A 119,084-nucleotide genomic window follows, 5' to 3' on the forward strand; every position below is an offset into this window, starting at 1 on the left:
TGTCACTTTGCCTAAATGAGACATCCATGACCATTTGACCCTTAAATCACACTGCTTGCTAGAAAGACACATAAACACAACCAACCAAATCTAAAAATGTTTCCATGCTGTTTGGTGTTTCTGTCTCTTTATTCCCCACATTTTTATTGCAGGAAGCAGCTGAACTTACTTAGCCATTGGTTGAAAATATGAAGGCCAGAACACGCTGCAGTTCCACATGAGGAAAGTGCAGGGCTGCAGGATGATTAACAAGATGGGAGCAGGAAAATGCTGATATCCTACACAACAATTAAAAAATGTTGCTTTTCCTGATGAATTATTGACAGTCTTCTATGCAAAGTGATTCAGAAAACAAAACTAAAGATCTCTTGGAACTGCTGGTCGGGAACCACCAAACTAGAAGATTTAATAAACCTGTGCTTGTAGCTGCCCTGCAGGCCTTGTGCTCGGACCTCAAACACTAAGATGATGTAAACAAATGTTTAATCGTGTGAATACATATCAAACATATTTAACAAACATCTTTTGTTGAACATACAGTAAAAAGTCGTGTATATATCTATATATATATATATACATATGAAATGCTGCAAAGCGAGATGACAAGGCATAGAAAATATACATGGTTGTTGTGCAGTCCCTCTATGCTTTAGCAATGAACACAAAATTCTAATGATGTAAAACATCTAAGAAGAAACAAACCTTACTAAAAACCTGAGTTTCACATTAAAGCAAGAACGGTTTCAAGTATCAACTTGTTACCACTACAGGAGAGCAACAGTGTGAAATGCAGCTACAAAAGACATGATTTGGTTCGAAAATTGTTCTGAAATGTTCAGAAAATGAGGATTTCTGCCATCAGTAACAGATAAATACTTTGAGACTTGTGAATAATTACTCAGACACAATATCTTCCCGTACGTAGTTATTTGACAGTGCACACACACACACACAGGAAAAAATAAAAAACAACAACAAAAACTGTCAGGCAGAAAGAAATGATTACACTTACGCTTGATACACTTTGTTACAGTACAAAAATCATATTTAAAAAAATCAACTTTTTAGCTCAACTTTATACAAAACAGTTTCTCCATCTTGTGCTCCACCAGGAAAGAGCACTTTTGACTTCCTGTACAGCACTCAAGCTTGACCTGCTTGCATTTCTATGCCAAAACACTTACAGCCTTCCAGTCATTGTATGTCTTGTGTGTATTTAATGGGTTTGACTGTCCAAGCATAATACAATCATATAAACACATCAGTGTTCAAGCTGAGACTAACTAGCTTGAATGTCCTGCCGCATACTGACAAACACAAATGAGAGAGAACTAACTCCTCGGTAACCGTTTCGTCTTAATCTACAGCCTGCGCTGTAAAAAATGAGAGTCATCATTTAAATAGGAAGTGTACCTGCTCTGCAAAAATGATATTGTTACCTAAAAGATTATAAATGAGGTGTTTAATGACTTCAGAAAACTGGGCTTCTCCAATATTTCCACGTTAATTTACATAAACTAACTAGGGCGCCCCTGTTGATCAGTACCCATCAATAATGCTCATGACTTCCTACATTCACTACTGGCATGCACAAAACTAAACCCGACAGTCTGTAAGAGATGCAGTCATTCAGAAGCTTTTATTGCCTTGTTAGAAATTACGCAGCGAGACGTTCACTGCCAGTACCTGAACTAACCTTCCACGTCTTTTGTGCAGAGCAGCCACCCTGAAAACCTGACCAGGGAAAGAAAAAAATAAGCCAGACAGTAAATAATAAAATAAAATAAAAACAAAACCTATAGTGTACATCCGTGTGTATCTGTAGAGGTAAGTTAATAAAGACTGACAAATTATGGCATCCAGTTATTCAAAATAAGGCAAAAAAGACATAAACATAAACACAATGACCTATGATCAGATATCTGACACTAATTACAGCTATGTAAATGTTGACTTCATGTACTAAGATTAACTTCATGTACTTTAAACAGATGTCTGTCATTTAAAGAAGACGCAGATTTCAAGTTAAAACAGTCCACTGGGGGAGTTTTACTACGATTCAGAATTGCTTAGTTTTTTTTTATCATTTTTCCTTTAAGTGTTTAGACTTCTGCTAAAAAATTTCCCCCAAATTCACAGCCGCTCAAATGCTGCTTCAAAGTGTTTTCCACAAATCCTGAAGTTCTGACGGTGAAATCCTCGGCACTTCCATTTTTCAGGTTTCTAAAAACACCTCAGAATTCACAAGACGTAAGGCTAACATGATCTCAGTGTCCTTGTTAGTAGCTACAACCGTGGCTCGTGTGGACTCCACTGCATCCTATCACTGCAGAATAATGCTTGTTTGTGTGTGTTTTGTTGACAGTGATCAACATCCTCTACTGCTTGGTCTGCTTCAGCTTCTCGATGTGATGACAGAGCTTTAGCGCAGGACCCAGCTTCAGACCCATGTACTTCATAATGACGTCACTGCGCAGCAGCATCAGTGCCTTCCCATCAATCTCCTGTAGGGATAAGAGGATGTTTTCAGCTTGGTACGTACTTCATACTTTCTCTAAAACCGTCTAATAAAAATGTTAATGACTTTAACCAGACAACTTCCTTTAGCACAGCAAAGTAACGTATTGTGTATACTACTGTAGACCACAAGAGGAAGATCAGAAGTCGTCTTCGTCCATAATGTATGTTACTTAACATTTCAGTGCATGGCTGTTTGTTGAATTAAAATAAAATGAATTTTTATAAAAAGAGTGAGGTTAATTTAAATGAAATACTCACGTGTTTCCTGAACAGTTCCACATGCGGCCCAAGAGTGTGGGGATCGGCTTCTTGGACAAACCGTATGACATCATCAACCGACCAGGAGGAAGCGCTGCTTCCGGAAGCATCTTTGTCCTGTTTCATGTGGTCTGGACCTGTTGTTGAGCTAGCTGCTGCGAAATATGAGGGCAAAAGGAAGGAAAAACAAATGAAGAATTATCAGAAAGGAAAGAAATGATCCCTGCAATAGTTTGATGTTAGGGTGAGCTGTTAACACGGCCTTGATATTTGTCTCAAAAGTTGTAAAAAAAAAAAAAAAAAATTGGGTTCACAATAAAAGTAAAAGGGGAAACAAAACCCATGAGGCGAATATTTGCCTGTGTAGTGGTTAAAGAAAAACCTGGTGTGTCTGTGACTGTGTGTAATTAATCCTACCCTCCACTCGTCTGTGTGCACACACTGGGCCAGGTTCAGTGGGGTTGGAGCTGACTCGTCGGAGAGGCGGCGGTGTCTGTGCGTGTCCGGGGTAATACGGACGCTCCCTCTTGGCTGCTCTGTAGTCTGGCGTGTTGTGAAGAGGGCGGGGGCTCGGAGTGGGATCCTTAGAGGGATCGTTGTTAGGCAGGCCGTTCTCAGCAACACACAGTGGTTCTGTTTCAATAAAGAAAGAGGAGGAGATTAAGACTTCATGAGTGCAAGAAGAAAACTGGGGGAAAAAAGCACGATGTACACAATGACACGTTGACAGACTCATTAAACAGCAGCGTGTCAAAAACTTTACACTACAACACACCACACTCCATCAAAGCTTGTAATAAATTTGAAAGCTTAAAAGCTCACAACGTTTAATCTTTCTCTTTAAAAAAAAAAAATTAAAGCTCTTCACTTTTACAGTCAGTACATGCACACATTTCCCCCACCTGACTTGGCCCTATTGTAGAAGCGAGTGTTGTTGCTGTAGGGGCTGAAAGGCTGCGAGCTGAAGAGACTGTCACTCTCCAGATGTTGGCACATGTTCTCCAGGAACCGCAGCACAGAAGAAGCACTGGAGGCAGAGGGCAGCTTCACATAGCGGATACCATGCTCTGACCGCACTGGAGGCAAAACATGACAGCTATTAGTTTGCATCTGAGTGTGCGCGCCCACACACACACACACACACACACACACACACCACACAATATGCATTCACAGCTAAAGAAAACAGCAGATGGTTTTGGGTTAGCAGCACTCTCCATTTATAAACCTGCATATTTCACCCCATCCCACACGGCACAACACCCTCCCATCCAAGCCAAGCCTGCACAAATCCACAAATTAAAACCCCTCTCCCCACCCAACCTCTCCCATAGCCTTCTCGATCCGACCCCCCGAGGGAGACTCAATCCCAGAATCCCAAACCAGGTTAGACACACATGTCACTTTTTATTACAGACACAGTGCTCACATCAGCTGCTGCCACAGGCACCATCTTTTATTCCACCTCTCTCCTGCCTCTCTCTCTCTCTCTCTCACACACACACACACACACACACACACACACACACACACACACAGTACATTCACATGTGTTTAAACCAAGTTCTCTGGGCTGTTTGCCCATCTAGGACGCACAGTGTTGGACACTCGAAAATAAAAGGCGCTGTTTTATAAGATGTGATAATGATTGTGAAAATATGCTCTTGACAATTAAATACTTAACCATCATTTTTTGTCACTTTTTGTAACAATTACAGAAAAAGGACAAAGCATTTTACTCAAATACATGTTAGATGTGTCATCAACCTTCATTGATATAGATTATTAGATATTATATTGTTCACATATTATTCCATGGATTTACCTCTAATGACTTCTCCTCCTGTATGGGACTGGCTCTGCAGAAATGACAGCAGTACAGAGGGCTGGTATGTGCAGTCGACGCAGGCCTGAACAGCCTGCTGAAGCACTGCGTTGACTGGAGCTGGACCGAAGTGGTCTGGGAGTTGCTGCACCAGTTTTCGATCAAGATGCGGCCCGTAGTCACCGTGCTTGTTCACATAGACGCACACTGAGATGGCACAAATACAGGAACATTTGCAAAGAACACAAAAGAATTAGACTTTAAAAAAAAAAAAAAAACAGATAGCAGAATACAAATTTTAATTGGAGTTTGATCGAGGCTGTTGGAGTTACTAAAACTTAAATCGACAATTTATATATAGACTTTAATTTAAAACAGATACATTCGTTTACACTCCGTAGCACATTATGATTGGCATGTTTTGCACTCTCTCATGTACACAATCCTTGATTTAGTCATTTGTAGGAACCCATTTGAGTATTCTTGGTTAAAGCTCTACACATACAAACTGCAGACAGACATGCCCCAAAGCTGCTTTAGCATTGCATTAGTTGAAGGCTCAAGGGCATTGTAATCCTGAAAAGTGAACCACTGATTCACTCTGTTTTTTCCAAGAATTTCTCTGTATTTGGTTGGATTTTCCTTCCCTTAGTTCCATAGTCCCCTTGACTCATTTGCTAAGAATGACCCTTCTTAGCATGCTGAAGCATGCTTCCTCTGAAGGGATGGTAACCAGACTAACCAGGTGATGAGTAATGGCTATGATTTGTAGAAACAGAGAAGAGGTTTTTGGCACAACTTCATAATATTCAATGTGCATGGTGAAGGAGCATAAAGTCTGAAGTGGTTCTGTTGTATAAAGAACAACGTGACTACCTTCATAAGGGCCAAAAAATTTTTCCATTGGTGGCTCATCAGAGAATACTCTCCCTCTTACTTACATCTTCCTCTTCTTTGTTATGTCCTTTTAGTGCCATTTGGTCCAATTTAAAAAAAAGCACGAGAATAGATAATTCATGCTACAATCCATCAAAACCCCAACATACTCTAATCTCTGTAAACAGAGTAAATGTAATCAGTTCTGCTCATTTCAAGCTTCTTCCATTTTGCAATTGAGACCATTATCCTCCTAAAAACACCCAAAGTTTCAGACATGGTTAATGTCTCCAACACTGATCCATGCCTCATCCCAATTTTATCGCAAACCAAACTCAATGGCTAGAGCAATACACAGAGTGGTGACTTAAGCTCTGTAAAAATGTAATACATGTCTGATCATACAGTTCAGTTAGTCATAGGCGATCCATTTTTAGACAAAATGAAATGATAACTAACCATTTGTAAACATTTCTGAAACATGCTTTAACCTTGTAATTTTGGGTTTCTGTTAGAAGTATGATAGGGAAAGAAAAACAATCACAATTTCATCTAATTCGTGTTAACGTCTACAAAAATAAAGCACACAAAATCATTTGATCAACTTTCAAATAAATATTTAGTATTGAGGCATTAAAATCTGTTTTGGTTTGTTTGTTTTTTTTACCTGTGCAAACTACATTTGTGCTGTTGTTAAGGTTGTTGTTGTCCGCTGAGACGTGGCTGATACTCAATCTGGTCTCTGGAGGTGGAGCTGTAACTGATGACGCCCCCAGGGACTGTACCACCCGAGGCTTCTTCTGAACCAAAAAACAAACAAAGCCTTTCTCAGTAAATCTCAGTAACCTACAAAGGCTGTTAGATAATCTCTTTTAACTCTTCTTCACATGGATGGCACTGCATACAGTGGCTTTTAAAGTAAGGACATTTTACCTTTATACTTTCTTTTTTTTTTTTTAACAGTAATCAACTTTTGACTATTTTCTCTTTCTCTAAACCATTTCTGACATGGCAGAGTCACTGGCCAAGAGACTGTGGCTCTGGTGACATCTCACCTTGTTCTTAGGCTTAGGTCCTCTCTTCTTGTGTGGTCTGGGGGCCAGCTGAGTCTCAGTGCTAGTTCTGGCCGGGCTTTGTGACGCTCCATTTACCGCTGCTGCTGCTGCAGCTTCTGCCGCTGCTTTCAATAAAGCGATAGTCTGGGATTTGGGACGACGACCGCGGACTCCCTTGCGTACAGGGAGGGGAGGCAAGGGGTTGGGCAGTCGGTACGAGGTCTGCATGGAGGAGGAGTTAAAAGACGAGCGACGTGTAGATGAGGTGGAAGAAACAGGGACAAGCAGGGCACCAGGGAGGGTAACTAGAATAAAAGAGGATATGGAGAGACAGAATAAGTACATGGAAAAGATCTGAGAGATATAAGAAATCAAGATACTTCTCATTACTAAAAAGATGACATTCTAAAAGCTATTGGGCTCAATTAGCTGCATCTCTTTCAGTTAACTTTTAACCCCCGTAAAGCCTGAAACATGAAATAATTACTAGAATATTCTAACTTTTTAAAATTGTGTTTATTGAACCTTCTGACCTTTGAAAAAAATGAAGTGAAATATTAATCAGCATATGTGACTTTTTGTGCACATTTTTGTGCAATTCATTGCTTACAGTAGTTCATGTCTCTTATTGGATGCGTCAGGTTTTTTAAGGGGAAAGAAAAAAAATCACACTGTGATGAGGTGTCAAAAACTCATGTGTGAGATGAGCTCCGTTTGGAATTACAAGGTTAACAAAGTCATCTTTATTCAGATTACTTATGAAAAAAGGAAAAGCATCAAATAAGAAGCTAGAACCAGCAGATTTACGGATTTTGTTTGTTGCTTAATTAAAATGATTATTTAATTATCAAAATATTTGCAGATTGGCTTTTATTCAGCTGGCCAGCTAATTATTCAATAACTGATGGTGCTTTACACACAGCAGCGCCCTAATCGTATTTACTCTCCACCCATACAGAGGCTTTAAATTAAGACGTGCAGAGAATCCACTTTGCTGTAGGTCGTTGAGCCAAAGCGTGGAAAGCAAAAGTTAAAAGAAACACAAAAGCCGCGGGAAATGAATAACTGAGTCCTGCAGAGGAGATTTGTTTTGATTTTTCAGAGTCCCCTGGGATTGACAGGTCCTTTGTCTTCGGCTCCTCCCCATTCTGAAATCAAAGTCAAAAGTCACAAGTCCCCAGAGAACCGCTTTGAGTTTCCATTTTCATTTCAGTTTCACTTTTCAAACAAACAGAGAATTGTATGATTCTTTGTTATTTTGTGAGTTGGGACCATAATGTTTTGGCTACTTTCTCAAAAAAAGAAAAAAACAAACAAAAATAACAAACGCAACGATACATCCAACCTATATCTGAAATATTAACCTTAGGGGAAAAATAATTAGCAAAGAATACTATATTAATAAAAATAAGACATATATAAATATACAGTTGTAATGTTTAAGGTTTTCAATGGCATTTCTTATTACTTAAGGATGTTGTCAGATGTTGTGTAAACTGTAAAAACTAGTCACTGACATCAGTATTGTGAAATGTTAGTACAGCACACAGGCTGACATCCAGCAGTGTGGGATAAGCTGGGGTCACGTATACGTGCTTCCCCAGAACAGAGACTCATGATCTGTCCTTCATCCCTTATGTCAAAATAAAAGACTCCACCTCCTCCAACCCAAAACAAATTAAAAAGAAATGTTGAAAAACAATCTTAACAACTCACATGCAATTTCCAACTTAAAACGCTTTATTTGAATATACCTGAAGGAAATAACAGGTACTTTAAATTCCAATCAGCAGGTGTTAAAATAGTAATAAAGTGACAAGGAAGTGAGAGGAAAGGTAACAGCCCCTGGTACACAAAAATATGACTATGCGGTGGCACCAGCAGCCCTTTTTCATTTTTCATTAGCCTCAGCATGACACTGTGATAAAATCATATAATTATCAGAGTAAATGTGTGAAAGAAATGTAGCCAGATGACAGAAAAAGAAAGAAAGAAAGAAAGAAAGAAAGAAAGAAAGAAAGAAAGAACATCTCCTATTTCAATACAAATGTATAGCTTAGTGAGAGCAGGGGCTTGAGAGTGCATGTTAAAGCTCTCAAGGGGCGAAAGCTTTCATTAGAGCCCTTGACTGAAGCAATATGGAGCGACTATGGAAGGTCTACGGTATTCTCTGAGGGGCCAGTCTGGGCGCCCTGAAAGCTGCTTAATTGGGAAATGACTGAAAGTGGGCATAGAAGAGAGCAGTGTCTTATTTCAGGGGGCGAAGGCTCACTTGCTCACCAGGAGCGGTCACACAAAGCGAGCTCAGAGAGCGGCGGCGATACCAACCTGCACGCACAGCAGTACGCTCATTCACACTGAACTCAGAGTATAAACCCTACAAAGGCAGATCAAAATATCTTTGCAGGGTACCAGTCAGTATCAGCGGGTTTAATTCACCGTAGGGAATCTCGGTTGGGGCTCTTCTCTGATCTTTCCCCGCTGCAAAAAAACATAATCCGGTCACATATGTGACAGCTACCAACGCCACACGTAACATTTCCACACTAGTGATTAATGTCATATCCTAACACATACTGGTTTTGTTGTCACATTAAAAAAATGATTGAGTTTTTAAAAAAAAATAAAAATCTGCTTATGAAGTACTTTCATTTAATGCTGTCACTGTAGCAGTATCGCATCATATTGGCTGTCTCAGCCTGTTCCAGCTGCACAGTGAAGCTATATGTTTACACTGAGCAAAGCTAACCCGATACCCTCACACTGAAGGTCATTTCACACCCTGTGGATTTGAAGTTTCACTGCACAGACTTAATGATGCTTCAAATTTAGGAGGCTGCATGCAAAAAAGGCTTAAACAGTAACTGCTGTATGTCCACATGTGAAGACGATTCAGTGCTGTGCTGGGAAGCTGTGGGTCCCTGCCTTTATTCGGATTTAACTTTGACTCAAGCAACTCACGTAAAATCAGGAAGGAGTCAACAGATTACGATAATTAGCCCAAGTTATTCACCTAGCCCCAAAATCTCCCAGCTCACAAGCCCAACCCACAAAACTCAGACGACTCAATGAGCCAAACTACAAACACTACAGGACACCACCAGAGGTCAGAGCTGTTTGGGTGATCCACACAATATTAGGCACGTGATCTTGAGGCTAATCTGTGCTGTTAATGCATCACAAATAAACAATCTATCAGATGTGTCTGTAACAAAGCACTGTTCCTAGATCCAGCAATCACATTACAGCCACTAATCGCACATAATCACATCTCCTGCATTACACCAGTTCTTTAAATATCTGCATAGCAATTAAAAAAAAATCAGTGTACCTTTCCATGTGCAATCAAAATGCCTTTATCTGGGTTTGTGTACATTTTGTAAGTGTATAGATTTGTATATTTTCTCAAATTCGTTCCAAAAAGAGACAAGAAGATTTTCATAATATAGTTCCCTATTTAGTGGTCTCATAGTGGGCATGTGCAAGGGTAAAATTATACTGTTAGTTGAGTTTTACACCTTAGCCAGTGATGCAAAGCAACACAAAGAAGTAGTGTCACGGGTTAAATATGTAAAATAGCACTTTTTTCATTTGTTTTAATAAGTAATGTGTATGAATACATTAAAAAACCTGGGACTGGTAAAAGTCTGGTCATTCTAAGGTGACAAATCTTAATGAGACAAGGAAAAAACTTTTTTTAATTTGTTGTTTTGGGTTTTTTTGTTTTGTTTCTGTATCATATGAAAATCAGTAAATAATAAATACATTAAAAGGCAGGGGCAAAAAAAGCTAAAAGGGCTAAAAGGGATTTAAAAATAAGACCAATAATAATTTTTGGTTAAAAAACAAAGGCAAAACATCAATTTCAACAAACAGAAACAATAACAACAAGCAAAAATAAATAATTCCAAGTTTTCCAAAAAAAAAAACAAGCAACAATTCTTTTTAAAATGTCTGAGCAACACATGACTAGCACGTATACAGTGTAACCAAACCGAGCCATATGGTACTGATCATGACTATATAAGTCCAGCTCGACCCACTGACCTGTGTAAGAAACCGCCTGAGGAAACACGCGTGTTTGGCGAGAGTGGGTGTGTGTGCGTTCGTGCACGCATGAGAACGGCATCACGGAGCGAGAAGTGTGTCTGCTGTCTGGGGGGTGGGGGAAGGGGCCCCACAGAGTTCCCTCTCATCTAATTACACCACAGACACACACACACACACTTACATGTAGAGCACCCTCAAAGCAAACAGTCCATTCACACACGCACACACACACTTACAGGCTGTTCCTTTGAGTGAATTTATTGCAGTGTAAAACTCATCGGCTGCAGATTTAACTGTGATACTGTGTGTAGAAAGCAGAAGGGGAAGTTGGGTGTGTGTGTGTGTGTGTGTGTGTGTGTATAGTCCCAGAGTCTTTGTCCACACACACACACAAAGTCTTCATCTTCAAAACACACAATATAAAACAATAAAATGAACTGACTGCATGATTACAAAAGTCAAAGACAAGTGCACATATAACAGATCTGATGTGCACTAATCGTTCCCAGAGCCTTCTGCAAACGAAATCCTGATGCCTCGCACACAGAAAGACATGATCAAAAACACATGGAGCTCTAAACTTAATTACAGCCAACAATACTGTTAAATCCTCAGACTCTTAGTCAGTCTGTCTGGCAGCAGTCACTGGTCTCTAACAATGAATGTGAATGAATGCAAAAAGACTCAAAAAGTCATCAAGCTAAACAAAGAAAGCAGCTTGAACCCCTCACACCAAACAAGTCCTCTACACTTGTGAAACAACTTTTCTGTGAAATGTAGGATCACTTTTCACTTCCTTTTTTTTTTTTAGCTTTCGATACAGCAACACCATAAAGGGAATCGGGAGTTTTCTAGTAAACTACACAATCATTTCAATTATATTAACAAGAAATTATATGAACGCACTTCTACTACCACTACTTCCTGTTTTGAGGAAATTCATGATTGTGTCCAGCATTGTTAATTTGTTAGATTCTCAGACATGTTTCAGTTAGAAAACAGCAGATTTGTGAAACACAGTGAAGCACAGCCCACTCAGAAACATGTTACTGCTCCAAAATCAGACAGCAGATCACTATGTGTGTGAAAATGCAGCTCACATCAACCTCACAAGAAGTTTTTCTTTCATTTGCACAAGCGCAAAAAGAATATTAACTTGATAAACAAAGGCGACTCACCAGGAAATCCTCGGCAGGGAAACGATGAGCTTCACTTCTGCAGTTGTGGCTTTCGTAGTAGTAGCAGTATTAGTAATACTGGAAGTTAAGGCAGCCGCTAGCCGATAGTAACAGTAGTGTGTATAACAATACTAGTGAGTGAGAACAGTTGCTTCCTGGTTCTCTCTTTGAAGCAACTCTTTATTCTTTCAGCCTGTTGTTGATTTCTGTCCCAGCCTGTTATTTCCTCTTCATAACTTTCTCTGATATCCTGTCTTCATCTGTACTTTGTTGTCTATTTTTTGCGCCTCTATCAGCTGCTTTCTCAGTTTGCCTCCGTGCGTCTTTCCTCTCTCCGTCTCTCTAGCTTTCTCCCGGCAGAAGCCCACAACAAAGCCCACGCTGCTCCTGCTTTTGCCATTGGTCAAAGCCGCTGCAAAGCTTCCCTCCCAATGAATGAGCAGGCGGGGTGAGGGGTGAGGGAGGGGTGGTAAGATTTGCATAGGGGTTTTGGGAGGAGTAAAGAAAAGGAGGGAGGGAAGGAAGAGTGGGTGTGTGGAGGGAACTGAGTTGAGCCCTTTATTAGTGTTATCTGTAGGCTATATCGACAGTCTACATCAGTCACCTGCTTCTAAGCAAGCCTCTCGGGGAGGGGGGAGATGAGGGAGGGGACAGGGGTTAATGGTGGGGCTGCGGGAGCGGATGGGGGATGGGAAAGTAGGGGTTGTAGGGGGGGAAGAGAGGTTAACCTGGATCAGAAGAGTCCTGATTGAGACGGGTGAAAAGGGGCAAACTCTTGGAGTTGGCGCACACACAAGCAAGCTCACACTCAACATAGAAACACACACACACTGTCGCAACCAAGGAGCACCCACACCCCCCACCAGTGTAACCCTAGCCTATTCAGACATTCCCTGATGAAAGATGGCCAGGTCCAGCATCAGGAAGCAGTGGCATAGCCGGATAGCACCCTCACTCTGGAACAATGCGGAACAGAGCAGCCAGAGGAAGCCAGCATGGGAAAAGTCCCTTCAGAGACAACTTAATCTGTTTCTAAAGGGAAAAAAGGAGTGCTGATGTTGCAGATTCAAGAAAAAAATATTTTCTTAACTCTACAGCACTAATAGACCTATGTTCATTTGATAACATCATTGTTTTTTTATGTCTGCTTTTGCAAGAATGCTTTATTTCCTTTGCACTGATTGCTATTGAATGTCTAAGTCAAATATCTTCCTGCTTGTGTGCCCATTAAGTATACTGCAGGTATAAAGTGAGACTTAGAAATAATTAAAGACGTGTAAATCCTGTGCATAAGAATCTAAGATGACGAGAAGTATTAATTTGCCTCAAAACAAACAAAAGATGACTGCCGTGTGTCAACGTGTGCTAACATGGCGACGAGCTCTACCCTTCATGCATTATTCAGAGAGAAGAGACAAATAAACTAACACAAAGACGCATCACACAAAAAGTTAAAAAAAAAAAAAACAGGCATAATGACAAATACTTACAGTACAAAAAGGAAAATAATTACACCCAATCTTGGCGTCCCCTGTAGCTTCTTTCAAAAGTATGTAGCAGGGTCGCAACAGGAGAATTTTGATGAAAGCTAATGAGAATTTTTAAACGTAATAGTAATTACAGAGTCTCTCACTCCTGTTCGCACATGCACAGATAATTATCAGCTCATTAACACCTCAACCAAGCCCTACTTATTCACTTATTCGCATCCAAACATGGTAGCTGTCTAGTGGTTTACATTATTCTTTTTTCTCCCCCTCTTCAGAGTGCACACAAAGGGAAAAAAACCTCACGCACACACAGACTTGGAGATAGTTTCACAAAGAAAGGCTGTGACTCTGGTTTTGATCACGCTAAAAACAGATGTTCAAAGCAGACGTTTTCTCTCTAAATACCTTTTTTTGTTGTTTTTTAGTTTTTGTTCTTAACTTCTGTTTTCATTCATTTTTCTAGCATATCCTGTTCTATTTTAGTCGCTGGTTTAGATTGTTTGTGTGGGCTTGTTAGTGTCACTGTTTGCGTAGCAGCGTTTTACCATAAAAAAAGCAGCACTAATTCACTACAAACCGTGAGTAAATCAGGAGCACTGTTAAATCACTCAGCTGTATTCATTTCAGATGGAAAAAAGAAAAAGTCATCTGGAAGAATTCAGGAGTTACAATGACATTTCACTGGAAGAATGCACAAAGTCTGCAGATGAGGCTTTCTCTGTCCTTCTGTTAACCCGTCTGTCACACTCAAAATTGCTTCCAAATGAAATAACTAACAATGGCCTCATTGCTGTAAAACTGAAGGGGACTGCTGCATGTTCACTCACTTGCTTAAACACACTAAACCACATAATAAAAAGCCAGGTTTTGTCAGTTCGGAGGGGGGGGGGGGGTCCACTTTTTTGTCACTTTCTGCAACTTGTCAGAGTTCATATAAATCAAGACGATTGCACACTGGCTGTTTAAATTCAGTTCAATTCAATTCAATTAGCATCACTGTCAATGCCACAAGAACGACGAGACAGCGCAGCATCTCCATAAATTACAGCAGCAGTTAGGTGTGATATTCACACCTAAGAGTTCACGTTATAGTTTCCAGTTTTCTGAAGGTCTTTTTAAGTCTTTGGACATTGGCCGCTTTTCACTCATTTTCCATCTAGTCCTTCTACCTGACCATTTTCACATTTATGTTTCTTTTGCCATTGTTTAGTCACTTAATACTAACCAGTGAATCATTCAAGCACCTAACTCTAACCTAACCAGTTTATGTTATGTGTTTTTCTACACATAACATAAAACGTAATCTAATTTAACAAGTTTTCTGTTATGTGTAGACATAAGACAGGTGTGTTGTGGTTATTGTAGGTACTTTGTTACTAGCAGGCTTTTATTTAAAAAAAAAAACCCAAACATTTCTTTGGTTGAATTAATGAAAAATGCCAAAGATAACACAGTTTGACAGGAATAAAATAGCATTTTTGGGCCATCAAAGTGATTCCCGAAGAAATTTTGACTGAACATGTTGCATATCTAAGCATGGTGTGCAGTGTGTCCCTAAACAAATTGAGGAAACTGTTCAATTATAGGACAAAAGAAGATGTGGTAGGCCTAACAACTACCTACAGCAGATAAACAATATTTGAAAGTCATGTCATTAAGACATAGGAAACAATCCAGCAAAGACTTCTGGCCCTTCAGTTGATCCGTCCAGAAATGGTCTCAAGAGTGGCTGCCAAAGAAACCGTTATTAAAGAAAGGAAACAGGGAGAAAACAATGAGGTATCCAAATTACACAAGAACTGGATGGAAAATCATCGGCAGCAGATCTGAAATTTGATGGTAATTCCATGGTTCTACCATGGTGTGGCTCTGTATTTCAGCCTGTGGTATTGGGAAGCTTAACAAAATTGACAGAATTACGCACACAGCCAAGCACCACCAGATTCTGATCCACCACTCAATACCATCTGGAAAGCATCTGATTGGCAAAAGCAGCTGGCATCCAAGAGCATCAAAGGTCTGGAAATCTCCTTCAAGAAACCTGGAGAACTATTCCTGAAGACTAAGAAATGACAAGCTTGCCTAAGAGAGTTGAACAATAAAGGTGATCATACCAAATATTGAATTTCAAGCAGAAATAGAATTGTACAGACTTTGCCTCATATACTGTATTTTCATTAACGTCTACACACATTTCAATAAATTGCTGTGCCCATTTCACACTTTTGTAGCAAACTATGAAGAAATGAGGGGGTGGCTTTCCCCAGAAATAAAGACTGTGGAAAACTCACATGGAGAACGTTACGTAACAATGCCATTTCTCACCTTTAGTGATTAATATTATGCCAGCTTGAGTGTAATTCACAGAGCTACAGTGGGATTTAATATCTTTTTAGTGGACAGAAACACAAACAAGCTGCAAACGTCCCTGCCCCAGGACTGCAAACATGCTCTGACATGGCACATAACTGTTGTCATCCATCAGTTATGTGGACGACCCACAAAAAGACAAATAAGAAAAAGACACACACATGCACACACCTCCCTATTAATCAAGATTCTTGCTTTATTCAGTACCACAAGCTTCTTCAAACAGGGAACACCAACAATTGGCTAAAGGCGAGGAAACTGCTAGATGGGAGCTGATGACCTTAACAGCAAACATGGGGAGGATTGATATTTATTACACCTGCTAAACTTTGTTTAGAAACCCCAGTTTCAGAGTCAACAGACTACCTCAAGAGCCATTCGTCAACGTGATTTTGATGGATGGCAAGTGTCTAAATAGCAGCCAAAGAAACTAAACAGCTGAACTCTGAGCATTTTGCACTGGATAAAATCACATGGAAACATGCTAGGTAACTGCTGAGTGTAATTAGCACGTAATGCACGCTGATCGATAGTTAATAGCTCAGTGCTGCCCTCACACTAATAATAGGAACGGAAGCTCGAATTCCCACAGACTCACACTAGGACTGTTTTGCCCCACATGCCTCCACAGAAAAACGACACAGTACTTAAAGAAGCAGCACAGTGTTTTTCTGTCTTTAGATGTTTCACACAAGCACGCGCATTTGACAGATCTTCACATAGTTGGCGAAGCATTTATAAATATTTAAAGTATTTTAACAGATGAATTTCTTGCCAAACTTTCCACATCATTAGACCAGTCTGAAACTTTGGTCTATGCCTCTGACTATCTCGTGGCCATGTCTACTTTGCAAAAATGTCACAGGGACTTACAGTACTGGATTAAATGCAAATACGTTTAATATATAGTAATAAGTAATGTTTTCAGATTTAATCAAACAAGCTTTCTAAGCAGCTCCCAGCAATTGAAAAAGCATTTTTTTAATAAGAATAAAGACTACACAAGTACTGAAAACTCATTAACAATAAAAATTTAAAAAAGCTACAAATCCACAAGATAGATCTTTAGTTTAAGTGGACGATTAAAGACACATATTTATTCAAACAAAATTATGTTTTGATAAAGATCTTCAACATTAATGATCTTTATGTTGTCATCTCCTGTGATATTTTTCCTCTCCAGTGCCCAGAGACATAAGCTCAATTTTCTCCACATACGCTGCACTAACGTTTAAGGCATTAGGTCTCATTGTACATACTTAATTCAGTAAAACAGGACAAATAAGTTCCCCCACATACAAAACGTTTCAGAGGATTATAAACTGAAATGTGTTCTTTCCGAGCGTACGTGACCAAAACTGTATCTCCGTGGAAAAAATCAATGATTGCCGTTTTGCTCTAGCTGCCACACAACTTTGTCACGTCTTCAAAAGGGCAAGAAGGAGGAAAGAGCAGACCGAGCTACCGCACATTAAAACAGCCTGCAGTTATGGAAAGCAGCGCTAATGTATGATAAAAAGATCAGAAACTGGAATCTGCTTAAGCTGAGTCTTCAGAGAACTCTGTAGACTCTGTGTGGAGGTCAGAGCGGTGGGTCATAACCCCGCCAACCGAGCCAAGTCAACACACACAAAGAACAAATACAACTGAAGCCTTGACATTCCTAAACTGGTTAGCTTTATAGATTTTTTGCACTTTTGTTAAACAACCTTGACTACGGACCAAGACAGTCCATTGTCTGAAAAGCTTCTGCTGCTGCATAAACTATATTGATTACATTCTTATATTTATTTATTACAGTTTAATACATTATTTCCAACTCCTGCTGCTTGGAGCTGACTAAAATAATTATTGTGAAATGGTTCTGCAAGCACCCCCTGCTATATGATTTCAGACAAAAAAAAACATCTTGAAATATTTGACCTGTTATAAAAACTAAATAAGTAACACTTAAGAAAAGGGAGCAGTGATTATGACATCTTTTACTGGTAATAACATCATCATGATAGTGATACTTAATCCGAGTATTTACATTTTCACATTACACATTACACTTTAACTACAACTTAAATCACACCATATGAGGCTAAAGCTTCACCTCAACTGGCTCCTTAAAACTCATAATAGCTGATTAATAATGAATTAACTTAAACCATTTTGCTCATAATGCTTGTGTAAAGTTACTAGATTAGGAATTATAAATATCGGACTGTTTTAAATGAGGTTTTGTTGTTTGTTTTTGTGAAGTATCTGAATATCCTTATCATTATATAAAACACTGTAACATCCTTAATGTAAATAATCAACCCACTGAAGGGAGAAGTTTTTTTTTTGTGATTGTTCTTAACTTCTGCTTTCAGTCATTGTGCTTCTCATATCCTGTCCTGTTTTAGTCACTGTTTCCGACTGTTTGCGTTGGTTCATTTGTCTGTGTTTATTTTACTGTTAGCCTCACTGTTTTACCATAAAAGCCTAACCGGGGGCAACATCTACAAACTTGTGGCTACAAATCCTACGTAGCCTACATAGCACAGGTCCATTTATTTTCTTGCTGCTTATCCGACCAGGAGTGCAGCGGGACTGCAGTCTATCCATGCTGACACTGGACAAAAGGCATAATTCATAATTCCCTTATATGGTTTGCAACATTTGAGCATTTGAGAGAATAAATAATAAGACACACACACAGAAATGTATATTAGCTGTAATACAATCAACACAAAATGCATCTATTCCTCACAGAGCTGAAGCTGACGGACCAGCTCACTCTAAACGTTCACACCACAACAAATTGAGTAACTGAATAAACGCAGTTAATTTCACTTAATCAAGTAAACGACTCATTTGCAAACTTAGCACCTTCACAGTTTGCCACAGATGATTTTTTATTCAAGATAATCCTGTTTGCGTCCCTCTGCACGTCTATGTAAATGCAGGGTACAGTTCCTGTTGTACACAGTGAATCTGTTACTAACCAATAAATAAAATGTTAGCAGAAATATAAAGAGAATATGACGCTAATCTGACTGAAAGAGTTTCAAGTGTTTTCTGATGCAAAGTAAAAACTGAAGCTCTGACAGAAAAATAAGGCACTCCTATTTTAAGACAAAGCCTGTCTGTCTTTAAAATGGCGAGAGCGAGACTCGCGCTTCTTCTCTCTATTTAAGCGAAGTAAAAACCTCAAGCCTATTTAAAGAGAAGTGAAAGCACACAACAACTAGGTCAATACTTTGGTTTTTACAACCATGTTTCACGCACACAGTTATCTCTGCCACTCTGATCTCAATGTAATGCCACAGCTCCGACACACGTCAGCATTTATGCTCTGCTGCTCTCTAGAGGCCAAAATGTGTAGTGCCCGAGATCTGACCAAGATTACCAACCAGGAATAAATAATAGAAGGCTTGGTAATTAATTCCGTAAATTTGAGCCAAACTTCTCACATAGGAACCTTCTGTTCCATGATAACATGAATCCCATTGCTAAGATAAAATTACTGAACACAACAAACCTCTGCCTGCGTTTGTTTTTGTTTTGTTTTTTAATTTCACAAAAAATATATATATTGTAAGTAGACTGTGAGACTGTTCAAAACATCTGGAAATTGTCCATCTGAGGACCATTCACAGAGAACCAATTTATGGTGGGAAGCCAGAGGACACAAAGACACTGAAAGCTTCAGCGATCCAGTGGCTTTGAAACCAGGCCCTTCTCGCTGTGAACTGTTAGCATCTCCACATCCAGGTATAAACCGTGCACACCTCTGCCTAAGCTCCTGAGATTATGGTATCAATTTCAAAATCCTACGTAGCCTTGTTCTAAAGTTATCGCATTCACAAGATTTTCAGGAAACTCAACCTCTGACCTTGAGGTCGAGGTCGCTGGCATTCAAACTTGTCAGAGGATTTAGTAGATATACTTATGGTATCAGTTTGAATATCCCATGTCACCTCATTCTCAAGTTATTTATTTTAACTGTTTATTCACATAAACAGATTTTTTAAAAAGCCCTAAAAATGCATGAGAAAAAAACATATGAACCAAAGCAGCACTCACAGAAGTTTCCGGGTGGCTGCAGGTTGTGTTTCGTCAGGGCACACCAGCCGACAGGGAAGATGTCTCTGGAGTCGAAGGGGCACCAGTAGTCAAAGGCGCCTCGCCAGCCGTCGAACATGACAAAAATCTCCTGACCTCTGACCTCACCCACTGTGGCGGGACAAATCAGGTAAGGGTTCTTCCTGTCCACTGCCTCTAGCTTCATCCCAGGCTGAAAGTAGTTTTTGGCAGGGCTGGCAGGTTCCTAAAGAAACACGTAAATATACATGCAAATAAAATGAATCCTGCAAATCTAATGGAGCTTTATTTTAATGGCAGATAAACTGTGCAGAAGGTGAAAGTGAACCACGGAGCCCACATACAGAGTAAGATTTCATTGTGTGATTAAAATGGACAAAATTAACTTAGTAAAGGCCGTGCTGTTGTTTGAACATATAAAAAAAATCCCTAAAAAACTGTTTACTATTACAAATTTCTATCCAGTTTTTAAACATTATTTTCACTAAACATAGCTGCCCTCTTATTTTTTGTTATTACCTTCTTAAAAGCCGAGGCTGGGGCCATCTCTGCACCGCTGAGCGTCCGTAAGAGGAACATGGGCCAGGAGGAGGCATTCATCCTGAAACCTGTACACAAGGCCAAAACAATTCAGTTTAACCTGATTGTTAATGCTGCAAATTACTGACCAGGACTTCTTTATGTTCACACTGGATTTCTACATGGTTCTTCCACAAATATGATGAAGTACCTTTAAGTGCAGGATATTTTTATTCTGTTTATTTTAGAATAGGACTCAATGTCACCAAACTGCACTTAAAGACGAAAACATTTTTAAGGAACACTTGTGCTTTTCCTACTATTACAAGTCAAAACACACATACAACATAACATACACCCTTTTCCAACATACAGTCACTGGGAGAGTTCAATTAGGCAAATTAAGTACAAAATTATTTTGTGTATGCTCTAAAACCAAATAATACCGATCATAATGTTATGTTTTCAATGCATTATGTACATGCTTATCATATTTTGTTAAATATATTTGAGTATGTTTTTAGTTTCTAGGAACTGTAATCATTCAGATATTTCAATTTACAAACAAATACTGAACGTTACATGGAAGTCTTAATAATCCAAATTGTTCCCGGTAACAGCAGGAAGGCACCCACCGAGCGGCGGCTGCAGCATGTCTCCGTTCCTCTCGCAGGTTCCTATTGGCTGGATGTCCAACGAGTCGACCAGCCGCCAGAAATCGTTGGTGTTGTCGCTACCATCCAGACGCAGGCGTAGCCGAGTGCCCATCATCCCCATCACTGTTGCGATGCACACCGAGTTAGAGTTGCGAGGGTCCCGTGCTTCAAGTTTCATACCTGCCTTGAAGTCGTTGGAGGGGGGGACTCTGGACTGCAGAGGGATACCAACAGACCTTCAGTCATCGCTCCTTGTTCGAGGGGCCGATACAATGATAGACGTTAGAGTAGTGTGTACACTCAGCTTCAAATGCAGAACGTGAAAGATGAGTCTGCTAATATTCCTCGAATAACAACTACAAGAAAAACAGTTGTTAGTAACTGTCTTAGTTTTTTGTGACTTTCGCAGCCTGTGGTATTTAGCCCATCTGATTATATTTGACGCGGTGCCCGAGAACCACTTTATGTCGTTCAGTATACAGTACTGTGCAAAAGTCTTGAGCCACTTCCATTTCTTTTATTTTTCCTGGAAAACAGGAAAGAGGTGCAGCAATTTTTTTGAAACATGTGCACACACACAAATGGAAACACAGTATATAAGACAAAAACTGAGCTTTTACAATTCTACCAAGCTGGAAAGTTAATAATTGGTATGACCACCTTTATTCTTCAGTACAGCCTGAACTCACTCAGGCAGCTTGTCATTTCTTTAAGTCGTCTTCAGGAATAGTTGTCCGGGTTTCTTGAAAGCTCTTCGTTGGATGTTGGCTGCCTTTTGTTCTGTTCTCTGGAAAAGGCAATCCATGACTGATGACTGAAACACTCATTGTTGTACCTCTCTGCTGAACTCGTCTGTACATGCTGTAAATGAGACCTCTTGCCACTGATTTTCAGTCCACTTCATGAGTAGTTTGGCATACCTTCTCCCTGTTTCCCTATATTAAGAATGGCTTAAGAGCCATTGGATCATCTGAAGGCTCAAGTCCATCTCTCAGGCTCTGTGTCAGGTCCAGAATACAAAGAAATGAGGGGCAGAGGGCTCAGGAACAATCCTGTTGCACAAATCCAGGTGATATGGATTGTGTGTTGCATGTAGATTGTGACGTTGCTGCTGCTGCCACAGCGCTCTTTGATATTAATGCATGTATGTTTGTAACTGCAATGTCTTTTTAATTATGGATGTATTTACTGACAGCTGAGGAAAAACACACAGAAAACTTAAAAAAGGATAACAAATGTTACAAACTGAGGAAATATTTAAGGTAAAAAGCCAGAATTAACTATTACGGTTCTCATTACAAATTGTGCTCATATGTTTGGGAGCCAGTCAAGGTTTTTCTTACAGTTATGTCTGGAAGGTTACTTTCAAGATGTAATACTTTACCAGTTTTTCATTTTTCTCAGAATTTTACTTATTAGATTTTGATAACTTTTTATTATTTTTCTAACAATTTAAACTGATGACATAAAGCTGAAAAATTCTTAAACCAGTGGGGTAAAGCTCATAAAAATGGGAGTTGTGTGTCATGCGTACGGCACCTTAACATTACATTTCGAACAATTCTATACTTTTAACTTTGTGGGAACAGTCTGGAGAAGGCCCTTTTCTTTTCCAGCATGACAGAGCCCCATTTGCACAAACAAAGGCCTTTAAAGGCATCGGTTGAAGTTTGGTGTGGAAGAACTTGAATGACCCTGACCTTAACCGCATCAAACACTTTTGGGATGAACTAGAACAGCCAGGCCCTTTTACCAAACATCAGTGTCTGACCTCAAAAATGCTCTTTTGGATGAATGGCACAAAGTTCCCACAAAACACTCCAAAATCTTGTAGAAAGCCAGAAGAGTGGAAACTCTGCAAATAGGGACCAACTCCATATTAATGCCTATGCTTACTTCACAACACTGTGGATCATTGCATATGAAACAAACTCCACTCACAACAACCGTGTTGACTGAAATGTTTCTTGTAAACAAATACTATATGTTGTTTTTTTTTTTAAATAAACCAATCAGGAAGTCCCTCTTTTGTCTGAAATCATCACACAAAGTTTTTGTGCCAGGAAAGAAGCAATATGCTGAAAAGGGAAATTAATGATATGGCATCTTAAAAAAGCTTCTTAATGATCAAGTACCTGTTTGAAGCAAGAGGGCGACGCTGCAGTGGAGGACGTTTCTCTCAGATATTCTTCCCAGCTGAACGGTTCTGGCACAGAGGACGGAAACAAAACGCAGATCACTCAGATACAGAACGGGTCAAAGAAGTGTAAAAAAATCACGTGTTAAAATAAAACCAATCAACAAAAAAACCCTTGTAATAACACTAAGGCTAATTTAAGTGAAAGGAAAAGAAGACATCCCCACTTTATATTTATAAAAGCAAAGTAAAGCTTAGTCTGTGCAGGATGTCAGAAATACACAAAAGAACGTGAGTAATACTGTTAGAAAAGCAGGGGTGCTTTTGTTAACCTACCCCGGAAACTTACTAAAAAAAGACATAATGAGTTACTAACTGTGGAAGTGGTGACACTGCAGTGGCTGGATTAATAAAAAAAAAGGTTTCAATTAGACTGATAATGAGAGGGTTAACAAAGAGGAGTGACAAGGCAGAGATCTGCACAGCTAACCATTAGACTTGTCGAGAGCAGAGCCCGCTGTGATGCTGCTCCGTCTCTCCTTCTTCTCCTCCTTTTGATCTGAAATCAAAGCGGTGATTGAACGGCTCATCAGAATTATGGAGCTTCTGATATACAGACTTTAATTACTGTGAGAATGAAGGCATTGTAACAGTTCTCAAACTACCTCAAACATACCAAACATAAAAGACTCCAAATCGTGTCTTTGTTAAAAAAACAAAAGAAAGAAAAAACAAAAGAAAATCAGCGAGGATTTTGATCGTTTTGGGATGTACCTTCTAGTTTGGGCGTTTTGGATCAAATTGGCACAAAGGCACTGTGCAGGCTTACCTCTGTGTGGCGTTCGGCCCATGATGACTGTGCTTCTTCGGGTCAAGTCAGGCAGGCAGCTACCCAAACAGATGCTAGAAATAACACAGTCAAAAGAGTTCATCTCAGTAGAGATCAAATGTAACCACTTAATAGCACAAGCAATTTCCGTTGAGGGTTTTCATGTAACATAAACTTATACTTACGACAACATTAGAAATTTGATTATTTCAGATAATTAAATGGAAAATACTCTGTACTAAGCCCACATAACAACATTAACAGATTATAAACTTATTTTAAAAATGTGTCCACTTTTTTTTCCACTTAGAAAGCTGACGTTCCTCTAGTTTCCAGAATATATACGCATCCATGTTGGAGAATTTACTTTGGAATACTACTGCAGCTTTATAAAGCACTAAATAGTTTAGAGCTAAATTACATTTCAGATCTGCTGCTACATTATTAAAAGTCCAGATCTCTCAGATTGTCTGGAACATGTCTGCTTGCTGTCCACAAGATTAAAACTATACACCGCAAGGCAACATTCAGTTTCTATGAATTACAAACTGGAGGGAAAAAAAGCTTTTTTTTATTACATTTTCTGTCCGTGTAGTAGTCCACTCTAATGTGTAATTTCCTGTTTAGTCTGTTTTATTTTATCTTGCACTCTGTTTCGTCTAAATCTTGTTGAAATGTCTTTTTAAGTCGTCTTTCGCCATTTCTGTCATCTGTAAAGTACACCCATTTACCTTGTTGTTTAAAATTGCTTCGCAAATAAGCCTGCTTGACCTTTTTCAAAAATGCTGTGATATTTTGCTCACTCTCAACAAATCTCAGGGAAAAAGACCAAAAATGAAAAATGACTCTATCCAACTGTGTAGCCAAAGCCTACTAACTTACTCCTGTTATTGTGAATTACCTACAAGCATAGTGAGCCGTGCTTTTGCACCAGGCGGCCGTTTGTAACCATTACTTTGAGTCAAGTGCTTCTACAACCAATTGAATCCAAACATGGCTAAAAATAGTACCTACCAAACATAGCGTCCACACTTGTTTGAGTGCCACTTGTGGCACAACACAGACAAGTTAGGGAAGTACTGACAGAGCTGGATTAACATGTTTTAGTCATTTTATAGGATGAAAATCAGCCATTTCTCAAAGCCCTCTGTGTTATTTTTCTAATTGTGACCTATAATTTACCTAAACTTTCCACATTTAAATTTCAGGGGTCGTAGAGGATGCGCAAGAGCTGTTCATTGTGCAAAACAAACAATGAACTTCAAGCAGAGGCAAAGAGGTAACTAAAACATGTCCAACAAATGCTCACTACCACTCATTTTAACTAGTTCAATTCCATGTGAACTCATCTGCTAGCAGCTTTTCAACCATTATTACTCCTTTTTCAAGAAAATCAAACTGCTACCACACTGCTTAAGCTCCGAATCTGGTCCAAAACCGAGGATCAATTTTAAGAAAAACGTCAGCGCAGTGCCACTCCATGCAAATTCTGTACATAGCTACAGCTCAAACTGAAGAGAAGAAAAAAGAATAATCCACAGCACACAAAAGAGACAAAAATACAAATTAAATCCACAAATCCAAAGGTTAAGATGTCTTCAGAAGCCTCACAATGTCTCCTTTCTTTGTGCTTCAAAGTTTTAGCATCTGCAATGTATTGTGGCCGACCCTCCCTCTGAAACCCCCCTCTCTCTAACCCCCCTGTGCAATGATTCCCACTGAGTCAGAAGAAGCCATAAAGATTCCAAGCTGCCATAAAAAGCCATTAAGACGTGTGGAAGTGGGACGTCTGCTGGTAGACATGAAAAGGATTCCAGCTCCAGACCGGTTCAGTGTTTGCATTGGTTTGTCCGCCTTCCTCAAGAGGGTCAGACAAAACTGCCCCGCAGACCAGGAAGCACTTAATTTTTACAATCTCCATTTCCACTCATGCAGCCACTGATCTGGGATTAGTGCGACGTTCACAAAACGGAACAGTGAGAAGACGTGAAAAAGCCGTAACTCTCACTCAACAGGAGCTGTCAAAGTGTTTGTCACTGATTTTATTTTTATTTTTTTATAAGGCACACATGTTTAAATTTTAAAAAAAAAATCTTTCTTATACTACAAACTGATTTTGACTGTGTTATGTTCACTGGTTACTAAATTATTAGGATTTCCAGTTGTGGAAGAAAGCTAGTAAAGCAATAACAGAGGAACACAGAAAGTTTGTTTTGTTTCTTGATCAAAGATAAAGGCGGCCAATAAAACAAATCTCAGTCATCTTCCCCCAAAAGCTTTTTCTGACTCTTAATTAAGAGTCAAAGACACCTTGTTTATTTCTATTAATAATTAATCTAACTTCTTTTTTTATTATTAATATTTTTGTTGTTCTTTTTAGTTTGGGAGTGAAAATGTGGAAAAAATGCTAAAAACAAACAAATAAACAAAAAGTTTAAAACCAAAGAGTAATGTGGCGTAAAGGTTTGGGTTCTTATTATTATTTTACTTTTATTTTTTAAATAAAATTTAAAGCATCACAAAAGATAAAGAAGAGAAATAAACGTGAGCGCAAAAACATAGTGGATTACAGTGCAGTACAGTAACGCTGCACGTTCTTAACTGTAAACTGAGCACCTCCTAGTTTTGAATGGTTTTCATTATTTCAGTTTTAACTGCATTTCAGAGACAAACAGAAAAAAATACAGTGAGAAATTATTTATCTGATGAAGAATGAAGACGGTTGCTCCACGCAACCGACTCTCAACGACCAAATGGGGGAAGGTGACTTGCTGATTATTAGATAACATAATAACACCTTTACTCAACTGTTGAATAATAACTTGGTTTTGTTTTTTTTTAGTATGAGGGATGTTTATTTACGCTACATCACTGTCTTCGCTTTTTTTTTTTTCTTCAATAAAATGTTACAAGAGTGAGACGAGCTTCCAAAACCGGGTTTGATACCACGCTCTCGGCCTGGCCTGGTGTTTCCTCTGTGAGGCAGGACAGTTGGGAGACAGGACGGTGAAGGGATCACATTACTGCTGCTGGGAGGCTGAGGGGTGTGTGAGCCGCTGCAGGGCGTCACCTCGCGATCATAACTTGGGATATCCTTTCAGACCCCATAACTTTAACAGCAAAATATTTCTTTTCTTCTTTTTTTTTCCAAGTCAAACTGTTTTCGCAGCACCAGCATTAAAGATGAGTCGCATAAAAGCTTTGAAATGGAACAGCATGCAGGTTTAGAGGAAACAATAAATAAAAAAATAAACGTGCATTGCTCTTTTTTTAAATTTGCAGCCTGTGAGGAGGGAGGAAGTTAAATAAGCTGAAGGTAGAAATTTAAATGTGAAGAAAAGTCTGTGACGCATTTTCATTTGGGTTATGGTCACATTTAGTGGGCGGGACAGTGCTCCTCACACGGGCTAAACACTGCTAACGATACACTGTATCCACGGCGGTGTTACTACAAGGCTGCAGGATCGCGCTAAACGGGTGTTTTTCTTTTCCTCCTCAGTTGCAGAGCAATCCTCTGCATTAGTCCAGTAAACAGAAAGCAAAGGGAAAGCTGCAGAGTTCTATGTAGCTACTGTAGGCAGCACCGAGCTGCCCGTCTGCACAGACTACAGTATAAACACGCTCAGCTCTCCGACACTGCGTGCGCTAATAGTAGGAAAGCTGAGCGCTTTTGACCGCAGCACGGAAAACAAAACAACACACGAGACTAATAAAGAGGGATGAGCCGTACCAACCGTGTCAACTGGGTATTTTGATGCGAGACTCCTCACTTTCTATCAGATGCAAGCCGCCATATTCGCTGCAGCTTCGCGCATGTCCACCGCGCAGTGCTGTAATTCATTTTTTCTTTTTTTTTTCTTCTTGCACAGGAGGTTAAAAAATAACCAGGTTAGAGCAGGGGAAATATTAATTAGGCCTTATATTAAGAAAGTATTGATTCATGTTGGGTATTTATATTAAACAGCATGTCACGTGGAAACGAAAATCTTTCTCTTTATGTGTATTTTTGTTATTGTGGCATGCTAATTATCACACAGGGGGTGATGAGAATAGAGATGACATGCATTGTAAGTGACGGAAGGTAAGCTGTGTTAATAATTAAAACATGTTTTTAATCAATAAATTAAATTAGCTGAAAAAACAGATACGTAATCTGTGTTACAGTAACAACAGAGCAGTTACATTCAAAATTTACAATTTTGAATTTTAAATAATTTATTAATGTAAAACTATAGATGCGCTTTCGCGAAAATCATGCATTTTAATTAGTAAAATCAGCAAATGACAATGATGTGATTTGTGGTATCAAAGCTGATATAATCATGGCTGGTTGAGAAGGAGTTCATTTTGTTTGCTTTGTCACTTCAGTTGTAACAACGTGTCTGTTTCAAACAGTTCAGTTTTCTAAAATTGCATTTTAATTGATTGTAACCAATATAATTAGGTAACATTTTGTATGTTGTATTTTTTTGTGTAAAAAGTATTTCTAATAATGCTAATTGAACATTTGTCACTTTTTTGTTTTGCTTTTTTTAATTTCATGGTATAAAAACGCCTTTTGGGTTAATTCTGGTATATTTTCCCTTTTTTTCTTTCTCCATTTATTTATTCTGTGACTATAACAGCACCATACTATATAGGAGTAATGAATGAACTGTTTCCACCTGAAATGTAATGGAATAAACATCCAAAGTAGTATAGAGTAACAGAAATACTCAACTAAGGTTCCTCAAGTATGTTTTGTGTACAGTATTTCAGTTAAATGCATTAGTTATGTAACACAGCTACAGATTTAAAAGATAGCTACATAATAGTCTAGAAATATTGTCACATGGCAGTAGTTTATAAGTTAAGATCCTCTTCCAGTTGTGACACTGTGGCAGAAAACAAACTCTTTCAAATCTCAGTATATGAACAGTAGTTACTTTTCTCTCTCATAGTAATTGTGGTATGAAATCCAAGTGGCAAAGTGTTTTTTTTTTCCTTTGTAAAATGGTTATGCACATTCACCAACCAAATGACACCACGCAACACATAACATAATAGTCAGTTGGCTACTGTCCATTAAAACATTTATAAAACTGTACTTTTTGAAACTGACACTTTGTCACATATCAAGCAACAAAGTAATTCAAATGTCATCTTTCTCCACAGTAATGAAGCCCATGTTAATGACTAGGGTTACTAATCCAGTCATAATGTGCTAAAACAAAGTAATGTGTTAAACCAACATATACAGTGCTGCTGCAGCAAACTGCAGGGCTGGCATTTAAAATTGATTTCATGTTTGCACTTTTACTTCTTTGTGTAGCAAAAGAAATGAGCTGGCCATTTACCTGGATGCTATTATGTATTCAGATTTAGTTTAGACATAACAGTACAGAGAAACCTGTTTGTTTGTTTTAGTTTAATAGTTTATTGTAATATCTTTTTCTTTTACATAAATTTAGAAATAATGTCAAGCCTTGTGCTATAATTATTGTGGTATCTTGTTGAATTGGGAATGACTTTAATAGGTTTAGATTTTAATAAACAATCACCTCACAAGCTGTGATGCACTGGCAGACAAAATGATCCAATACAGGCACAGGTAGAGCTCTCAGTCTGAAAAAGGACAACTGGGGTTTATAAGTCATTAACTTTTAGTATAACAAATGTTGCTCAGACAAAAAGGTAAGTAATTTTTTAAAGTACATTTAGCCTATATTTGCTGATATTTGCTACAGTTTACATAAAGACACGCCTTAATGGCATTTCTCTTTCTCCATAAACTATTCTCCTCATGGCTGCTGGACGGAAACTGAAAAAAATATTTTTCTTATGAACACGTTAAACACATTACCTCAGAAAAGATAAATCACACCTGCCAAAATGAACTCGAGAAGGTCAAACCGAGACCAGAAGGAGGTGTGTGTGTTTGGGGGGGGGGGGGGGGGGGTCACACACAAACAAAATAATGCAGCATTTAATGTGCACCATCTTTCTAACACCTGCTCTCATTACGAAGCCGGTCGATGCAGTGTCCGTGAGTCCAGTGGATTCACACCGATTTCGCCAATTAGTGCATTGGTGGAGGGGAGGTGTAGGTGAGAGCGAGTGGAGAGGAGCTGCAGGAAGATTTTTAATCAGTGACACAACATGGGTTGACCAAAGGGGAGGGGAGGGAGGCAGCAGCAGCAATTAACAGTGTAAAAATCTGCGTGCTGCTGGAAGGAGACGATCACCGGGCTTATCAAACGCTCAACAAACAGTGCGCTGGACTGCATTTCCATCCCAAAGTTTTATTTTTTCTCGACTCGCTGTGGATCTTAAACCACTGCTGGAACGCGCAGACGTCCGTGTTTCTATTGGCTGTGCGCAGCGTCGCTCAGAGGAATGACGATTTTGCTGCTATAACCAGCTGATGCTGAGGCTATGAACGCGGAGCCTCTGAAGAACTGTTGACGGTACATTGACACCCCGTCATCGGCGTTATGCCTGCGGATTCGGTCTCCCGTCCGTCCAAAGACTGAGTGAGTAGGACATTTGATCGTGTCACGACGCACAGGCCCGGGTTTCCCCCCCTCCTCCATCTCCTGTCGCTCCACATGATGTTTCTTCGTCTTCCCACATCATCATTTTCATGGGCATGATGCTCCGTGCTTCACAGATTGAGCTTTCTCACCTCGTACAGGCGTCACATCGCATCTGCAGGTAAACCTTCGCGTGGTTTAAACGGTGGATGGGCTACGAGGTTTTTTTGCTCGTTATCTCCTAGGATTTGATTTGATTTAATTTTTGGTATGTGTTGGGAATGATGTCTTACCACGGGTTTATGAGTGAAGGCTTTTTTTCTTCTTGAATTGTGGATGTTGTTGTGCAACATTGTCGTGAACGTGGACCGTTATAATGTATGCACTGGTTGCTGTGTAGGCTGAGAATCGCGTGGACAGCGATGGAATGGTGGTGCGCTCTGCAACGCAGCGACGAAAGAGACGCAGTTTCGGTGCAGAGAGAGCAGCATTACTATCCTCCCCCCACCCCCCTCTCTCACCTCACGCAAACACACATAGTCTCGTGCACGCGGACGCACGCACCTGCCTATTAAATTTACACTCCCAAACTCACTTATTGCCGAGGTTTCTTTGCATGCAGACTCCAACGAGCCTCAGTTGCAGTGTCGTGCTGCCGTCCATTCTATATTCATTCAGTATTTTCTGGACCTTCACGGTGATGTTTTCACCTTGTTTCCATTTCGTTTTGCAAGGAGAGGAAGCAGCTTATCAATAAACCGAATGCATGCTGTATCCATTTTATTTCCTCCCTAAAGTATGAGCTCTAATGTCTCATAGGTCACTCTTGTCGCTGGCGTATACCTATTAAAATGTGCACTACGAATTAATTCACTACCCACTGTCCTTAAATGACAAGCCATGGGTGGCCTTAACGTCCACCTTATCTCTTCCCCTGGAAAGGCTTAGCTGTGTGGAGCGTACACTGCATAGGAAAACGCCCACACAGGCACATGAGCCAAGTCAACATTAAAGTGTTTTTTTGCACTGCTGAATAAATCAAGTGTTATACAAATGAAGTTGGACTGATACTGTGAGAAGCTTTGATGGTTCCAGTCCAACAGCATTCACATTACAAAAGAGGCATTTAATATTCGTGGTCAGTTTTGGGATGTGTGACAAGAGACAGTCTGCCTTTAGATGTAATTGTTCTGGGGCTTTTTTTTTCTTTGCTTTGCTTAAACAAAATAATAACAATATTACCTGTACATAGATGTATAATAACCTCACAGAAAGATTGAGAGGTAACTATAAGCAAAGAGGGAGAATGTTAAATCTTCACATCAACCATCTCGGCTTGACAGATTCAGAGTTCTGCAGAGACAGCGGTCACTTCACAAAGTGTAACTGTTGCTGATGTGAGAGTGGTTTTGGAAAGTAAAACAACTGTTTTTGACCTAATGATCCTTTAGCTTAAAACCCAAGAGGTCACCGGGATTGTTCTAAATCCTCCTGACGCAGACGTGAATTTACACATCTGCTTTCCTAGGCAGCCCGTTTGTTTGAATTTCACCCAATAATTCTTCAGATGATCTGGGTGTTGTCACGCTGTGTGATCGAGTGCTCGGAGCAAAGTTCAAGTCTGACGCCACACCTGAGAGGGTATTGCTGAGGTGTAGGTTGTAATGATGACCCAATTCTTACCCTAATGCTATAGTTTGGAGAAAGACAAAGCAGACCTATTTGAGGAACAAATGAGAGTAGATTTTGATGTTTGTCATTTAGAATGATTATTTTCTTTGTTCTGTGATTGCTAAAACTGGGAGAACAACTTATTAAAAACCATAATTACATATTCTTTTTGCTTGTTTGGGTTGTGATGACTTAGACCTCAGAGGGTTAATTTGCTAATACCAAGAATGTGTCATTTTTACTGTGTTCAACATCCAGTTTACCTTGTTAACACTTCCTTGTTAGCCCAAACACAAAAACAGTTAATAGTTTTGCAATATTTAGGTGTTATGTAAAATATCTTGATGCATGCTCAATCATCCAGGTAAGGAAATCCCAGAAAGCTTGATCGTGTTCACCTGGACGTCATGTTTACAGTGGGAGAAACGTTTAATCACTCATCCAAGTGACTTCTTCAGTCTCACTCGGATGAGTGACGAAACATTTCTCCCACCAAGATGATGAACACAATCAGCTTTCTGGGATTACATAAAGTACTTGACAAATTTTTTTGGAGCCGACGACAGGAAACACGAATGACGACACAGAATGTGATGGTTAATCAAGTAGAGACCTTTCACTGAAAACCACAAACATCACTCAGCTGGTGTCTCCAGAGGGAAAGTCAGGCCGAAATCTGTGGGCTATAACATGCATCACTGTTTGTTACCAAAATTGTGCCAACCCATTTAGTAAGTGCGGAGATGTTTTATCGGATAAGTGAAAACTTTGACCTGCTGATGGTTGCCGAGTGCTGTAGGCAAATTAAAGAGGATTCATTCTCCTCGCACCATGGATATTAAAGCACTCCATCCAATGGCTGTCAATAACTTTATTAAATAGCAAAAATCCCTTTTTTTTGTAGGGACGGTAGAGAAAAAGGTAGGGGATCACTCAGAGGAGTCCTCTTCTGAGGATCTTCTGAGCACCTATGTTGTTGACATGCTTCCTGCAGCATCCTCCATGTTGATGTATAGCTAATTAGAATAGATGGGATCTGTGTGGAAGTCATGCTTAAGCCATGAATTATTTAAACATGTCCTCAAGGAAATATTGCCTTTCTGTATATCTACATGTCCTACTTATTCACTGTCTGTGTCAGGAAGACTAAGAGCATGCAAATCCCTGTGCAAGGAATGATGGGATATTTGGACCTTCAGAGAGACCCTTTGATTTAATTGCATCTTTGTTTTTGTCTCTGGTCTTCCAGGTTTGCCGGCATGCAGTGTTGGATGGAAGTAGAAGAAGGACATCAGCACATGGAATAAAGGGAGCGCAAAGGACATCTGAATACACTCGACTCAGATACCTAATATTTACAATAATAATAGATATTTTTTAAAAAGTCCAGAAAAGAGGCAGAGAGAGAGAAAGAGAGAAGCTATGGTGTAAAGGGAGTGAAGATGGGCCGTGATCAGACGCTTGCAATGTTCCTCCTGGAGTCCACAGTTCACTCCACCGGCTGGTCAAAGCAGGAGTCTCCTCGCTAAAAACCCGAGCAGCTCATTTCACCCGCTGGAGGAGCCCTCACTCTCGGTGATGTAATGAATAAGTTTGAAGTCCTTGGCATTGTGGGCGAAGGTGGGTGGATTTTACACGGCAGATTTCACTGCATGCTTTAAAACTTGAAGACTTTATGTACTGTTGCTGGTAACACTGGGGTCATAACCAGTGTACATTTTAATGGGATTCAGGTGTCTTACACTGCACAGCTGAAACCTACACACAACAAAATTGTTTTGGGTTTTTTTGTTTGCATGTATGCCTGTTTGATAAGAATACCTTTAAAGGTTTTACTATGAAGCCTCGCTCTTTCCCGTTTGGTAAATTGAAAACATCCCCTGCATATACCTGTTGTTTGGATCCTTTCCACAGCACTAATTTAATCAGTATGTTCACAGTCAACCATGCTCACCCCTCTGCTGCTCAGTTTATCTTCTCTAACAGTCTCTGTTTTTATTCCTTAATCACGTTCAGTTGCTTCTATTCTGTGTGATTATCATCATCATCAGTGCAGTCCAACCCTTCTTGGTCTTGGTGCAGCAAACAAAAATATGAGTATGAATATGCAGAATCTGCAGGCACGGGGACAAGATTTTTGTTTAGACCAAACATGTTTAAGAAGGTGTTGTTTGCATACAGGTAAACAGCCAGTCCAAAGAATTGCACATTTTTATTCAATTAGATTTTTTTTTTAATTTGTCTGCATTGCTAAACGATAACTTTCATGTGGGATAGGAAGTCTGGCTACTCCGGAAACCCCAAAATGTTATCAGATGATAGCCAATGGGTTCCCATGCCTAAAGCCTTTGGTTCAAAGGGTAGGATCAGCCCCTTCCTGGCCAGAAAGAAGTGCTGAGTTTGATAAGCACTGCTTAGAAAATCTAGTTTCAATTAAAATTACTTATTGAATTAAAAGACACTCCAAACTCAAGAGCAAGAACTGATTTGTAGTGCTGATGAAACTGATATTGCTTCAATCTATAAAACGCTGAATTTGCCATGTACAGGTAGTTCTAACTTTCAATGTTACTCTAGCCTTACTTTGTTTATGGTTAGTATGAGATGATTTAATATAATCACTTGTTTTACTGTTTAGGATAAAATTAGCAGTGCCTGTCTGACAAAGACATCCTGCTTATAGATGAGAAAAGCACTGTATATGGTTTTGGTTGGAAGTGTTTAGCTTGGAGGATGTAAAATGCCTTATTAAGAAATCGTAGAAACCACACATTTTTCAGCACCATATGAGTATTGCTGAAATGTTGAATATGCATGTAAGTAATTCTTGCAAATCAACTTTGTGATATTTTCAACAGCATAAATTAGTCTTGGTTCTTCTGAAAAGCTCATCTTTGATTCTGCTATTTTTATTCCTAATCGTACTTTTCTTTAAGGTTTATATAAATAAAATAAATAAAATTGCACTTTTAGCTGTGAGTGACTCTTAAGTGAGCCACACAAACGCCCTTTAATTAGCAATCCGTGTAGCTTCTGCTTCTTGTAGCCAGCAGCGTGATTTGCAGCTGATTTGACTGAGCTGGATCGACATGTATTCCTGCTTTACTCTAATGTGAGAAGACAGAGTAGCCAAGTGTTTATTCTGCTGTTGGTAATTCTCGCAAACTGTGATCTACACCAGCACTCGTTACTACATCTATCAAAAAGTTATGTACACAACGAACCGCAATAACAGTTTTCACACAGTTTTCTGGTTTTTTTTCATATGTTAAAAGCTCTGTGTGTACACATTTTTCATACTTTACACAGAGTATGTTTTATATATACAGTGTAACCCTGGCGGCATATATTAAAGTTAACTGTTGTCTCTGGGAACTCGCTTTTTTATTGTATTGCCATTTTTCTTCAACATTGACACAGATGGGTTTGCTGTATTTTAAATGTGTGCTATCACTAAAAATTGTTTCATCTTTTTCTTCCAGTCAAATTGTGTCTTTTTTTCTCTAAATACATCCTAATACCAATGTATGTAAACTTCAGTCAGTAAAACTATAAAGAAGATTTTTTGTCATACTCATGAATCAGAGGTAAAGCAACTTCAGAACATTTTGTTCTTTGTAGACAAAACTCCTTCACAGTTGCTGCATGTTTTTCAAACGTTACAGAGAATCAAAAAAAAAATGATCCGATTAAACAGCTGCTGCATTTTTAGGTTCTAATATTTTTTAAGTGTTTCCTTTTAGCATGCAGTTAGCTAAACAGGGAGTTTGACTGTTGTAAGGATCTTTCTTAAGAATCTCCAAAAGTTGATTCTGTTCATCTGGACGTAGCGTTTTGTGGGAGAAACGTTTCGTCACTCATCCAAGTGACTTCTTCAGTCTCAGCTGACTGCAGGTTTCCCCGATCTTATAAACAGTACATTTGCATAATGACTGAAACCAGCCCAGTGAAGGAACAATGGGTTTAAGAATGTTATTTAGGAGTCACCATTCTCTCCTTACTGCTTATTTACACATTCATGTTCCTGTGATTTATCAAAGAAACACATTTGTACGTGTACTTGTAATACTGCTGGGACATTCAATACCCTAACTAGCACCACTCACCTATCGTTGTCCATGGAAAAAGTAAGAAAGTAAGAAAGGAATTATGAAACAACTTAAGTGGGTTTTTGAAATTCCCATAATCATGTAACTCATGCACACGCTTGTGAGAGGTCTGTGCCATTTATTGCCAGCAATTTATGTGTATTGATAAAATGTTTGTTTTACCATGTAAGTAAATCAACTTTGTAAAACTCTGGAACTGCATAAATGTTACCACAGAGACCATTTCTACAGTTTTTCTGTAAAGACAAACTATATTTCTACAGGCTTCTCTTCATATCTGCACCTCTTTCTGCTCCTATAGCAAACAGATAAATATTTGAATTAATCAAAGATCTTATGATAAGAAATATCATTATAAAAAATAGGTTTTAATTGTTGTTGTTTTTAATTTCCTTTCACACAAAAAAAAAGGAAAACAAGAAAAAAATAAACACTGAAAGTAACTCCGAAAGCAAGCTAAGTGACAGATGGTGTCAAGGCAAAAGGGCATCATTCTCCGTAAGACTGAAGCTATAAAAATCTCTAAAACTCTGCACAGAAATCAGGCCATTGCCACAAAAACAGACCGATTCTGGCAGTAAGACAAGCAGCATTACCTAACCCATTACGTTGCATGTGTGATCTGAACAGCAACAAGAGCAGTTTGGAAAGACGTGGAAAACAATTAACTTCAGCAAATGCGAGTCCAGCTGACATCCTTGCAGGACAGAGCCAGAGACTCGACATCTGAAATATCAGCCATCATCCCAGTCTTGTTACCTGACACAATCATCTGTCTTAGTAAAGACAGGAACAGGGACACGGTGTGTGTGTGTGTGTGTGTGTGTGTGTGTGTGTGTGTGTGTGTGTGTGTGTGTGTGTGTGTGTGTGTGTGTGTGTGTTACTTGTGAAAGGTATAGCTGTGAGTGTGTGTTGAGTGTGTGGGAGAGCGAGTATGCATGCCTCCGCCTCACCTATTAACGGCTGTTTCTCTGGTGGTTCTCACCTACTGTACTTCTTTTTCATGAACCTGTTTGTTTGAGGTTTGGAGGTCAAAGCATAATTAAGATGTCAAAACTTTAACACCACATCTGAGTCTCACTTTTTTATTGAGCGTTTGCATCTTTCTCTCCATTTGTTGTCCAGGAGCATATGGAGTGGTGCTCAAGTGCAGGCATAAGGTAAGATAGTATTTCTGATTTCTCAGAGTCTTACAGTATGCCTGGTTTGTTTTATTGTGATGTAAAGTGTTTGGATGGTGGCAAACTGAGAAGAATGGTACGGTGATGAAGATTGAAACAAATGTGACTGGTATGATGGTTAAAATACTCAGAAAACTACAATGTCAACAGTGACGTTTCATCCCTATTTCATCCCTGAAATGTTAGCTAGCATGTTTTAACCCATTGTAAAAGCATACAGTAATGGAGGAAATCCTTTGCTTGGCTCTAAGTCAATATACTATGTAGACAGAAGTGCTGAGCCACCTACACATTATCAAGAGTAGCTGCTCAGTAATGGAAACGGATACCCTGAAGCTCCCGGCTCACAGTTTTGTGCAGATGTTAATGCCAGAGAAGGTTTGGATGTCTGCAGAGCACTAGCAACTTTTACATACTATGCATCTCAGCATTCAGTGACCCCGCTCTGTAACTCCAGTGGTCTGACCCTTTGTCGCTGAGTAGTAGTGGTTCTTAGACACTTCTCTTTTGCATTTACAATTGAGGGAGGGAAGAAATTACAACCAGTGAGCTCTGTAGAACAAATCATTCTTTCACAAATGGTTGTAAAGCCAGACTGCATGGCTATGTGCTGGATTTTATACATCTGTGGCAATGGGACTGAAAACAGCTGAAAGATTAAAAGACTGTGTGGCCCACTACTTTTTTTTCCATATAAAGCGTCTGGTCTGTATTTTAACAACCATATTTCTGTAGCTTACAGTAGGGAGACAAGCTGTATAAGCACAGCTTAGACTTACAGGTCTAATTCATTTAATAAGGAACAGATCTGCTGTTTTCATAGAGAACATTTATTGATGGCTTAGTTTTGAAGATTCTGCTATTGCACAAAATCGACCAGCGAGCAATTATAATACAAAACGAAATAAAGTTCATTTCGCTTTTCTAACACACCCACAGTTGGTCCATTTGTTTTGCAGACAATGTGCGTGGTCACAAATTTTGAGCTACAGACCACTGTGCTCATTGGCAGATGGCAAAATTTACCTCATGCACACCAACATTTGCAGCCTCACCAAAAGCACATCTCAAAGCTGTGAGGCTATTTATGCTAGGGTACTTATACTTGCAATGCCAAGCAAGTGTTTATCATGCAAGTTATTATCATTTGCCAATTGTTATAAAACACAAGGTAAAGCTGAGGCAGATGGAACCGTTAGTATTGCATTTATGTCCTAAAAAATAGTGGAGAAAGTGGTTTATTTATCGGATGATGGGATGGATGAATAGACAGGGAATCCCTTCAGAGTGAAAGAATGGTTACAGCCACCTTAAAGGTAGATTAGAAACTTTAATGTCACCACTTGCACATGTGCACCCTCATATGAATCACTTACTTGGTGCTTACTCACTGTGTCACGCTGTAAGCATGAGTCTGAATGTTCTCTGACAGACATTGTTAGATCACGTTGGATTTTAGCGGTGACTCTTAAAACAAAGTTATTAAATGTGAGCCATTAATGTACTTTGTATGCATGAATGAAAGGGCTGAAGGTGTGACTCATCCAGCTGTGTCTTACTTAATATAACTGTGCAGTTTCAAGCTTATCTTTAGCTGTTATATGGTCCTATTACTTGTTTCTCTGCAGTGTGTTTATAAAGTAAATGGATTTTCTCAACATGTAAGAACTTTCCAGATCAAAATGATTAAATTACATTGTTTGTCTTTTTGACTTGTAAAGATTGGGAATTCTCAAACAAAGCTCAAAGACCTTTTTTACACTGTTGAAATTTTGGACTTTAGTCCAAATTTATTACAACTGCTCTGCAAAACAGTAGTGCACATGCAACCAAAGACCGCCTGCAGCTGAAGGACAAATTTTCACAGTGTGACTTCTAATAAGGCTCGCATGTGCATGCCAACCAGTCAAAAGGAAATGAGGCAAAATACAAAGGGCCAGTTTTGTAATATTTGAATAAATTTTAGGAATAAAACATTTCCTTCCCAACCACGTCAAATCTCTCCTTTTTCTCTTACTGCCATCATGTGTTTAGACTCTCTGCATGGGCTTGTGGGCCAAACAGAAGAGTTGTGCGGTTGGATATGAGGGCAAGCTAGCTCACATATGCCTTTTAACCCTCATCCGTAAAAGGCTGACTGGGTATTTTGTTGCCATGTCAGGTGGGCGGCATACACACCTAAGTTTGTGAATGTGATGACTCGAGAACGAGGTGACATGGGATTTTGAAAGTGATACCATAGGGGTGTCTGCTCGTAGGCTTGGGGGTAGCACTGGTGGTTGCCAGTATATTTTTTAATTAATGCCACAATTCACTGGAATATACGACATGCCTCAGGAGGATATTGTCTAATAGATTTTATTGGACCCATCCTACACAATGTAACATTAGGTAAACTTGCATGATGATTGCTGCTACGCTGTTGAAAGTTATCTGCAAAATAAGTAGTAAGCTAACACACTCATTCAGTTAGCACCTTTTATCTCTACTGGTCATGTTAAACGTGTGCAGTCAGTTATTTTTATTAGAGTTTTTATATTGTCAAATCTGAAAGCCACGTAGTTCTGTGGTTTGGCATCATGCATATCCATTCAGCATTGTTTCTGTTGTTTTCTATTAGCGCCAAGAACAAGTATAGCCTAATGGTCAAGAAGCGTGAGCAGGTCACAGCGACAGCACAGCACGCTGCTACCTGTGCATGTTGCTTATATGCTGTGAATTTTGAGGGTAAAAAAATGTAACAAATTTACCAAAGACATATTTAATACCTTATTAATTCAGTTAGTAGGAAGTAGGCTGTTATTTCATCTTTCAGAAATAACAAATCTTTTTGCTACGTGATCATAATTAGCAGCTAAATGTGCTCAAACTTACAGAAGGTAATTGTGTAGATTAACCCCCTTCTAATGAAATTCTGTCCATTTTTGCAAAGTAATATGTAGCTATAGCTTTCAAATCAATGAGGAGTTGTTGTCCGAAGTTTACACACATGGACATAGAAGTCATGGTAACTTTTAAATTTGAATGATTTCTTTAAATTGTTTTTTTTTTCCAGGGTGAATGATTGTTGTTGCTGTGTGCTTAATGACTTTAAAAAACAATTTAAACTTTCTCTAATTGGCTGAAGGACAAAGGTATACATACAGGCTGAACTATAGCTTTCTGAGTCATTTCTAAACAACAACAGAGTCCAAGAAATTCAGTTCAAACAGTTTACATAAGTACAACTTATTTGGATGTGTCAACACTTCGCCAGGGGCTGAAAAAGGACCCAAACTTTTACCCTCCAATGAGAAGAAATGTGCAGATGTTCAAAAACAACCCAGGAACTACTGAGTCTCAAGGCTGCTATGAACTGGAAACTGCTGAAACACCAGTGTCGCTGTCCACAGTAAAGCCAACGAAGAAAGAAGCTGCCCAAATGGACAAGCCAAATACCTTCTGAAGAAAATTTTATGGTCACACGAGACAAAGACTAAGATTTTTGGACACAGTGACAAGAGTAAAGGTGAGTATCTCAGGCCTAAGAAGACTGTAGCAACTATCAAGCATGGTGGTGGTAGCATCATTGGTGGTACCAACAGTGGATGGAATAATAAAGGCAGACTACCTCCAAATTTTTAAACTTCAGCCCAAATCAAGAAAACTTGGACATAGTTGTATGTTCCAACAGGAGGACAATGATCCCAAACACATCAAAACGGGTTCTGGAATTGATAAATCATTCACGTTAACATAGGCTTCTGGAATGACTTTCCCAAAGCCCTGACCTCAGCTCTACTGAGAATTTTTAGAATATAACCAACTAACTGTGCCAAGAAGAGTGGTCAAATATCCAGCCAAAATTATGCAGAATTATTGAAGGTAGTTTATGGCTACCAAAGCGTCTGCTTGACTTACAACTTGCTAAAGGATATTTAACCAAATATTAATATGGAGTGTATCCATATACATGTGAGCCTGTATGTATACTTATAACCCTTTGTGGATGAGAGGAAATGCAAAAAAAAATTCAAACTGCACTCAATTTCTTTTTTTTCCTTTTTTTTGGTGAATGTGGTGACTGTGAATGTATGACTGCAGCTGTAGTTAACGAAAAAAGTGCAATATTTGCCTCTTAAATAAAGCAGTACCTAATGTAAAAGCAAATTTTGTTACTGTTAATTCAAATGATTACGGTAATTTCTTATGAATGACAATTGTGTTACATAGTACTTCGTTCACAACCACTAGTTATTCATTAATAAAAACGGCACCTAATGTCTAACCCAACTTTGTCTAAAGTGCTTGTCGAAAAAGTGGAAACAAAAATCCCTTAAGTGGTTTTAAGAAAATGTCTTTTATTTGTCTAAGACTGATGAGCTTGGTGTTCAGAAAACATGATTTTCAGTCAGTGGTTTTAATTAGTTTTAGTTAGTGTGATTGTTTATTCACTATTTTTATTTAATAAACCTTTAAATTCACAATATAGTCTTCTCCAATAAATCTCACCTTTCACATGGTGCAGTACAATAACCAGACAGCCCATGTGAAAGTACGATACAGACACAGGGGTTTGGATTGATAGGCAAGTATTTTCCATTCGTCTTTTCAGATTTTTTGTATTTTATGTGTTCATTGATCAGGCTTATTTAGGGCTTTTCCAGGCTTTTGAATCAGTCTTAGGCAAGTTGACTGCCGGTATGCCGAGTGGAGCACTGATGTTTTAGAAAGCAGGAATAATGCTGTCAGCTACAAACAATGCAGCTATTCAAGCACATTAGTCAATAAACTTGGAAGCAATCTTGGAATATAAAAACATCTGTGGATGAATCAGCATGTTACAATTGAACACAAACACACACACACATTGGTATCCTGGCTTGGTCAGAGAGGAATGGGGTTAATGGCGGATTACAGCAAATATTATGAGCACCTGTATTCAGACATTCATTAATAAATAGACATTAACGAAGAGTTTAATTACACTGAAACTAACAAAGGGGGCCCTTTTTGATCAGCACTGATGTGGTTTACATGTGAAACAGATTGCTCCACGCTGTGCCTGTTGAAATAAATTTTCTGGGCTTTCTTTAATATAAACACTAAAGCAAATTTAAAGATTAAAGAAGCTAAATTGCACATTGTTTTTAAAGACACTTTACCCTTAGATGTGCAGAAACATTGAAATTGCCATCTGTTTAGTGACAGTTTAAAGTTACTTGACCTCCTTATGTGTTTGGATTCTATGTGTCTATAATTTGTACTTTTTTGATATTGTCATTGCACACAGAATAGTTTTGTGGCTATTTTGTGATTATTTTTTTTTTAAATCGTCCTCAATGTTTCGGTTGTTTTTAACAGACAGATAATTGAATGTTTTTGATAACTGAATGTTTAAAGGCAGACTTAGCATTGAGTACTCAGGATTGGTTGGTGTTTTCCCTGTAGTCCATTTTCCTACATACCATACAGTCTGAGCATGTTTCATCCAATATAAGTCCTGTCATTATGACGTCCTTACTTTGCTGTGCTTCATAAAACTTTCAAAAAAGCCATAAATTATACATATTGAGTGACATTCTGAATATGCACATACTTGCATTCTGAGAACATGCACAAAATGACACTGTAAGTAGAACACAGTGGTTTGGCAGGAAGTTGAAATTCAAAGAGGGACAGATAAAAGAGAAGCTAGAAGAAAAATCTGGGAACCAGATGTATTAACATGCAGGATGCAGCTGAATGTAAATTTGGACAGCGCCTCATCTCTTAAACATATTGGCCTGTTGTGGAGGAAGGCTTAAGTTTTTTGGCTCTTTGTACTGTCTTTGTGCTCTAAAGGTAAACCCTGCATTTGTGAGAGAAATGTTTGTCTACCCGTTATGGCTACAGTCACAGAATCCTAATATGTCTAAGAGACACAGAGAAATGCCAAAGCATAGTAAATCCCAGTCAAATTAAAATAAATCTTTTTGGTGTCTGTAGCTAAAGAGGTAAAGCAGGTAATCTACTAATCAGAAGGTGACTGCTTCAGTCCGCATGCCAAATATTTTTGAGTAAGATACTAACCCCAAGTTGCTCTGATGCATCCATCAGAGTGTGAATGTTATAAAGAAAGCACTTACGTATAGAAAAAAGTGGTTGGGTGAATGAGGCGAGTTGTATAAATGTGCTTTGAGTGCTTCAGTAGAGTAGAAAAGCACTGCATACAGTAAGAACCAGTCCATTTACCATTTACCAGTAAATTACTTCCCACTGGTTATTGGTACTGTTTGTATTATTGTATGCACTAGTCAGACACAGAGTGAGAGACAGAGCAGGAGAGCAAAATACCACTAGAGCATAACCATTACTCTCCAAGGTTTATTGTACTGTATTGATTACTCCATAAAAACCATTCTGAGTCATTAACTTTTAATTAAATATGATGTGCATAAAATATCTGAGGGACTAGTGAGTGATAATAGTGACTTTTAAATTCCAAGCGTTCTATATGCATTTTTTTGGTGGTAGAAAACAAGATATGAGCTTAACAGTAAAGGTGACCCTAACTTAATGCACAGAGGTGAAAATACCACCTAACTTAGCTAATATTTTAGCTTTACCATCAGCATACTCATTCTGCTGTCGAGTCTCATTGGCAGGCTTGTTCAGTAACAGAGCTCACTTCACAGTATGCCTGCCTACATAGGCTATGACAATGTTCAGTCTTTATATTAATTTATTATAGCCATGATTTTAAAAGATGACCTTTCTTTACACCGTGAATTGTCTCTGTGCGTGTGTGTGTGTGTGTGTGTGTGTGTGTGTGTGTATACCTCACAAAGTCCACTCTGGCACAAGAACAGTTAATATTTCCATGCTTGCATAGCACAAATGAAACAGCTAATAACATAGCATATCTTTAAAATTCAGTATTTTTCTGTCACAGACTTTTTTTTTCTTTCTCTGGACCACAGATTTGTTGTTTTCAGCAAATCTCCATTTCATAAGAAATTAAATACCAGCTGTCAAAGTGTGGGTATGTTAAACTGGGTATTGCTTCCCGTCCTCTGGGTTACTAAGAAGTGACATGTGACATGTTTCTCATTTATATAACAGTGTAGGGATTCATTTTCACACACACTTGGAGCCAAAGATTCAGACCATTGCAATAAAAGCTTTTTAGCTTTGCTGCAGTTATTTTTACTTTTCTCAGCTGGAAGCAGGGCAAAAGAGAAAAGGGTAGCTGAGGGAGAGAGACAGAGAAGCAATGTGTGAATGTGTGTGCGTGCACGATGGAGAGAAGGAGATGCAGAAGGATGTATCGAACAGGGAGACTACGCTGATGGTAAATGGGTCACCCTGTTAGGAGTCTACAGCAGACCTGCGTGTAGTTAAGAGAATCATGCCTGCAGGCTGTGTGTGCTGGGCTAAAACCTTACCCGGTGACACAGTAACTGTGCAAGGAAGGAATTAAATGCATTTTAAATGTATGTTCATGTGTAAATTATATATGCTTCACCTCACGGTATGCATTTGATGGCACATATAATTAGTCTAGTGAACGTGCGCCAGCGTTTGTGCAATGTTCCGCCACTTTATGCAAGTGTTTTTATTAGCGTATGTGGGTGTGTGCATAGAAGCTTGTGTTATCTTGAATTTGTGTTTTTGGAGTGACAATAGCACAACCTACACAGCCAGTGTTTCCTGGTGCCTATACAGGATCTCAGTGCAGTGCTGGAGGGCTGAGAGGACTTGTTAATTAATTACTGGTAGGCGACCAGCAGAAAAAAAAATTCATCAGTGACTCTTTGATAATTGATTACTTGTTTAAGTGGTTTGTCACATTACAGTCCCATTCATTTACTGGTTATAGATTCTCACACGGGTTTTACTTGAATTTCTCCGTTTAAAATCTTTGTGATCAGAACCTGATGTGTTAATTTCACTTTTCAATCCAAGCAATTTGAAAGCATAATAATAATTGTAAGAAAAAGAAAAAACTAGAAAACTAGAAAAACAAAAAGACGTACATTTCTCAGGAAATTTTGAGTGCCCCAATGCACCAGCTGGCCATGAAGATGTCACCACAAGTAAGAGCTAACCAAATAATAGCTTTGGGGAAGCTGTAAGACATTTTAAGGTCAAGATTTAGGTAGCCAAACATAAATAAATAAATGAATGAATAAATAACCGTGGATAAAAAAAGAAACAGGTGTGGAATGGTCATTAGAATTTTATTCTGAAAGTCTAAAGCTTTTGCAGGCATCCTGTTTTTACAGTAGTAGTCATAATTGAAAGAATAAAACCCACTATCCTTTTCAGCCCTGAAAAGAAGCTTTACTATTTGCAAGCTTTTATTTTGACAGTCTAGTACTATTTAGCTAGTCTTTTTAGAAATGAGAGACAAAGTGTAGACATTGTTCATCAGCCCTCCCATGTCCAAGTGTGAAGGAGACAGGAAAGAAGCGTATTAAAATGGAATTTGGTTATTGAGTAGGTCTTATTTTGAAAGGCCAAATTTTTTAAACATATCCTGCTTAAACCACTATGGCATCCACACAATAGTCCATTATATTCATGCATTACTGTAGCGAGTTTACGTCACAAAATGAAGTACCTTGAGCCAACTGTTGTTGTGATTTGGTGCTATATAAAAAAAGAATTGAATAGCTCATTATATACAGAAGAGCCAGCATCATTTATGAGCCCCAGCAATTGGCTGCAATATTTGTTGTTTGCAAGCTTTTATTATGAAGGACACACTTTGCTTAGAGTCTGATTTTGAAGGTGAATCAAAATTTAGACAGTCTGGATCAGACTGTCTAAATTTAAGTCTAATTCTTCCCTCTCTTTGCCATCCTTACAGCAACACTTATTCAGTCCAAATGACATCCTGATGTCCTTGCTGTAGATCCTGATGAGATATATCAGCGAGTCAATGTCTCACTTGCTCCTGGCATACAGCTTGATGCCATCCATGTACAGGAGGTGGCAGATGGTCATTCAACTCCTGAATGTGTTTCTATAACCACTTGCTGTGATGAGCTGGCTGAGGGTGTTGAGGCCTATACAGCACAGCAGCGGGAACAGTGTATCACCTTGATATAATCTGAACTTTGATGGTGACTTGTGCAGTTGGCATGGAGTTGTTGTCTTCCAGAGATTCATTCAGTACCTGATGAAGGCTATTAGTACGCCATTAATCTTTTATAGCACCAAACACTCCAGTAGTCCATGTAAGGCACAGGCTTTCTTGTAGTCAGTCCAGGCAGTGCTCAGGTTGGTCTGCCTGGTCTTAGAGTCTCTGACTCTATCGGTGAAAGGGTCTTTGGAGAGCAGGCCGTTTGTTCTTTTGAACTCTGCTTCTCCGCTTCATCTCTTCAGACTAGTAGCCAGAGGTGTGAGACTCTGTTTGGCAGTTTTGAGAGCCTCAGTTACGGAAATTTTGTACTTATCCATGGGCTGCTGGCAGTGGGGATAGTAACTATGGCGGTGTTAACATCGTCAGATAGGATTTTGTTAATGAGCCCCAGATGTTGTACAACTGTCTTGAGTCTGGTTAGTCTCGACTACTGCTCAGTATTGTTCCTTTTGAGTTGTCTCCTCGGGATCTTCAGCTCACTAACTGCTTCCTTCTTTTGACGTTAAAGCAGCGGTCCCCAACCCCCGGGCCTCGGACCGGTACCGGTCCGTGAGTCGTTTGGTACCGGGCCGCGAGAGTTGAGGCTCAGGTGTGAAATGTATGGTTTTCAGGGTTTTTATTGGTTTTCAGCGTTATTTTGTTATCGTTTTTATCGTTTACTCGGTTTTCCTGGGTCTTTTCACGAGTGTTATGAATAAATTTTCTTTTTTTCGGTACCGGTACTAGTTTTATTTTGTTGTATTTATCCGTGACACCTTAAAGGCCGGTCCGTGAAAATATTGTCGGGCATAAACCGGTCCGTGGCGCAAAAAAGGTTGGGGACCGCTGCGTTAAAGCACTGAGCTATCGGCTGCTTCTTGGTCAGCATGGCCTTCTGCTCATCCATAGGTTGTACCTCTTGGGTCAGGGGGGCATTTAAGCTTTGCTTTTTCATGTACTTTGTTTGACTTGTTTAAATCAGCAGCAGCAAATTAGCAAAGGTGAGGCTATTTTGGAGTGTGCTGACATATCTGTGGTTTCAAAGGTAAATCAGTGCAGGTCAAAGAGCCCACACATGAGCACAAGTATCATCAGCGCTTTAGATATTGCTACCACAGAGCTCGAAATGTCCCATATGGTGCATGGCTGCTGGTGTGTGTGTTTTTGTCTGTCTAGTAAGCACTGTAAAGCTCCCAGTTTGCTCTTCAGATTTTTTCCCCCCTTGGCTAAAATCTCTAACTTTACTCTGAGGATTAAGTGCTGTCAGAGCTGTAAATCCTTGTTGTTTCATTTCATTTGCCTCTCATGTAAAAATCTCTAAACAGTCAACTTTGTACTGAAAAAACGCACAGGCAGTCAAACGATTTGTTTGTGTGAGCAAAAGCACTACAAATGACGCGTAGCTCATCATCACGCTGGCTTTTCCCCACACTGAGGCTGATTCTGTTGCCTATTCCACAGAAAACAAAAGAACAATAGCGGGACACAAGAGCGGCCAAGGACACTGCCCAGTATGTTGTAATTCTCGTAGAGCCTCTGGGTATAGCATCAACACCAAATAGACAAACAATGTCATGTTGACTGCAACAAGACTTTTTGCTTTATGTTGTGACATGCACAACATTTGCTTTGTATCAGTTTTTATGAGGTAACACATGTTGAGAGACACTGTATCACTAGTAGCTTTAGCTTCAACACAGACGCTAAATAAAACAATTAATGCATGCAGCGAGAAGGACTGTGCTAGAGTCATGGAGATTCCCCTTAGTCCTAAAATTGCTACTTTCTTTCAACAAAGTAGGCCTGGTGTTTGATTTTCAGTGAAAAAAGTCAGGCTGTTGCATTATATGACTGCAATATTATTGTATGTAGGGGAAATGTAATCACCTAGCATCAAACAAGCTGGCACACATGTAAATCACTGCGTTTACCTCTGAAAAATCATGCATTTTCCGTCCAATAGCCTGCCCCAGTCCATACAGTACAGAGTGAAACAAAAAGGAGTTCCTATGGTATAGACTGAGGGTCCATCCTTTTGCAGTAGTTGCTAAGAGGCTTTTTAAAGTGTGCTGCTGCTGGGCCATGGCAGTCTAGCAGCAGCAAAAATCTCTGCGCTTGTGTTGTAAAAATTCAGCAAGGTCAATCAAGCAACCTGCAAGAAGCTGAAGGAGGCCTAAGGGCGTTTTAGCTATGCCAAAGAAGTGCTGTTTTGTCTGTCCGTGTGTATGTGCGCACTTGTATGCATGTGTGTGAGAGAGAGATAGCCCTGAGTAAAATAACTGAAATGAGAGCACCAGCATCGCTCTTGTTTTGGCACTGCCACGGCAACTTTTCCTTCTTAATGTTAGGAGTGGGCAGGAGTGGAATTTAAATGTCCTCTCTCTTTCTTTTTACCTTTTTTTGTCGTTGTTGTTCTGCAGATACTTTCTATTTCTTACTTCTTCTTTGATCTTAATGGTCTTGTGTCGTATAGGTCTGGTTGTTGAGGTGTTTGTCTTTGGCTTGGTAAGTGGTTTGATTTTACTTTTATCCTCATGTCTCCACAGGAAACCAATGAGCTGGTGGCGATTAAGAAGTTCAAAGACAGTGAAGGTGAGTGGAGTGAGCCAGGAAGTTAGGAGAGGAGAGAGGAGCTGCTGTCTAATTTCTGCTTCTTTAATTTCCGAACAGAAAATGAGGAGGTCAAAGAGACCACTCTTCGGGAGCTGAAGATGCTTCGGACACTGAAGCAGGACAACATCGTCGAGCTGAAGGAGGCTTTTCGGAGGCGGGGGAAGCTCTACCTCGTCTTCGAATATGTCGAGAGGGTCAGTTCAGCGACTGCGTCGTTATCATTTGACTTCGCACACGTTCCTCCTCTCTACTCTGCCGTATCTAGATTCCTAGCCTACTTCTAAGTTTCAGGATGTTGAGACTGCTCACTTAAGCATTAAAAAGTGTCGCCATGGCAACATATGAACTATGCTGTTGGTGAGTAATGGTATTCCCCACTGTGTTGCCAGGGTACCCGGCCAAGTGTTTATTTTATGACAGGTTTTATTTTCATGCTGTACTCTAGTCATTTAGCATGGTGTCCCCTCTCACCCCCTGTCAGGGCTAAAATAAAAAAAAGAAACAAAAAAGAAATTAAAGGTTAACACCATTTATATTTTTAGAGCACACTTTCTAACAGGGAATTTCTTGCACCTTGCAGAATATGCTGGAGCTACTAGAGGAAATGCCCAACGGTGCTCCGCCTGACAAAGTCCGCAGCTATATTTACCAGCTCATCAAAGCCATCAACTGGTGTCACAAGAATGAGATTGTGCACAGAGGTGAGGAAGTGTTAACCGGTCTAATGTCACATCTGAAAATCACACTTTTATGATTCAATAATGATTCAAAAAAGGAGGAATTCAGTTCAAATTATGCTGTTGTACATGAGCATGTTGGTTGAGCCTTTCCACACATCAAGAATAGTTTGCTAAGACAAAGTACTGTCATAGGAGGGAAACTGAAGCTGAAGTAGACCTTCAGCTCTCTGCAAAAAATGTATATTGTTGTCTTGTATTCATGTTACGTATTCATGTAGTAGGACAGCATTTGAAGCATATTGTTAATGCCTCATTTTTCTTCCAGATATTAAACCAGAGAACCTCCTTATCAGCTCCGAGGATGTTCTCAAACTTTGTGACTTTGGTGAGTCTTCTTCGGTTTTTTACAGCAGCCAGCCATGTGTCACGGTGCTGTAAGGATTTAGAGTCTGTGTGCAAGGCAGTAATAACTCCCAGACCACGCACATTTCGCTGCTCGAGTGATGATAACTGCTTTTAAGATCAAGCAAACTCTTTAACACCGTAAATCGCTTTCAGTGATTATTTGAGTTTTTGCAGTTATCTCTGTGATTGCATTGTGCCCAGTTTGGTTTCTTTGGCTTAGTTCGGTGTGAAAAATCCCACCATTAATTTGTCACCTTGTAAGTTGTATATCAGAAGGATCAATTCTGCCATTTGGGAAGCAGCCAAGCAGCATTATAAAGTGCAGCCTGCTGGGTTTTAACACAATTAATCCGCCAAAGAAGTCCAATTAGTGAAGCACCTATTTTCTCTGTAAAACACTAATAAAGTGCATTGATATGACACGTCTTTGCCATTTTACTGTTTTCCAGGTGTGTGTTTTACATTAGCGTCAATATCAGCAGGGTCACATGGTTAGTTAGCGTTGCATAATTGGCTAATGCAATGCTATTTAGTCAGCTGGGGTGAGATTTGTTTGTTATTCACTGTTGGAGCTGGCGTTCTGTTTATTGTGACTTTTTTATGATTAAAATGGACTCTCTGTACGACACTTTTCCAAAGCACAGTCTCCAACTGCCTGCAGTGACATAACTAATTAGTTTGATCACATGGGAAGACCGTGTTGTTACTAAGCTGTCCAAATTACTTGAACACTGAGAGTCCTTTTTTTGTTTTTAATTGATCTTTGAAAGAGTCTGAATTGTATATTATCACACTTCAATGTGATGGCTGTGTAACATACAGAATCAGGTGTACGTGATTTATTGAATATCTGTTACTCTGGCGCAGGTTTTGCTCGTAACCTGTCTGAAGGAACAGATGCCAACTACACTGAGTATGTCGCCACAAGGTGGTACCGCTCACCTGAGCTGCTGCTGGGGTGAGTTCCTGTGTGTGCATCTGCGTGTGCATGTCTGTGCATACATGTATATATATGCAGGAGCTGAAGTGAGAAACATGAAGCGAAGGAAAGAGCACAGAGCATAAGATATGTTTCTGTGTTTTTCCACAGAGGGTATCAGAAGCTTTTCTCTTGTGATACCATCATACCTTAAACAAAATAACACAGTACTGGTCTCATTTTCTCAGCTAATACTCATTCATTTTTGCATTATATGTTTAATGTATCAGCTCGTGCCTACAGCCTGACACGAATAAATGAAAGCAAGTTATAGCAGAAATCTTATTATATCAAAGCAGCCTTAAACAGAGATCTCTTCTCATTACAAACTGAGGCCAAACTTTCCAAAGATCCCAAAAATGTCCAGCTGCATTTTCTGGAATAAGACGAAGAAGAAGAAATGAACACGATTTTAATCTGTTTAAACAGGAGGCCAGTAAAAATAGACTTAAAGTGTCTGGGCTAATATGAGATCTATTTTATTACATATGCACCAGCATGCATTCATCAGTATGAATAAAAATTACCAAGAAAATATCCCCGACACCATTGACAGGTAGGAAGGATCCATGCTTTCATGATGTTTATGCCAAAATACTACAATCTGAATGCTGCAAAACAATCTTCTGTTCTAGTGAGTTCATGTGAACTGTAGCCTAATTTTCTTGTTCTTAGAAGAATGACAACCAGTGTGGTCTTCTTCTTCAAGATTCAGCATATTGTGAGATGTTCCTCTGCATACCTTGTTTGTGGTTATTTAAGTTACTATCAGCTCTAAGCAGCCTTGCTATTCTCCTCTGGTATAAACAAGGGGTTTTTGGTGAGAGAGCTGCTGCTCAGCATTTTTGAACCACTCTGTAAACCCCAGAGATGGTTGTGTGGCAAAAACCCAGAAGATCAACAGTTCCTTAAACATTTTTCCCCCATTCTGATGCTCAGTTTGAAATTCTGCAGCTCGCCTTGACCATGTCGACGTGCATAATTGCATTGAGTTTCTGCCATGCGATTGGCTGATTAGATATTTACATTAACAAGCAGTTGAATAATTTTTTTCCTAACAAAGTGGCTGATGAGTATGTGTAAAAGACACTGGAACTATAGATTTTTTTCCTTTTAGAGTGAATCAATTGTCCAAGCAGCAGGCAAATCAATAAATATGAAAATCTTGTAAAATTACTCTTAAAAGAAAACTATTAATGGATGTTCAGAAATGAAGTCTGTGCTTTCACTGTGTCTGCAAATAGGCTGTTTTTGTTTCCTTGTAAAAAGCAGGCTCTCTCTCAAACAGCTCAAAAACTGTACTGAACACGATTTCATCTTTTTAATTCGTCCTACATTCTTTTATAATTTAATGAAAATTGACAAACCAATTTCATTTTTAATTAGTTCACTACTGAAAGCGATGTATTCATTCCGTTCAGTCTAAGAGACCTCAGCTGTAAAAGCTAGTTAAATATGATTCGACATGCTCTATATCTGGACTTTTACATGACACAAACACTCCCAAATCCCCAGTAAGTCTAACTGGATTGTGTTTATTTGGGTTTTATTACATCTGGGCAAATATAATAAACATTACTGCATTATGCTGAATAAAAGTTGACAAAACACAAAAGTTGACTGATTATTGCCTGTATGATAACTGTCACCCACTTAGTGAGTTCTAACTGCATCTCACTGTTTTTTTGAGAACGAAATTAAGCTAACAAACCATTTTTTAAAAATGTAATTTCACTGCTAAAAATTTTCATTTCATTTCGTTTCTTTAATTCAAATGGCTGGAAAAAGCAGTCAGTGATTCATCTGCTGCATTATGACATGAGCCACCATGCACACACCATACCCAGAGATCAAATTTCACTTTCCTCGTGGACTTCTCTTGCCGATGTTGTTTTGGTGCTTTTGCTGCGTTTAATGTCCATTCTAGCTTGGAGACAGCTGAACGTCATCTAGCCTCGGTTCTGTAGCCTGATTTAGTAAATGCCCTGGAACATTTATTGAGACAGCGTTTGAATGCCGCCCACTCAAATACTCTCTCCCTCCAACACCACCTCTCCTCTGCTTCTCTGCTGCCAGATCTCTCACCATTTCTCACCAGACTTCTCAGCTCTGTTCCCTCAGAAATGACCATCTTCTTTATGAGCTTCTCCATCAGAAACACAACATCGATCGTTTTATTTTAATTGCACCACCTCCGTGAATTCTATCACCCCCGCCCCGCTGTCATCCCTCTCATAATCGTCTCCTCTTCATTCGGGGACTTGGTTTTTACCCTTTTTCCTCGCCATTTTCATTTCCTCTCTCATTATTATCACCCTACCGTCTAATTAACGAGGTCTTTTTGCTGTATTTGATGATTACATATTTGTCTGTTTTTCTCCGTCTCAGGGCTCCTTATGGAAAGGCGGTGGACATGTGGTCGGTGGGGTGTATCCTCGGGGAGCTGAGTGATGGACAGCCCTTGTTTCCAGGGGAAAGCGAGATTGATCAGGTTGGTGAGCCGAAACAAGGGTGAAGCGTATAGCTAATTAAACAGGCTGACTGAAAAACAGAAGTAGCTTTTGATGTTAATAAATCAAAACCTCACATTTCAAAGTCCTACTGTGTGATGTTTAAGGTGGGCTGACAGGTTTTATCTATTTATTTCAGATTGTTATAAAGGGAACAGGCATTCATAATATTTGACGCTTATGCACCTGACAGAACGCCCACTTTGGTTTCTTCTCTGATATAATAAAACAAAAGAAGAATTACTGAGTCCTCGTGTAAAAATCACAGTTACAGGGGCTTTTTTGGACTTCACACCTGGGCAAGAGAAATTTCAATTGTGTTGTCGGAAATAAAGCAACTGGGAGACAACAGAGCGAGCGGGTGGAGATCTCAGAGATGGTGATGAGCGCTAATTTTGGAAATTTAATAGCAAGTCAAATTAAATTTTATTCATCCCCAAATCACAAGTTTGTCCAACAGAGCTCTGAGATCTGAGATCTGTGCACCAGAAGAAACTGTCTCTCTGTTAGCTCGCACACAACCCATCGATATATCGAAGAAAGAAAATGTATTAACACAAATAATCTGTCTCAGGCCTGCCCTCAAACACTTTATGGATTATGTGTCCAATTTGCCGTTCCAACAAGTTTAGTAGGAAATTTATGGAAACAATGTGCATCACTTTCAGGTCAGTGCACCTGGGCTGGTGCTCTCATTTAAAGCACTTTTGTTGATTGGACAGCATACTGTGTTTAACCATCTAACAACAGGTGTATCATTTATGATACTGTGGTTTTGAGTTTTTGTAACCTCTGATGAAGATCTAAATAAATTGTACACTATATTTCTAAGCAATAACACCCAGAAAGAATTATAAATATATATATACATATACACCTGAAGTGTTATACTGAGTGAAATTGAGACAGATATAAAACAACAGATGATCATGTCTTAATGATAAATTTCAATCACCAAAAATGAAACACGGACTTCTTGAACAGGTTGTTCCAGCCAGTGTGTTTTATAATTTATGCAATAGTTCCATTGCTCCAAAAGGCACCAACACCACAAACATGGTCAACAGGTCAAGTTCGGTGATCTGAATTATCAAAGGTGAGGCTTAGCAGAACGCTATCAGCTGCAGCTGTTGCCTATGTTAGCAAAACAGCTATCATTTATAAAGTGAAGACGGTATTTTATCCAGCTCCTTTATTCACCGTAACCTGACACAACCATAAAGGGATTTGTCTCCTTCCAGGATTGAACTGGGAAACTGTGCTTATTAGACAAATGTGTATATTATTAAACCACTAAATATTTACCACACAAAGTTTTTAAGAAAAAGCATTTTTTATATCAGGGTGTCAACATGCTTTTTTAAAAATTGCTGTTAAATTGAGTTTTTACCCAGGACTGAAGAGAAACTAAGGGGCAAGGGGCAGGAAGAAGAATCACCAGCACCATTATAGTCTGGGAACACGGGGCCCCGGGGGCCCAAAGTTTAATCAGGGCCCAGAGTGTCCCAGCAGATCATCATATGCATTAAGATGATCAAAATGATTCAAATCACCTGTCAGCTGTATTGCGGTTGAGCAGTGTGTTGTTTATATGTATGATACTGTAAAATATAAATCCATGATATATGGCTTTACAGAGTGTTTCCTGTCGGTTTGATTTTACAATTCACATCTTTAATGTTTCGCTTTCACCACTCACATGAACATTATTTTACTCGGCAGAAAGCAGCTGCTGAAGATTGTGCTGAATCAGGTTGTGATTGGTTTAGCAGACGTTCACCCCTCCAGTGAACGAAAACGTTCCTCCTTGTCTTAAATGTGCACATCGTCAGATTTGTTAGGTAATAAAACATCGCTGTTGGAAATGTGTAACAATAAAAAAAAACTATAATGGAGAACAAAATGAGCTCATCATCTGTTCCCTAGTTGTGCTGCCACCTTCGATTGTGTTACATGATTTTCATCAGTTTGCCCGGCTGTCACAGAAATGCGCTGTAGATGCTCTGCACTTTTTTTTTGAAGCTTTGGAAACTCCTTGTCCACAAATACGTCTTGAAGTGAGATCATTTGAAGTGGGATTAACTGCTGTTTACAAAGTCAAGAATGAACTTTGATGCTTGAGATCTGCATATATCTTTTACAGACTTGCGTAAATATTAAAAGAAAAAGAATCATTTATGGTAGGGTGTTTTTAATGATATTTCTCTCTTTTTTTGTCTCCAGCTTTTTACCATTCAGAAGGTTTTGGGGCCACTTCCTGCAGAACAGATGAAACTCTTCTACAACAACCCTCGATTTCATGGAATCAGGGTACAAAATACTAACTGTGCTTGAATTCTTCTCTACTTTTTCATCTCCTTTCTCCTCGCCCTCCTCTTCTATTTTTTTTTTTTACCTCCTTTCCTTCTATCTCAGCTTTGTGTCAAATCTCTCTCTCTTTTGTGGCAGTGTTCCCAGCACCATGACTGAGTGGATTGCTATGACTCATGAGATAGGTGGTTGGTGTTCAGTTTAGCAGCAAGAGAAAATGCCCCAGAGGGACGATCAGGACTTGTGTGTGTGCTTGTGTGCATGCGCACGCTTTGTAGTTTGTTCAGCGTGATCCGCTGATAGATTTCTGTGTGATTTGAAGTAAGAGCTCCTTTTATTTTTTTTTACTGGCAGCTACATAAACTGTGCATTGGAAATCGTAATAGTAGTCTTTAATGCACAGAAAGTTTGCGTTGGTTATGAATTTGATCCAGTGTTTGTGTCTTTGTGCTTCTGCCAGTTTCCATCAGTTACTCATCCTCAGACTTTGGAGAGACGTTACCAAGGCATCTTGAGTGGTTTGATGTTGGATTTGATGAAGGTAAAATGCCAAGAAACATTCCAACTCTCACACAAGAATAAGAATTATTGATTAGACTGCTATATCATATATGAAACCTGAGACAGGGGTCACTAAAATGCATCATTCCCTTTACGTGCATGTCTTTTTCCAATCAGAATCTGTTGCTGCTCAACCCTACTGAGCGTTACCTAACAGAGCAGAGTTTGAACCATCCAGCCTTCCAGCCTCTGAGGCAGGCAGAGAGAGAGAGGCCTCCGCCTGCATCTCCCAACCCGCCACGCTCCTCCAAGAGAAAAACACACCATCATGGAGAAAACACGGTTCCTACAAGGTTAGAAAGCAATCCTTTATTTCAGGCTTCTGCCAGAGTGTCTACATGCGGTCATCTTACAAAGCCCAGTTTGGATGTCTCTGTGTTAACACTGGAACTAATGCTGTGTTATAGTGACGGACTTTTCATCACATCTAATGTCAGATACTGTTTGTATCTGATTACATCAAGATTTAGTGTTTCTTTGTTTTTTTTTTTTAAACCAATGCCGTTTTAGTGTTTGTTTTTGTTTGTTTGTTTTTTTCATTTTAATATCCCAGCCCAAGTTGAAAGCTGCAAAACCAGTTTAGCTCACTGAGTTGAGCAGGCAACCACATGCCATATGGATGAGAGTGACCAGCCTGGGTTCGAGTCTGACCTGCAGCACTTTGCTGCATGTTTTCCTCCTCTCTCTCCCTCTGCTTTCCTCTCATTTCTTCACTGTCTCTGTCAATAAAGGCCAAAAATAAGAATTTGATCAGAACCACTGACAGCAAATGCAGTATTAATTTATGCACAACTCTCTTTAGTTCCTGCATTCCCTTTTCAGCCATTCTGCTGAAGATTTGCTGCTGTGCTTGTGATCGTTGTCATGTTGGTTGACCAGGTTTGCATCGGGCTTTAGCTATCAGACCTCAGGTTTGACTCCTGATTACTTTAGTATACAGAGGAGTTCATGGTTGTTAAGACTGTAAAACAAGCTCAACAAGCACAAATCATCACCACTACACCATCGTGCTTGACAGTTAGCATAAAGTGTGTTTGGTTTTCGTCAAATGTCGCGTTGTGCATAACGACTAAACATCTCCACTTCGTTCTTCTCTGTCCAAAGGACATTGCTTCAGAGGTCTTTGTTTAGATGCGACTTTTCAAAGCAAAGCTGTGCTGCCGTGTTATTTTTCGAGACAGGAACCTCGATCTTGGCACCATTTCCTGTTCAGTCAACTATTCAGTCTGTCTAATTGTAGTGTCGTGAACTTTAACATGCTCACAGAGGGCTGTAGAGTCTAAGATGCAGCTCTTGGGTTTTCTTGAAATTCTCTGAGAACTGCACAGTCTGACCTTAGTGTGAGTTTGCTGGGATGTCCACTCTTGGCAGCTATCTGAAATGTTTTACACTTGTGAGTAATCTTTCCCACTGTATAGTGATGAAATTCAATTAGTTTGGAAATGGCCTATAAACCTTCCAATACTGATGGCCAGAAACTGTTGTTACTCTAAAATAACGCATACGCTTAAATGCTCGCACCTTCTGATGTTCAGTTAATCAAGTGCATTTCATTAGACCCCGGCTGCTACTTACCCTACAAATTCCTATGGAAGCAGTTCGAGTGTATTTGGCTTTTCGAACACTGTATCTGTATTTTGATTTAGTTTTTCTTAAACAGATAACGACACAGTGTCATAGGCCACGTGTTCTAGTTCATCTGGGGTTGTATTTATCTAATTTTAGCTATTTTTTGCTGTCATTTTAATATTTGTCAGAAACGCGTCTCTCTCGTAGATGAGACATTGAGTCTCAACCTGTGTTCGTAAAAGTTAAATTAAATAAGTAAATAAACCTGTCCTGATATATAACACTTCACTGGCTTTCATTTTCACATGACTGTATTTTATAACTATATAAACAATGCTTTTATGAGATAACAGAATATTTTCTTTCAACGCGTCTGCTCAGATTCTTTCCTCGTTGTTCTCTTCTGCTTCTTTTTTTTTTTCTTTTTTTTCATTTGGGACTCAAAAAGATACATCAAAAATAAGTTATTATCATTATTTTGACTCACTTGTAGATGTGGAACTGAAAAATATTAAACAAACTGTTGGCCTCAAATTGTATATTTTAGATTAAAATGCTCATCTAAGGCTTGATAAGCTCGTATCATTTTAATGAAAGAAAGGATAAAAAACAGAATCAGAGTTTGCAAGAATAGTTATACTTTACATAGACTACTTTGGTTCTGACACCATGCTGACAGGAAAATCATATAGATTGATTTAATAAGATGCTTTTTCTGGTGCTTGAAAGTTACACTTTCAGTTCTCTGACCAAGATACAGCTCTCGATGATGGATCATCAAGGCTTGTAAAACTACATCAAACTAACTAGCCACGAATCAAGGTCTTAGAAACCGGACAGATCAGTGATTTTTTTGGGGGCGGGGGTTATTAAAAATTTTTTTTTTTATATATATTTTTAAAGTAAAATACTATAGCTATTTTAACTTTTTGTAATGTCATATAGGAAATGCTTCCACAAGCACTTTAATAAACGGTTGTAATATTTGTATAAGAGATTATTTTCAATTTAAAAACATAGACTGTCTTATCCAGATGGTGTTTTTGGTTTACAGCAGTAAATATTAGAACACCATGCTAAACGGCCCTCCCTCTGCTCCTACAGGAGTCACACTAAGAGTTCAAGCCGACGTTCCAATAGCAAAGAATGTTCCAGCCTCCCTCGCCACGGAGACCTCCATCACCTCGGGAATGAGAGTTTTCTCAACGGCAACAAACCGGCACCATCCAGTTTAAGTCCGACTCTGCACCCCAAGGGCCAGTACATGTCCCAGACTCTTAATCGTTCTATCTCCTCCAGCAAAGATCTGGTTAACAACAACCTGCCACACCTGCTCAGCCCCAAAGAATCCAAAAGCAAAACAGAGTTTGATTTCAACTTGGGGCCCTCCCCGAAGTTGCCGGACCAGGGACATGGGGTAAAGTATGGCCACGGCAAACCCAGCTCCTCTCGCTCTCAGCAGCAACAGCAGCAGCAGCAGCAGGTCAGTCGGCACACTTTCCTGGAAAACAAAACTAACACCCTACAGTCTGGGGCAGAAAAACAACACAGTCGACACGCCCACAGTATGGCCGACTCTGCCCACGGATCCATGTCCTCATCCTCTAAGAGCTCAGCGTCTTATCTCAGTCTGTCCAAGAGCCACAGCGGACTGAGCGATGCCAAATCTGTGGGGAATCTCAGCGACGGTCGACTCCACCCGGATGACCCAAACTCTAACACGACAGCTGGGGTGGGACCCAGTGCCCGCTTCTTCCCTGCCAGCTGTTTAGACCTCAACACCCCTTCAGGTCCTTCTGGGCCTCCTGGCAGCCCCTCTACTCGACACAGTGATCGATCTGGACACAGCCCCGCCTCTCGTAGCAGCGGCAATGCCCGCATGGAGAGCAGCACGCTGGACTCTTCATCCAGGCACAAATCCAGACATAAATCTTTAGTGCCAGGTAGGTTTCATTCAAGTCTATTCATTTTACACTTTAAAAGCTTTATAAAAAAAAACAAAAACAAAACACATCATCACAGTGGATTCCAGCAAGAAAAACAAACAAGGAAATTAAAAAAGATTAGCCTGATCACTTAAATTAGTTTGGACAGTTAAATAGTAGAACACTTGTAACTGTTCACTTCTTATCGCTCTGCTAACTTTGACTTCTTTTCTCATCTCCAGAGGACGCTGGTGCTCCGGAGCTCTTGGACCCAGGAGGACCTGGGATGCCCTCCACTCACACTCTGCCTTCCCCTCACGAGTCTTATCATTACGGCCTCGGCTATACCTCGCCTTTCTCCTCTCAGCAGCGGCCACAGCGCCACTCCATGTACGTGAGAAGGGAACGCCACCGACCACACGGAGCGGAGACGGCGATGGCGGGCTTGCCTCCGCCGGGGCAGGCGATACCAACACGAGCCAGTAGCCTGCAGCTCCTCTCCCCACAGCTGCAGCACAGGACCACCCTCGCTGGACACTCAGTGAGTTCTTCGAGGGAGGACTGCACGGACGACATGACGAGGGTTAGTGGCAGAAAGTGCCTCGAACGTGGCGGGATTGAGTCTAAAATAGCAACAGACACACAATGAAAAGCTTAAATTAGGGTGCATTATGTTGAATGATGACAGCAGTTTTTGTAGTTCCCCACACACTTCCCCACCAATCTGAAAAACCAACACCAGTCATCGCTCATAAGGATTTCTAAACACATTGCCATTCTTTATGCCAGAATTATCTGACCAGGATCTCTCCACATTTTAACGACCCAGTCCAGAGTCCTCCAAAATTAAAAAGAACTAAAATTGCTGTTTGCCCCACTTTTAAACCCATTTGTCCTAATGCTAGTACAATTAATTAAACAGCAAACCACAAACAAGGTCAAATGGTGCATTTCAATGACATGAATTAGTTCAGAAGTCCGATCCAAGTGGCCATTCGAGGAACTGTTTTTGGTGTTTCCAAACAGGCTGCCGCTTACTCATGCACAACAGAAATAAGTCATAAACACAAGTAAAATTGCCCAAAACACACAAAATTTTAACCTCCACAGCAATAGTGGCACAATAACACATAAATGATGTGTCAAAAACTTTTTTAAAGGGATGTTGACGGTGATTGGAAAGCACTAAGGTCAGCAGAAAAGGCAGGTGAGGTGTTGCTCATTCGTAAAAGACTTTGACATTTTAACTTAATTTCTCGTGAGATAATGGGAGGTGGGTGCAGCGTCAATGTTTTAACTTTTCAGTAAGTGCTTGAAAACCTTTTTCTGTTTCCCAAACACGATCACTAAAGCTCTGCGTCTGCAGTTTAAAAGCCCGTCTGAAGGCAATAATAACTGGGGCTGTTTTCTTGGAATTGTTCTAAGTTACAGAAAGATGATGGAGGATGAGGCAGGTTGGTGAAAAATCACACAGAGACAAAATTACAGTTCCTGAAATGTATGAAAGCTCATCCGCGGAAGATATTAAACAATGGAAGCGGAACAAAGGGTGAAATGTTCCTTTGTTATGTGCACTGACTGTCTGTGTGCGTGTGTGTGTTTGTGAGTGTGTGTGTAGGAAGTGTCACTGTCTCGCATTATCATTGCCACTGCTTCATGCTGCTTCTCCAGTCTGCTTTGACCTGCAGCTGTCCGTCTTCTCAACAGAGTGAGCAGTCCCCTAAAGACATGAGCCACCCTTGTGCCCCCATCAAAGACTCTACGCGGGACAACACTGCTGCTTTTCTTACACAGCGCTCTAAAAACGAGGTCCGACCCCCCGACTCCTCCCTGTCTCCAGCCAGTTCAGCAAACACAGAGAGTAGCTCTTCTGACTGCTTTTCTTTTTGTGTTCCTACTTAAGCCAACAGCTTCACTGCACGTTGTCGCTGGTATAAATGTAGCCTCACTGAAAAGCGCTAAGATGTCCTGAATGTTTGTGTTGTAAGCCAGAAAAGACTGCGATAGCTAATGATAAGGGATGAAGTGAGATTAAACAGGAATGTCGCTTAAAACGATAAAGGCTGAGAAAAAAATTGTATGTTCCTGTTTCCCTGTGTGTGTTCGTGGGTCTGCACGATGTGTGCACTCTTTAGGTTGGCATGTACCACGACCCTCATGTTGAGGACGGAGCTTCCTCCAAGGAGAACCGGATGATCTTCACTGAGTCCATGCCTCGGAGAGTAGGGAGCTTTTATCGAGGTAAGGAGCAAGAAATAACAGTAAAACCTGTATGGTTCCTCTTTCTTTTGTTTATTATTTCTTTGACACAAAGAAGATCAAAGATCACACATTCATCATATTTAAATGATCAAAACAGTCATTTCCACCTCTTGTTGTTTCTCCTCAGTCCCTTCTCCCAGGCCAGATAACTCCTCTTTCCACGACGGCGTCGGCCAGGGTAGAGGGCCAGTCGTACCCATTGTACCCGGAGACCCTGTCGCCATGGCCAACCACTCCAAACGCCAGACAGCTTTTGACTGGTGAGAGTTCATTTGTAGTCTTTATGTGGCATGTTGAGGCAGCAGTGCAGTAAATGTAGGAACAACAGTGGATTAAAGAAACATGAACAACTTTTAAATTGTTAAGCCTGCTGTTAGAATTGTGCACGTCCAGTACAGAGTGTGTCAGATGTGCAGGACATTTATGGATGAAGACGTTTTGTTTTGGTTTTTTCTTCTTTATAGTTTCCTTCCCCGATCTAAACATCATCCCTGCTGTTAAAGTGTCTGACTTTTTTTTCTCTCGCTGTGTCATTAACACCAATTAAGATCTATTGTTCAGACTCTGTGCTGCTGCACTGAATACATATAAACTCTTTATATATATGATGGGTTATTCCATGAGATAATAAAATCAGCCAATCACATAGCACCTTAGTGAATTTAGGCATGTAGATATGATCTGCTTAAGTTCAAACTGAGCATCAAAGTGAGGAAAAAAGAGGATTTAAGTAACGTTGAATGCTGTATGGTTGTTTTTTGAGCATTTCAGAAACTGCTGATCTACTCTGATTTTCCCACATTGTCATCTCAAGGGTTTACATAGATCCAAAAAAGAGAAAATATCCAGTGAGCAGCAGCCTCTGGGTGAAAGAGCCTTATTTGTGTAAGAGGTCAAACAGCTTCAAGGTTACTGGAAAGCAACAGTAAATCAAAAAAAAACACACATTACAACCAAGGCATGCAGAAGAGCATTTCTGAACCTTGAAGCAGATGGACTACAGAAGCAGAAGACCACACTGGGTGCCACTCCTCCCAGCTAAGAACAGGAAACTGATGCTACAGTTTTCATAGCCTTACAGTTGAAGAGTGGAAAACGCTGCCTGGTTTGATGAGTCTTAGTTTCTGCTGCAACCTTTGAATTTTAGGGTCAAACTTTGGCATAAAAAGATGAAAGCGTGGCTCTATCCTGCCTGTCAATGGTTATGGCTGCTCATACTGGTGTAGAGATATACCAGATACTAGTATAGAGATATTTTCTTGGGACCCTCTGGGACCCTTATTACCCTCAACTAAGCATTGTTCAAATGCCACAGCCTATCTGAGTAGACCATTTCCATCCCTTTATGACCACAGTGTACTCATCTTCTGATGGCTACTTCCAGCAGGGTAATGTGCCGTGTCACAAAGCTCAACAAATCACAAACTGGTTTCTTAAATATGACACTGAGTTCATTGTACTTAAATGGCCTCCACAGTCACCAGATCTCAGTCCAATAGAGCATGTTTGGGATGTAGTGGAACCATAGATTCTTATAATGGATGTGCAACCAATGAACCTGTGATGCTATCATGTCAACATGGACCAAAATCACAAAACTGTGTTTTGCTTTGTTTATTCTTCAAGTGGACTGTTTGTGGTGGCAGTGGCTACAGAAGAAGCCTGAGTTCCTCAGAAAGAGTATATTGTTTTTTACGTATGACTTTTTTATTCAGATTCCTTATTACAACATATTTTTTTAGATTTTCTGTTTCAAAGCATGAATAGTTTGAATAAAGTGTTTCCGTTTTCACATGCAGCTGGTTTGAAATTGTAAATCGTGAAGATTATTAAGTTAGACTCCTTTACTGTGCTGCATGTGTTATTTCATAGTGTATGGTTTCTATGTATTACTGTATTATGTATTTTGTTTGCTCCCATGCACGTTATAATCCAAGTTATATGAAACGTTTCCACATTTGCCATGCAGGACTACTGCAGAAGCAATGGTCATGAATCCTCCAGAGCCCGCCAAAGAGAAGGAAAAGCAAGGCTTCTTCAGAGCCATTAAAAAGAAAAAGAAGAAGTCACAAATAGTAAGATTATTAATAACTTTTTATTAATAAGATTATTCTTGTCACCTGGTTTTTCAAATCAAATATTTGTATTTTGGTTCCATGTGCCGTGTGCCTTTTGAGTTTAGCACGTACTGATTGTAAGGCAGAATCTGCAGTGTCAATATTTTCTTGCAAAACTGTTTCATATGAGCTTAACACTGACATCTAGTAAGATTAAAGGGAAATTCGAATTTAATAGAAAGCTCTTAAAATTGTCGAGTATATCTTAAAGCAAAAGTTGCTCTGAAGTTTCACCGTCTCTTTTTTGCTTCCTGTTTATCACATATTCCTCCTCCTCTGCAGTTGTTCTTCTCTCGGATGTCAGAGATTTGTGTTTAGAGTTGTGGCTGTGCATCTTCTGCTCCACAGACCGACATGGAGGACGGGAGGAATCCCAGCATCAAGAAAAGCCTTTTCCCCCTCTTTAGCTCTAAAAATAGCTTAAAGCACAACTCAGCTGTCAAAGTCCTACCTGTAGTCGCCTCGCCTATGGTACAACACCAGCCTGCCGCGCCCTACCCTGCCTCACCAGTAATCTAACCCCGACGCTGTGGCTGCATGTTGACTTATTTTGCACTCACTGGAATGACCCAGTTTGAAATCCTCTCAGTTGACTGATTGATTGGCTAAAGAAAATTTTTTGCTGAAAGGATTTCAAACACAAACATATATATATAAAATGCTGCACGCTGTTTTCACATCCATTTTGTCTTGCTATAACGTTTGTCAAATGCAGTCACGTTGCACTCACATTGCATTGTGAGACATTTCAACGTGCAGTGTGCTGTTTGTCAGGCCAGCATAAGGCATCATTTTATCATGAGAGGGTCACGAACATGTTCAGCACACGAACACACACTCCTGCTGTAGAAATTACTGGTCTCTTTGCTATGTTGTGTAATAATGCTGAAATCATGAATAGTTATTTCATAAAATGTGCTCATTTAGCTCCTTTCTGAGAGCTAGATTAGGCTAACTAGCTAGCTTAGCAAGGCTGGAAACAGGGAAAATGGCAGATAATTCAACTTATCAGCACTTCCTAAAGGGAGCTGATTATGCTTTTCCTTATTTTCTGTTTCTTTACTTGTAGTGCACCTGGTTACATTTTCTGATAATGATGCTACTATGTGCAAATAATCCCTATGAGGTAAAAGCTTAGGCTAAACTTCTATATACAAATACTTATAGAATGTTTTTTTTTTTTAATTCTTTGATCTGTTCTTCTTAGTATGGTCAACTCAGCTAGACAGATCTGGCGGTAAGCACAGTAGCCCCACCCATTTTTTTAAGACTTTTTGTTTGTAAAGGGCGACCAATCAGATGAAAGTTGTATTAAACTGAGGCGGAGTTAAAGAAGGAGGAGCTAAAACAGATTGCTTCAGACAGTGGATGAATAGAAGGGCTGCACAAGTATACAATATACAATGAAATATTTTGAAGTAACAGTGCAAAACTACTCCTTATGTAGTCCAAAAAATACAGAACTGGAATAAGGAAAAGAAGTACACTTTAAGTAGTTCTTATGTAGCCAACTGGTACATGAAGCTGAGTAATTGTGTATGAAGCGAAAAGAAAAAAGGCCAAAGATTTACTAGTTTCATTTTACCAACAGTAAGAATTTGCTGTTTGTCGCTGGTTTGTATCATTTTTCTTTTTGACCTTTTATGCAAACAAATGACCAACTATCAAACTGCCCAGTGATGATATTAATTATTAGTTGCATCTCCAGTTTATATTAAAGTTTATCTAAACACGCTCAGACACCAGAGCAGAGAGTTAAGCATTTTTTCATAAGACAATCATCATTGCTACTTTCTTGTCTCATGTCTGTTTCTGCCAGAGCAGTGCATGAAGGGCTTCACCAGGATTTTAGTGAGATGTGCGATCATCATTTTTATGTATTTGTTTTGGATTAAAAATAACACTTCCATATTTCTATTTCTGGAACGTCAGGTTCCCGGGAACGGACAGGATCACTTGTCCCTGCAGAGGAGCTCCAAGTCGTCCTCTCACCACAGCAGCCGGCGGAAAAACCGTGAGCGATCCCGAGACAGAGATCGAGACCGGGAACAGAGCCGGGACAGAGACCGGGACAGGGAGAGGGAACGGGAGCGAGAACGAGAGAGAGAAAGGGAGAGAGAGAGGGAGAGAGGGAGGGAGAGAGAGAGAGCCACTGACTGGCCGGACAAACAAGTGGACTCACACTCTCAGGTATGTGCCTACTTTAATCTTCAGTTTAGATTTATCTGCAGATCACAACCCAGTTTGAGTCTTTCATCTGATTTTTTTTATTAAATTTTTAAAAAGAACAATACTTTATCTTGTCATACATACTTAAGTTTTCCTATAAATTATATATTGAAGTCACGAAACTAGAATATATAGCGCCGTGCTCATAAAAAGTGTCACAATAAAGCTCCCAAGACTCAAGGCCCAAAGAAAGGGAAACTGTATAATCTATAAAAGGTCAAAGGTTTTTATTAAAACTGAACCTTAAGAAGAATCTTAAGAATGAAAAAAAAAAACAGGCCTTGTAAAAGCACATTTAGTATTAACGCCATTCTCGCATTATTCCTACATTTACTTTCATGCTTTTAGGAGTACGAAGGAGGAAGCTATTTCCACACATGCAGTGTAGACCTGAACTTTTCCAGACATTACCCAGCAGTAGGGCACCCAGGTGTCCCACTTTATGTAGGACAGCACAGTGTTTTATCCTCCGTTCCCCCAACCCACTTAGTGAGACAATGCCCCACATTCTGATTTAGTGGAGTCAACACGTGTTAGTCTCAAAGGAAGCAAGTGGTTTACTCAAACCCAAAGATGATTAGCAGGGAGAACAGCAGCTGGAATAACCATTAAGGTTTAAATGTTATTGGGACAGAAAGGGAATAAATGAGTGAAAGAAAACTATTCAACAAAATCAAACCTTATGCTTGAATTTATTTTTATTGCATTTATTTATAATGGGACTTAAAATGTTACAATTTGCAATTTGTTCTTCACAAACCACTAATTAAAATCAAAGTAACCGAAACATTAGTAGCATTTCCTGCCTTGTCCCACATAAACATACTGTTTGAACCACAGTTAGCTTTTGAGATCTGGTCACCCTACCTAACAAAAGATATATTAAAACACAAATGTCTGATATTAAAATCAGTTTATCCTGCCAGCTATTTACTATTAAAGCAACTGTTTAATTTAAGAATATAGCTGGTAATGTTGCTGGGAAAGACTATCTCCTGCTGTATAGTGCATGTGAGACTGACCTAGATTCTCCCAACAGTGTGTGAGACTGGCTTTAGTACTCGGCAGACAGAAAACATCGTTTTCACCCATCAACTCCAGACAATGTCAGGAGAATCAGGTCAGGGTTTTGTCTGAAGTTGACCTTTCTTTCATGTGGCACACAGCAGGAGATAGTCCTCCTCAGGTCCATGCTCACTAATCGAAATGCACATTTTAGGCAAGATAGCTACCTGGGGATAGCATCCTTGAGCCAATGTGAATTCAACAGACAGTTACCTGCATTACTGTCACATGGCCTCAGCACATGTGACACACTGTTGGGCTTGGTCATGGGATTTGTATTTTTTAAGATAATTCATCAGTGGTGTCTCTTTCCCCCCCTGCCAGAGCCAACCACTCAAGTCACTACGTAGGCTCCTTCACCTCTCCCCTTCTTCCTCAAATCAAGGACAGGCTCCCCCTCCTCCTCCTCCTCAAGACCTGCGCTTCCAAGCCCCCATGCCCAACCCTCCTCAGCCCTCCTCCAAAGCAGGCTACCCCGAGGGTCGAGGTCATGCCGACAGCAGGGGGCACACTGGGGTGAGCAGCTCCACCCAGGCTAAGAGCCGCAAGGCCAGCTACCCCCTGCCGGGACAGATAGAGTCCAGCTGGCACGTATCTGCTTTACAGCGGGCAGAGGGGGCTCAGTTCACCCCTGAACAGCTGGGCATCAAACCGGGTCAGAATGGACCCACTTTTACCCGAGCCTCCCGCACCAGGATGCCAAACCTCAACGATCTGAAGGAGACCGCTCTCTAAAACCTCTCAACCACACCACCTCCGATGCAGCTCCATCCCGGAAGCACCTGCCAGAATGCAGACATCGTGGTACTGCAGTAAGGGTCTACACAAGAGCCTTTTTCACTGGATCAAGTCCTAATTCAGAAATGTAGTAATCTGTCGATGCTCATGCCTCTGAAATCTAAAAGCCTAGACGTTGACCGGCCAAACACCTGGGACAGTGTGGTTTAGGGAAGCAAAGATAGGGAAGGGCCCATCCTTTCTTGAGATGCCAGTACTGTATCAGCTCTATATTATTGTCTGTCTCTACTTGCAAGGTTACATCAGAATAAGCTGATCATCCCTGTCAAGAAGACACTGCCCATGTGGCCTCTTTGCTGCCATCTTCTGCTCACAGGACGCTACTGCAACACATTAGACAGCCGCTGTCATAGCAGTGGCCAATAAACTCAAATGTTTTTCAAGCTCTGATATTTGATAAGAACATAAAAAATGATTTATATTAACATTATTTATGAAATATTTATTTGTTTTAAATTCAAGGATATAAGCTATAAATGACACAGTATGTAGGTTATATGGGAATATTATAAGGTAATATAGAATTAAATGTGTAATTGCAAGAGCTTTAGTTTCGACACAAAGAAATGCATAGATATTTATGTGTTGATAATACAATATGTCACAAGGAATATTTAATAATGGTGAATGTCTTTTTTTTGTTTGTTTGATTTGATATGTTATTAGCAGATTATCATGTTATGTTGTTTTTACCCTTTTTTCTGATTGTTTCATCAAAATGTAAAAAGAAATACTGACAAATATATAAAATATCTGATATTACAAATAGTGCAAATCTGCCCATCACCCTCATGACATCAGTTTTGACGTTTTGTGACAAGTTGGGCTATTTGTTAGCAGGGTTTGGTAGCAGAACAGCCAGAGTGAGACTGTTAGGCTCTGTGCTTCACATATTGTAATTGTCAGGTCATTTTATCTTACATTCCCATTGTCGCAGTTTTCAAATTTGCCCATTTTTCAGTCCCTCAGTTCGTTTAGTGACAAACAGCTTTCCAGCATCTTGTTGCTGCCATGTTGGTTTTGTCCACAGCCTTAAAAACCATTTAACGGGCATCTTCGCCCACATCACCACGCAACTCTAGTGACGTAGGTTTACCTAACATGACATTGAAAATTTAAAGTGTTTTGAGATGGCAGGGAAGCTCTCTGCAAAAAGGCATACCTCACCTGCAACCTTTAAGATCTTAAAGGATAAGTCTGGTAATACTTTATCTTTATCCATTTATTTATTTATTTTGTCAGAAATTCCAAATGCATTGTCTGTGCAGCCAAAGTGGGGTGTATGTGTTCTAAAAATCTTTAGATTCATTTTAATTTGTTATTGAAATTTGTTATTGACTAAAGTAGAGAATATGCTCATTTTAATATAGTAAGTACAGTACTTGAGTGAATGTGGTTACTTACATTCCCCCACTGGCTGGGTGTGGGCTTTTCATAGGACTTTGCTGACGTCATGAATTATATGAAATAACACCAGACTTATCCTATAATATGTGTTTACATTTCCTGTGTGCATTTTAAAAGCTTGTGTTATCAAGATTTTTGTAAAAGTCTTTTGTAAATCTGAATTTGATTTTCCAATTTGCATTACTATTAACATTAACAGTCATAATCAGGGATGATTTTACTTAACTTGATTGTTCATTAAAGCATTTACTAATTGTCTTCTGATCTGTGGGCAATGTAAAGCTGAGGTGTGTAGAATGAAAAACATTTTGTGGCCTAGGGGAAGTATACAGCATTGTTTTCCCCAGTTTTTTCATTATTCTTCATTCTGTCCTCCTTAATATAAAACAGTATTAAGGCCGCTGGGGGGGAACAAAAAACAAAATAAACAGTCTTGTTACATTATTCTCAGAATTCTGATTTTAATTTGAGAATTATGACTTTTTCTCAAAAATCTGACTTCAGTTGCATAATTCTTTAATCTGACAATTCTGACTATTTTTCCAGACATTTTGCTCAAACATCTGACTTGTTCTCAAAAGTCTGTCTTTAATCTAAGAATTCTAACATTCTCCACAAAAATCTGAATTCAGTTGGGAAATTCTGACTTTTTTTGTTTTTCTCAAAATTCTGATTTTAGCAATTCAGGTTTTTTCCCAAAATTCTGACTTTTTCCCAAAATTCTGACTTTTTCTAAAATGTGAGACTTTTTCAATTCAGGCTTTTTCTCTAAATTCTGGATGTAATCTAAGAACTGTGACCTTTTCCTCAAAAATCTGACTTCAGTTGCAAATTTCTGACTTTTTTTGTTTTTCTCAAAATTCTGATTTTAGCAATTCAGGCTTTTCCCCAAAATTCTGACTTTTTCTCAAAATTCTGATTTTAGCAATTCAGGCTTTTCCCCAAAATTCTGACTTTTTATCAAAATTCTGATTTTAGCAATTCAGGCTTTTCCCCAAAATTCTGACTTTTTCTCAAAATTCTGATTTTAGCAATTCAGGCTTTTTCCCAAAATTCTGACTTTTTCTAAAATGTGAGACTTTTTCAATTCAGGCTTTTTCTCTAAATTCTGGATGTAATGTAAGAACTGTGACCTTTTCCTCAAAAATCTGACTTCAGTTGCAAATTTCTGACTTTTTTTGTTTTTCTCAAAATTCTGATTTTAGCAATTCAGGCTTTTTCTCAAAGGTCTGTCTTTAATCTAAGAATTCTGACCTTTTCCTCAAAAATCTGACTTCAGTTTTCTCAATGTCTGTCTTTTCTTCAAAACTCTGAATTCTTCTCAAAATTATGATTAACTCTCAAACAAATCTCTCTCTCAGAGAATTCTTAGTTTAAAGTTAGACTTAAGATTTTGTTTTCCTCAGGATTTTGGAGGGAAAAAAAGTCATGACCTCAAATTTTTTTCTTCAGTGGCCTTAATTCCCTTTCATACCTTTGTGATTTGAAAGCATAAAGCAAAAAAATGTATTCCAAATGCCATCACAGACAAAAGGAACAAAGAAAAGAAGAATGGTCCATGAAAAGTTTGGATCCTCATTTGGTGAAAATAAGAATCAATCACAGTAACTTGATGGTTGACTGAAAGCAATAACACTCATAAAAAGACTCGGAGTGATGCAGATTGTATTAGCCAAATCGGCAGCTAGATGGATTTGAGCCAAATATAGCACAAAGAAGGATTTCCTGCAGGAGACTGTGATTACAGCAAGTGTTGGCAACTGTTGGTATGTGACATCACATCATTCTGCAATACATTTTTTTAATTTTTCTTAAGTTTATCCCACAGAAGGTAAAACTGTCCCATGTTGTGCGCTTGTGTACAAAATCCTCATTGCTAATGATTGTAAATGACTGCTGACATGGGTTTGTTTATATCACTAATGGGACAAAGTGATGATGAAGTTTACCTTGCTAGTGACCCGAAGCCTTACGTTAGTTTATCGACTCAACGCGTCAGATGGAAATGAAGGCTTCAACCCTCAGCAGGTCGCACACGCTGAAAACTGAGATGAGAAGAAGGCTTTTTGTTCAGAAATATGAATGTGTTTCCTATAACATCACTTCTCTTTTTTTGTCATTAAGCTGTTTCCCACTTCTGACAGGGTGTAAATAAAAAATAACAGAGTATCTATACTGACCGTTCTACTTTAAAAATGATAGGGTCTCATAATAAATGCCAACTGTACATTTTTGAATGTCTCGGAGTTTGTTTTGGAGCACAGACGCAACATAAAAACAGACACATATTTGTTTATTCAAGGACATGGTTTAAAAATACAATAAAGAGAACATCTTCAGAGCAATTCAGCTCTGCAATGTATTCCTAAGTGTAACGGGAAATTCAAATATAACATTAAAGAAAGCAATCAGGAATTTTTAACAACAGCACCAAACAACAAAAAAAATCAAACAAGAAAACAGTAACTCAAATGAGGCAATAAGACCAAAAAAAAAAAAAAAATCCATACTAACAAATTCATTGAAAAGACTAAAGACAGCAGTCTGTTACACCTATCCGATTATCTAACAGCTGTGCACAACATCTGGTGGTAACTGGTGTTTAAGCTGCAGAATAATATGCATTTGTTCTAATTTGACCCACCAGATGATAAATTATGTATATATGACTGTTTACTATATATTATATTTGGACAAATACTTAATTAGAAATGTAAAAAAGCAAAAGAAACATTCAAAATTAAATAAATAAAATATGAATTTAAAAAAAATGCTGTAAATGCAAACAGTAATTGTAATTAGGATGACCTTGTTGTTGTTTTCGGTCTTTTCATGGGATTTGCTGAAAATATGAAAAATGCTGACTACTACCACACTGATTCATTAAGGTAAATAAGGAGGGGAGACTTACTGTGTAAATTCCCAGCTACGCTCAGATTATCAGGAGAAGCAGACAGAATTTTATTGACCTATCACAGAACGATTTGGATTTCTAACATGAGCGCAGATTCAACCGCCATAGCAACGCTACCTCTCCCTCTCCATGCCTAATTACTGCTTTCAGTTTATGCCTTTTCATTGCAAATGGATTAATCTATTGAGAACTCCCCAAATTGAAGTCCCCATAGTGAGACTGGTTTAATACAGACAATGCAGAGTGGAGTGAATGAGAGCTCATTGTACATATCAAACAAACCTGGTTTAATGCATTTATGTAAGTGTGTTTTAGCTGTTTTGTTTGTATTTTTTAAAGGGGGTGGGGGTTGGGGGAAGTGGGGGGTGGGGGGTTTACATGCATTTGTTCATGCAGAGCAGCAGCTCCAGGCGCAGAGCGATGCGTGTGTGCCATCCCAGAGGGAGGATGCGAATGTAGCGAGCAACGATGGGCGGCCGCAGAAGGTTCTGCACAGACGAGGACCGGTCAGAGTTCCCATAAAACACCTGAGGAAAGACAGAAAGGCAAGATTAAGGTGTAGATTAGTTAAAACCGGCCATATGTGTGTGTGTGTGCGTGTGTGTGTGGGTTGCATTAAAGCTACTATTTCTAGAACCACATGGTAGTTGACTTGCAAACAGTTATCATTCAGTTGGTTTTCAATGACTAATTAACAGTTTAAATCACTTCTAAAATATGACTTCTCATGACGTCAGTATCAGGCAAATATAAAATGCCTAATGTTTCATGCAAAGAGGCATGGACAAAGAATTATGTAGCCTCATTCTCAGCCTAATCAAAAAGAAACCTCCGGTGTCTGAGTATGAAGGGCATTACATAAAAACAATTTAAATAAAGAGAATAATAAATGGCTCAAAAAATACATTTAAAAACCATTGAATACATAGAAAAAAAATATTTAACAAATGTTGGCAGCAATTAAATTCGCTGACATAAATGTCTTTTGAATTAGGTTACTGTTATATTGATTCCTCTGTTTAATTGTGTTCCATTTAATTTAGTATTTTATTTATATGCAACTGTCAAATACTGCATAAATACATAAACAAAAAAGATGAAAAAATAAAAGGACAAGGTCAATTAATACAGACTCCTTATTTTTTTATATAATATTTTCATACATTTCATGTCATATTATTTATTAATTTAGGCACTTTCAGGCCTCCATACTTGAAGTGTTGAACGTCACATTATTCAGTGTATCCAAAGTGCACTTAACTGACCCTGTTGTTTCCAGTCTGGTCTTTGTAATAGATCCAGTTGAGCTTCTCATCTGTTCTGTACTGAACACTGTACTTGGTAATCCACTCATCGGCATCACAGCGGCCCTGAGTGAGAATCCCTGACACCACCGTCACTTCCCTTAAGTCAATCTGCAGCCACTGACTGCTGTCCTGGAACTTAGACAGCCAGGCGCAGCTGGAGGAGAAAAACATTTCATATCAGCACTGATTTATACAACAAATATCATAGTTGGTCACGACAGTTTAGCACAACGCAGGACAGAGAAATTTACTGCTGTTTTTACAATATCTTCTCTAAAGATAAAATCCTGTTGTTTTGTGTTCTGAGGAAACTGACAGTTTTTAACATGCAATATGATGTTTTGTTTTCGGAAAGAGAGAAAATGAAAGACAGGATTCAACTTAATGCTTAGAAAATACAATATTTATCATTTTTAAAAAGTCCTACTAGATTCTGTATGGTTTCTTAAAGTATGTTTTTTTTCCCATTTTGTCTCATCTATATGGTTTTTTAAGCAAGAGCATTTTGGTGTGTTTAAGTAACAAAATATACATAAGGAGTGTGTTTACTACACTTTTCCTCACAGATGGTAAGAGTCATGATCTTTTTTTTAAAGAGACACAACAGTTGGCTGTGTGGTGCTGGCCTATATATATATATACCTACCCAAAGCCCTGGCTGTTGAGTCGCGCCTTACTCGGTACCCATGAGGAGAACCAGCCAGTGTACTGGTCCTGGTTGGAGCAGGTAATCTGTTCTTGACTCACTGATCCAGCCTCAAAGCCAAGAGGTCTGTGGTAGGGACACTCTGCAAAGGAGATCGAAGACAACTTAATATGAGCGCTCTTAGTTTCAGGTAATATGTCTTCTTTCACTGAAAGTTCTCGTGGCCATGAGATTTTAATATCGTCACCCTGAGAGAAGAGAATACAAACGGCTAGTTTAAGCCAAGCAGTGCATCACAAAAAAATTTATATATATATATATAAAGACCATCAAACCATTAAGCCTCTCCCTAATTCTCCATTTCGGCATCCTTTCCTCTCTCCTAACCCCTGCAGATTCCCATAATCACACCCTCTCGCTCCCATGGCCCCCACTGTTAGGAGCCTCTGTGTGACCCATATCCCATCCTAAAATCCTGCAGTTTAATTCTCCGTGGTGAGAGATCAGTGATGTCCATTAGGGCAGCAGACGGACAGATGGCCATGTTCTGCTCTCCGTGGCTTTGGCTCTGTGTTGTTCTCTCGCTTCCTTTAAAATCACACGAGAGCCACTCCTTTACTTGGTAAATAAAGCCTTTAAATATGTGAATGAGAGAGAGAGACAGTGGTACATGAGTGAGAAAAACATCAGCTGTGGACACATGGAACAGAAACTGTAGTAGAAGTAGCCTGCTGCTCTTTTGTTTACTACTGGCTTAAGCCTATCTGGCACAGGGTTGCATCCTGTCTAATCCCAGTATTACAACACACCCGGCAGAAGCGTCTGTGTGAGTCAGGAGATAAGTGTTTACATAACAGTAATGCAAATGCCTCTGTAGTCCTCCCTAATGTGTTTCCTGACTAAAACAACACATATTCAGATGGCTGAATCAACAGGCAAACTGCGAGGTGAGACTCCGTGGATTGAGGAACTCTGCGAACCCTGACGCAGAGCGGGCAGGAAAGTCTTTCTCACTCATCAGTTCTCATCCACGTAGCGGTAATTGCTGGTTTCTGTAATTGTGAGATCAGCATGGTCTATTATGAGCCCCGTAATCTCCGAATCATGCTCTAATATAATGATAGTCGGCAGAACTTCTTCCGCCTATCTGTTTCTGGTTGCCATGTGATTTGCGGCTCAGCTCAAACACACTGATTCACTCGTTTGTCAGCTCCTCTCCTCATCGAGTCAGACGTGATTCAGATCTGATCTTTAGCTCTCAGGCTCAAGTGAGGCTGTCAGAAGACCTTTTTTGTAGTTTCTTTGTAGGAGGTCCAAAAAAATAGGAAAACAAAACAGGTTTACAGATTTCACTGGGATTTAGTTTAAAAGCTAAATCCCAGGCTAAGTTGGCAGAGTGAGAGAGCGTTCAGCTTGAGGATGAATATGGTACGATTGAAAACTCAAGATCAGCTATTATTGGGCGCTGCAGTGAGATTATTTTTTGAGTGTTTCTCAAAACATCCAAATGCAGATTTCCTGTTACTGAAACGGGAATTCTGGAGGACTGTGCAGTGTTATCACAGGTAGCTTCTGTTTCTTCACGTCCCCCCCTCTTCTTCCCTTTCTCCAAGGATGTCCAGTGAACCATGTCCATCCACCCTGCGGCGTCAAATCTGGAGCCTAATGCACTCATTGCATGAACACGAACGATAGACACACAATTGCGCACACACTGAAACTGTCCATCTACTTGTATCAGCAGTGATAATCGTTTGAGCAATTTTCAAGCAAGAGTCCCAGAAAATTAAAGCGTTCAGCTCCTCAAATATGAAGATTTGCAGTCTTACTTTGTCTTCAGTTGAATTGGCTTCAATTCTCTGATTGTGCAGCAGATTAATCAGTAATAAAAATCACTTAAGTACAGACCTTTCAGTTTTGAGCAGGTTAAACAACAGTTAATTCTTGTCTATCTAACACACCCTTCCCTTCTCCTTTTAAGAACTATTATCACTTTAGTGGTGTAATTGTAGATCAGCAAAAGTCACGTAAATAAGTCTTGACGCAGGGGGTTAAAGCACACTGATAATAAATTAAGTAGTGATTGAGATTTAAGCTACTTATATGATTCATGTCCACTCAGAGTGACGTTTAATGGCTCTCACCCGGCATGCAGTCCACTCCTCGCACCAAAGATGAGCCAGACCCAATGGAATAAACCTCCGTCTGCGATTCGCCTCCATCACAATCACATTTGCAGGACTTGTTAGTCCACGCCCCAGGGTTCTTATACAGACACACATAAACAACGTTTATCAGCTGAAAATTGACATAGAGCTCATTTACAAATGATAAAAGGAGAATAATTTAACATAATAACTCTGGCTGTTATCTGTGTTTTGCTGTTGATGTTGTTTTTCTTTCTTTTTCTTTACAAGCAAATCCTGACACTGTGACAGTTAAATCATCTGTGACATTTTGCTGGGTTGCTGAGATTTTTCATACCTCCTGAGCATAAATACTGATGAACACTGTTCAGCCAGATGGACAGGAGGGAAAAAAAGCCCGTTGATGAGGCACAGAAGAAGAAGAAAAAAACACGACTGTTAGGACATCATAGTCACCCTTTCTGGATACTAAAATCTGTGAATCAATCTGTTAGTTTAACCACATTAAGAAAAGGTAAATAAACACAACACACACTGGTAATAAAATATAATATCAGTGCAAGTGTAAGAGTGAAACTGTACCGTTTGTTCCCAGGAGAAGGAGGCCCAGCAGGAAATGTTGTATGATGAGAGCCATCTTCTAACCCGCTCCAAACCAGACCAGACTGACCATAGACTGAGCATTCAAGCTAGTAGTGATAGGAAGGCTGGATTACAATAATCCACGGGACACTAATGGCCTTATCTAATGCCATCCTTATCTAACAAAGCCCCTCCTACAGCTATTCACCCATCACCATTAATGCCATCATACCTGAAAAATCTCCATATGGTCACAGAGGTCAAGTCAAAAATCCTGCATTAAAAAAAAAGAAGACACCAGCGCACCCAATTGCCACACTAGAGTTGTGTGTGTGTGTGTGTGTGTGTGTACAAGAGTGAAAGCAAGAGAGATGGATGCTGGTGGTGGCTGATGCTGGGCCTAGTGATCCATATGATTGGACAGAAGGACCTGCAGTTGGATGTCATCCTCAAATGTTTGCAGTTCTCTTCTATACTATCACGTTAGGTTTGAAGGAAGGAATGAAGGAACCTGGTTTTTAATACTTGGTTCTTTGCTGTGATGTAACTAGAGTGACATAAAATTGTATCGTATTTATTGTTTAATTTTATTTTTATTTAAAAAATGTTTAAAACAAATTTAAATTAAGGAAGAAAAAAAAAGAATTCGATTAAGAGTCTAAGTACATAGATGATATTACTATTGTTTAATCATAAACCATTTTTCTGTAGGCAAAAGTCTCTCATAAACATACTCTGTTTTATTAAAAATGAATGCATGCATTGTATATGTTGCTTATAGATCTATTTTCTTTCATGTTATTTAGTTAGTTTAGTTTAGATTTGAAATGCTGCAGGTGACAAGCACGTGGATAATTATCATCAGAAGCAACTTTTAAAAACAAAATAAGCGAGTGTCCTGTTCATGTGTTTGTTTGAGCGTGGCATTTCTCCCTCCTCCCACTGAGGGTTTTAAAGCCAGGTGGGTAAAAATAATTAAGCCTAATCAAGGAAAGCTGTTTCCAATTTGTGCTGATTAGAGCACGAGTTTCACTCCCTGCGCGCCCGTTTGCTTTCACCAGTGGCCTTATAAAAGAGATTCTGCATGTTTCACTAGGTGATTTCTCTTCATGACATTTTTTTTTTCCCCTTCTAGGAACTTGACACAGCAAACATGAAGGCGGCTGTTCATGCAACGCGTAGGATCCCTCCATGCACCAAAAAGAGGATTCATGCTTACTCCACTCTCATCTACAGAGCTCATAAAGAGGTCAGAATGCACACTGTAATTGTCTGGCCTGTACATGTTCCTATGTGATGAGGGACTGGCTTCACATGCACTTCTTTCTTGGTATTCTTCTTCTGCAGGTTAGTCCTGTTGGACTGAGAAGTCCTGAGTTTCTGACCAGGAGGCATGGTGTCCCCAGACCAGTCCTGCTCAGGCTTGTAGGCTTAGAGGCTTCTCGGCTGTCCAAGTCAAACAGGTTGAAAGTCATCACTCGGCGAGAGCTTAGTGCTGCTGTTGCACACGTACAACGGAGGATTCATGCAAGAGCTGCTGCATGAAGATATAGACTTTAAAACAAAATTTTATTTTTATTATTAAAGGATTTATTTTAATCTTTGCCTCTTTATTGAAGTAAAACTATTAGGTAATTAACCCTAACGGCGGGTAGATGAAAGACTAGGATGTGTGTACGCTCAGATTTATGGTCGGAAATGTGGTATGTGAGGGGTGGGGAAACTCCAGGCCTCGAGGGCCGGTGTCCTACAGGTTTTAGGTGCGTCCTTGAGCCAGCACAGCTGATTCAAATCGCTAAATGACCTCTCAACATGTCTTGAAGTTCTCCAGAGGCCTGGTAATGAACACATCATTTGATTCAGGTGTGTTGACCCAGGGTGAGACCTAAACCTGCAGGACACCGGCCCTCGAGGCCTGGAGTTGCTCACCCTGTGGTATGTGGCGAGATCGCTATAACACAATCAGCGTTAATGGGCTTCAGGCTCACTGACTACAAAAACAAAATGATACTGTTTTGTATGAACATCCTCACACTGAAGTGGCTTAGAAACACTGAAGTAGGTTTTTACAGCTGCTTTCTCAGTCCAATCTGAAGTTTCAGGAGAGGCTGGATGATTCAACAATATGGTTCAAACATCAGTAAACTTAAAAGGAAAAATCCATCCTTTGAAATGGCAGAGTCATGACCTTAACCCTGGGGAAATGCTGTGGCATGACCTTAAGTGAAAGTGTGTCTTGGTGGGGGGATTTTTCCAGGCTGCCCCCAAATAAAGGCTCGCTTGTCATAACTAGGATGAAAACCAGACTATTTTGAGTAAATTTATGATGTTTTTTGTTGTTTTTTTTCCGGAGGACATAAGTTAGAATACACACTGTTTTCTTATCATACTTGGTTAACAAGCTAATTAAACTGCATCTGAAAACTTAAAACGCTGTCAAAGGAAAAACGAGACTTCCCACTCGTCAAACACCGGCCCCTCCCGGGTTGGGGTTTCACTCCACCTGATGCCTCCGCCTCTTCTGTGAGCTCTCCTCCTGCACCAGTAGCTCCTGTTGCATGTAGAGCTGCTCCGGAAACGCTCCAGAGTCCTCATATCGACCTGTTTTTACGCTCAAATCGATTTCATAAGCTATTAAGGGAATATAGAGCGCAACCGTATTTTATTATTATTGGTAGGAATGAACTGCATGACCCTGTCGCGCGGATAAGAGCTACAGGTAGGTTTGAACTGATGATTTTTGCCAAACAAACACCTCGTTGGAATACGATGCTGTCCTAAAAGGTAACGCACAGTAAGACAATGAGCAGCATTTTTATTCTTATTTTGGTATGATTTGACTCGATAAACTAGCAGGATAATTCTTACTGTCGCTTTTTTTTGTATTGTTTTATTTTTGTAAGTTGAAGCCAATCCTGCACTGTTTGAATACATTGAAGGCAACGTGATAATCGAGTACTGCTTTAACGATGTGTCTCTATAAAGGGAGCACGTTCTCATATCAATCAGTGTCATGTCACCAAATGCCACCAAACAGCTTTGGAAGAAGCGGCTAATGTGAGCCCTTCTGGACCCTCTGTTAGCCATCATGGGATGTGGCACCTCTGTCGCCACAGAAAAGCAAGGGGAAACACTGGAGCGGGGTAAGCATGTGTAGATGGTTTAATGCTGCAGTACACCGAATTATTGGGATATTAATCTCTCTCCCCCCCCCCCCCCCCCCCAAAAAAAAAAAAAAAAAAATATATATATATATATCTGTCCCCAGAGAGATTTGTTCCTCCTGTGAAAGGTGGGAAAAACCCACATGCAAAGACGTCACACACACAAAACACCCCATAGGTGTTAAACACTAATTGGAAAGCAAAGCTCATGTGATGTTAAACAGCATATTTATTCGTGCTGTGTAATACTGCAAATTTTGGTATAGATCCGATACTAAGTAAATACACTGCCAATGTTACCAATACCGACACTTTTAACTTATAAAGAGCTTATGTAGGGAAAAGCAGCGACTTAGCCAATGATTAACCTAATTCAGTGAGCTACATACTGAACAAAGAAGATTAACGCAAAGTATCGGTGCTTGTACCAATACGGATACCAGTGATAATATCGATATTTTTTTTAATGGATCCGCCCACCTCTACTGTTTCTGGGCCCTTACAGAGACTTTTATTTCCTGTTACTCGAGTACAGGATAGTTTAATAAATGATTTCACATCAGGCACATACAGTTGCCCCTTATTAAAAATGACTGCAGTCAGTTCACCTAAATTGCAGGGTGTACTCCAGTTGTTACTGAGTGCTTGTGTTTATGCAAAGGCATTTTGTAATGCTAGTACTGCTACTACTATGCTTTAGTAAGTTGCTAACCTGTTCTGCTGCAGCAAGGTGATGATAGCTATTTTTTTGCTGCAGTAAATGTGCCTCTGATTTTGACAGATGATGCTTTCCCTCCTTTGCAGTCTGTCTTTTCTTCTCTTTAATGAGTGCTGCTGCTCCCAGAAGCTTGTTTAATTTGCTTAGTTTTCCCAATCCCACTGTTGCACACGACCTCCCTTGTGTCTTGTTATCTCTCATACCGTGTGTGTGTGTCTGTATATGCTCATTTGCACACAGTTTTATTCAATTACACGTTTCACGTTTTCTCGCTGAATTGTAGTTTTCCCTTCATGCAGATGAACCAGTTAAGACTCCCAGCCCAGCTCTGAGTAAGACCCCGCTCATCCTTAACTGCCAGGCTTTTACTTATGTGGCATCTGTGTTTGTGTGCTTTTCTGTCTGCATTTTTACATTTTGCAAGAGTAACGGAGGATTCCTGTGGCCTGTGGAGTTCTGTAGAACTAAAAAGAAAACAATGGGTAAATAACAGCTGAAGAGTCATAGGCATCTGAGGTATGAGTTGTTGAAGCAAGGTTAAGCAGTAGTATGGTTTCATGCTATGAGTGAGCGCTACAAATGGGATGTTCGCTTTGAGTGTGCTGGTGGAGATGTATGGGGAGGTCAGAAGGAGCTTCACTTTCTCTTTGTGGATCTAGAGAGGGACTGTATGAGGAAGTAAGGAGAGGCAGAGAAGTATGTTAGGGTGGTGTAGGAAGGACAGTGAGATGTGGAGTAGGAGTGGCACAAGGGTTCAAGGTAGGGGTAGGATTATATCACCTGTCAGCTCTGAGCCCCTTTTTGTTCGAAGCGGTGATGGAATTGTTGAGACATGAAGCTCAGGCAGGAGTCTGCATACACTATGATGTTCACTGACATTATGATCTGTAATGAGAGGAGGGAGCAGGTGGAGCCTGGAGCAATGGAGGCATGCACTGGAGAGAAGAGGAGGGGAAGTAGGTAGAAGCAAGACAATACGTGTGTGAATGAGAGGAAGAAAGGTGTAACAGTGAAGCTGCAAGGAGTACAGGTAGTAAAGACGCACAAGTTTAAACATTTGGGTTCAGCCATGCAAAGCAATGGACAGCGCACAATGTCAGGAGTGATTTGTGGCCTGCTATGATGTATGGTTTGGAGACGGTGGTGCTGACAAAATGACAGGAGGTGGAACTGGACATGGCAAAATTGAAGATGCTAAAATTTTTATTAAGAGTGACAAGAATGGACAAGATTAGAAATGAGTACATCAGAGGGACAGCTCAGGTTGAGTAGAGACAAGGTTAGAGGCGAGGATGAGATAGTTCAGACATGTTCATAGGAGGGATGGTGGATATATTGGATAAAGTTGAGTATGGAGCTGCCAGGCAGTAGGAAAGAGGAAGACCACAGAAGGGTCATGTATGTAGTGAAGGAGGACATCCACAGGGTTGGTGTGACGGAGGACGATGCTAGGGATGGGGTGAGATGAAGACAGCTAAAAAAGACGTTTTCATTTTCATCTGTTTTCATCTTTGTTTGCTACTACATACACTCACTGGGCACTTTATTAGGTACGCCTTTTGCCCTCAGAACTGCCTTAGTTCTTCATGCCATAGATTTAACAAGGTGCTGGAAACATTGCTCAGAGATTTGATCCATACTGAGATGATAGCATCACACAGTACCTGCAGATTCATCTGCTACAAATCCATGATGTGACATTTCCACCACATCCCAAGGGAGCTGGGATTTGAGCATTTTGGTATGGTGCGCTGTCTTCCTGGAAGCAGCCATCACAAGGGTACAAATTTTAGCCCTACAATTTGAATGTTTCAGCATGTAGCATGTTGCTATCATACAATTTTTGTGATCCTTGAATTGTAGCCTCAGTTTCCTGTTCCTAACTGACAGGAATGCCACCTGTAGCCCGTCTATTTCAGAGATGCTCTTCTCCATACTTCGATTGTAACCAGTGGTTATTTGAGTTACTGTTGCCATCCTATCAGCTCAAAGCAGTCTGGCCATTGTCCTCTGAGCTCTGGCATCACCCAGAGATCAGCAGTTTCTTAAATACTCAAACCAGCCCGTCTGTCACCAACAACCATGCCATGTTACTTACATCACCTTTCTTCTCTATTCTGATGCTCAGTTTGAACTTCATCAGGTCATCTTGACCTAAATGCACTAAGTTGCTGCTATTTGATTGGTTGATTAGATATTTGTGTTAATGAGCAGTTGAACAGGTGTACCTAATAGAGTGGTTGGTATTTTCTCACATGTTTAGCCTGTAAATAAAAAAAAGACAATATTTTGTTGCAGCTATGAAGGCAGCTGTTTTGATCCAGCGATGGTACCGGCGCTACATGGCCCGTCTTGAGATGAGACGCAGGTACACTTGGAACATTTTTCAGTCTATTGAATACGCCGGGGAACAAGACCAGCTACAGGTGTCTCTCACTACAGGCATCTATTTTGCAAATTTCAGAAGTATCATAAAGCTTAAACATGCGTTTCTTTTTGGTTTTTCAGCTCTCTAGTTTCTTCACTTTCATGCTGGACAACTTCACTCAGCTGAATGGGAATGGGCCAGGTTAGGGGAGAAAATTCTCATATCTACAGCGTAAAAGGGTGTATTATTATTATTATTATTATTATTTTGCATGTCTAAAACTTAGATTTTTGCCTATAATATTTGGAACTGCTGAAGTAATGTTTGCTTCCTTTTGAAATAAAATGTAATTTCCTAGTCCTGCTATGTAGACAGGATCTCACTGGGTTTTAATGTATGCAGAAACGACAAACTTATCACACTGTAGCAGCTAAATAAGTGTGCCTAATGTAAGAAACATTCATTTTCTTATCAGTTAGTGTTTAATGATTGTTCTTTTTAACTTTTCCAACACCCCCATTGTTTTAATTAACACCATTTTGTTTGTTATGCCACTGTACTTTAGATATTTTGATCTAAACGAGGAAACCCATTGCGTATACCCTGTTGCTTAGCAACTACTGTGAATGTGGAGGCCAATGTGTCGGTGTGGTGCACTGAAACAGCTGTGGCTTAAGTGTGTATTGACCCACTCTTCCAGCTCAAAAGCATAATGTTTCATTGACAAGCTAATCCTCAGGGAAACCCTTTTTTTGCTCATCATCTCCTGAACATCCTCTTCATGGGTTTTACGTTAAGGTTACATAAGGGATGCAAAGAGGCCAGACTCTGCTGTCTCGGTTTACTACGTACAGGATCTGTGTTTTTATATTTGTTTGTCAGAGACACTATAGAGGAAATAACACAATAGGAGAGGGACATGGGCCTCTGGGTAGACATCTGTCCCAGCACTGCTTGTTTGCATAATTTAAAGGCTGTCAGGATTTGTTCTTATATTTGAAACTTCAGTGAGGTCTCAAATATGAGAAGAATATTTAGTATATCCTATATTACCTGTATATTCACAGATTATAGTATAGCACCTGTATATGAGATTTTTGTAGTTTAAGACTACAAGAGAGAGGGGGGGGGGGGGAAGCAACAATACACTCCCATTACAGACAAAATAGAAATTGTTGATGACAAGCTTATCATTGATTAAGTCAGAAAAAGAAGAGCTGTGTGGTGGGTGGGTTGTAAAGCAGCTTGCATATGTGCTGCACCTATAGTCATGTTAAAGCAGGTTAAAAAGCGCCACCTAGAAAACATTTTGCACTGGGGTGCTTAGAAGAGCCTCAGCTAAGCCATCATCTCTCGTGAGCTGGCATTAACAACAGTGGATTTACCAGGATTGATAGCTGAGGTTTTTTAAGCTGTTATATAATTTTTTTCATATAACCAAATATTGCGCATTCCTGTTTTGGATTTAAAGGATGTAAAGGTGAGGATAGAGGAAAAGGTACAAGATATATACCATTTACTCGTTTTTTTTCTTGACAAAGATAAGATTTCATGTTTGTGGACATCTAGCTTTCATTTTAAATAAATTATATGATATGTAAATTGCGTTTCAGACTTGATCTCCCAGCTGCTGGATCCGGTGGTGGACCCATGGTTAGACAGAGAAACCTGCTACAACTTGATCCATGTTCCAGAGTCCTACACCGGACCTAGACTATCCTTTCCTCTCTCCGTCGCTGATACAAATGCGCTCCTGAGTGCGTTTAAGGATCAGCAGGTACCAAATATGAGCCTTTCACTTTGTCTCTTAAACATCTGATTGTCTGGTGGTTTAGATTTGGAGTGCTCACTGCTTTTTTCCACACAGACTCTCCATGCCAGATATGTTCTTCAGCTGCTGTATGAGACCAAAAAGCTCCTCAAACAGATGCCAAACATAGTCCACTTGTCGACATCCTACTACAAAGAGATCACTATATGTGGTGGGTCTCAGTGTCTCTTGTTAATTTAAGATTCAAAATTTTCAGGACCATAAAAAAAAATAAAAAATATATATATTTTAATCTCATTGTAGCATATGCTACACTGCAGTGAAGCACAGACCAAATGAATGATCTCTGTAGTTTTTAAATGAGAGATGGTGTCTTGTGGTTGTTTAAAAACAGTTGATTGTATCTTACTGGCAGCTTCCCAAGAAAGGTAAGTCCTACTTATTTGCACACTGATCAGCCACTTTACTCCTCTTGCACAGCTTTCCTCCTCCTACCTTTGCATGTCATTAAACTCAAGAATACTTGAGTAACAAAAATGAAAAAACACACACTCATAAGGCTGAGGTGGAGCAATCCTTATGATTAGGGAGTTTTAGACCACTTCTGTAAACCCATAAAGCAACAGGACTTCAGTTTCTTGATTGCAGTGACTTTTTTCTTTTGGTACAGGTGATCTGCACGGGCGACTTGATGACTTACTACTTATATTTTATAAGGTAAGGCTGCCCGTACAACAGCTTTCTTAAGCATCATTCGTGCATCATCTACCTCATAGCAATATCAGATTTCATGTAGATTTTTTATAAATAAAAGACTGAACCCTCTGCAGTTAAATCCTAAGCAGTCACTATATGTAATTTTTATTTTTTAATAAATTCTTCTGCCCGTCAGAGAGCAAAGAACAACTAACTAACACGCATCAGTCATTTTTTAGACTGTAGGGTCATTGCAGGGGGGTTTTCTATGACAACAAACCTCAGATGGTTAAATAAGTAAAAGCTGAAGGTCTGACTGTTTTCATGTTTTGGTTTTTCTCAGAATGGCCTTCCCTCTGCAGAGACACTGTACGTGTTTAATGGGGACTTTGTGGACCGTGGAAAAAAGTCAGTTGAAGTGGTTATACTGCTGTTTGCCTTCCTTTTGCTTTACCCAGACTACATGCACCTGAACCGAGGAAACCATGAAGACCACATAATGAACCTCAGGCAAGTTTAGAAAAGGGTGAAGTGAAAAATATTTACCTGTCTAGGTTCACCACGAACACGAGGAGAATAGAGTATCAGGGTTTAAAGGTTTGTGGTTTTCTTTTTTCAGATACGGGTTCACAAAGGAAGTCATGCAGAAGTACAAGGTAAAGTCCAAATACATGCCGTCAGTCTGATTTTATGTCCACAACTCAGTAAGCACTTTGCAGCTTGGTGACTGTCACAGCTGATTGTTATTTTAAATTACTGTTCTCGCCTGTTTGCAGACTCATGGCCGTGAGATCCTTCAGCTGTTTCAGGATGTTTTCAGCCTCCTGCCCATCGCAACAGTTATAGATGGAAAGATTCTGATCGTTCACGGAGGGATTTCAGACCAGACTGACTTAGACTTCCTGAGCTCCATAGAGAGACACAAGGTCAGCGGAATCAATCAGCTTTGGCCACCAGGGGTCAGAAAAAACAACTTTTTACATGCTGACACACTCATACCCACCACACAACAATGTAGCTGTGTGCAGCGTGGAAAAAAGTGGTTTGTAGTTTTATCCAGCAACAGGAGTCAGATTCCTGAGACGCATATCGAGACATGTTGTAGAGTTGGTTCAGCAGCTTCTCGGTAACAGCTGCAAGGCTCAGTTATTGACAAGTTATTAGAGTAGCTTCTTTCTAGGTCTGCTACTGTGTGAATAGGGGTTAAAATGGGATTTGGCAGGTGGGGAGACCCTAAGGTTGGGTGTCGGAGTGCGGTGTGGGGAAAGGCATCACTTTCCCTACTTCTCAGTAGGGGTGGCTGTGGCTCAGGTGGTGAAATGGGACTTTTACCCACTGGAAAGGTAGCGGATTGATCCCGGACTCCTCCGGTCTATGTGCCGAAGCATCCTTAAGCAAGATGCTAAACCCTGAGTAGTGTGATTCTGTGTGTGATATGTATGTTAGATATCAGTCACATAAGCTCTAGTTAAATTTTATTTGTATGCTACCTATAATCAGCTGGCCTCTGCTGCTGTTCCAATATTCACTGCTCCTTGTGGATTTAGCCAACTGAATTTATTAAGATCTAAGCAGATGTTTGTGAGCTGGTTGGCTGATTTCCAACCCCTAGACAACATAAAGCTGGTAAAAAGTAGAAGTTAAAAAAAGTGGAATTTGGTGAGTGAATCTAATCAGCACCATAAATCTGGTGTCCTTGATGAAACCAAACACTGAAAACAAAAGCAAAGTGTGCTTTGCAGTCCAACATACAGCATCATTGTGAAGTTCACCTGTTTGTGTGTTTGTTAAACTGTTTGAAAAGTTGCATTTGAAATTCCCTGCATGATTACTCTGTTTATGCTCACTCCTCCTCTATAGCGCTGATTAGATTCTGAATTAGGCCATCATGAACAAACTTTATTCACATCTGCACCTTGAACACATCACAGAGATGAGAGGTAAAACGGGTTGTGTTGATGGTGTAAGCAGACACATTTAATTGCTCATTAATCTAAAGTGCCTCAGTGCCTTTCCAGACACTTCCAGCCCACCTTAACCCCAGTTTGTGGGCTTTTATTATGGTATCAATCTGCATTCAAGATTGCTACTCCAAGTCTGATTAATGGACTCCTGGTTGATAAAAAAACCCAAAATATTTAGCCTGACAAATTTTGAAGGTTTCTGTGACATTGCAGTGTTTCACGGTAGGATTAGCTGAATAATGAAGCAGCAAACCGGAGGCCAGGTTTCCAGCAGAAGGGTTAAAAAAGTAGGAAATTCATGCACAGGGATTAAGAGAAACAAATTGTGAGGGTTCACCTTATTTTGCAGGACCCATACAAAGTAGTTTGACTTTGCTTCACTGTTTGGTGCTCAGGTGACGTTCACTAAGTTTCAGTTTCACAGAGCTTTTCTTCTGGCGTGTCTCAGACAATTGCAAAAAGATGTTTAAATGCTTCTAATATGGCAACCTTCAACACTCTGTCCTGTACATATGCTATTTTATTGTTTTATTATTATTTATTATTTATTTTTATTTTGAATGATGGACTCTTGGTTTTGAAAGAAAGTGACACAAAAATAAAATTGTATTTGAATAAATTATTGCATTTATTCTCTTAAAATGCAGAAAGCACAGAGCATGAATGGTCATCACAGGTATTTCAGAGAATGCTTTAATATGTATGAAAGTTATCATTAAGGTGGATTTTATTGATTTTTTTGTTTATTTTTTTACATTAAAATACTCCTTTAGTACTTGCTAAGCACTGCACTAAAGATGTGTATATACCTTTTTTTTCCACCCTTTTTTTATGTTACTTTTCTGTCTTCACGTTTTGCTGTTTGTCAGCATGTTGTTTCCACCTCACTGCTACCTCCCATTCCTTCCTCTTGTAGGTGAAATCAGCCCTGAGATTTCCCAGGTGCAGTTTGGAGCACCTGGACATCAGTCAGTCCTGCAGACAGACCAAAAGAACGAGATCCACAGACAGCTCTCGTCCCAGCAGCAGTCGCAGTCAAAACAAGAACCAAAGGACACCCAACACGAGGTGTGACCGCAGCCCACAGACACTCACATGTGTTTTTATGTAGTAAGGTCCGTGTGCAGTTAGCTCCTGTTAACAGCTACAGGGCCTCTTTTCTACTGCCGTTTGTTTTTTCTCTAGGAAGAAGCGATGCAGGCTCAGCAGACAAGACAGCGCCGCCTCCACCTCTTCCTCCTCCTCATCTTCCTCGTCATCCTCTTCACTCTGCTCTCCTCGAACCCCATCCTGCCTCTCCCCGCATGCTTTTCCATCTTCTCCTTGCATGCCTTACTCTGTTAACGTCCTCCAAGTGCCTTTCCTGGACTCTCTGTCCTCCGTTCCCCTCCCGTCACCTTCGCAGCATGAGCAGGAGTGGAAGCAGGTGAGAGGAGCAGAGAACACATTAACACTGTTTAATAATCCGCTCATTTGTTGAGCTCCTTCTTTGTCTTGGTCAACACTTTTATCTGCTTTACTCTGGAGCAGATAGTGGATATATTGTGGAGTGACCCTAAAATCCAAGATGGCTGCAGTCCCAACACCTTTAGAGGTGGAGGCTGCTACTTTGGCCCTGACGTCACCCAGAGACTACTGCTCCAACACGGACTCCAGCTGCTCATCCGCTCACATGAGTGCAAACAAGAAGGATACGAGTTCTGTCACAATGGAAAGGTACACAAGGTGCAATCATTTCATTTAAAAGTGTCACTAACACTTTAAAATACAGCCAAGACTAAGGGCTTAATTCCCCTGTAATTAAATGGAATTTCACTGTAATTATAATTACAGTTAAGTGTAGGTACCCTCGGGTCAGAGGATAATAAGTAATATTTTTACACAAATTAAAGAAATAATTATACTCTAAGCAAATATAAGTACTCTTTAAATAATTATAATGAATGTCTAAGTAATTTTAAATAGCGCATGAGGAACTTTAAACTTTGTATAACGTAAGGTATTTTATATTAAAGAAGCTTGCAAAGAAAAGCGTCTGGACTTCTTTAAGTTACTTGAAGACGTTTCACCTCTCATCCGAGAAGCTTCTTCAGTTCTAAGGTCAAATGGTGGAGAGTCCCAGATATAAACCTAGTGGGAGTATCCCCCCACAGAGGGACAAAAGGACCCCCTGATGATCCTCTAATCGCCTGAGCCAAGGTGTGAAACTGGGTGTGGGTCCCAATCAGCCAGAGTTTCGGGTGTGTTCATTGTGAAACCTGGCCCCACCTTATCATGCGAATTCCTGAGGTCAGATGGGCCAGGATGTTAGTGGGCGTTAAGGCATCTGGGAAGGGATCTCAAAACTGGATTATAGATGGCAGAGAGTTGGTGTCGTAAACCCCCGCCTCTGTTCAAAGATGGTCGCTCACAGTGGACATAGATGGCTTCTTTCACTCCTCTTTCAAACCATCTGTCCTCTCTGTCCAAAATGTGAACATTGGCATCCTCGAAAGAGTGTCCTTTATCCTTAAGATGCAGATGGACTGCTGAGTCTTGTCCTGTGGAGGTGGCTCTTCTGTGTTGTGCCATGCGCTTGTGAAGTGGCTGTTTGGTCTCTCCAATGTAGAGGTCTGGGCATTCCTCGCTGCACTGTACCGCATACACCACATCCTCCCTCGCTGGTGTCTGGTCTTCAGAAGACCAGACACCAGCGAGGGAGGATAAGAAGGACAGACGCAACAACATTGTCATCCCCTATGTAGCCGGTGTATCAGAAAAACTTAGGAGAGTTTTCTCCAAGCATGACATCCCGGTGCATTTCAGACCCAGCAACACGCTCAGACAAAAACTGGTTCACCCGAAAGACAAAACGCCAAAACACAGACTTAACAATGTGGTGTATGCTGTACAGTGCAGCGAGGAATGCCCAGACCTCTACATTGGAGAGACCAAACAGCCACTTCACAAGCGCATGGCACAACACAGAAGAGCCACCTCCACAGGACAAGACTCAGCAGTCTATCTGCATCTTAAGGATAAAGGACACTCTTTCGAGGATGCCAATGTTCACATTTTGGACAGAGAGGACAGATGGTTTGAAAGAGGAGTGAAAGAAGCCATCTATGTCCACTGTGAGCGACCATCTTTGAACAGAGGCGGGGGTTTACGACACCAACTCTCTGCCATCTATAATCCAGTTTTGAGATCCCTTCCCAGACGCCTTAACGCCCACTCACATCCTGGGCCATCCGACCTCAGGAATTCGCATGATAAGGTGGGGCCAGGTTTCACAATGAACACACCCGAAACTCTGGCTGATTGGGACCCACACCCAGTTTCACACCTTGGCTCAGGCGATTAGAGGATCATCAGGGGGTCCTTTTGTCCCTCTGTGGGGGGATACTCCCACTAGGTTTATATCTGGGACTCTCCACCATTTGACCTTAGAACTGAAGAAGCTTCTCGGATGAGAGGTGAAACGTCTTCAAGTAACTTAAAGAAGTCCAGACGCTTTTCTTTGCAAGCTCCTTTGACTACGATGACCTGGATGACTGAGAACCTTCACAGATATATTAAAGAAGCAATAATTACAATGTAATTACATTTAAGTAGTGCATAAGTAATTTTAGTAGTGCCTAAATTCTAGATATAGTACAGGAAAGGAGATATAAATTACACTGTATGTCATTTTAAGTACTTCTAAAGTAATTTTGTACTGCATCATTTCTTTAATTTTGCTGAAAAACAAACAATATTTTCCCATCTTACATTGTACAATGTAGGAGAACCAGCCGTGTTATGGAGTGGCTTAACTCTGGCTCCATCATAAGGTCACATAGGCCCGAGAATTTTCCTTGTAAGTCGTTAAGGCGGAACAGTCATTTCATTTATATTGGAAAAGTAAAAGGACAGTTGAATAATAAAACATTCATCATGAGCATCAACATTATGAATACGTAGTAAAGATATAAAAAGACGAGATTAATCCACTTCATAATACCGCCAACACCATGAAAAATACAACATATTTACAATGTAAGATGAGGAAATATTGTTTGTTTTTCAGATAAATTTCACAGTACTTAAATTTGCTTACAGTATAGTAATTTCCTCTGAAGCACTGACTTGTTACCTCTCATTCCAGTGTGCCTACTTTTAGGTATTTGTAGGTAAATATAATTACATTATAATTTCAAATAAAGTACATTGAAATTCCAATAAATTAAAAAAGAAATTCTGAAAAATTCTAAAAAATGTTGTTCACTGTCTAAAGGTTTTGCCTTGTTGAGTCTATTTCCATATTGTAGGTGATCACCATCTTCTCTGCGTCCAATTATTACGAGGAGGGAAGCAACCGAGGAGCCTATGTCAAACTGGGGCGAGAGCTGGTTCCCCGCTTCTACCAGTACCAAGTCAGCCGGACTACTCGCAAACTTACTCTGACACAGAGGTAACACGGGTGTCTGGTGTGTCTGTGTGTACTGTGGGGGCGATGAAGCAATGCTCAGGGTAGTAGCACTGAAACTAATCATGACAAAATCTTGTGCATAATTTTATAATTCTATTAAATGTGTAAGAAAGGTTGGTCTAGGTTAACGTTTGTGTCTGCAGAGTGCGAGCCGCTGAGGGCTCTGCTCTCAGAGCCTTAAAGGAGAAGCTGTTCGCTCACCGCTCCGAGCTGATGGCCGGCTTCCAGCAGTACGACCAGAATAACACAGGTGCTCTCTTCTCACTCCATTTTCTTATAAATGTCATGTTGTTTTAATATTCAGGTTTGATTCCCAGGCTGACATGGAGAGTTTTTACATTTGCACACGCCTTGCTTCAGGTCGTGTGTCGGTCTGCGAGTGGGCTCTGGTTCTGGAGTCTGTACTGAGACTGGACCTGCCGTGGAGGACGCTTCGTCCACACTTAGCCCGTCTGGCACCGGATGGCAGCCTGGAGTATCAGTCCTGCTTCGAGGATATGGGACCAGGCATTCCTCTGCCGCAGGTCAGAAACAAAGGGGTACAAAAGAAACATGTGCATTTGCTCGAGAAATGACCTTAAAGGAAAAAGGAGATGAAGGAAAATCCTTAAAGGTCACTGTTTTCATCTGAAGTTATACGCTTAATATAAACATCCCTTTGTCTTATTATACAAACATCCAGTCACAAACATCCAGATTATCGAAAGGCTCTTCACAGCATTTTTTTTACATAGCAGTTCTTTCTCATTTGCACTTTTAAAACGAGTCCATTTTACTCCTGATCCTGTTCTTTTGTCTACAATGTCGAACTTGTATCTGCAAGGAGGGATTTTGCCCCTAGTGGTACAGTTACTTCTAGCTTCGCAGTACATATTCCCAGCACTGCTGCTGTTAAGCACAGCTGGAAGGACTCCTGTTTTTTATCTTTCAGGTCACTCCAAATTTGGCTGAAACTCTGTTCAGATACAGGACAGACATTGAGATAATATTCAACATCATAGACAAAGATCATTCAGGTAAATAAAAAGCAAAAAATCTTTTTCGAGATAATGTTTCAAATAAGCCAAAACTGACTTGTACGTGAGTGATGTTTGTTTTAACCTGTAGGTCTGATTTCCATTGAGGAGTTTCGTCAAACTTGGCGTCTTTTTAGCACTCACTTGGGAGTTGCCATCGACGACAGTGCCATTGATGACCTGGCCCGGAGTATTGACTTTAATAAGGATGGCAGTATAGACTTCACTGAGTTCCTAGAGGCATTTAGAGTGGTACACAAACTGGACAGCAAAGATCAGCAACTGCATGAAAAGATGGATGGAGAGAAGAGGACAGGCTGAATACTAAACTGTGGAAGTACCAATGTAGGATACTGTAGGATATAACAAAGGACAGCAGATACATCTCAGAATACTTGAAGACAATACCACTGGAAGTGATTAGGTCATGATTCATTAGCAGATTTCTCAATTGTGGTGTGTGGGTTAGGGTTAGGAGGGGTATGGCTCTGGGAATGCCGATATCTAAGGCTGATTTAAATAAAGTGATATATCCCTAATTTTATTATGTCTTTTATTGCACCACCAGCTTTTTAGAGGGGCTGACTGTGGAGAAAAAAAAACGTCTTAACAACTGCTGGCTCTAGTAAAATGAATATTTCAAAGAACAGCACAATAGAGTTAAAAACCTTTACAGTGAGCTGATTAAAAAAAATCAGCTACAAAATCAGAAGAAGCTCTCGAGGCGTTGTGTACTTCAGGCACTGTTTGATTTACTTTTATTCATTTTCTTCCACAGAAATTAAATTGAAAAATATGGTGCGATTGAAAACGATTGTACAGCTGTACCTAATAAAGTTGACTGAATGTAGGTTTACAAGTATTGGTGTAAAAGATGCTTTTTTTTTTCTTAACAAAATAAAAATAATGTGAGTGTGAGTGTGGACAGGTGTCTAAGACAGAGTGTATGTTCAACTCTGTTTGGCTCATAGCTGATAGAAAGTTCAGCTGTTGAACTTTAATCCATGTGCTCAAGAAATACATTTAGAAAGAGGAAGAAGTCCCTGGGATTTTCAAAGTAAAACACGCCCACTGAATGCACTATGGAAAAATGTCTGAACCTTTTTGTGCTGATTGTCACATCAATTTAAAATTTCTCTAAAGTACCCAAAGTGCTTTGGAGAGAGGCACATTTACATTCCAGGTCTCCAAAGAACAGAAACAAAATACACAAGAAGCTGAAAGATGTGTTTTGTTGTATTAAATAATTATTGTTGAAAGTAAAACCCACTAAAATGTTTTCAGAATTTGCAAATTGATGATGATCATTCATCTCATAAATCACAACACACTGTTCTTCCCCCACACAAGGTTCTCTTATAAGTTAAAGATCTTGTTATTGGCATTATTGGCTGTTTTTATGTGGTGTGGTATCAATACTAAATTTTTCAGTAACACACAGCACTAATTAGAAAGTCTTGATGGTCACTCTAGAGCAGGCCTCAGAGATTTCAAATCTCCACTGATGTGTTAATAATACACATTTGACTGGATTGATAATACTCCAGGGACCAGGAGATAAAAGGAACCGAGATGTCTTGACTGTGGTACTTGTGTTACTGCATTAAAGTGGACAGATTACAAGCACCTTTACTGGAAAGTTTTGGCTGTGGGTGGGAATGCACAGAAATATATTACTTCTAATTCCTGACTTTGCTCCCTGTCACTTGTAGAAAATGGATGTGAACTTGTTGACGTCACCTTTGAAATGTTTTCCTGCGAGTGTCTTAAGGTTTACCAGTGCAGCAGCACATTAGATTATATTTAGCAAGAAAACTAAAAAGTTGAAAAGAGAGCATGTTGAGTATACCGGAAGGATTTGGGACTTTGCTGAGCACAAGGCCCAAAACATGAAGCTCTGATGGGCGAGTAGTTTGTGTCTCTATGAGGGATTGGAACATTGTTACTGCCTACATGTTTAAATTATTCACTCATGCTCACTGGAATGACACTGGCTCCTGGCTATGTCACAAAATGAAATGCTGAAAGGAGCTAGTACCACACCCCAAATTTAAATTAAGACAGATTTAATAGTGTCCACCTGTAATAAATTAGCAGGTCTCATTGTTCACCTTCAAGACTGACATTTTTCAATATTGTTAGAGTAAGAAAAAAAACAGTTGTTTTTATAGCTACAATGTCCTTATTTGTTTGATTAACAGACTATTTTTGGCTGGGCTCCTCCAAAGCAACCTTATAAATTTATGATACAAACATTTTTAAACAATTTGTGTTTCAGTTTTGTTAGTGTGGGGTTTTTTTCTAATGGTTATGTTCAATGTTCCCTCTAAGCTGCGCGCGTGCGCAATTGCGCACTACTGGCACGGTCTCTGCGCACAGAAAATCTGTGTTGCGCACAAAATAAAATCTAACCAGAATTGAAATTAAGATTAAAACTTTGCAGTGTTAGTCAGTAAGTCACTGGCTGCTCCCGTATGGGGTTAGAACGATGCCACCTTATCCCATAGTCCAGCCAATGATGCGATTCACATTCGTATATACGCAGCTAATCAACGTTGTTGACTGGCTATGACAGCGTCCTTATGTGCCGACACCGGTGTTTTAGCTAGCAAAGCGGCGTGGCTGATGTGGAGTGAAGCCACGTTAATGACAACGTGTACAACCATTGGAGATGTGAGCAGGACAGACGGAACAACTGACGGAAAAAGTGTGGACTTTATACCAGTTTTTAAATTGTGTTGATAGGCCACAAACCAGAGTTATGATAAAATTATATGCAATGTTTGGTTTTCTTCCTGAATATTATCATTGTTTATATTTACTGTGGGAAGAAACGGTAAAAACGGCGTTTTATAAGGAAAACCTCGAAAGCGCTCCCCGTATGTGAGCAAAACATCCCCCACCCTGTCCTATTGGTCGAAAAATGTACCATGTCAACCAATCAAAAAATGATATGGCAACATGGCATTTAGTTGTTTAGGGAGCGGGAAGTTTTAGGAGTGACGGCGGTGTTTTGAGATGTGAGAGATTTGCGATGTTTAGCGCAAATCTTGTGTAGTTAGTGTGTAGTGTAGTCAATAGTTTTGTTGTGTGCGTCAGAACAATGAGGCGACTGCTGAATGTTACAGGTGTTACAGCAGTGATACATCTCCTGTTGGCAGGCCTGCAGGTATCAGGCTGTTGTTCTCCTTTATCTCATAGTGGACATAAATTATTTTTTGGAGTGGCACAAATGATTTGTGTGGCATCAGATTTGATGCAGAACAGCTGATTGTTCTGTAAATAGTTTGAAATGTTTATTTAAAAAACGCCTTGGCTGCATGTTTAGACAAACAGCTGCAAAAAACTTTGTTGTTTGCAAAACTGAGTTACTTTTTTGAAGAAGTAACTATATAATTAATTGCCCAGCATTGGTCATTACATACTGTATTTTGCAGACAGAGAGTTACAGGACTCTCTCCCAGACCACAGACTCATAATACAAGTCAGAGCAAAAAAAAAAAAAAAAGTTGTGTTTTCAAAATTGGAGTTCAAGTTATTTTTACTTCTAATAGTGTTAACATACTACACAGGTCATGAACAAGATGTTTTTAAATTTTCATTGTAAGTGGGATAAAACAGTTTATTAAAAGTAGTCTAACATAAATGTAAATACTGTAATTTGATTATTTTAATAAACCATGTAACTTGGATGGATTCGATGCTGGCGTGACCACAGTGCACACATCTGATGTCGCTCACAGTGGTCCACTGGATCGCTCAGGGAGTTTGTGTGTTCGCTCAGACACATAAAAAATTAGAGGGAACATTGGTTATGTTGTCGTTAAATGTCACCTTGGCACACTATAATACTATGTAAAAGTTATATGAGCGCTGTTAAGTAATCAGTATGATTTGATGGTTTTTTATTATTATTTCTTAAATTGTAAAATATAAGTGTCCAGTGGGAGGTCCCTAAATTATTTGTCCAAAACTATAAGATGTTTAGTTAAATGTATTCTTGTCTCCACCAGAGTCCAGAGATTGAGAGTACGCTAGAAACTGCTTTGGCATCAGTTGTATACACACATTTTCTCTTCATTTACTAGTTGGTCTAAATAACTATTGTTGGGTTTATCTAGGCACAAACCCCGCTGGAAGACGAGACACTCAATAACTGCACGACAAAACAAGGCAAGACAGAGCTCTGTTGTCTTTGTGGCTCGCGAGGGAAGTCAGCCCAGGCCTTCACCTGTCCTTAGCCAACTTCGACTGATTCCTTCGCTACAGCCCTTTTTATTGTCAACAAGCAATCATTCATGAATATGCAATTACAAATACACGTTACATTCTTAAGCAGTCATATCTGAACAACATCAGTGTCTGTATTCTGTGTGTGTAGGTGCATGTATGTGTGTGTGTGTTTCCAGCCATACCATACATAGACATATGACCTTTCAATGAACTTAAACTGTGTGTATGAGGTATGCAGAAAAGCAGAAGTAAGCGTCTTGCTAAACATAAAAACAGGGACTTGCAATTGGTCATATCTCAAATGAACATTTAAAGGTGTGAAGTCTTGCACCTCAAGAAACAGAACATGGTCCATTCCAAATGTATAACATAGCTCGTCTCTGCACTAAGCTGCACTCTAAATAAAGAAAGCACATTTTGTCAGCACAGACACAGATAAAGGAAATGTTAGATGGTTGAAAATAAATCCTCTGACTGTCCGGCCTTTTCTTCATAATGATAGCCATATTAGGACACATAAAGGCAATGATTATATATCTATATATTTTAGCACAAATGACAATATAAGAAATATCAATTCCAACAACTATAATTATAGAAAAAATAAGGAGTGTGTATTTTTATCATCATAATTATAATTATAATAAATTATTATTATTATTATTATTATACTTGCTTAAATTTGAAGCAATTATATGATAAAAGGAGAGCGCTTGAACGCACCACGGTAATTTGACAGATTTTACACACAGTATTTGAAAGCAGCACAACTGTGTCGACAGAGCAGCGTTCAACTGCATTTTAGAAGCAAACAACACACAAAAAAGCTAATGTTGGTGAAGAAGAACAGGGACACAGGCCATAGATCTTTTCAGATACCAGTGACATGGGATTTGTAGTGTGCTTATCAGACCAGTCTCTGGTAGCAGTTAGCGAAAACCTTTACATCACAGTAGCACTGTTATGCTGCCATCTTTCGGGGAAATTATGTCATTACACCGGTATGAGGTTGGGTATAGGTGGATTTGTTGTTTTTGCTCGTGGGTTTTTGCAAACAGTCAGAAATGTCCACGAGCTGCAGTGAGTTAACATTTTGCACAAATGTTATTCAATTCCCAATGTTTGTTTGTTTGTTTTGTTTGTTTGTTTTATCACATCTCATCCTGGTAACGTTTTTATTTTTTATTTTATTTTTTATTGGAATCAAAAAGATTTTTTTTTTTTTACAAATGTTTTTCACTTTTTCTTGTTTTTTTAATGTTTTACAAAATTTCAGTTATGAAGCACTTTGCAACTTTAAGAAAATAGCTATATGAATATAGCAATTTGTAATACAATATTTATATTTTCAATTAACGCTTTATCTGGCAAGGAATCGTAAACAGTTACTTGATTTGCATCTTAACAATGACCTTTTTTTTTTAGGAAAGATAAAAGGTAACAGTCTTGTAATATCCTCCAGTAACTCTCTAGGGTTGTGAAATTTGCCGTGTGCAAGCATTTCAAGTTCCTAGTAAAAGGTTAAAAGCTGCAAAATAGCAAACTTAGTAGGTCTGAGATGGTCTGACTTATGTCTTATATTCAAATCGGGCCTGCATATGACTAGGACAATTTTGTAAGTCTCTAATAAAAGATGGGACTGTTTTGAAAAATGAATATGGTTCTGGACATGCACACTTTGAGTCTTAGATCTTTATGATGCCAAAATGCATCAGCAGCTACACTACCCTGCTGTTCAATTCAATTTTATTTATATAACGCCAAATCACAACAACAGTTGCCTCGAGGCGCTGTTCAAACCTTCTGTTTGCTAAGAGAAGTTGCTCAAAAGGAAGTTGACTTGGAGGGTGATATAAAAGCTTGTTATAGAGAGTGAATGTGCACGGGTTGCACCAAAGTTCAGTACAAAGAATTACTGTCAAACGTGAATCATGTAATCATGATCTAGTAGTCCATGAGGATTTTTATAGAGTTGGAAATTAGCACAATAAGTCTCCCTTAATCTTTAATGTAGTTTTTTTTAGTTATATCAGTTCTTCTGTTATACAGAACTGACACCCTAAACAATGAAGGCTGTTCCCAGATGTGTTCCTACTCCCACTAAATTCAAAGTTCTGGCCAGGCCCAAACCAGGACTCGGTGACACTGCTGACCTGGAGTTTTGCTGCTCGATGACCAGTGAACAGTTGTTGTTTTTCTTCCTCTCTAGATGCCCTCGGGCTCTTTCTGATTACACAACAGTGTGCACTGAGGCATGTTACAGCACCTCAGGGAAGCTCCTTAACATGTTTTATGTGTTTATGTCTGCTCCCTGATACCCCATAACCTTTGAAGGCTACCAGTGGACATAAACATATGCAAAGAAAGGGCACATGTGCAGAAAATTGTTAGTGTGGGAAAACTGAAGAGGAAGCGAGCAAACATCTTTGCTATGGCTTGTTTGTTACAAACCACAACAGCAGGCAAGCATGGAGACACATCAATGAGATTTCAGATTCCAGTTTGATTCAGAGCAGTGTGGGACATGATCAGCTTTTATCTTCTGTCTAAATGTAGATTTAGCTGAGCTGCTGCAACATGTTTTGGCTCTTTTAAGTGTGGCTGCAATGAAGGCTAACTCATGACCAGGCCTGCTGTACAGGTGTGTGAGTAGCTGTGTGTATTTGTGCACTTGTGACTGTTTCTATCATTTATGTCGATGAACATTGCATAGTACAGCACTTTCCAGCTTTCCAGATGTGGTTGAGTGCCTATTGCCTGCAGCTGTCACAGATTCCGTGTTTGGATATGCTAACACTCCTGGGAGCTTCCACTGCCTGTGTCCTGTAGACCAGCGGTCTCCAACCTTTTTTGCGCCACGGACCGGTTTATGCCCGACAATATTTTCACGGACCGGCCTTTAAGGTGTCGCGGATAAATACAACAAAATAAAACTAGTACCGGTACCGAAAAAAAGAAAATTTATTCATAACACACGTGAAAAGACCCAGGAAAACCGAGTAAGCGATAAAAACGATAACAAAATAACGCTGAAAAACGATAAAAACCCTGAAAATCATACATTTCACACCTGAGCCTCAACTCTCGCGGCCCGGTACCAAACGACTCACGGACCGGTACCGGTCCGAGGCCCGGGGGTTGGGGACCGCTGCTGTAGACCACAGCCTTCAGATTGCAGATAGCCTCTGCCAAGGTTGCAGAACATTTGCTTGATATAACTTACTGAATTGATTAACTATATTACTGAGCACAGCTTAAATACTGTTTTTCACCAAAGTTTAAAGCAAACACTAACATTAGTATAGACTTCATGCACGCAGACTTTAGGCTTTAAATAAGAGTCCCACATTAAAGCCTGGAGTTTGTCAGCAGTACAGTAGCTGCAGATTGTGCTGTCTCCATTTCTGTTCACCTTGTATCTCAGAGTTTTAGCACAACTCTGGGTCATACCACCTGCAGAAATACTCTGATTATGCAGTGGTTGAATGTAGTAGTGTTGGGCAGGAGGAGTACAGAGCACTAGTGGATGATTTTGTGGTGTTGTCTTGGGAAAATCAACTGTTTCTGAATGTGAATAGGACCAGAGGACAACTGTGCGACCTGTTCCTGGGAAAGGATCTTGATGTGGGGAAGGAGTAAAGTCCCAGGGTACTGTTGTGGTGAGCACAGCTGTGGACTAAATAAAGTATTTTTCATCTTATTTCATGATCATGTCATGCAAAAATTCAAACTGTAGACAACTGTGAGTTGGTTTTTATAGTAGTGAGTTGGTTCAAAGCGATTGTACTTCACTTCTTGATAAAGTCACAGCAATGTGGAGAAGTCCTATTTTGCGTCCAATGAGCCACACTGTCTTGTGATTTTTAAAGTGGTCTTGAGAAATAGTTCTCTGGGCTTTCTGAAGATCTTTCCATTTTTCTTTGGACATTAGCTGCTTTTTCACATTAACTTTTTTTTTTTACCTGACCATTTTCAGAGGAATGCTTTTTTAAATTTAAGGTATTTAACACTCATCTATGAATCACTAAAGCATAAAAAAGGCACCTAACTGAATTAACAAACCGGTGTTGTGTTTACACATAATAGAGAAATTAGCAAACAACCTATTTTAAATTGTATCTTGAAAAGAAACAGTGACACTGAGCCATCATTAACTGCACATGTGGTTACTCTACTGCGCTACTATTGCAGATAGAAACGTCAGCAAAAAGAGGCCTACTATAATTTCAGCAGCTGGGAAAACAGACTAGACACCCACTGCTAGTCTATGCCAAGGAAAACACCTGGCCAACTTCCACCTGTTGGGTAGTCGTTAACTTACTTTTGCTGTAAATTAATTACTACATTGCAGTCCTTTCTGTGAAACAAGAAAATGGATGTGCATATTAAAAAAGACACATGAAAGCTTTTTTTTCTTTCTTTATTTCACACTAAATGAACAAACCTTTAGTATATGTTGAGGTAAAGTTGACCAGACATATCAGTAGCATAACCCTGGAGATTTGCAGAAATAGACAGATTTTTATTCTTTATACACACAACACAGATTAAAAAAAAAACTGTTCCCAAACAGAGTATTGTTAGTACTAAAACATATTTGGCTGCAATGAAAACAAAATAATAAAGAACATGGAAACTATCACACTTAAAAATAAATACATGTGTTGTTATGAACGTGGTCATGTGTGAGTGAAAAGCTAATCTGGGGCCACAAGTTGTAAATTTTACTTGTTTTTCCCACATATCTGGGGAATTATCTCATTAATTACAGCAGAACAATAAATTACGATGTTACTAAGTAAAAAATAGATAATAACAGCAGAAATGGATTTGATTTATGAGGAATAAGTAGTGCACATATGATTGACATTCCTCTGGTAAATGCTGAGCCTGAATAGAACTGTAACATACGATAAATTACAAGACAGACAAGAGTAAGATTGTAAGTGTCATAAACATACGTCTGAGCAGCACGTTCACAAAATAAATAGGTTTACGGTCTAGACTCACAAAGACGAAATAAACTGAAATACAGAGGTCTGCACTGGCAGCTAAGGCTACGATGTTAGATCAGTTATATGAGCGCTTCACAGCTTATTAAAGAGTATACTTACAAGCACCGCATGAACAGTATGAGGTGATAACGGGAAGTTAGTTTTATGAAACATGCCTCTTCGGGTGTTTATAGAGTCTGTTAATAAAACACACCAGTCTGCCTATTCACTGCATCAGGCAGCTGGAACTTGGCAGGAAGTCCTGGACGTAAGTGACTGCTGCTTTGGAGAGATAGGTCATGGTGCCATAGCTACCACTAGGAGCGCTGTCGTAGAAAAAGTTGCAGATTCCGGTTGCTGGGTCCTTCTCAAGGAAATACTCACTGGCGCCGTGGGATTTCTAAAGATGAAGAGGTAATGCAGCGTGAAGCCCAGTGAACGAATACTTGCAACAGACCAAAAACCTTTCTCTGTTAGTACCTGGTCACTGAGGAAAAGGTCATTGGCCAAATGCAAGACGCGATCCACGTGGATGATGCCGCCGATGATGTCCACGTCTACGTCCGCTATCAGGCCCACAACCATCACAGTCTCCACTAGCAGCTGCCGGTACTCTGGCTGAGGGACGTGGTTCAGCACAGATTCAACCTGCACTGCAAACTTAATTTCTCCTGCTGTCATCTAAACAGAAAACACAGAATTTAAACACACACATATGCAAGAAGACCAAATCTGCAGCAGGTCTGCGAGTATCTACCTCTCTTGTGGTAGAAGAGGGTAACACGTATCCGTCGATGGACAGACCGTGGCACTTCTGCAGGATCTTCCACACCTTTTGGTAGAAACCCATAGGTACTCTGTTGATGGCACCATCTAGCCTGCGTCTCCTCAGCCACTGGCCTTGCCTCTCCTCCCAGTGCAGCTGGGCGTCTCCTGGACAAGTGCTCACCGGGGACAGCATTCCACTGGGAGTGGAAGGGCTACTGCACCGCTGTAGTGAGCCAAAACATGTAAAAAAGGTTGAAATATTGGAGCACTTTTTTTTTCGGCTCACCAGACCACAAAATGATAGCTTTTCCACCTTTCATGCAGTTATCCATGCATACTGACACTCCATCAAACTTGGCAAAAAAGCACTTTAGTATATATGCTGAAGGACAAGGCTGCTATTATTATATTATTGGTGTTAATGATAAATACTCTAAAGAGCTTACTAACTAGTGTTGTAGCCGTAGTAACAGCCTAATATAGCTTGTGCCTTTACTAATTATCTTCCAAACAGAAATGATACTGTATAATGTTGCAACAGCTGCCACATTGCTTCATTATGATAAACACACCCAGGGTTATTTTTGTCAAGCTATTATAAATGCAGACGTCTCCCAGACCCAGAGATTTATGATCACAAGCTACCCCAGGCTTCGGCCACAGTAGAGCCCGTGCTGATATGACATCAAATAAAAACGTTTTAACGTTGTTTTTAACATAATGCAAAGACTTGGAATCTTGTCTTGATATGTACTGTTTCATCATTTATAAATAGATGAAAGTTATCAATCGACCTCTAACACACTATACTTGTTAGTTGGGTACATTTGTGAGAGATTGTGTTCTCATTAAAACCGTTGTTAATAATAATAGATTACAAAATAACAGCATCCTCATCCTTAAATCAGTAAAGCCACGAGTAAACTGTAAGATATCTACGTAAACTATGAAATCCGAATGGAGTTTGCTTGGTCTACACATACTTCCTATTGCAACCTTAAAACAAATAAGGTGACATGAAGCAGGCGAGGTGAAATGGTTTACCGTAGAGCGAGGAGATGTGACATTGCTACTCAAGGAAAAACCGCCACTGAAGATCTACACATGGATATGGATGACAGATGACAGAGAACAGTTTGAGATGGTTCACACGGCTGTTGCACTGCAAATATGATGGCGCTGGCGCCACACAGAGCAAGGGCATGGGTAAAAATTACAACAGAGCTGCGAAAATCAGCACACGAGAAAGACTGCTGTAAGCAAAACGATAGCTGGACAGGGCTGATCACAACAGAAATCCTTTAACAAACAAACCATGCCAATCCATGACCAAATGCTATAACAAGATGGGTTATGGGGGTGGGGGGAAAACAGCTTAATGAAGGTCTGGACTGGTTCATCAAACTGCAGAAAAGTTATCTGAAGTCCAAGTCTTGTTCTCCTACTGTCATGGGATGGGATGAGAGTCACTCCAGCTATGGATTTAGACTGATTTAGTCATTTAGACCAAGGTCAGAAAAAGTCACATGCTAGATATTATTAAAGTCAACCCACACTTGTAGGGCGAGAGTCATCCAGCTGCAAAAAGAGAAGAACAGTGTCATTATACTCACAGATAGATAGATAGATAGATAGATAGATAGATAGATACATAAAAAGGCACTTGAAGGAGATGAAATATATATACTTAAATTACAATACTTAGAATTCTATGTCCTATTATTCCCACCTGTTTTATCTCACTCTTTAGCTTGTGTATTCCTGTGCGTTCAGTCTTTGTAGCTCCTGTGTGACCTAGTTCATGGATGGATATCGCAGGGCTAGTGGCTGCAGACTGGATTGGGCGCACTGATGGAAAAAAACAAGAGTCACAGATCAAAGATTCAGGATTGTTTAAGGGGAAGTCAAATACATTTTTTCCTGATTAATCATTTTAAGTAACAAGGTTCCTGATCTGGTGTAGAATACATAGACTCTGTGTGAGAACAACAAAATATATGACCATGATTATTACAAAGGTGTTCAGCTGTTCCTGACGGATGAGGGATGGATGCATAGGGAACAACAAAACTCACTGCTTCTCTCCACCCCAAATTCTTTGCCACTGAGGATGTGATGCAGTAGGTTCTTCATGCCAAATGGACTCAGGCTCATCAAACTCTCTGACGCCTCCTCCCCTACAAAGACATTTCAAGCTTTTCATATTGCACACTCTGCAGACTTAATTCCTTTGCCCAACCACTCGGTTATGCGTGCATGTGCATGTGCATGTGTACGTTGTGTTTGGGTGTTTTTTCCTACCAGAACAGTGCAGGCTGCGAGCTAACTCAGTGGCCATCACTTGCATGATGAGTCCTATCCTGAGTCTGAGCATGTCCCCGAACAGAGCGGGCTGGGAGCGCACATACATGGCTAGATACACCATGATTTCCTACATGACAGACACACACAGTTCAAGGCTGTAAGATTGGTGTGTGAAAGAATTATCAGACAGTCCAAACGGTGACTGATTTACCTGAGTGACCACTGCTACACTGATGTCCTGACCACTGGCTTCGTAGATGAGGTTGTTTAACTCATCTGGCGGAAGAGGGCTGAAAAGAATCAGGACAGAGACCTTGGATTATTATTGGAACATTTCTTCAGCCACACTGTTTTACTGCAATAACGGCTTACACTGTGATCACTCTTTCCCTGGGTTGAGGAGGTAGACCTACAGTCAGCTGCTTGTGATGGGAAATCAGATCTGTGCAGGCCTGCAGAAAGGACAAATACATGTGGAATGAATTATTAATAAATGGCCATGGACACTGTTGATCCTGTTCAAAACACACCTATTAGGAACTTCCTAAATCTTACTTGCAGCATGAGTGAGTGACTGAAGCTGTTTGTTGCAGGAGGAATAGGGTAGGTCAACAAACAGACAGCAATGATTCAACAACACTGGATCAGAACAGAGTCCAGATATCTGATCACAGTGACTGATCCACGTGGAAGATACCAATGACATGGCTAAAGACTGAATATATAAGTATACATGATTTATGATATATGTTTGTAAGGTCAATTTGTGGCTACATGTGGAATGGCATCATCATGCTGTTGGTGGTAGTGCTGTCTTACTACTTAGGTGTCCAAGTCAAGCACATAATCTCTGCTGCAAGTTGCTGACACACTTAGTTTAAAATAATCTCTAACCAGGTGCTAAGCCACCTTTTTCCTAAGACACTGACCTCAGCGAGGACCTCCACCCTCTTGCGCAGTATTCCAGAGATGTACCTAATGAGCCCCCACTCTTTGCAGGCTCCGGCTTCTACGTACAGCTCCTCCAACAGTGATCGCACACTGACCCCATCCTGCCCAGGACCTGACAACTCCACCAGCCAATCAGCTCCTCTGCTCAAGAGAACAAAAACACACGATGGGCAATTACAAAAGCAGCATTTTTTAATCAAATGTTTGCTCTACTTTTGTCTTGATGATCATACTTCATCACATAGAGAATGTAGAGGATGTCAGCCTGGTCCTGAAGAGTGGGGCATTCTTTTAGCTGCCTGACCAATGCTGCAAAGTCTGTGTTGCCCTGAGAGTCTCGCGGCAGATGAAGATCAGCAGCAGAGTGTGGCTAGTAAAGGAAAAGTGCCAGGGTTAGACAAATGTACTCATAGCAATACTGAAGTCATGAGAGAAATGAGTTTGCTGGTGGAAGGATGTGCTGTGCCTACCTTGTGCTGTTTCGCCTGTGGGCCATGCTGAGGATGAGGAACATCAAGAAGGTTGAGAGATTTGCGATGTTTGCTCTTGACCGGAGTCACAGGCAGATACATGGAAGACTCTGAAAATACGTGTCATTAAAATGGAGCATTAAAAAGAGAGTCTCTGCTTTTTAACACACTGGCAGCTTATTACAAAAAATGCCTTTTAAGGTCTCTGCTTTGCTGTTAAACAGGGAGGACACCTTTGATTATTACTGGATTATTATTAGAAAATTCCTTCAATCACAGTTTTTACTGCAGTAACAGCTTGCACTGTGATGACTTGTCCCTTGGGTTCAGGAGGTAGACCAGACCTGTGCAGGTTTGACAGGCTTGACAATGGCTTAGTGTTTTGACAAGATTTGTTACTTTGATGTCAAAAAAATCTAACATCAGTATTATTATATCATTACAGACTGCTTATAAAAGATGGCTTTGCTAGGAGGGTGAAGCCAGTGCTCGTGTGCCATAAACCTGCCTGTCCTTCTAATGGCCAGCAGGGGGCGAAAAACAATTGAACTAATTGAAATGACGTTCACAAGAAAATTACACAAGTCCTTGCTTAATGTGTGACCTCAGCAAACATTTTCAGTCACACTGACACCATGCTTGTCTCAAATAAACAAAACAACCAAAACGCTCAAGACAAGGCTTCACAAAACAATTGGTGACATTGTGGTGACCACATCCATCTTTTAAATACACACTATGGTTAGTGTATCTGCACTAGCATGAAAACTAGCATGGTCATTACATTGTTGAGAAACTCACTGGGAACGTTCAAGCCCTGGACCTGCGCCATAAAAGACAGGATGTCTCTTGTGGTATGTTCTGGACTGAAGACATGGTGCTGCCCCCTCTGGATGGGAGGAAGATGGCACTTGGTAGTGGTGCTGTGAAGGAGCTGGGTGAGGTACTGGTCAAATACATCTTCTGAGTCCTCTAGAGTTAAATCGAATTGAACCATGTTTACACACAGGACAAATTAATCGTGCCACTCAACTGCTGTACAGTCTTGGACAATAAGTAATTACCCGAGGGACGACAGATATTATACTCCTCTCCATATCCATCATCATCATCGCCTCCATCCTCAAGCAATATGTCATCATTCTCTTCATCCAGGAAGCTGAGACGAGTGTGAAAAGAAGTGGTCTGGACACTGGAGACGTCTGACATCTGCACCCTGTAGTGGTCAGCCAAAGTACTCAGACACAAACTTTATACAAAAGTCACATCATCTGTTGTTTTAAGCTATAGAGGGAAACAAACCTCGCTCCAGCAAAATAGCCATCCTGTAGTTTCCTTAGAGTTGACAGGATACATGAATCAATTGTTTCTCCATCTTCATCTAGACAGAAAAAAGATGGACATTCATCAGGTAAAAAATTAGGAGCTACTCACAGTTCATGTGTTCAGCAGTGACATCTCCTGTTTGAACATGCAGTCTAAACATCTAAGTTTATTTTTTATATTAGCTAAAAAATACAGTACATTATTAATTATATTATGTAGAACAATTACAGACTGATATGCTTTGGTTATTACCCAGCATGCTACGGGTGATTGGGAATGTGAGCGTGGGCCGCCCTGTCATCCTCCAGCAACAAGAGAGATAGGCCAGTTCGGTCCGTAACATCTCCACAATCATCTGGTTGTCCAGAGCCAGATAGAAATGGTGCAGATCCAGAAACTGAACAAAGGGGGCCCAAGCAGAAATAAAGAAATTCAAATATTTATTGTTCAATTATTAATGTTAATGTAGCTAACATAACAAGGTCACAACATGCCCTAGTTTTACCTGAGGGGTGAATATGTAAGAGCGATTTCGGATCTCGTAGAATTTGGATGTTCCCAGGACACCAATGTGTCTGTACGGCCGCCCACTCAGATTCAGCTTCTTGCTGTTCCCTGTGGCAGAGACACCAGATGGTACTCTTATTTATTTTAATATGAACTCACATGCACAGCTGTACACTGTAAGGAAAAGAGTGCTCGTTTACCCAGTCTAACATAGACATGGCTCAGGATGCGAGCTGGCATGACCCTGATGGGCAGAACTTCTGCCATCGTCTGTACCTCGATCCCCAGATCTCTTAACAACTCCTGGATCTCCTCTGACTCTGCTAGAACACAAACTAAAAAAAACAAACATATAAAAAGCAATTTAGATATTTAAAGATTTTTAAAAGATATTAAAAATATTGGTAGTTCAATATCTGGCTGCTCCAGTCTGGATGCCAAATATCCTGGGGCAAGTTACTAAACCCAAGTTGCTCTCCGATGCATTTATTGGAGTGTGAGTGTTAGATAAAAAGCATTTAAGCATAAAAAAGTGCTTGTATGAATTGGTGTGCACATTGGTGCATTGGTGTGTACAAAAAATATGCTGACTTTAGAGCATCAGAAATGACTAATTTCAGAAATGTGACATTGGTTACTGAAGCTGAAAGTCCCTCTATTTTCAAAGCAGTGTTTAGTTAATATCTTACTTAATGTACCAGACTTTAACTCTCAGCCCATATCAGTTGTTTCCTACAAATTAATCACCAACCTTGTACCACAACATCTGGTTTGAAGCTTGTAGAGAATCTCCTGTTGAGCGGATCTATCTCTCCTGGTGCTAAAAAACCCTTAATCCGAAAAGAAAAGGCAAGACGAAGCAGAAGATTTATAACATTCGTTGAATGCTTATGCGTATAAAAAGTGAGGTGGTTTTTGTGTATTAAAAGTCTGTTAGAATACTGCATTATTCCCAATTTGTCTGCCATACACATATCGATAACAAACAGTTGCCTTGTGGCTAACTAACATTTAAGGTAGTGTGTAGCTCAGGACCTACCTCAGCCAGAAGGCACCCCAAGATGTAGAGTGACTGTCCCCACATGTGTGGCAGCTGACCCATGGCTACCCTGTCTACTGAGTGAGGATTGCTATACTCCTCCTCAACCTGCAAGAGTTACATTTTTTTTGGTATCTTAATAAACAGATATATACACTGAAACAGTCCCTGTCTTTGTCACAACAGGTAAACAGAACAGCAGGGAGCAGACACAGTCTGGAGCTAATATTTCTACCCAACAGATTGACAATGTATGAGTAAAATTAGCAAAAATAACCCTTAGGTGAACAAAACTACAACTTTATAGAATATAGATGATGACAAAAACAGGGAAAAGAGTATTAACCGCAGCAATTAGCTAATTAGCAAATGCTAGTATGCTAATGTTCCCTAATTAGCGCTAAACCATCATTAGTTAGCTAATTTTTCACTTGTCTAAAATTTGTCATTAAACAAAGTTTAATGACTTCTACAAACTATTTTGTGAAACGAGAATAGAACAAATAGTAAATATATAAATAATAAATAAAACATTTTTTTGGCACAACCATTTTTTTACCTTTTGATTTTTAGAGGACAATGCAACTAATTATGGTTAAACTTCATACTGAAAAAATATAAAATAATACACTACAATAGCATTGCACATGTAAAAGCTGCTCCTATGGCATATGTGTCATATTACAACAGACATTTTAAAAGTATTCTTCATGAAAGACTCAATTTTGTATCTTTGATTAAGTTTCTTTAGACTAATTTACAGCACAATCTTGAGTCCCCCATCATTTTGTATATTTCACTAGGAAAATGGGAAAAAGGTGCAGTGATTTAATTGAAATATATGCCAAAGAAATATAGTAGACAAAAAAAAAGAGTTTGTACATTTCTAATAAGCTTCTTTCGTCCTCCCCAGATAGTAACAAAATGCTTCAAGATATAATTTATCTTTCTTTTTTTTTGCCAAGTTGTCTGTTATGTGTTGATACAACACAGGTTCATCCCTTGAGTTATTTGCCTTTTTATGCCAGAACGATTCACAGGTCAGTAACAACAAACCATAAAAAGCATTTCTCTGAAAATGGTCAGGTATGAGGACTGGACTGAAAAAGAGGATGCCAATGACCAAAGACAAACTTCGAAAGATCTTCAGAAAGCTTAGAGAATTACTGCTCAAGACCGCTTTAAAAAATTACCAGTCTAACAAAACAAAGCAATGAAAGGTGGATTAAGTCAGACCATGACACAATAATGTAGCCCTTACTATGAGAAAGGGTGCATATATCTGTCAAAATGTGGGACCATGTTTAAAAATGGCTGTAATTCCTACATAGCTAATGCAATACTTTTGTTAATACTCTTAAAACACACATTCATTTTAAAATATAACCCATACTATGGTGGTGTACAGAGGTACTAACTGCACTAACTGTATGTTGTGCTCTCCGTGAGTCTAGGATACCTTGTCAGGAGGAACAGAATAAAGTTCAGGCACCAACTTAATGCCATTCTTCCCTCTGATTAAAACACCCTCCAGTGCTTCACGGTACTCTTGCACCTGTACAAAAGCAAATTTGTTGTTATTGTTAAAAAAGCCATATCCAAAATGACTCAATGATTGTGTGAGTACAGCAGAAAGTGCATATGAACCAGTGTCTTTGGTTGCTTTACCTGAACTTGATCACCAGCAAAAATACCATCCAGGATGAGGTAAGTCCAAAACACAGGCCACTCACACTCGATATTCTCAAAAAGCTTCAGCTCAGCAGGATCATAATGCAGCCGAGATGGATCCTAGAGAGAAAGATCAAGAGCTTACATAAGCTTTCCTGCAAAAAAAACATAAACATCTATACTCTTCACTAAAAAAGAGCACCTCCTCCCTGGGTTCACTGCTGTAATGCATTTACATGTCCCATGAGCCTTAATACTAGAATATATCACCTCTTTGGGACAACGATATCCGTCCCTGATAAAGCGACAGCAGCCATAGCGACCCTGAAATAAAGCAAAGAGTAGAATTTAAAGAGCGCAGGTTAAAATACCAAACTATATACTTTTCCTTTGCAGAAATGTCCTGCTTGCTTATGCTTTGAGTTCACCTGCAGTTTGCTTATGATCTCTGACTTCGTCACGGCCACCAGGTCAGCATCCTCCACAGCAAACGCAGGGAAAGAAGTAATGGACAGAAGACCAGCATCTATTTCCTTTGAAGTTGAAGCTCTTGGCAGCATGGAGCACAGAATAGACTGAAGGGGAAAAACAGCATGCTGAATACAAGAAAGACAAACAGAGGTGATGCTACCATAGCTAAAGGCTAATTAAAAATGATACCTGACAGTGTTCGACTTCATCAGGCAACACATGGATTACTGACTTCGGCCCTCCGTGAGCACCAAACAGATCCAGCTCATCTATAGCCTCAAGCGCTGCCTGCAACGTGCATACGCAGATTAATCCCTATATCCATGAATGGACAGTACAGTGTATCATAAATGCTGATAATTATTAAATAACACATATCCTTTGTACCTTAGCCATTCCTACAGAGCTGGCATTGAGCTCAGGAATGCCCTGGTTAGTCTTGTCACCTCGTTCCCACATTCCATAGTCCTGCAGTGGTAAAAATGGTCATGGCTTCATTTCTTTATAGCAACTCTCCAGTACTGAAACTCATCATGGCGCTGAAAAGCCTATTCCACTAATTTATCATTAAACTATGATAACAGAAACAAAACAAACAAACAAACAAACCTCTGACTTTTTACTACTAATTCTTCTTTCATTCATTGTTTCAAAAACCTGTGGTTACACTACCCTGAAGTCAGTCCAAAACCCAGAAGTGTTTCCAAACATCTGGACGTGTTACAGTAGAAGACTCGACATGCACATACTATGGGAGCAGCTTTTATTCTGTGTCTTTTCATTTAATTACTCATATGTCACCCTCCAGACACCACATACCCAAACAAGACCTCTAAAAAACATTACCCACCGCTACTTTGTAGGCAGCCTCTATGTAGAAGACCAAGTTTTGGATGAAGGCTACCTCGTCCAGGTTGGAAATGATACGAAGACCTGCGGGATAAGATAACAACTATGTTCAGTTCTGTTTTAACAAAGGAAAACGCATTCTTTACATGATGTTACAACACCAAGGCAAAGAAAAGGCAAAAATGATATATATACATAAAAAAAGCAGTCTGCATCACTATTGTACCTGAGGCTGTCATCTGTGCCAGCATCAGCAGGTAAATCGAGGTGGCGTCCACCTGGAGATGACCCCACTGATCATCCCTGACCACTGTGGCACAAGTGGGAGTATCATATTTGGCATGCAAGCAATCTTTTGTACTCTGGGTGTGTTTGAACTTCTCCACCTTGGCCACCTGGAAACACATGACCAAAGACTCATTGTTTTTTGTCTATAGCTTTAGCTAAGTTTATAATGAGTTTCTTCATAAGCTAATCAGCAACGTCAATAATTCCACAGTACAAAGCGACGTCATCAAGTTGTTTGTTTTGTTTGCCCAGCAGTCCAATACTCAAACCCAGGGTATATCTTACCTGTCTCATCATGCACTGCAGAAGCCCCTGCATCAGTTTCACCACACTCTGCCAGCAAACAAAAAGAGCTCTATCAGTAAACGGCAAAAATCTCACCGTGATGCAATTTACTTTCTATTTCTAGCAAGCTAGAAAGGAAACAGTTACAATCATCTCTTGTGGCTCTGTGTATTTATTCTCACATTTCCCACAAGAACCCGTGGAGGGGGGCTCGAGACTTTTGCAATGTGCTGTATTGTATCAAACAGGTTAGCAAATTTATCAGCTTGGACTATTAAACACTGACTCAAAGTTGCAAGAGCTAAAAATGTACTTAAAAAATTCTAACAGAACTATGAATTGGGGTTTTTTTTTCATACACATTAGATAATTTTTAGCAATTCTTTTAGTGAATCTTAATCAGAAATTTTTATCAGTGCTGGCCTGATTTTAAAGTTAGACATTATAACACCTTACTCTATAATTAGGGGCAGAGTGCTACTTGTTGATTGATGGCACTCAGTACATGCACTGTAGGTTGTATGTATGGGTGAAAGCCTGTGCATGTTCAGCATGTGCACTATGTTATGTCAGAATGAAATAATCCTTTCCTCTTTCTTTAATCCTCTTCTTTCTAAAGCCTACTAAAACGTTATGATCGCAGTGCTGACCAAAACAAATGTGATTCTTTTATATTCCCTTTCACTTCAAGCTATTTAAGAGTAAAACAATATTTTATGTTGAGCTAATGTGATACTTTAGCTTAACTAAAGCCCACATTCATTAAAGTTTTACCAAGTATTGCTATCCTCAAATATTTAACCCGTCATAACTGAAAGAATGCACAGGCCCCTTTTTCACTTGCTCTATTTATGTTGCAAACACACCTGCTCCAGTTCATAAGCTTTGGCCTTGTCTTCATCGCGGTCTGCATTCTTCCGGTAGGCCATTCCCAGCCCCCACACCGCCAGGACACTGTAAACATTATCCCTCACCCAGGCATCCTTCTTCTGCGCACTGGCAGGAAGAAGTCCTGTCACTGGATTCTGAAACCAAGACACATGTGACATGTTAACTAATAGTAAAGACAGGGGTGGTATGAAGGATACAGTTGTGGTCAATAGTTTACCTGCACTCATCATGAGCCTGAATGTGATCATAATTGTGATTTAGGGTTTTGTTTTGTTTTTTGAGAGTTGAATGATTGTACCACAAACACAAATCTTTAACATTTCTGAGGTCAGGGCTTTGGGAAGGCCTTTACAGAAGCTCCATTCCAAAACCAATTCTGGTGTGTTTGGGATCATTGTCCCGTTGGAAAACCCAACTGTGTCCAAGTTTCAACTTCCTAGCTGTTGATCTGGCGTGAAGCTGAAAAATTTGAAGATAGTCATCCTTCATTATTCCATCCACTTTGTGCAATGTACCAGTATCATAAGCAGCATTACAGCTACAGAGCATGATGCTACCACCACCATGCTTGACAGTTTGTAAAGTGTTCTTAGGTTTGAAAGCCTCAGCTTTACTCTCCCAAACATACATCTTGCCATTGTGTCCAAACAGCTCAATGTTTGTCTCATCTGACCATAACATTTTTCTCCAGAGAGTATTTGACTTATCCATGTGTGCTGGTGCAAATTTCGGTCAAGCTTGAAGGAGCAGGAGCTTTTTTCTATAATCCATGTGTGAAAGATCCACGACAAGACACACAGCTGCAGCTTTTTAGCTAGCTGCTGAACACTCCACCAGCGACTACAACGCACAGACAGGACCCAATACACACTTTAAGTCGACGAGGCGTGATTCTTCTTTGGCTATCACAGATTCATAGCTATTATTCTTATATGTGTTATTGTGATCTCCTATGAGCAGAGCTGAAATAGAATGAAAGCATTGTCCCACTGATTACAATTCAAACTGAAATTGTTAAAATGTATCAAAGTCATTTGACTGAAAGTTACTGAAAGTTAATGTGTGCCCAATAATAATAATACAGCAGTTGCAGTTTATATTTGGAGGAGCCTGAGACATCATTGTGTCACCCCTCCTCTCTCACTAAACATATACCCCGACGTGTCAGTATATGCTATGCCTGGAAAGCTGATGCTGTTTCCTATCAGCTGAGTACTCTCTGGGTCACAGTTTAGCATAGACAGCGGTTGATGGTGCCTCAATGTGAGCTCAAGAGCCAGTAGATAACAGTACATAGCTTTCCAGTCCTAAGCCTGTTCCAGTGCCTGAACTTTGGCCACACTTTGTTTATTTCTGTGCAGCTCACTTTTGGCTGAACCTTAACCTATATGGGCTACAAAACATGTCCATACCTAGCATGCTTCTGAAGGAGAAATCAAGGATATGTGCATAACTGAAATCCATAGCACTGGGTCCTGGTGTTGTCTCGTTTAAAGTTTACATGACTTAAACGTTCAAATGGACTATAGTGTCTGAAATAATGTATGAAAGTATTTCATATACAACCACGTACATTCTGCAACATCTAAACTAGTACACGGGTAGTAACGCATCAGTAACTGTAATCACAGTATGCAACATACTTCATTTTGAAATAAGTGCTTCCACATTTAGATCTTGAATTATTGCTTCATTCAAACGTTTCTCAGTAACATTGCGCAAAAAGGGGCCCTTACTCCACTCCACCTTTGCGGAAGTGCTCCAGCTTTACTGCGCTGCCTCGTCTCTGGTGTATGTCTGGACTCACCTGATGGCACAGGATAGTCTCCTGGACCAGCCGGGCATAGCCGTCCAGCCGCACTCCTGAGTTACTGCGACTCCTCATCCTCTCTGATCACTGCACACACAACGACAGTTTAAGTCTCAGCGACCGCTTAAAGCTCGGCATTTACTTCTTTGTAAACCACCGAACACCATCGACTCTCGCTTAATAACTTAGGTAGGCTGTCTTACCAGGCAGCGACCCATCCTCCCACTCCTGTTTCGCCGACTCGATCCCCGCAGAGGCTGCTCTGCTAGCGCTCGCTAGCCGGGTAGCATCCAGCTGTTTTTTTGACGATATCAACACGTAACATTAAGCTTGCAGCATGAATTTTCAGGCACACAGGACCACACGGCCCGGTCAAAGCGCCTGATAAGACGAATCAGGGCTCGCAGAAGACAGGACGTGAGGTCTCACAAACACAGAGAGGCTGGAGGGCAGAAACGTCTGTGAGCGACTGTACATCCAATCTGTAAAAAAAAAACAAAAAACATTATGTTCTTGTTGTTTCCCTGCTCGACGACAGGGGGCGCCAGATCACTTTCGTTCCTTCCACTCCAAGGCTTTAAGCCTTAAGCGTATTCACTTTATTTAGAAATGGGGAAAACTGACCGAGTATCCTGCTAGTTTATATGGCTCGTTTCACAAACAATAGATTTATTACATGTACTGTTGGGTTTTGGGGGGTTTATATTTTATATACAAAATGTAAATAGTTTAAGTATCTAGCTATTAAATGCATTCAGCTAGAGTTTCCCTTTATTTCCCTCGATTTTAAAGCAGCATTAAATGAAAACACTCGTTGAGTACCACAGAACTGTACTTTTGCACATTGCTTAAAATGTAATTCATGCATTGTTCTTTGCCCTTAAAGTCATCATCACTGTAAAGAATATACAGTTGGTGTATTGTGTAAATGTTGACAGTATAGACGACTTTTTACGTATAATATGAGAAAGATATACCAGCAGAAAAAAACACAAACAGACATAAACTTCCCTTGTTGTTTATTATTTATGTATACCAGGACTATATTACAGTGCTGTAGTCCAGATTCAGTATTTTAGTCCAGTACTCAAGTAAATGTATCTCCAGTATATCTTGATTTCAAAATCAGGGAAAGTAAAGAACAGTTAAAAGTAGCATTTAATTTAAATATACATAGTTAAATGCATAAAAATATGTGGTCAAAAGATGTCATGGTAATTTGAGGCTTTTCATGATTTCTTCAAATCATAAAAAGTTGTTTTTCAAGGAATGATTGCATAGCGTATGTCTCTAATGGCTGTTAAAAAAAAAAAAAAAGAAAGAAAAACCAAGAATTGGGTGCACAAGTTCCTAATTATTTTGGATTTTCTGGGGGGACTGGAGTCTATCCCATCTGCCACAAGGCAAGGTGGAGTACACCCTGGACAGCTCACCCATCTGATACACAGAGACAGAAAACCATTCACACACACACATAACACCTGTAGGCAATTTAGAATAACCTATCAACTTAAGCCACTAATTTGCAAGCCAGCGTACCCAGAACTCACGCAAACACCAGGATAACATGCAAACTCCACATAGAAAGACCGAGACAGATGATGGATTTGAACCCCTTTCGAACATTTTTTACAGAAAACTGCTCCAACTGTCAAGCATGGTGGTGGTAGCATCATACTCTGAATCTATTTTGGAATAATGAAGAAGGACTACTTCCAACTTCGTCAACTTCACCTCAATTAGAGAGAAATTTATCTGAATTTCAGGACTGGGACCACATCTCCATACACCTCCCTTCTGGATCTCTGTCTAAATATGACCCCCAGACACTACAAGCTGCATTTTGTGTGCCTGACCCTCCCTTCCTTTTTCAATTTATATACTTGTCATTAGTACATGGAGATCTGCCTGGCTCAGGAGCCACCACCAGTTCCCTCTGAGGCAAAACAGTTCCCCAAACTGCAGCCTCAATTCATGCTCAAGCCATCTGCCATTATCTATTAGAAATGCTGTCAAAACTAAAATGAGGACGTAGTCACAGATAGTGAAATCAACAGCTAGACACAACTGGGTATTCCAACAGGACAATTACCCAAACACACATAAAAACTGGTTTTGAAATGAATAATGCAAGCTAACATTATGCTTTTAGAGCGGTCTTCCCAAAGCTGTGACTTCAACCCCTTTGAAAATTTGTGGACTATGCTTAAAAGCTGGATCAGGAAACCAACCAATTTAAATTAACTCCACTATTTCAGCCGAGAAGAGTGGTCAAATATCGAGTGAAAATAATGCCGCATTGTTGAAGCTTGTTAATGGCAACCAAACGCATCTGGTCAAGCTGCAACTGGCAAATGGATAACCAGATATTAGTGGGGGTGTAAGTATGTATGTGAACATGTATGTATACTTTCCACCCTGTGTGGAATTGAGAAATTCAAAATAAATTCAAACTTGTGCACCAGTTCTAGTTTTTTAAAGTAATAAAAGATGTACGTTGTACAATCATTAAACCCTGGAAAAAGAAAATTTCAAAGAAATCATCAAAAATGTAAAAATTACACCAGATCGCAACTATGTTTAGAGTTGCGGTCACACACACACACACACACACACACAAACAGACATACACTTGTCTGCTGCTGCTTTAAATAAA

General features: G+C 39.8%; 5 protein-coding genes across 19 annotated transcripts; 2 read left to right on the top strand and 3 right to left on the bottom strand.

Moving 5' to 3' along the window:
* Positions 1-466: 466 nt before the first annotated feature.
* On the bottom strand, positions 467-27,678 carry scml2 (Scm polycomb group protein like 2). 3 transcript variants are annotated; one of them, XM_084925777.1, is made up of 14 exons: positions 27,572-27,678; positions 23,838-23,911; positions 23,499-23,567; positions 23,007-23,077; positions 20,851-21,085; positions 20,216-20,304; positions 19,679-19,922; positions 6,535-6,839; positions 6,147-6,279; positions 4,604-4,810; positions 3,681-3,854; positions 3,196-3,411; positions 2,779-2,930; positions 467-2,504 (listed from the first exon to the last, which is right to left on the bottom strand). In XM_084925777.1, exons 2-14 carry the CDS (start codon positions 23,857-23,859, stop codon positions 2,379-2,381), a joined length of 2,043 nt encoding a protein of 680 aa, XP_084781903.1. In that variant the 5' UTR covers positions 23,860-23,911; positions 27,572-27,678; the 3' UTR covers positions 467-2,378. The 3 variants fall into 3 exon arrangements, with proteins under 3 accessions (XP_084781903.1, XP_084781734.1, XP_084781817.1); XM_084925608.1 differs by having other exon boundaries at positions 2,779-2,933; XM_084925691.1 differs by having other exon boundaries at positions 2,779-2,933; positions 27,568-27,662.
* A 2,295-nt stretch (positions 27,679-29,973) lies between these two features.
* On the top strand, positions 29,974-72,065 carry cdkl5 (cyclin dependent kinase like 5). 5 transcript variants are annotated; one of them, XM_084925901.1, is made up of 21 exons: positions 29,974-30,530; positions 33,270-33,640; positions 37,255-37,289; positions 48,945-48,990; positions 49,069-49,205; positions 49,592-49,712; positions 50,017-50,076; positions 50,964-51,054; positions 53,464-53,566; positions 55,809-55,895; positions 56,356-56,436; positions 56,574-56,749; positions 59,130-59,968; positions 60,193-60,533; positions 61,658-61,759; positions 62,086-62,191; positions 62,340-62,472; positions 64,182-64,287; positions 64,678-64,839; positions 66,262-66,519; positions 67,948-72,065. In XM_084925901.1, the coding sequence occupies exons 2-21, from the start codon at positions 33,604-33,606 to the stop codon at positions 68,356-68,358; spliced, it is 3,432 nt and encodes a 1,143-aa protein (XP_084782027.1). In that variant the 5' UTR covers positions 29,974-30,530; positions 33,270-33,603; the 3' UTR covers positions 68,359-72,065. The 5 variants fall into 5 exon arrangements, with proteins under 5 accessions (XP_084782027.1, XP_084782187.1, XP_084782105.1 ...); XM_084926061.1 differs by having other exon boundaries at positions 64,678-64,800; XM_084925979.1 differs by having other exon boundaries at positions 29,974-30,349.
* Positions 72,066-72,100: 35 nt separating this feature from the next.
* rs1a (retinoschisin 1a) lies at positions 72,101-77,778 on the bottom strand. Of its 2 annotated transcripts, XM_084926428.1 has the most exons (7): positions 77,657-77,778; positions 77,425-77,531; positions 77,180-77,205; positions 76,840-76,960; positions 74,696-74,837; positions 74,008-74,203; positions 72,101-73,269 (listed from the first exon to the last, which is right to left on the bottom strand). In XM_084926428.1, the coding sequence occupies exons 2-7, from the start codon at positions 77,477-77,479 to the stop codon at positions 73,117-73,119; spliced, it is 693 nt and encodes a 230-aa protein (XP_084782554.1). In that variant the 5' UTR covers positions 77,480-77,531; positions 77,657-77,778; the 3' UTR covers positions 72,101-73,116. The 2 variants fall into 2 exon arrangements, with proteins under 2 accessions (XP_084782554.1, XP_084782471.1); XM_084926345.1 differs by having other exon boundaries at positions 77,425-77,777.
* A 2,152-nt stretch (positions 77,779-79,930) lies between these two features.
* Positions 79,931-94,422, top strand: ppef1 (protein phosphatase, EF-hand calcium binding domain 1). 6 transcript variants are annotated; one of them, XM_084926547.1, is made up of 19 exons: positions 79,932-80,143; positions 80,410-80,567; positions 81,606-81,638; positions 83,605-83,732; positions 83,815-83,875; positions 85,288-85,451; positions 85,542-85,656; positions 86,116-86,162; positions 86,485-86,651; positions 86,761-86,797; positions 86,918-87,067; positions 89,022-89,173; positions 89,291-89,531; positions 89,636-89,821; positions 92,395-92,537; positions 92,699-92,805; positions 92,916-93,079; positions 93,487-93,571; positions 93,663-94,422. In XM_084926547.1, the coding sequence occupies exons 2-19, from the start codon at positions 80,513-80,515 to the stop codon at positions 93,890-93,892; spliced, it is 2,265 nt and encodes a 754-aa protein (XP_084782673.1). In that variant the 5' UTR covers positions 79,932-80,143; positions 80,410-80,512; the 3' UTR covers positions 93,893-94,422. The 6 variants fall into 6 exon arrangements, with proteins under 6 accessions (XP_084783080.1, XP_084782673.1, XP_084782757.1 ...); XM_084926631.1 differs by having other exon boundaries at positions 80,462-80,567; XM_084926954.1 differs by having other exon boundaries at positions 79,931-80,567; positions 81,606-81,788.
* A 7,783-nt stretch (positions 94,423-102,205) lies between these two features.
* On the bottom strand, positions 102,206-116,925 carry LOC146393958 (phosphorylase b kinase regulatory subunit alpha, liver isoform). 3 transcript variants are annotated; one of them, XM_084927085.1, is made up of 33 exons: positions 116,632-116,925; positions 116,426-116,515; positions 114,594-114,752; positions 113,728-113,775; positions 113,381-113,549; positions 113,156-113,238; positions 112,693-112,773; positions 112,495-112,593; positions 112,263-112,409; positions 112,105-112,158; positions 111,832-111,954; positions 111,623-111,718; positions 110,164-110,271; positions 109,876-109,954; positions 109,325-109,459; positions 109,123-109,232; positions 108,870-109,014; positions 108,594-108,672; positions 108,356-108,507; positions 108,093-108,263; positions 107,292-107,401; positions 107,055-107,191; positions 106,800-106,962; positions 106,243-106,322; positions 106,082-106,160; positions 105,868-105,997; positions 105,642-105,743; positions 105,296-105,414; positions 105,121-105,144; positions 104,611-104,664; positions 103,556-103,789; positions 103,279-103,479; positions 102,206-103,198 (listed from the first exon to the last, which is right to left on the bottom strand). In XM_084927085.1, the coding sequence occupies exons 2-33, from the start codon at positions 116,501-116,503 to the stop codon at positions 103,025-103,027; spliced, it is 3,723 nt and encodes a 1,240-aa protein (XP_084783211.1). In that variant the 5' UTR covers positions 116,504-116,515; positions 116,632-116,925; the 3' UTR covers positions 102,206-103,024. The 3 variants fall into 3 exon arrangements, with proteins under 3 accessions (XP_084783211.1, XP_084783296.1, XP_084783342.1); XM_084927170.1 differs by lacking the exon at positions 105,121-105,144; XM_084927216.1 differs by lacking the exon at positions 104,611-104,664.
* Positions 116,926-119,084: the final 2,159 nt, after the last annotated feature.

This window comes from Perissodus microlepis, chromosome 1 (genome assembly GCF_051167445.1).
Source record: "Perissodus microlepis isolate ML-2025 ecotype Zambia chromosome 1, ASM5116744v1, whole genome shotgun sequence".
Taxonomy (NCBI): Eukaryota; Metazoa; Chordata; class Actinopteri; order Cichliformes; family Cichlidae; genus Perissodus; species Perissodus microlepis.

Bases quoted from the DNA above. Each gene is read 5' to 3' on its own strand.
- LOC146393958 (XM_084927085.1), bottom strand. From the start codon at position 116,503: ATGAGGAGTCGCAGTAACTCAGGAGTGCGGCTGGACGGCTATGCCCGG. The intron at 109,233-109,324 runs GTAAACGAGCAC...TCTCTGCCACAG, and splicing joins CCATGTCTATGTTAGACTGG to GGAACAGCAAGAAGCTGAAT. The intron at 109,015-109,122 runs GTAAAACTAGGG...CCCTTTGTTCAG, and splicing joins CTTACATATTCACCCCTCAG to TTTCTGGATCTGCACCATTT.
- cdkl5 (XM_084925901.1), top strand. From the start codon at position 33,604: ATGAATAAGTTTGAAGTCCTTGGCATTGTGGGCGAAG. The intron at 49,713-50,016 runs GTGAGGAAGTGT...TTTTTCTTCCAG, and splicing joins GAATGAGATTGTGCACAGAG to ATATTAAACCAGAGAACCTC. The intron at 55,896-56,355 runs GTACAAAATACT...TGCTTCTGCCAG, and splicing joins CTCGATTTCATGGAATCAGG to TTTCCATCAGTTACTCATCC.
- ppef1 (XM_084926954.1), top strand. From the start codon at position 80,513: ATGGGATGTGGCACCTCTGTCGCCACAGAAAAGCAAGGGGAAACACTG. The intron at 87,068-89,021 runs GTCAGCGGAATC...TTCCTCTTGTAG, and splicing joins GCTCCATAGAGAGACACAAG to GTGAAATCAGCCCTGAGATT. The intron at 92,806-92,915 runs GTGCTCTCTTCT...GCCTTGCTTCAG, and splicing joins GTACGACCAGAATAACACAG to GTCGTGTGTCGGTCTGCGAG.
- rs1a (XM_084926428.1), bottom strand. From the start codon at position 77,479: ATGGCTCTCATCATACAACATTTCCTGCTGGGCCTCCTTCTCCTGGGA. The intron at 76,961-77,179 runs GTATGAAAAATC...TGTCTGTATAAG, and splicing joins TCAGTATTTATGCTCAGGAG to AACCCTGGGGCGTGGACTAA. The intron at 74,204-74,695 runs GTAGGTATATAT...TTTCTCCTCCAG, and splicing joins CTCAACAGCCAGGGCTTTGG to CTGCGCCTGGCTGTCTAAGT.
- scml2 (XM_084925608.1), bottom strand. From the start codon at position 23,859: ATGGGCCGAACGCCACACAGAG. The intron at 21,086-23,006 runs GTACTTGATCAT...ATCCCTCTGCAG, and splicing joins CGCCCTCTTGCTTCAAACAG to TCCAGAGTCCCCCCCTCCAA. The intron at 6,280-6,534 runs GTGAGATGTCAC...TTTTTGGTTCAG, and splicing joins GACCTAAGCCTAAGAACAAG to AAGAAGCCTCGGGTGGTACA.